At 47.7% G+C, this 144,179-nt stretch overlaps 1 protein-coding gene, 1 long non-coding RNA gene and 1 pseudogene across 2 annotated transcripts in view; 1 reads left to right on the top strand and 2 right to left on the bottom strand.

The window, feature by feature from the left end:
- The window catches only part of LOC141176478 (uncharacterized), a 37,677-nt pseudogene extending 3,261 nt beyond the window's left edge, over positions 1-34,416 (bottom strand).
- Positions 34,417-54,033: 19,617 nt separating this feature from the next.
- Positions 54,034-112,108, top strand: LOC141176477 (mitochondrial fission regulator 2-like). Its single transcript, XM_073660430.1, has 9 exons — positions 54,034-54,078; positions 54,127-54,225; positions 74,624-74,728; positions 85,195-85,319; positions 91,294-91,508; positions 91,612-91,939; positions 108,040-108,221; positions 110,234-110,241; positions 111,761-112,108. The coding sequence occupies exons 1-9, from the start codon at positions 54,034-54,036 to the stop codon at positions 111,833-111,835; spliced, it is 1,182 nt and encodes a 393-aa protein (XP_073516531.1). The 3' UTR covers positions 111,836-112,108.
- Positions 112,109-137,062: 24,954 nt separating this feature from the next.
- The window catches only part of LOC141176479 (uncharacterized), a 10,129-nt gene continuing 3,012 nt past the window's right edge, over positions 137,063-144,179 (bottom strand). The window contains exons 2-3 of the long non-coding RNA XR_012253165.1: positions 141,306-141,480; positions 137,063-138,054 (exon numbers count right to left, since the gene is read on the bottom strand). This is a non-coding gene — a long non-coding RNA (uncharacterized lncRNA). The remainder of the gene's footprint in view (positions 138,055-141,305; positions 141,481-144,179) is intronic.

The following is a 144,179-nucleotide window of genomic DNA, read 5'->3' as shown; positions in this document are numbered from 1 at the left end:
TCCAGAGGTTGATGGAGTGTTGCTTAGGACACCGGAATTTCGAGACAGTGCTGCTATACCTGGATGACGTTATCGTGTACTCAAAGACGTATGAAGACCATCTGAAGCACCTGAGGTATTTGAAGCATTGTCCCGGTATGGGATGAAACTAAAGCCTTCCAAGTGCCACTTGCTCAAACGGAAGGTTCAGTACCTGGGGCACATAGTCAGCTCAGAGGGAGTAGCACCAGACCCGGAGAAGGTCACTGCCATCCAGAAGTGGCCTGAACCGAGAAACATCAAGGAAGTACGTCAGTTTCTGGAACTGGTCGGGTACTACAGGAGGTTCATAAAGGACTACACCAAAAAGGCAGCACCTTTACAAGATCTCCTAGTAGGACAGTCCAAGAGAGGTAAAAGTCCCCCATTCCAGTGGGGCAAGGAACAGGCTGAATCCTTTGCAGTGATGAAGGAGATCCTAACTGGTGAAGAAATCCTGGCTTTCCCTGACTACAGCCAACCTTTCCTGTTGTACACCGACGCCAGCAACGAGGGACTGGGAGCTATGCTATTCCAGAAGCAAAACGGCAGATAAAAGGTAATTGCCTATGCCACCAGGAAGGTTCGCCCTACTGAGAGGAACCCGGAGAATTACAGTTCCTTCAAGCTGGAGTTCCTGGCCTTGGTCTGGGCTATCACTGAAAGATTCAAGCATTACCTAGCCTCAACTAAATTTACAGCCTTTACTGACAACAACCCCTTGACACACCTGGAAACAGCCAGGTTGGGAGCCATGGAACAGCGTTGGGTGGCCAGATTGTCGAATTACCAGTTCACAATCAAGTACCGGGCAGGTCACAAGAACACCAATGCTGATGCCTTGTCAAGAATACCCCACCAGTCAGACACCGAGGATGAAGTGGAGGATCTCGAAGAAATTGAACTACCTGCTTTCCACAGAAATGGAATGGTCCACGAGCAGCGCGCCTCCCGAAGATGTCGTGGTAAGACACTAAACCCTTTACCTCATCACAACTGGAAGGAAACCCAGGACAGTGACCCGGTTGTCAGCCTCATCAAAGGACTGATAACCCAAGAAGGTACTCACCTGGAGAAGGATGCTCCTCCACAAGCCAAACAACTGTGGAATGAGAGAAGCCGGCTGTTCATCTACAGAGAGAAGCTGTGCAGAAGGTATGTCAACCCCAGAACCCATGAAATGGCGTGGCAGATTGTAGTACCCAGGACAGACATCCAGATGGTGTTAGAGGCCTACCAGGATCAAGCAGGTCACTTTGGCTGGAAGAAGCTGGAAACCCTGCTGAAGGACCGGTTCTATTGGGTTGGAATGCGGAGCTCCATAGAAAGGTGGTGCCGGAATTGTGGACCCTGTAGCCTCAGAAGGAAAGACTACGGCGGCCAGAAAGCACCCTTGCAGTCCATCAAAACAACCCAACCACTGGAGATTGTCGCTCTGGATCACGTCAAACTGACACCCAGCAGATAAGGCTATTCCTATGCACTGACTATGGTGGATCACTATTCCGGGTTCCTGGTGGTAGCCCCTGTCAAGGATCTGACAGCAGAAACTGCAGCAAGAACGTTCCAAGCCTACTTCTGCAGACCCCATGGATATCTGGAAAGGTGCTCACAGATCAAGGCCCTGCCTTTTTGAAGTCGAGCTATTTAAAGAATTCTGTCACCTGTATGGATGTAAGAAGATCAGGGCTACGCCGTATCACCCTCAAACCAACGGTATGTGCGAGAAAATGAACAACATTGACCTGTTGAAAATCTTACCTTTGGAAGAGAGGAACCAGTGGCCAGATAAACTACCTGACCTGGTAGACCTGTATAACCACATACCTGTGAGTTCTACTCATGAGAGCAAGACCTGGAAAATTGCCCATGAACCTGGAACTCGGAGTGGTAGAACCTACTGCAGATATGTCCACTGAAGACTGGGACACAAGTCGGCAAGAGCAGTACAGGAAAGTACAGGCCTGTGTCGAAGACAGTCTAAACAGAGTAAGGGAAAGGCAAGAAGAACAGTACAATAAGCATGCACCAGCAGAACCCTTGGCACCTGGAGAAATAGTGCTAAAGCGGAAGAGAAGAGGTCACAAGCTCGATGACCAGTGGGAAAGAGAGCCCTACACTGTGTTAAATTGCAGATTTGACAACAGCAAAACCTGCCTGATCAGCAAAAATGGAGGTTAGACAACCGCAACAGTTTCAAGATACCACTTGAAATTGTGCCCAGGTCTACTGAAGACACAGGGGGAAGAAGTACCTCTTATAGTGACGTGCCCCCAGGGCCGTGGGTCACTCGGTGCCGGGCCTATAGATGCTGGGGAAGGGAAATGTCACAGTGGCGGCGGCCCGGTCCGTGGCCCAGGGCGGTCAACAAAAAGGGGAAGGAAAATATTTTTATATGGGATTTGTAGTTCTTAGGAAGTGTTCGTCATGCCACCTGTGGTTTCTGGTAATAGGTACCAGCGCTGCTTCAGACCTCTGGGGCGGTTGTTAGAGCAGCTGGGTTGGAACGGCTCCCCACAGGTGGAGCGGGCCCCAGGGCAGTGTAGTATTGATGGTGGTGATGCTGGGGCTAGAGGTGCAGGAGAGATGGCGCAGCAAAAATAACTGACTGAGGCAGTGGAGTGCAGTCATCCGAGTTTACTCACAGTTCTGTTTAAGTTCCTCAGGTACACTGTACGGGTGTCAGCCTCTTGCATCGCACTGCGTCTACCAGACAAGGGGTTCAGCACTTTCTCAAGTATATCAGGAACGCTTGACGGAACCCCGCTTTCTTTATGTTCCTTACTAGACCGACTTCCCGCGCTGGGTCTTCTCCCTCCTGCCCTGCGCTTCCCCACACACAGCCCCGATCGGGTGCTCTGAAGTCCTTCTGGGCAACCTGGAGTTCCCGTACCTACTTGATGCCCTTCACAGTGACTAGGTTGAGACTGTGGCAACTGCACCATGGAAGTGCAGAAGCCTCCGGTTTTCCAGCCGAGACCTAGAGTAACACTGCTGGTCCAGGGACTGGTTCTCTTCTTGTGGCCTGATCCCTCTAACACTTGGCAGATTCGGGCGTACGGGTGCCGTCCTGCACTCACCGTACCCCCTGGGATCCCTTCTGTTACCGGAGCCTTCCTCCTCTGCTCCCCTCCTGGGCCTCTTCTTACTAGGCCCCACTCATGGAGCAGAGCTCCTGAAGAGACTCTGCTCCCCTCTTCTCCTTTCACTGAGTCCACACTCACTAACTAACTAACTAACTAACTAACTCTTTCTAAGATGGCCCCCCTTTATATACACCTCCTCTATAAGTGCTCCACTGTTCTGCATCCTCCACCTACACCCACTACTGGTACCCTCTCTCTTTGGGTCACCCCACTCCATCCAAGGACAGGGCTCAGCAGAACACAGTGCATCTTGCCCTTCCAGCCGGCCTGGAGCAGTGTAGTGTTGAATGCGGGTGTTGGGGTTCCGGGCAGCACTCCCTCCTTACCTGAGAGAAGGAGACACCACATCTCTGGGTGAGGTGCAGTACCTCTGTGGCGACTGAACCCTCAGGGGCGCCACACTAGCATTGGAAGAGCCCAAGGAAGATGTAATTCATACAGTTCTAGGAGACTTCCCTGTGGACTCTCCTCAACTTGATGGAGCAGTTATCATACCAGTGATACACTTCTATCAGCAACCAGAAGAACCTCCACCACAAGTAGAACCTGTAAGCGCCCTAGAAGAACCTGCTCAGGAACAGGAAGAGTCCCCAGTAAGAGGAGGGTCACCAGTTGAAGCAGAGCCTGAAGGCCCAGTAAACAGTGCACTTGCCAGTCCTATAGAGAGATTGAGGCATTTCTATAACTTACCTACATGTAGATCTGATAGGTTAGCAGATAGTGCATACACAGACACCAGTATCACTCCAGTGCTACGAAGATCCACATGCAGCACATAAGGCCAAATCCATGCCAGGTTTAGGGATTAAAATACAAAATGCCTAAAGTGTAAATAGTTACCCAGTTGGGTATTGCCTACTATTATTTATTGTGTGAACTGAAAAAGTTATATATGTGTGTTGCCCAGTTACCCATAAGGGTATAAAGACTTGTAGGCTGAGGACTGTGAGCAGCCAAAAACTGTCATGTAAATAGTTGCACTTATTAAAGTGCCCTTATTGATTGTATGCAACAGATGACCACTGAACAAATACCCGTTTGGCGTGGCGGAAGACGTGGTCCAACGTCGGATCACCTATGCCCTGCAGCCACGCCCAGGGCCTATGTTGAGGGTTTTCGGACAGGTCCCTCATGCTGCTCGATTTGCATCTTTATCAGTGAGATGGACACCTGTTTTATGGAACTCACTGTAACTTTAAGAAAATATATTATTGTTATTATAATTGTTATTGTTGTAACCTGTTACAAAATGCTTCAGTCCAGGAGTACTGAATTTTACTATGGGGGAACGTGGCACCCTGCTGTTCACAGGTACCACAGGACCAAAAAGGGTGCATGGACGGACTTCTCCACAAGAGGCCCTCACTATATACAGACACCTCCACCCTTCCACCTCATACCACCAGAGGGAGCCCTGTTAGGGATATATATACTGGAGGGTGGAGTTAGGTAGTGAGAGTGTGCTGACGCTAGGAGATCAGTGAAGAAGCAGCACTCTGGCTGCTGTGCTGAGGCAAGCCAAGGCCTACAGCACGTGCTGAAGGCTGAGGGGGCCCCGAGTGTGGCCAGAGGCAAAGCAGAGAGAAGTGACTAGGGGGCAGAGGAGCATCATAGGCTCACCCCAGAATACAAACTGGACACCGGGTCCGCACCTACAAGGTCCTCTACACCCAGTAGGGATTACCGGAATACCAGGAGGACTACAAGTCCCTGGTCGACCTGAAGCTAAATCCATTGACAGGACTAGGAACCATGAAGGCCCCAGCGTCCAGGGATCGTGGTAGCCAGAAGAAAGTCCTACTACCAAGCCGACAGGTGAGAGAGTGAAACAGCATAGAAGCTAGGCCCAGTTGCAGGCTGGCCAGGAGCTTAGAGAGAGGAAGAAACAGACCAGGAGGCCTTATACCTGCTCACTGGGGAGAGTCCAGAAGTGCACCCTTCCTACCGAGTACCCTGGACCGTACCTGTTATTTACAGCAGGGAAGGTACCAAAGTGAATCTCCTGTGTGCGTGTCCGTCATTCCCCCTGATCCGACCTGGCCCCCTCTCACCTGCATCCCTTCCTCCACACTGCCCTGGGGCCCGCTCCACCAGTGGGGAGCCGTTCCAACCCAGCTGCCTTGTCAACCGCCCCAGAGGTCTGCAGCAGCGCTGGTTACCTATTACCAGAAACCACAGGTGGCGTCACAAGACAAAACTGCTAACCATTCTATCAAGTGACAAAGCCCCTTTTCAAGAGAGACCCCAGAGTATGGGCCCGGTAGCCGACTGTCATGACATCCTACAACGAAGGTAAATGCCCGGGTACCGAGTTCTCCCATATCCCCCTGGGCGAGTCACATTCATGGGGAGAGGGTGCAAAAAGAAAATGACAAATGTTGTAAGAAGATTACTGTAACCATGACGACTTCCTAACACACTTCAGATCTGTAGAAGCTGAAATATTACGTAAGAAGACATACCCCACTAGAATATACACTCCCCAACACTGAAATTGCAACACTAAGAAGGAATAGTCGTAGAATTATGGAAATCACAGGATTGACAGATATGTTAATGATATGCAAATTAAACAATGGACAGGACATCACCAGGACCCATGCTGCTCATGCCATTTTGAGAAACCTATGAGGCCTAAACATGCTGCAATGGCCTGCAGGGTCTCTGGAAATGTCTTCCATCGATCACATCTGGGATGTCATTGTCTATTACAAAGGGAGCTGCCAGCAGCGGATCTTGATGATTTGAGTGCCTAAGTGTATTCAGCGTAACAGAACATTTCTTAGACAACCATTAATAACTACCCTGATAGCAGCTGAGGTGTGTAATTGTATTTCTGCATGTGGCACTCATACTCCATGCTGAATAAATCGAGCGGTTTTGAAAAATTTGCTTCCATTTTGTCAACATGTGCTAGTAACATATCTATCCATCCTGTGATTGTCATAATTCCATGACTTTTCCATCTTTGTTTTGCAATTTCAATGCTGAATGCATAGAACTAGCTAGCAGATCGACTGTGCCTCTTGTCAGAGCTTCCTTTTCTTGCTTGCTAAAATGTGCACAAATAACACAATGTTAATTTCTGTAATTAAACTGATCAATTGGTAGAGTAAGGCTATGTGCACATGGAGTATCTGTAACGTGTTGAAACACTCGCCAAACAACGCGTAGATTATTTTCTTGTAGCAGCTTTGAATCATTTCGGCAGAGGTATTTTCCTAAGTTTTGCAGTCTTTTGATTGGATAGCGCTTAGTTTGGAGTGATTTCCATCAGGAAACGCTTACAAAGAAGTGAGATGCACTTTGTTTCCCACCAGGTGTTTTTTAAAACCTGAAGAGGAAAAACGTGTTCAAAAGACTGAACATATGAACAACAAGTTGTTTTACTATACAAATGAAACTCTGTGTGCACATACCTTAAAGTAAACCTGTCACCTGAAAAAGCAGTATAATCTGCAGGCATCATGTTATAAAGCAGGAGGAGCTCAGCAGATTGATGTATAGTGCTGTGAGAAAAGATAAGGTATAACCTGTGTTTTCATCATTTAATACTCTGCTCTTTCTGGCATGTTTGGTCCAGTGGGCGGGGCTATCAATAACTGACAGCTATCTGTGTATAAGTGTGCATAGAGAAATAACTGTCAGTCACTGATAGGACCGCCCACTGGACCGGAAGTCCCAGAGAGAGCAGAGCTATAAATAAATGAATAAATCACAGGTTATACTGAATCTTTTCTCACAAAATCACATATCATTCTGCTCACCTCCTCCTTCTCTATAACCTGGTACGCTCAGATCGCATTGCATTTTCTTTTTATTACAGGTTTGCTTTAAGTGTTTTGTATTCATAACGCACCTGCTTTTTGAAGGTTACCATTATTTCCACATGGCAGAACAATGAGAATCTGAATTCGACAAGACAGTATCATGTCGTTTACAGCTAGCTGTCCGCTCTTCTGACATATCTCCATGCTGCATAAAACAAGTCCCATAACTCTGCATTGTGCTATATTTCTATTAATCCGACTACTGTACATGGTGTATGACTCTTGGTAAGTGGGCAGAGTCAAGTGTGCGCAAGCCAGTTATTCATACATTTGCTAAAGGACTACTGCGCTAGTGTACTGAGTTCAGGAAAGATACAAGAGGATTGGTTGATAAAAGCGGTTTATTAAATTTAAAAGTAAAAATTCATAGAAAGCAATAATTAAAATTCATAGATAGGGATGATAAATTGCATGGGCAGAGGGGAGGGAAGGGGAATCTTGGCTGGGGATTTTTTTGCTGTTGAGAATATGAGGTACCACTGTATTGAGGGTTGAGGTTCACTTTAGTGGGTCTTTCTGAGTGATCCAAGGCGTGTGGATACTTGTGAAGGGTATATACAATTGCTATAATATGCTGCTTCAGATAAGTTATCAGGTTACCTTTTTAGGAAGTGGACCGTATATACCTGGAGCACAATTAGGTGGTGTGTATGTTCTATTTGAGAGTAGGTAGGCGTCTCTGGTCAGCTGTATACAGGGCGACCAGCTGAAAGGGAAAAAACAACTGGATTAAGGGACGTTGTTTGGCCCCTCTTTTATCTTAGTACAATTGACGCGCCCCCTGGGCCGTGGGGTACTCGGCAGCCGGGCCTCTGGTTGCTGGGGGAATATCACGGTAGCTTGCCCGGTCCGTGACCCAGGGCGGTCAGTAAAAGGGGGAATAGTTTATAGGGCATTTGGGAAAGTGTTCGTGATGCCACCTGTGGAATGCAGCTAAGGGGTGCTGCCACTGCGGAGCAGTCCTCTGGAGCTGGTGTGATGGCAGCAGGGATGGTGTGGCTCTCCACAAGTAGAGATAGCTCCAGGGCAGCGTTGGGTGTAATGGATGGTGGTGCAGGGGACAGACGGCAGGACGGTCCCGGAGGAAAGACGGACACTCACACGGGGGTAAGCTTCAGTACCTTTACTGGTGATGGTGCAGGCACGGTCCAGGGTACTCCGGGCGAAGGGCGCACTTTTGGACTTTCCCCAGTGAGCGGGTATAGGGCCTCCTGATCCGTGGCTTTACTCGCTAAGCTTCTGACCTGCCTGGAGCTAGGCCTAGCTTGGTTACTGTCTCTCTTTGCACCTGCTGACCTGGTGGTAGGGCCTTCTCTTGGAGATCACTCTCCTTGGATGCTGGGGCCTCCGTGACTCCTAGCCCTGGTACTGTAATCAGCGTTTGGTGAACCTGGGAACTGTAGTCCTCCAGGGGTTCCGGTGGTTCCTACTGGGTGTAAAGGGTCCCTGTAGGCGCGGAGACGGTGTCCGGTATATATATCGGGGTGAGCCTGGTATGCTCCTCTGCCCCCTCACTACTTCTTCCTTCTCCTCTCGCCTTCGGCCACTCAGGGCCCTCACTAGGCCTTCACACGTGCTGTAGGCCTTGGCTTGCCTAAGCACAGCAGCCAGCGTGCTGCCTCTTCGCTGCTCTCTGAGCGTCAGCACGCTCTCAGCTCAACTCTGAGCTCTGTCCCTCTCTGTGTCTGAGTAGGACCTGTCTGAACTCACTTCAGAATAAAACACAAACTGAGCTGCCTGGCTCCACCCTCCCTATATATATATCCCTAACGGGCTCCCTCTGCTGGTGTGAGGTGGTAGGGTGGAGATGTGTGAATGTGTGAAGGCCTCTTGTGGAGAAGTCCATCCATGCACCCTTCTGGGTTCTGTGGCACCAATGCGCAGCAGGGTGCCACACAGTAAATCTAGATAATTACCTGTTTTAGTTGGCTGAAGAGTGGGTTTTGATTATTGATCCTGGTGTTCCGGGGAGCCACTTGTGTTTGTATGGCTAGAGAGGTAGTTTACTGTGGGGACTAAATGGTAACATTAGGTATGATCTGGACAAATAGACATGTACCTGACAAAACATATAATACACAAATTGCGATAGGGTAAAATACGTTACCAGTAAGGAAATGATGATTGATTAGGTGAACTCTATTTGGTTCAGTTCTACCCAACGGCTTGTTCTATGGTAAGTATGACTACTTCGGTCACAGTTTAGTCCACAATTTCACTGTGTTAACCTGTAGGGACTTGAAGTGAGTTAATTAGTAAGGGTATATTTATCCCTCGTACTGATGTTATATAGTTTAGAAAATATAGAATAAAATTACCACTGGCTGGTTTAGGTGGTAAATTTAATTATACTAGGGGGGCTGGTTGGCCGGTATATTTTGGCTGCAGGATTCCTGTTCCTGTTAGTCTGAGGTACAAACGTTGGTTGGCTATTCAGTTTTAGAATTAGGCATAAGAATTCCCTGTAGTGTCCAGAGAGCCTTTTGGCTCTATAGTGTGTACCATAGGCGGAAGTTCCTATATAGGCAGCTGTCTTGAAAACATTGGTGAGGCAGTGTGGTACCTTAAGTAGTTATTGATCCGTGGTGTTGCGGCTTTCCTCCTGATGCAGTGCAGAGGTGTACTGCTGGCAGAGCAAGGCAGGAGCTGGTGGATGTCGGAGTCCAGGCCGGAGACTCCGGCATCAGCGTGCAGCGTCCGGAAGTAGAGCGGCGTCTGTGTATAAGGACCTGTGTAGCGTCAGGTCTTAGTTGGTCACGTGACCGAAGTTGAAGACGGAGAGCAGGGAGGACCAATGATCCATTACCTATGGGGTATAAGGTGCCCCTCACTTCTTGCTGCAAGTAATACTGACTATATCCACCAGCACCCCTAAACCCCACTTTCTTTCTCTACATAGTTATTAATACATATTTCTAGAAGTGTTAATTTAATAAAAAATAGATCTAGATAGAAAAAAAAAAACCTATTGGAAGATCAGGTTTTCTTTGTCTGTCAGGTCGAATAATGCTATTAACCTGCAGGTTAGCAGGTGCCCAGCGGCGGCGAGTCTCCCAGGAGAATATGAACTTTATTTCTCCCCGATACTGGCGACTTTCAGTCATGCAGGTGTGGCACCCCAGGGGTCTGGTTGCCGCAGTGGTAGAAATACCTTGTCTGAGAGCGAGCATGGGTTTTCCTGGTCAGGAACATTATTGCATGCCACACCTCCTGCCCCAGTCCAGGGAGGGGAGGAACCTGCCCTTTATAAACTGGAGCTGGGGCGGGGTTAGTCTAGTCTAGTCCAGAGAGAGGGACAGAGCAGCAGCAAGGAGCTCTGTAGGAGCCAGGAGCTGAAGACCAGGGACTGGAGACGCGGAGCTCGTCCTGGCAGAAGACGCAGAGAACCGGACACCGGAGTAAGAGGCTGTGGGGATTCTACACCCAGCAGCAGAAACCACCTGGCAGGGGATTTCAGGTCCTCTGGCCATAGAAAGGCCAGACGCTAAGTCACACGCAAGGGACAGGCACCGCCATCGAGGAGCGGAAGTCAACAAAGGCCCCAAGTCACCAGCCATATGGGTGAGCACCACACGGTACACTCAGGGACGTGGGCTGCTACACGACTACAGCAGGGTAGCCAGGAAGAGTGCAGTCAGATGGGAAGGCCTACACCTCCACCTGGCCAGGGGGACTCTTGTTCGCTCACAGAGTGACCAGGCCTCTAATGTTAGCCAGTACTCCCGGCAGGGCCTTCTTCCTTACCAACAGTAAAGACCCTGAACTGCACTGCACGGACTCTGAGTCATTTCTGCTGCGCCCATGTACCACAACCCTCACCATTTACACACGCTGCCCTGAGGCTATACTCCTCCCGTGGGGAGTTATACTACCCTTTGCTGCGCACACAACATCAGCCTCAGCTGTCTGCCCCGCAGCGTCGGTTTTCAGTGACCGCAATCCATGGGTGGCGTAGTCGGACATTTAAACATTACAAAACCAAGTTAACAGATCCGCCACTGGTTTGACCACCCTGAGCCACGGGACCGGGTCGCCGCCACGGAGACTACAACCCCTAGCATCACACAGAGACCCGGCTCCGGGTATTCCCCCACACACGGCCCAGGGGGCGCGTCAACTTTGGCGTAGTCAGCAGGATTTTGTGCCCGCAACCACCGGGTACTGCGTGCCTGAAGAAAGACTGTGATACTTACCGTGGTGAAGTTTCCCGCCATCCGCAACCATTTTCCCACCATCCGCAGCCATTTTCCCGCCATTGGGCGCCATTTCCGGGACGCCGCGCTGGAAGAAGTGGGGTGTGGACACCAAAAGCGCGCGAGAGCTGAAGCCCCACCTTACGCACTGACGCTGTGCAAGGTCCTGGAAGGAGCCCCGCGGACGCCGACGTCACCAGCGCGCGACGCAAGGTCCTCGACCCCCGACGATCGACTGCGGAGCCGCGGCCTACAGAGAAAAAGCAACGAAAGGTAGGCCACGGTTAACTAGGGGGGAGGAAGACACCAGGAATGGAGGGAGCTCCCACCGCCAGCGCGGCTGCTGCCGCAGTGATGCCTTTCACGATGCCGTATATCCCAGGAGCGGCATGGTTACCCCAGTACTCAGGGGAGTCGCATACCCTGAGTGACTTTAAAGAAAGACTGTATAGCCTATTCAAAGTATACCCCCTGTCCGAGGAACAAAAAGTGAGCATCCTGACAGGTCAGTTAATCGGGGCAGCCCAAAGAGAAGTAAAGTCCTGGTCAGCCAGGGGAAAGGGGACTGTAAAGGAAATACTGGCCCGTCTAAAGGACACTTTTGATACCCGCACCTCAGCAGAGATCAAGTTAAAATTTTATGGATGCAAGCAGCGGGCACAAGACAGTATGCGGGACTATGCTTTCAATTTGCAGGAGGCCCTGAGAGCCATTAAGCAGGCAGACCCTGACAGTGTGCAGAATGAGGATAAGCTGTTGACTGAACAGTTCATTGAGGGTCTACTGTCCAGCGCCCACCGAACCCAGTTGCGTCTTATTTCCCTCCAGAACCCTGATTTAGACTTTGCGCAGTTTAAAGACAGGGCCATCTGGGTGCTCCGAGAACCGGCACCAGGTGGCTCTGTAACCCACAGGCGCCCTGCTATCACCTACCACCAGGAGGCGGCGCCCTTGTCTGCAGAGCCTGTGGGAGCTGATGCACAGGCTTTGGACAAAACCCCGGCTGCAGACCTGCACCATCAGGTCCAAGAACTGACCAAAAGCGTTGCCGCGCTAACCAGAACTGTGCAGTCTTTACAGGTGTCTTCCCCAGGAAAGATCCAGCCGGCTTCCAGTCCGGAGGACGTCCCTTGGAGTCGATGGAGGAGGATCCCATCATCCAGAGGAAGGCCAAGCAACCGCTACGACCAGGACGGACAACCCATCTGCCGCCGCTGCAACCAACCAGGACATATGGCAAGGTACTGTCATTTAAACGGGCCAACATGGGGCAGAGGGCCGACCCCCAGGCATAAGATCTTCAGGCCCATCGAGCTGGCGTGATAAGTACGTAGGGGGACGACCGATTTTACCCGTGGTGCTGGATGGCATCCCTATGAGTGCACTACTGGACACCGGGTCACAAGTAACCACCATCCCCTATGTGCTCTTTAAGCGGTACTGGAATGACTCGGATATTACCCGCTACCCAGATGACGATTTGAGCATCATCGCCAGCAATGGTCAGCCCGTATCGTAGGTGGGATTCAAGGAGGTGACCATAAAAATTGGTAAAGTTGGACTGCCAGCGCAAGGACTGATTATTGTGGACATTGACCGTCGTGAAAGCCACCCTAAGATAACCTTGGGTACTAATGTTATTGAAAATTGTCTTGTAGAGATAACTGTCATATTACAGCAGGTTGCGATGAACGCCAGCTCCAGCCAGCAGCGTGTCTTACAAAAAGAGATCAGAGCCCTGATGAAAAGGCAACAGGTAGAACTGTCTGGTGGTGAGATTGGTAGTGTTAGGATGAGCGACCCGTTCCCTATCGCCATGCCCCCAAAGAGTGAGATGGTGATCTGGTGCCGGACTGCAATCGGGTTAAGAGAACGGGACTACCAAGCCATGGTAGAACCTGTCTACTCAGACAGTAGGCCCACCATTTTGACAGCACGGGGGGTGGTCGATGTACCCCATGGGGGGGTACCCGTCCGCATCCTAAACATTGGGGAAAGAGAAGTATACTTGCCCCGGTATGCCACACTAGCCAAATTGTTCACTGTTAACCAAAACGGCCGTGGAACCCTTGCCTCCATCTCAACCAGAGGAGGGTAACGGCTCCAAGAAACAAATGGAGGACTGGTGTCAGAAGCTGCATGTGGGCACCAACTCCACTCCCTCACACCAAAAACAGGGAGTCTACCGGGTGGTGCAGGAGTACGAAAGGGTCTTTAGCAAACACTCGCTAGACTTTGGGCAAGTAAAGGGGGTAGAACATCACATCCCCACGGGAGACCATCCACCCATAAAGGAAAGGTACCGATCTGTACCCCCTGCACACTATCAGAATGCCAAGGGAATGTTGCGAGAAATGAAGGAGGCTGGGTTAATCAGGGACAGCTGTAGCCCCTGGGCAGCTCCACTAGTTCTTGTGAAAAAGAAAGATGGCACTATGAGAATGTTTGTCGATTACAGAAAGGTCAACCGTATCACACACAAAGATGCGTACCCGTTACCTAGGATAGAGGAATCTTTAGCTGCATTAAAGTCTGCTAACTTCTTCTCCACTTTGGATCTTACTAGCGTGTACTGGCAGGTTCCTGTAGCAGAGGCTGACAAGGAGAAGACCGCGTTCACCACCCCGATGGGTCTCAGCGAATTCAACTGTATGCCGTTCGGGCTCTGCAGCGCACCAGGAGCCTTCCAGCGGCTGATGGAGTGCTGCCTAGGGCACAGGAATTTTGAGACGGTCCTGCTCTACCTAGACGATGTCATCGTGTATTCCAAAACATATGAGGACCATCTGAAACACCTGGCAGAGGTGTTTGACGCCCTGGCAGGCTACGGCCTAAAGGTGAAACCCTCCAAGTGTCATCTACTGAAACCAAAGGTACAGTACCTGGGACATGTGGTGAGTGCTGACGTAGTAGCTCCAGACCCTGATAAGATCACAGTGATTAAGGACTGGCCAAAACCCTCCAGCATAAAGGAAGTGCGGCAGTTCCTCGGGTTGGTAGGCTACTACCAAAGATTCATCTCCGGGTTCACCAAGATGGCAGCCCCTATGCAAGATCTCCTGTTGAGTCAGTCAAAGACCAAGAATCAGAAGCCGCCCTTCAGGTGGGACAAGCGGGAAGAGGAGTCTTTCCGCCAGCTGAAGATGGCCCTCACGGAGGATAAGGTCCTGGCTTACCCTGATTACGGCCAGTCTTTCATCCTCCACACAGACGCCAGTAACGTGGGGCTGGGAGCCGTACTATCCCAGATGCAACAGGGCAGAGAACGGCTAATGGCTTATGCCAGCAGAAAGGAATCCTGAAAATTACAGCTCCTTCAAGCTAGAGTTCCTCGCGGTGGTATGGGCAGTGACAGAGCGCTTTAAACATTACCTTGCCTCTTCCAAGTTCACCGTGTACATGGACAACAACCCGTTGACACACCTGGACACTGCAAAACTTGGTGCCCTGGAGCAGAGATGGGTGGCCCGCCTACCCAACTATGAGTTCACCATCAAATACCGGGCGGGACGCACAAATGCGAACGCAGACGCCCTGTCCAGGATGCTGAAATTGCCGGACGGGTGGAAGATCCAGAAGAACTGGAAGAGATTGAACTCCCTGCGTTCCACCGTCGTGGGATTACCCAGTATTCCCACCGTGTAAGGGACAGGCACTCTGCCACGTTCAATCCCTTACCCCACTACAGCTGGGAGGAGACGCAAGACAGTGACCCAGCCGTCCACCTGGTAAAAGAGATGCTGACACAGGCTGGTGCCCGCCTTGACCCAGACGCTCCGGAAGAAACCAAACAGCTGTGGAAGGAGAAGAGTAAACTGTTTCTCTACAAGGGGAAGCTGTGCCGGAGGATTGTCAACTCCCGGACACATGAGCTGACCTGGCAGGTAGTGGTCCGGAGACGAGACGCGGCTATGGTCCTGGAGGCATACCACGACGGAGCAGGGCACTTTGGATGGAAGAAGTTGGAGTTCCTGTTGCGTGAACGGTTCTTCTGGGTAGGCATGAGAGGGGCAAGATAGATTGTGCAGAGACTGCGGCCCGTGCAACCTGAGAAGAAAGGACCATGCCAGCCAGAAGACTCCCCTGCAGTCCATCATTACCAAGCAGCCACTAGAACTGTTAGCCCTGGTCCATGTGAAGCTGGCTCCAAGTAGGTCCGGGTACGTCTACACCCTCACCATCGTAGACCACTACTCCCGGTTCCTGGTGGTGGTCCCTGTCAAGGACTTAACAGCTCAAACAGCAGCCAGAGCCTTCCAGCAGCACTTCTGCCGTCCACACGGGTATCCGGAGCAAGTGTTGACTGACCAAGGTCCAGCCTTCGAAGCGGAGGTCTTCCAGGAGTTCTGCAACCTCTATGGCTGCAAGAAGATAAGGACAATGCCCTATTACCCCCAAACCAATGGATTGTGTGAGAAGATGAACCAGGTGGTGATAGACTTGCTGAAAACGTTGCCCCTGGAAGAACGCAGTCTGTGGCCTGAAAAACTGCCTGATCTGGTGGACTTGTATAACCACATCCCAGTAAATTCCACCAACTGCACCCCGGCTTACCTAATGAGAGCAAGACCTGGTAAGCTGTCTATTGACCTGGATATGGGAGTCCTGACACCTGAGGACACCTCGCCAGAGGCAGACTGGGATACAGAACGGCAGCAGCAGTACCGGAAAGTGCAGGAGAGTGTTGAGAGAAGTCTGTCTCAAGCAAGAGAAAGGCAAGACAGGACTTACAACCAGCATCCTCCCGCTGCTCCCCTGGTGCCTGGAGAGCAGGTCTTGAAGAGGAAAAAGCGGCTCCATAAGTTGGATGACCAGTGGGAGAAAGACCTGTACACAGTACTGCCCTCAAGTCATGAAAATCCGAAAGTGTGCATTACCAGTAAGGATGGAGGAGAGACCACAGCCACTGTCTCCAGAGACCACCTGAAGAAGTGTCCCGAGCAGCTGCAAAGCACTTATGAAGACCAAGATAGCCCTCAACCCGCAGAGGAAAGGGAAGAAATGGTCAGTACAGTACTCGGAGAATTTCCCCGGTCCTGGACACAGATTAACAACGCTATTGTGGTACCCGTCCTTACCTTTCTCCAGCCAGCCCCTCAAGGGCCTACAGAAGAGCAAGTAGTGTTGGGAGAGCAACCGGCCCCGGAGGCAGAAGATTCCATACCAGCAGCCCAGGAGAATCAACCCTCTGCTAGTAGTGAGCCTGCCGTGCCTGTGGTATGCCAAAGAGTATGCAGAAAGCTGCCCAGCCTACCCGTAACATCCCCAAACACCTGTAGTGCAGACACTAGCGAGCCCACTACACAAGGGGTGGAAATAGGGGACCCAGAAAGAACACCACCAGATAGTGTGTTACGTAGGTCAACCAGGAGCACTAGAGGTCAGAGGCCCGCTTGCTGGAGAATCTAGAAAAAGAAATGATAAATACCTGTATTTTGCAAATGTTAAAATGTTTTATGTTTGTTACCCGAATACTAATTATGTTTCTCTAGTTACCTGACAGGGTTTATGGACTGACAGGTTATAGACAATGAATAACCGAATCTGTACCTTGTAAATAGTTGCACCTGTTAAGTGCCCCCTTTGTGCCAGACCACAGAACAAAAACCCGTGGAGGTGGCTGAAGACGTGGTCCAACGCCGGATCATCTATGCCCTGTAGCCACCCCAGGGCCTACGTGGAGGGTTTGGGACGGGTCCCTCAAAATGCATCTTTGGTGACATGGACACCTGGTTACGGAAGCGCCGTGACCTATAAAAACTGAACTCCTTGTACATATGTTGTTGTGTTATTGCTTATATATGTTGTTATAAATGTGTTTAGTCTCGGAGTACTAAAATTTACTAGGGGGGAATGTGGTACCCCAGGGGTCTGGTTGCCACAGTGGTAGAAATACCATGTCTGAGAGCGAGCATGGGTTTTCCTGGTCAGGAGCATTATTGCATGCCACACCTCCTGCCCCAGTCCAGGGAGGGAAGGAACCTGCCCTTTATAAACTGGAGCTAGGGCGGGGTTAGTCTAGTCTAGTCCAGAGAGAGGGACAGAGCAGCAGCAAAGACCTCAGTAGGAGCCAGTAGCTGAAGACCAGGGACTGGAGACGCGGAGCTCGTCCTGGCAGAAGACGCAGAGAACCGGACACCGGAGTCCGAGGCTGTGGGGATTCTACACCCAGCAGCAGAAACCACCTGGCAGGGGATTTCAGGTCCTCTGGCCATAGAAAGCCCGGAGGCTAAGTCACGCGCAAGGGACCGGCACCGCCATCGAGGAGCGGAAGGCACCAAAGACCCAAGTCACCAGCCCTACGGGTGAGCACCACACGGTACACTCAGGGACGTGGGCTACTACACGACTACAGCAGGGTAGCCAGGAAGAGTGCAGTCAGACGGGAAGGCCTACACCTCCACCTGGCCAGGGGGACTCTTGTTTGCTCACAGACTGACCAGGCCTCTAATGTTAGCCAGTACTCCCGGCAGGGCCTCCTTCCTTACCAACAGTAAAGACCCTGAACTGTACTGCACGGAGTCATTTCTGCTGCGCCCATGTACCACAACCCTCACCATCTACACACGCTGCCCTGAGGCTATACTCCTCCCGTGGGGAGTTATACTACCCTCTGCTGCGCACACAACATCAGCCTCAGCGGTCTGCCCCGCAGCGGCGGTTTTCAGTGACCGCAATCCACGGGTGGCGTAGTCGGACATTTAAACATTACAAAACCAAGTAAACAGATCCGCCACTGGTTTGACTACCCTGAGCCACGGGACCGGGTCTCCGCCACGGAGACTACAACCCCTAGCATCACACAGAGACCCGGCTCCGGGTATTCCTCCACACACGGCCCAGGGGGCGCGTCACAGGCGTTACTGGAACAATTACAGTCACTACTCACAGCATTAAGAGAGATGGCATATCCCCGTATTCAGCAATGCATCAGTGCAAAGCTAGTTGTCAGTCAGTGCCGGGGCCTGGACACAGCCGCTCCGCTCAGTGCTGTGAGCAGTGACTCATTTCTACTAATACACCTGCATGACTGAAAGTCCCAGGCTCCTGGGAGAAATAAAGTTACATTTTCTCCTAGGCAAGCACTTTCAGCACTATGGCAGGGAACCTTCATAACAATATTAACCTGAAGATTAACCCTATAGCTGCAGGTTAATAGCAACACTGGACAAGACAGCTTCCGTAACTAACACTATTCTATCTGTGAACCCTTTCTAGGAAAATCCAGTTCATTTCTTGCACCCTTTTAAAAAGTACTTTTTGTCAGATTTACTTTTAAAACCAGATGAAACAGGACACATGATAAAGGCTACAAGAGCAAGCTCCAGATGGATCATTTACTTTTCACAATAAAAGGTACAGCGAAAGGATAGGCATCCTGTTTTGACAGGTTATTCTTTTTTCCAATTTTGGCGAGGAGAAAAAAAAAAAAAAAGTTGAGTGAAGTTTCATAGACTAGGTTGTTAAAGGGGTGCTCCAGGAATGTAATGAAATCGCAATAACAATTCAAACACAGCATGTCCTAGTCACATGTCAGGAAGAGCGAAGAAATCGAGAGAAGAGAATAGAAAGAAAAAAGAAATCTTCTTGGCTGACTGAATACAAAGGATATTCGTATGCAGTCTCAGTCATCTGTGCCCAGTCAGCTGAAGAGAAGATTTTCTTCTTCAGTCACAGGCTTCCCCTCAGATCATGTAAGTATGTGTGCGTACGATACAGCTTCTGACAGTTGACACACAGGTCTCAGAAGCAGTGTTTTTTTCAGAGTGCAGCCAGTCCTGACGAGTAGAAAGGGTTGCATTTAAATTATGTGACGGGGCCATTTTATTACGTTCTTGGAGGAGAACCCCTTTAAACAGAAGCTTGCTTACTGGATTAACAAGCATCAAGCTTACTCAGATGTACCGTATTTTTCAGACCATAAGACGCACTTTTCCCCCCCAAATTTGGGAGGAAAATGGGGGGTGCGACTTATGTTCCAAACGCTGCTTACCTGCGGTGGTGGTGGAGCGAGATAGCGGGGCCTCCCTCCTTCAAGAACCCGGTGGTGGTGGTGGCAGCAAAGGAGGTGAGATGCTGCGGGTGTCTGGCTGGGGGCAGACGCGGTTTGGACTGGATACGGGAAGTGTCTGGCTTTGGGCCAGTGAGCGGCACAGGTTTCCAGTGTGCACGGTCATCTTCCTGAAGCTGTGATCCGCAGGAAAATGGCCGCCCTAGCCGGCGCATGCGCTGACTTGAAGCTCGGGCAGCCATTTTCATGTAGATAGCAGCTTCAGGAAGATGGCCGCACACACCGGAAACCTGCGCCGCTCACCTGCCCAAGCCCGCAGCTAGACACTGCCTGCATCCAGTTCATCCCGCACCTTCTCCCAGACAGAAACTCGCAGCATCTCACCTCCTCCTCCTTTGCTGCCGCTGCCACCACCACCGGTCCCCAGGCAGGCCTCAGTGGCGCGCAGCCACGCCCGATCGCCAAGCCCCGGGCCTCAGCCAGGCCCCCAGCCATGGACCGGGTCTCAGCCAGGCCCCCAGCCATGGACCGGGCCTCAGCCAGGCCCCCAGCTATGGACCGGGCCCCAGACATGGATCGGGCCCCAGCCATGGACCGGGCCCCAGCCAGCCACCGGGCCCCAGCCAACTCTTCTGCTGCAGGGCAGTGCAGGGTTGATGGTAATGCTGGGGGTTGTAGTGCAGGAGAGATGGCGCAGCGAAAATAACTGACAAAGGCAGTGGAGTGCAGTCATCCGAGTTTACTCACAGTTCTTTTTAGGTTCCTCAGGTACACTGTACGGGTGTCAGCCTCCCGCGTCGCACTGCGTTTGCCAGACAGGGGTTCAGCACTCTCTCTAGTATATGAGAAGCGCTTAACGGGACCCCATTTTTGTATGTTCCTTTCTTGACCGACTTCCCGCGCTTTGTCTTCTCCCTCCTGCCCTGCGCCTCGCAAACAAAGTCCCGAACGGGTACTCTGAGATCCCGGACCTACTTGGTGCCCTTTTCGGTGGCTTAGATGAGAGTATGGCAACTGCACCTTGGAAGTGCAGAAGCCTCCGGTTTTCTGGCTGAGACGTGGAGTACTCGGCCAGTCCAGGGACCGGTTCCCTTCTTGCGGCCTGATTCCTCTGACACCTGGCAGATTCGGGTGTACGGGTGGCCTCCTGCTCCTTCCATACCCCTGGAATCCCTTTCCTTACTGGAGCCTTACTCCTCTGCTCCCCTCCTGGGCCTTCCTTACTAGACCCCACTATGGAGCAGAGCTCCTGAAGAGACTCTGCTCCCCTCCTCTTTCTTGCTTCCTCTCCGACTGAACTGAATGCTGTTTCTAAGATGGCTTCCCTTTTTATATCTTCCTAAAGTGCTCCCCTGAACTACGTCCTCCACCCACATCCACTACATGGTTCCCCCTCTCTTTGGTTCTCCCTTCTCCAGCCAGGGACGGGGAAGCAAAACAAGTGCATAAGGCCCTTCCAGCCGGCCTGGAGTAGTGTGGTGTTGAGTGCAGGTGTTGGGGTCCCGGGCAGTACTCCATCCTTACCTGAGAGAAGGAGATACCACACCTCTGGGTGAGGCGCAGTAACTCTGTGGCGACTGAACCCTCAGGGGCGCCACAGAGGGCCCTGCAATCCAGCTCAACCGCAACTCCCCGCTGCTGGAGCACCGGATTCCTGAAGGACCCTGCCTCCTGTGACCTTCGCTCCACTGCCCCCCAGATAAGATACTGTACCTATTCAGACTATAAAACGGACCCCCATCTTATAAAAATATATTTTTTTCTATATTCCACCCCAAAATTTGGGGTGCGTCTTATAGTCCGAAAAATATTGTATATGCCTCATAATAAATTTGGCACATCTTGTGCTGCAGATGCGCCAACACAAACTTCAACATTTATGAACTGACTCAAATTTCCGCTACAATTTACATCAATCCCTCCCACTAAAACCCACCACACTCTGTTTTATGAAAATTGGTGCGACAGCAGTGTAATTTTTTTTCTCCACAAAACAGCAATCCCAAGTTAAAATATTTTTTCATTTTCTCCTACCTCTGTGACCAGGTCTGGCTTCACTCGCACAGTGCACCTTCTGATTGCTGTCTGAAATGTAAAGCTGATGACACCTTTCACCTTTAATAATGTTTCTTAACATAGGTATTTCCTATCCTGAAAGTCCATAGTGGTCACTTCTTCCTACAAAAAAAAAAAAAAAAAAAAAATTAAACAAAATAAATTAGGCAGAATTTTGCAGCTTAATATTTACCTGAATAGAGAGATATTTTAAGCCATTCTTTAAAAAAAAAAAATCTTGGACGCCCTTTTAAAAAGTGGATCGAAGCTATAATAAGTTCTGTGTGCAGTATGGCAATATCAAACAGATGACCCTTACCAGATCATCAAGTCCATGGATGTGGAGTGTTATGGTTTCGGCTCTTTTGTTTGCACTTGAAATGAAGAACTGTAGCTTGTTTTGCTTGTTCTTGGTTTCTGGTGTAAGCAAGTGACCTGGCACACCTAATGACACGTGAATCTGATGGGCGAGTACTTTGCTACGATTATTCATGTCACTGAAAAAAAATAGAATTTATCCATATATCACAGGAGAGCTCTGTTGTCATCTTGTTCTGGAAAAGGTCTCTATAAAAAGTACTGATTAAAGGGGTTGTATCATCCTCTTTCTTCAGGAGTGCGCCACCTCTCGGCCTCCTAGCTTCCTAGGGAGCAGTGCTCTTCTGAAGACTGACGGTTCTTTCCAGCGGCATGACTGAGCAGCTCACCCAAAAAACACACTTTCCGCATTGGAAAAGCCGCCATCAGTGCAGCCTAGGAAATCGGCCACTGCAGAAGTGGACAATAACCTAGGCGATAAGCCTAAAATCCATCTGTTCTTAGCAAAGAGGAAAGTATAAGTAAATTGCAAAGTTGCCCTGATTTTACAAGCACTTTGCAATATTAACTTGCAAATTTGAGACAACCCCTTTAATAAACATTAAAGAGTTTATTATTATTTGTCTGGCTGTTTTTTTTCAGGAAAGTTGTGTCCCAAGGTGCAATTTGTTGTGAAACAAAGAAACTGTGCTTTACTTACTGCTGAGTCTTCACCATGGCTCTTATTTTATTATTTGGAGCACTGACATCACGACGACAATGCTGCAGGAAATCAGTGAGGTCAGCGGCTCATGCTGTCTACAAGGACAAAGCCGCTGAGGTCACTGATTGGCTTCAGCGCTGCCGACGTGATGACGGCACTGCAGACAATGACAGACACCCGGAGAAGCAGCACTCAGCACTGGATCCTTCGAGGATGCATAATACAGTTCGTTTTTATTACAATAAATTGCGTGTAAGGACAACTTTCCTGAAAATGGAAGACCCCTTTAAATATTACAAAATGGAAAATTGTTCTAGATACACAACACCCGCTTGTCTAGTGCACACACTAGAGCTAATGGTGGACTACATTTAATTCATGATAATTTGTATGAAAAATATGAAGATCATCAAAAGACTGGCTGCAGAGAGAGTTGTCCAAACAAGGATACATATGCCAAGGCATACAATGCAGTGAGGACTACCCAAAAACACAGGCCCATGTGCCCAGACATCCAGGGCATTACAGTGACAGCATTTCTGCTGGATGTACACTCACTTTGTACGGACACCACTACTACCAGCTAATACTTCACGACAGCTGTACACAAGCTCAGCCCCAGCATTACACGCAATGAGTTTACCTGTTCTTAATGTTCTCCAGGCTCACCATCATACCTAGCTCACTCCTCGGTCTTTTACAGTGATTAGGATTTTCAGACAATTAGTGAATTGCCTGTAAAAGATGTAATACCGTTATATAGAAAATTGGCTTCAAGGGTGAAAGTTATAGTGTTCCCCCAATTATGTTCTATTTTATGTAACTAATGAATGGCCAATTCTTTGTTACCACAAATGAATCCTGAGCAGGCTTTTCAATAGTAAAGGGGGCCTGTCATTCGATTCATGCTGCTCGAACCACGGGCAGGATGAATCAGAGCCTGGCTGTGCGATTGCAGACAGGTAGGTTTGAAAAACCAGGCGGAGACTATTGGGAGAGACCCAGCTAATTTGATGATGTACTCAGCTGGCTTCTTTCCGCCCCACTCCAGATGACTGAGGGAGTCCCTTATCACATCAGACTAATCACATCTCTCTCCTTATGGTTCCTGGACGTCATTTAAAATTATATTTTCTCGGAAACAAGGGAGGGTCAAGAGGAAAACATACTTTGCAGCAATCATGCACAGGGCTGTGGAGTCGGTAAGCCAAACCTCCAACTCCACGACTCCGACTCACTCCCTTATACATGGCTCATGTTTAAGTGATAAATTTACTGTAGCACAGATTCATCTCAGCTAAAAGTCTAGACCCTTAGATCAGGAATAGGACAGACATTTATAGGACATTTCATAACTTTCCCAAATTCTTATGAAAAATATTCCCCACAAACTACATTGAACTACTGTACCCAATTTATTATATATTTTAGGTGACTCTTGGTCTTCCTTTCCTGGGGCGGTCCTCATGTGAGCCAGTTTCTTTGTAGCGCTTGATGGTTTTTGCAACTGCACTTGGGGACACTTTCAAAGTTTGCCCAATTTTTCACGCTGACTGACCTTCATTTCTTAAAGTAATGATGGCCACTTGTTTTTCTTTACTTAGCTGCTTTTTTCTTGCCATAATACAAATTCTGACAGTCTATTCAGTAGGACTATCAGCTGTGTATCCACCTAACTTCTGCACAACACAACTGATGGTCCCAACCCCATTTATAAGGCAAGAAATCCCACTTATTAAACCTGACAGGGCACGCCTGTGAAGTGAAAACCATTTCCGGTGACTACCTCTTGAAGCTCATCAAGAGAATGCCAAGAGTGTGCAAAGCAGTCATCAAAGCAAAAGGTGGCTGCTTTGAAGAACCTAGAATATAAGACATATTTTCAGTTGTTTCACACTTTTTTGTTAAGTATATAATTCCACATGTGTTAACTCATAGTTTTGATGCCTTCAGTGTGAATGTACAATTTTCATAGTCATGAAAATACAGAAAAATCTTTAAATGAGAAGGTGTGTCCAAACTTTTGGTCTGTACTGTATATGGAGATGCTATCTGCTGTTATTACTCCATGGTGATGGTTCCTCTGTTTCTATATATATTTAAAATCAATGATTTTATTATGTGTAATGTAGGATCTATTTTGGGGGTCGCTATGTGGGGAGGGTCATTTTTTAGCTTCACATATTATCTGCACTTACCCCTGTTGTGTGCCTAATTGATTATCTGTAATAAATTTGTTATAACTTTGTCTTTTTTCCCTGTGCTCTCTATGTCTATTTGACGATGGAGCCTATATAGTCCATAATATGGTAGTATTGAGTATAACATTATATGTAATGGTGATTTAAAATATACATTAGAATTGTGGTGTACATACTACTTTTTCCATGAATTGTGTTATTTTACATTGTTAATGTGGTAAATGACTATTCTAGCTGCAAAAGTCTTGTTTTTATTGCAATATCTACATAGGTGAATAGAGGCCCATTTCTAACAACCACCACTCCAGTGTTTTAATGGTACATTGTGTTTGCTAACTGTGTAAGAAGGCTAATGGATGTTTAGAAAACCCTTGCACAAGTATGTTAGCCCAGCTGAAAATGGTTTGGCTGATTTGAGAAGCTATAAAGTTGACCTTCCATTGAGCTAGTTGAGAATCTGGAGCATTACATTTGTTTGTTCTATGAAACTCTCAAAATGGCCAGAAAAAGAGAACTTTCATGTGAAACTCGACAGTCTATTCTTGTTCTTAGAAATGAAGGCTATTCCATGTGAGAAGTTGCCAAGAAACTGAAGATTTCCTACAATGGTGTGTACTACTCCCTTCAGAGGAGAGAACAAACAGGCTCTAACCAGAGTAGAAAGAGAAGTGGGAGGCCCCGCTGCACAACTGAGCAACAAGACAAGTACATTAGAGTCTCTAGTTTGAGAAATTGACGCCTCAAAGCTCCTCAAATGGCAGCTTCATTAAATAGTACACGCAAAACGCCAGTGTCAACGTCTACAGCGAAGAGGAGACTCCGGGATGCTGGCCTTCAGGGCAAAGTGGCAAAGAAAAATCCATATTTGAGACTGGCTAATAAAAGGAAAAGATTAATATGGGCAAAAGAACACAGACATTGGACAGAAGAAGATTGTAAAAAAGTTTTATGGACAGACGAATCAAAGTTTGAGGTGTTTGGATCACACAGAAGAACATTTGTGAGATGCAGAACAACTGAAAAGATGCTGGAAGAGTGCCTGACGCCATCTGTCAAGCATGGTGGAGGTAATCTGATGGTCTGGAGTTGCTTTGGTGCTGGTAAAGTGGGAGATTTGGACAAGGTAAATGGGATTTTGAGTAAGGAAGGTTATCACTCCATTTTGCAACGCCATGCCATACCCTGTGGACAGCGCTTGATTGGAGCCAATTTCATCCTACAACAGGACAATGACCCAAAGCACACCTGCAAATTATGCATGAACTATTTAGGGAAGAAGCAGGCAGCTGGTATTCTATCTGTAATGGAGTGGCCAGCGCAGTCACCAGATCTCAAACCCATTTAGCTGTTGTGGGAGCAGCTTGACCGTATGGTACGTAAAAAGTGCCCATCAAGCCAATCCAACTTGTGGGAGGGGCTTCAGGAAGCATGAGGTGAAATTTCTCAAGATTACCTCAGCAAATTAACAGCTAGAATGCCAAAGGTCTGCAATTCTGTAATTGCGGCAAAAGGGAGCATTCTTTGACAAAAGCAAAGTTTGAAGGAGAAAATTATTCTTTCAAATAAAAATCATTATTTCTAACCTTGTCAATGTCTGGACTATATTTTCTATTCATTTGGCAACTCATTTGATAAATAAAAGTATGATTTTTCATGGAAAACACAAAATTGTCTGGGTGACCGCAAACTTTTGAACGGTAGTGTACACACACACACACACAGACACACACACAGACACAGACACAGCCCCTCTGCAGAATATAAACCAGAATGTAAACCTATATTTCTCTGCGGTATCTGTGCATCATGAATCATTGTATGTATTAAAGGGGCCCACTGAGACTCAAAAACCTGGAGCCGGCCCTGTGTGTGTATGTATTTTACACAGGAGCAGTGTGTGTGTATATATTTTGCAGAGGGGCTGTGTGTGTGTGTGTGTGTGTGTGTGTATTTTGCAAGTCTCCTGTAATGTCCACACCTGCCCCAGGTTAAATCTCTGACTGACGCAGCGCTCTGACTGGCGCAGCGCTCTGACTGACGCAGCCCCCTGACTGATGCAGCGCTCTGACTTACACAGCGCTCTGACTGACGCAGCCCCCTGACTGACGCAGCCCCCTGACTGACGCAGCCCCCTGACTGACGCAGCCCCCTGACTGACACAGCCCCCTGACTGATGCAGCGCTCTGACTGATGCAGCGCTCTGACTGACGCAGCGCTCTGACTGATGCAGCGCTCTGACTGACACATCGCTGTGACTGACGCAGCCCCCTGACTGATGCAGCGCTCTGACTTACACAGCGCTCTGACTGACGCAGCCCCCTGACTGACGCAGCCCCCTGACTGACGCAGCCCCCTGACTGACGCAGCCCCCTGACTGACACAGCCCCCTGACTGATGCAGCGCTCTGACTGATGCAGCGCTCTGACTGACGCAGCGCTCTGACTGACGCATCGCTGTGACTGACGCAGCCCCCTGACTGACGCAGCCCCCTGACTGACACAGCCCCCTGACTGATGCAGCGCTCTGACTGATGCAGCGCTCTGACTGACGCAGCGCTCTGACTGGCGTAGCGCTCTGACTGACGCAGTGCTCTGACTGGGGCAACGCTCTGACTGACGTATCGCTGTGACTGACGCAGCCCCCTGACTGACGCAGCACTCTGACTGACACAGCGCTCTGACTGGCGCAGCCCCCTGACTGATGCAGCACTCTGACTGACGCAGCCCCCTGACTGACACAGCGCTCTGACTGACACAGCCCCCTGACTGATGCAGCGCTCTGACTGACGCAGCGCTCTGACTGATGCAGCGCTCTGAATGACGCAGCGCTCTGACTGACGCAGCGCTCTGAATGACGCAGCGCTCTGACTGACGCAGCGCTCTGACTGGTGCAGCGCTCTGACTGACGCAGTGCTCTGACTGGGGCAACGCTCTGACTCACGTATCGCTGTGACTGGCGCAGCGCTCTGACTGACGCAGCGCTCTGACTGACGCAGCCCCCTGACTGACGCAGCGCTCTGACTGGCGCAGCGCTCTGACTGACGCAGCGCTCTGACTGACGCAGCCCCGTGACTGATGCAGCGCTCTGACTGACGCAGCCCCCTGACTGACGCAGCGCTCTGACTGATGCAGCGCTCTGACTGACGCATCGCTGTGACTGGCGCAGCGCTCTGACTTTTATATGTATGTGCACAGCGCTGACCCACTACCCGCGTCACATGACTATGGGAGACATACATGAGGGGCCAGGTGGTAGACTTTTGACTGGTGTAGAAATTAAAGTTTTGCCCTTTTTCCATCACAGGTGAGAAAGGCTGCAGAGTCCGGCTCCACAGTCAGGAGCCATCATAGGAGCACACAGGATGCAAAGTATGCTGGCCCTGATAGTGACGCAGGAACACTTCCATGGAGCCAGAGGCTGGAGCTTGTAGAGACCGCGGCGGTGAGCCCTCCAACACCTGGCCACCCTCCATGTATACACAGCTACTTACACCTCACCGGCCACTCAGCTCTCCTGGACGCAGCACGTACACCGGGGTCACACAACAACCTCTCCAGCCTCAAGCACACGGCGACCGTTACCTAACCCCGCCCACAGCGACACCTGCAGCTGATTGGCTCTGGAATCTGTCACAGGTCTTCACACAGCTGGACGTAATCTCACAGTGCTGGGTTTGAATGAGTCTCGTCCGTTCTCCTCGTCCTGTCCCGGAGCTGCGCGGAGACACCAAGAGCTGACACTACCCCCGGGCGGACACGGTGAGGGACGTCCTGTGCTCCGTACATACCGGGGCCTGTTTCCGGCCTAAAGTGGCTGATCACAGAGAACAATAGCTTGAACGTAAAGTGACTGATACCAGAGAGCACCAGCAGGCATAGATTGCTGCAGCCAGGTCAGTGAGCTTTCATTGTTGTTTTCCAGGAGGAAGGAATCCTGTGTCCGCCATCACCTCTGCAGCTGGAGCTGATCCACCAGCTGTCAGAATACCTGGGAGTGCCCACTGAGCAGGTGAGTGGTGATCGGGCCTGGGACTGGCGCACATGTATAGGGGCTCCAGCCTTATGTTGTACTTTATATATGGTACCAGTGATTGCTCACTGACACCCCCATGTACCTTCATATCGCTACCCGTAGCGACCACACACCAATAGCAGAAAAGGAGAAGTGACCTCTCCAGCAGGACAGAGGGGCATGGGGGATTCATAGCTGAGTATACTCAGGACATACAGTACAGACCAAAAGTTTGGACACACCTTCTCATTTAAAGATTTTTCTGTATTTTCTTGACTATGAAAATTGTACATTTACACTGAAGGCATCAAAACTATGAATTAACACATGTTGAATTATATACTTAACAAAAAAGTGTGAAACAACTGAAAATATGTCTTATATTCTAGGTTCTTCAAAGTAGCCATCTTTTGCTTTGATGACTGCTTTGTACACTCTTGGCATTCTCTTGATGAGCTTCAAGAGGTAGTCACCGGAAATGATCTTCCAACAATCTTGAAAGAGTTCCCAGAGATGCTTAGCACTTGTTAGCCCTTTTGCCTTCATTCTGTGGTCCAGCTCACCCCAAACCATCTCGATTGGGTTCAGGTCTGGTGACTGTGGAGGCCAGGTCATCTGGCGTAGCACCCCATCACTCTCCCTCTTGGTCAAATAGCCCTTACACAGCCTGGAGGTGTGTTTGGGGTCATTGTCCTGTTGAAAAATAAATGATGGTCCAACTAAACGCAAACCGGATTGAATAGCATGCCGCTGCAAGATGCTGTGGTAGCCATGCTGGTTCAGTATGCCTTCAATTTTGAATAAATTCCCAACAGTGTCAAAAGCAAAACATCCCCACACCATCACACCTCCTCCTCCATGCTTCACGGTGGGAACCAGGCATGTAGAGTCCATCCGTTCACCTTTTCTGCGTCGCACAAAGACACAGTGGTTGGTACCAAAGATCTCAAATTTGGACTCATCAGACCAAAGCACAGATTTCCACTGGTCTAATGTCCATTGCTTGTGTTCTTTAGCCCAAACAAGTCTCTTCTGCTTGTTGCCTGTCCTTAGCAGTGGTTTCCTAGCAGCTATATTCCGATGAAGGCCTGATGCACAAAGTCTACTCTTAACAGTTGTTGAAGAGATGTGTCTGCTGCTAGAACTATGTGTGGCATTGACCTGGTCTCTAATCTGAGCTGCTGTTAACCTGCGATTTCTGAGGCTGGTGACTCGGATAAACTTATCCTCAGAAGCAGAGGTGACTCTTGGTCTTCCTTTCCTGGGGCGGTCATCGTGTGAGCCAGTTTCTTTGTAGCGCTTGATAGTTTTTGTAACTGCACTTGGGGACACTTTCAATGTTTTCCCAATTTTTCAGACTGACTGACCTTCATTTCTTAAACTAATGATGGCCACTGGTTTTTCTTTACTTAGAATTTGTATTATGGCAAGAAAAAAGCAGCTAACAGTCTATTCAGTAGGACTATCAGCTGTGTATCCACCAGATTTCTGCACAACACAACTGATGGTCCCAACCCCATTTATAAGGCAAGAAATCCCAGTTATTAAACCTGACAGGGCACACCTGTGAAGTGAAAATCATTTCTGGTGACTACCTCTTGAAGCTCATCAAGAGAATGCCAAGAGTGTGTGACGCGCTCCCTGGGCCGTGGGGCACCCAGTGCCGGGCCGGTAGATGCTGGGGGATGTCACAGTGGCGGTGACCCGGTCCGTGACCCGGGGCTGTCAATAAAAGGGGTTATTGATAGGGGATTTATAGTGACTCTATAAAGTTTGTGACGCCACCTGTGGTACGCGGCTAAAGGGAGCCACCGCTGCGCAGCAGGTCCTCTAGAGCTGATGTTACTGAAGCAGGGATGGTGTGGCTCTCCAAAGGTAGAGCTTAGCTCCAGGGCAGTGTAGATGTTGTTGTAGGTGATGCTGGGCGTTGTAGTGCAGGGGTTGATGGTGCAGTAATAAACACAGAGGCAGTGTAGTGCAGTCCTCAGGGTCTTTACTCTCGGTTGTTGCAGTTCAGGTTACAGGTACCAGTGTAACTTCCCTCGACGTGCTGCGTTTACTCAGGGAGGGGTTCAGACCACCCCCAGGTAACTTCAGAGTACTTAACAGGACCCCCTTCTGTGTGTTCTCTCTCTCTCTGGCCTTCTCCCTGCACCTTACACCTAGTGCCCCCAATCCGGAACCAGCGGGCCTTGGCGGGTGACATCTGTTCCATTCCCTGGGTCCTATATGGCTACCTTCTCGGTGAGACTGGTGTGGACTTGTGGCTACAGGACATAAAATACTGTAGCCTCCAGTTTCTAGTTAGGCATAGAGTCCTCTGCTAGTTGAGGGATCGGTTCCCTTTGTACGGCCTGACCCCTCCACCGCCTGATAGATTCGGGCGTAAGGGTGGCCTCCAGCACTGCCCGTACCCCTGGCGTCCTTTCCTTATTCCTGGAGCCTTTCTCCTGCTCCTCTCTCCTTTCCTTTCAGTCCTGGGCCTCTCACCAGGCCCTCCTCCTGAGCAGAGCTCCTACAGAGCCTCTGCTCCTTCAACTTCTCCTCCTCTGACTGAACCTCACTTCACAAGATGGCTCCTGTTCTTATATCATCTCTCCAGTGCTCCCCTGAACTGCTTCCTCCACCCACACCCACTACATGGTTCCCCCTTACTGTGGTCCCCCCCCCCACTCCAGCCTGGGACCAGGGACTGTGCTCTCCAGTAGGAGCAATCTCGCCCTGCCCTCTGTACTGGAGTAGTGTAGTGTTGGATGCAGGTGTTAGGGTCCCGAGCCGTACTCCTTCCTTACCTGAGAGTGAGACACCACACCTCTGGGTGAGATGCAGCACCTCTGTGGCGACCGAACCCTCAGGGGCGCCACATACCCCCCTGGTAAAACACAGCACGTCCGCGGGCTGGAACAGAGTAAAAAACAGGGTATTTTTAAAGACATGCAAAATTTTGGAATGCATTTGTGGCGCCCCTGAGGGTTCGGTCGCCACAGAGGTACTGCACCTCACCCAGAGGTGTGGTGTCTCCCTTTCTATCAGGTAAGGAGGGAGTATTGCACGGAACCCCAACACCTACATCCAACACTACACTACCCCAGGCCAGCAGGAGGGGCAAGACGCAATGTAGTTTTCTGCTGAGCCCTGACCCTGGCTGGGGTGGGGGGAACCCAAAGTTAGGGCGAACCAGTAGTGGGTGTGGGTTGAGGAGGTAGTTCATGGGAGCACTTATACAGTAGATATATAAAAGGTAGACATTTTAGCATTGGGGAGTTGAAGAACAGTGTGTGGTTGAGTAGGAACAGTCCGGGAGCAGAGTCTCTTTAGGAGCTCTGCTCCACCACAAAGGGCCTAGGACTGAGGCCCAGGAGGGGAGCAGGGAGTAAGCTCCGTTCTATAGAAGGGATCCTAGGGGGTACGGCGAATGCAGGCGGCACCCGTACACCCCGAACCTGCCAAGCATCAGGAGGATCTAGGCCGCAAGAAGGGGACCGCCCCCTGGCCCAGTCGTGCAGCTTCAAGCCTCGGCTGGAAAAACCGGAGGCTTCTGGCTTCTATAGCCACAAGCCAAACCCTCACTTCAATCCAAAGTAAGGTCAAGCAGGTCTGTGCAACTCCGACGGACAGGGGGGACCTCGCAGCACCCGAACAGGATTCACAGTGGCAAGCGCATGGCAGGAGGGAGAAAGACCCAGCGCGAAGTCGGTCTAGAAAGGTACATAAGAAAGTGGGGTTCTGCCAGGTACACCCAAGCTGCCTGAGGAAGGACTGAACCCCTGCCCGGTGAACGCAGAGCGACGCGGGAGGCTTGCACCAGTACAGTGCACCTGTGGACTGTCTAAGAACTGTGAGTAAATCTTGGATGACTGCACCGAATTGCCTCCGTCCCTTCCTTTCACCAGCGCCGTTTCCCTCCCTGCACTACAACGCCCAGCGCACCTGCATTTATTCTACACTGCCCTGAGGCCTGCTCCACCTGTGGGAAGCCGTTCCATCTCAAGCTGCCCTAACACCTGCCTCAGAGGACTGTCGCAGCGCTGGTGATCCTCACCAGACACCACAGGTGGCGGCACGACATATCCCCTATAAATATCCCCCTTTTGAGTGACCGCCCTGGGCCACGGACCGGGCCAGCCACCGTGATATCCCCCAAGAGCAGCCATAAGGCCCGGCTGCCGAGTACCCCACGGCCCTGGGGGCGAGTCACATTCACATAGAAGATTATGAATATAACATTTCTTCCCTTTATGGGAGGCACATTTCTTGAACGTTACTGGTTGTCAAAACATTATAAAACACTTTTAATAACATTCTTCAACAAGTTACAGCACGATCTGTAACCGGGTGTCCATTTTCTTTAGTAAGGTGCTATTCAGTGAACATGAGGGACCCGCCCGAAAACCCTCAACGTAGGCCCTGGGCATGGCTGCAGGGCATAGATGATCCAGGTGTTGGACCACGTCTTCGGCCACGCCAAACGGGTTTTTGTTCGATGGTCTTTTTACATAAAACCAATAGGGGGCACTTTAATAAGTGCAACTATTTACACTGGAAAGTTCTTCGGTTATTCACCGTCCATAACCTGACAGTTTTTGTACCCTTTCCAGGTAACTGGATAAACACACTCACATCTCAAACTTGCAGTGTCTCTGCCATACCCCTACGGGTAACTATATACTGTTCAAGTTCCAGCTACTGTGCTCAGTAGTGGTGCTCCCTCCTGGGAAGCTCTTGACCACTATAGGCTGGCCCAGCCAGGTCATCAGCGCTGTAGGATGAGGAACTGCTCACTTTCCCCACCCTGTAGACATTCAGGGCATACCAGTTCCTCTCACATCTATGCCTGGTGTAGGTGACGTAATCATCCGGGTACAAGTTCCGATCCGGATGTCCTTCTTTAAGGTGGGACTCCACGTCCCTCTGATTCACGAAAAGGTCCGTCTCGGCCTGTGGATCCCGGATGAAACCCCATCCTCCATGCTGGTTGAACTTCACTACGGTCCCTTCGGCACGGGGACCTTATGCTGACTTCCTGTCCTTGCGGGCCCTGGCCTTCTCCTCCATGTTCCGGGCCTCCAGTCTCTCCTAACGCACCCGCCGGATGTGGCACTCCTTCTCGAGCTGCTCCACTTCCCTCTTGCAGTCCTCTCTTCTGCGGGCAGCCTCTGCTTTTGTTTCTCGGGGAAACCCCATGAGGTCTTCCCCAGGGTTATCCCACTCAAATTGATCCTCCTCACTTCGGGAGACGGCGGGGGGTGGGGGAGCTGGTAATAGTGGGAGCCACTGGTCTTCCACCTCTGCGGTCCAATCCCAGGGTCGGCGTCCGTACACCCACTCGGGTGTCGGGGTAAGCGGTTCCCGTAAGGGGCCCAGGAGCGGGCCGGTGTTGCTGGTGCCCGGAGGTGACGGTTCCGAGCCCCAGAGGACATCTAGGGCGTGCGCGCCCGGGGACAGATGACCTGGAAGGAGGGCCCGGAACGGGTCCGCGTCTTCCGCGCCCGGGGGCGGAGGGCCTTGCTGGGGTGTCAGGAGCGGGTCTGCGTCAGTAGCGCCCGGGGTCGACGGTTCCACCAGAGGGCCAGGAACAGGTCAGCGCCTCTAGCGCCTGGGACAGGGAGGCTCCTCTTACCTGCTCCCGCGGCCGCTCTTGCGCTGCACTCTGCCTCCTGGTGCTGGTCCGGATCCGCCAAGGCTGGGGCGCTGCCTGTGCTTTGCAGCGCTGGCTGCTGCCGGTTCGCCATCCTCTCTACTATCTCCTTTTTCCAGCTGGCGATGGCATCTTGCTGGGCCCTCTCCATTCTCCCGGTCAGGTCCTCCATCCCGGCATAGAGGAACTCCGAATCCTCCCGGGACAGCTTGGAAACTACCTCCTCCAGGGTGAGGGGTGCCTCAGGTCGTAGCAGGCCGCTGGCAGGGACTCCTGGTGCACTTCCCTTCATGTTGCCTGCCAGGTGCGGTCTGTCTAGACTGGTCAAGACCACACCCTGTCTCCCAGTTTTCTTCTCTCCTCTCCCCTTTCTGGGGCGGTCCCATGGCTGCTTGCTGTCGGCCACACCCGGAGGTAGCCTCTCCATATATGGCTACCTTCTCGGTGAGACTGGTATGGAATTGTGGCTACAGGACATAAAATACTGTAGCCTCCGGGTTCTAGTTAGGCATAGAGTCCTCCGCTAGTTGAGGGATCGGTTCCCTTTGTATGGCCTGACCCCTCCACCGCCTGATAGATTCGGGCGTACGGGTGGTCTCCAGCACTGCCGTACCCCTGGGGTCTTTTCCTTATTCCTGGAGCCTCTCTCCTGCTCCTCTCTCCTCTCCTTTCCTTTCAGTCCTGGGCCTCTCACCAGGCCCTCCTTCTGAGCAGAGCTCCTACAGAGCCTCTGCTCCTTCCACTTCTCCTCCTCTGACTGAACCTCGCTTCACAAGATGGCTCCTGTTCTTATATCATCTCTCCAGTGCTCCCCTGAACTGCTTCCTCCACCCACACCCACTACATGGTTCCCCCTTACTGTGCCCCCCCCCCACTCCAGCCAGGAACCAGGGACTGTGCTCTTGTGTCACCCTGGCCTGGATGCCACAAAATCTAATAAAGCTGTGTCTTTAGAGCAAGGGGGAGGTTCTCTAGTCATGGGAACATTAGCATGCAATACCTCCTGTCTCAGGCCAGTAGGGGGAGCCGGCTGCCCCTATAAAAGCTGGAACTGGGGTCAGGGTTAGGGAGAACTGGACGACCTGTCTCAGGACTGAGAAGCGTCCCAGAGCTGAGAGGGACAGTTGTATTGCACCCTAAGAGGAAGTGTGGCGGTAGGAGAGCCACAAGCCAGAGACAAGAGGCGAAGTGAGCCTGTCTTGGCAGATAAAGAACTCAATTTACCAGACTTTGGTGTCTGAGGCTGTGAGGATTCCACATTCTCCAGCAGATAACCAGTCCGCAGGGGACTGTAGGTTCCTTGGCCTAAGAAGCCTGAATGCCCTGCCACAACAGAAGGAACCAGAAAAGCCGTACCAGGCCGGGAGCAGAAAGGAACCCACGTCGCAGGCGATACAGGCGAGAATACACGGAAAGCTCGGAAACGTGGGCTGTTACCCTATAAGGAGGAGATAGCCAGAAGGAGCACAGAAAGCACGGTAGGCCTACACCCTCACCCTGACCAGGGCCAATTTCCCAATTGCTCTCAGACATCCAGGTCCCCTCCTAGCCGGGACTGTTTATGGGTCAGTTTACCTGTTCTAGTAAAGACCCTGGACTGCAACCTGTTGTCTGTGTGCTCCTTCGCGCCTCCAGCACTACCGGTACTGGGACTCTCACCACCATCACTCCCACCATCCATTATACTGCCTAGGGCCGCACTCTTCCCGTGGGGAGTCACACTACCCCAGCTGCACACCTCATCAGCCCCAGCGGTCTGCATGCAGCGGCGGTTCCTAACAATGGCAATCCACGGGTGGCGTAGTCGGACATTATCAATAGTGCATAGCAGACTATCACTGGCCTGACCACCCTGAGCCACGGAACCGGGTAGCCACTACTACCCCCATCGTTCCCCTGTTGCCCGGATCCGAGTGCCCCACGGCCCAGGGGGCGAGTCAGCTTTGGCGTAGTCGGCAGGATTGCAACCAACCCACCACAAACGGGTATTGCGTGCCTAGAAAAGACTTTGCACTTACCTGAGTGAAGTTTCCCGCCATCCGGAACCGTTTCCCGCCATTTCCACACCGTCTCCCGGCATCTTCCATCGGTTCCCGCCATCTTCAGCCGTTTTCCCGCCATTGGACGCCATCTTCAGGACGCCGCGCGGGAAGAAGAGGGGCGTGGACGTCCAAACCGCGCGAGACCCGAAGCTCCGCCCCACGCACCGACGCTGCGCAAGGTCCTGGAAGGGAGAGAGAGCGACGCTGATGTCACCAGGACGCGACGCAAAGTCCTCGTCCGGAGCAGCACCAGCGGAGCCGCGGCCTACAGAAGAGGATCGTCGGAAGGTAGGCCACGCTTGACTAGGGGGGAGGAAGATGTCGGACACGGAGGCGCCCACTACCACCAGCGCAGCTGCAGCAGCGGTGATGCCATTTTCCCTGCCCTACATTCCTGGAGCGGCCTGGCTGCCTAAGTATTCAGGGGAGCCCCATGCCCTAACTGACTTTAAGGAAAGGCTGTACAGTTTGTTCCAAGTTTACCCCCTGACAGAGGAACAGAAGGTCAGCATACTAACAGGGCAGTTAACTGGCGCAGCCCAAAGGGAGGTAAAATCATGACCCACTGAGGAGAAAAGGACCGTGAAGGGTATTCTGGCCCGGCTGCGGGGTACCTTTGACACACGTACCTCTGCTGAAATTAAAATGAGGTTCTATGGATGTAAGCAGCGGGCACAGGACAGCATCAGAGACTATGCCCTAAATCTGCAGGAAGCCTTGAGGGCTATCCAACAAACTGACCCTGGCAGTGTGCAGGAAACGGATAAGCTACTAACAGAACAATTCATAGAAGGTCTGCTGTCCAGCGCCCACAGGGCCCAGCTGCGCCTCATGTTCTTCCAGAACCCCGACCTGACCTTTGTCCAATTTAAGGACAGGGCCATAAGGGTGCTCCGTGAACCTGCAACCAGTGGCGCTATAAACCCCCGGCGCCCTGCTCTCACCTACCACCAGGAGGCGGCGCCGTCCTCTGTGGACTCCGTGGGGGCTGAAGCACAGGCCCTGAGCCAAGCCCCGTCGAAGGATCTACACCACCAAGTCCAGGAGCTGACCAGGAGCGTTGCTGCATTGACCAGGACCGTCCAGGCATTACAAGTGGACCCGTCAAGACCCATTGAGTTGGCTTCAAGTCCAGAGGATGTCCCGTGGTGTCGACAGAGGAGGATCCCGTCGTTCCGAGGGAGGCCCACAGACCGCTACGCGGAGGATGGACAGCCCATTTGCCGTCGATGCAACCAGCCCGAACACATTTCCAGGCAATGTAATTTAAACGGGTCCAACCTGGGGCAGAGGGCCGACCCCCAGGCATAAGATCACCAGGCCCTTATAATTGGCGTGATAAGTACTTTGGGGGGCGCCCGATTTTACCCGTGGTGCTGGACGGTATCCCTATGAGCGCCTTGCTGGATACTGGGTCGCAAGTAACCACTATCCCTTATGTACTTTTTAAGCAGTATTGGACTGATGCTGATATCACACGGTATCCAGACAGTAACTTGAGCATCATCGCCAGTAATGGCTTACCCGTGCCGCAGATGGGGTTCAAGGAGATGACCATTAAAATTGGTAAAGTTGAACTACCAGCACAGGGAGTGATTATTGTGGACATTGACCGTCGTGAAAGTCACCCTAAAATAACTGTGGGTACTAACGTGATTGAAAATTGTCTTTCAGAGATAATTGTAATTCTACAACAGGTGGCGGTGAATGCTAGTTCCAGCCAACAGAGAGTCCTCAACAAGGAGATAAAAGCCCTGATGAGACGGCAGCAGGTAGAACTATCTGGTGGTGAGATCGGTAGCGTAAGAATGAGTGACCCATTCCCCATTTCCATGCCTCCCAAAAGTGAAATGATGATCTGGTGTCGGACTGCAATCGGGTTGAGAGGTAGAGACTACCAAGCCATGGTAGAACCCGTGTACTCGGACAGCAGGCCCACCATTTTGACAGCCCGGGGGGTGGTTGATGTCCGTCATGGGAGGGTGCCCGTCCGCATCCTCAACATTGGGGAGAGGGAAGTACACTTACCCAGGTACGCTACACTCGCCAAACTGTTTGTTGTCGAACACAAAGCTATCAGGGCCGTGGAACCCTTGCCTCCATCTCCACAGGCGGAGGGTAATGGCTCCCAGAAACAAAAGGAGGACTGGTGACAGAAACTCCATGTGGGTGCTGACTCCACTCCCCTGCACCAAAAACAAGGAGTCTACCGGGTGATACAGGAGTACGAGAGAGTCTTTAGTAAGCACCTGCTAGATTTCGGCAGAGTAAAAGGGATAGAACACCACATCCCCACAGGGAGCCACCCACCAATAAAAGAGAGACACAGGCCTGTACCCTCTGCACATTATCAGAATGCCAAGAGTATGCTAAGAGAAATGAAAGAAACTGGGGTCATTAGAGATAGCTGTAGCCCCTGGGCAGCCCCCTTGGTTCTGGTGAAAAAGAAAGACGGCACCATGAGAATGTGCGTAGACTATAGACAAATCAACCGTATCACCCATAAAGACACATACCCGCTGCCTAGAATAGAGGAGTCTTTAGCCGCACTAAAATCAGCTAACTTCTTTTCTACTTTGGACCTTACTAGCGGGTACTGGCAGGTTCCTGTGGCAGAGGCTGACAAGGAGAAGACCGCCTTCACCACCCCGATGGGACTGAGTGAATTCAACTGTATGCCTTTCGGGCTCTGCAACGCACCAGGGACCTTCCAGCGGCTGATGGAATGCTGTCTAGGGCACCGAAACTTCGAGACGGTCCTCCTTTACCTGGACGACGTGATCGTCTATTCGAAGACCTACGAGGGCCATCTAAAGCACCTGGCCGAGGTGTTCGAAGCCCTGGCAGGCTATGGCCTGAAGGTGAAACCATCGAAGTGTCACCTGTTGAAACCGAAGGTCCAGTACCTAGGGCACGTGGTAAGTGCGGAAGGAGTAGCCCCCGACCCTGACAAGGTCACGGCAATCAAGAGCTGGCCAAGCCCCTCGAATATCAAAGAGGTGAGACAGTTTCTCGGGTTGGTAGGCTACTACCGAAGGTTCATCCCCGGGTTCACTAAGATGGCAGCTCCTATGCAGGACCTCCTGATTGGACAGTCTAAGTCCAGAAGTCAAAAGCCACCCTTCAAGTGGGATAAACCGGAAGAGGAGTCCTTCCGCCAGCTAAAGATTGCCCTCACAGGGGATGAGATCCTGGCTTACCCTGATTATGGCCAGCCTTTCATTCTCCACACAGACGCCAGTAATGTGGGACTGGGAGCCGTACTGTCCCAAAACCAACAGGGCAGAGAAAGGGTGATCGCGTACGCCAGCCGGAAGCTGAGGCCCACCGAGAGGAACCCGGAGAATTACAGCTCCTTCAAGCTAGAATTCTTGGCGGTGGTGTGGGCCGTGACGGAACGCTTCAAGCATTACCTGGCCTCTGCAAAGTTCACCGTGTACACGGACAACAACCCGTTAACACACCTGGACAATGCAAGACTGGGTGCCCTAGAACAGCGGTGGATGGCCCGTCTCTCCAATTACGACTTCGTGATCAAGTATCGGGCAGGCAAAACCAATGCCAACGCTGATGCCCTATCGAGAATGCCTCACTTACCTGAAGGTGACGAAGACCCAGAAGAGCTGGAGGAGGTAGAACTCCCCGCGTTTCACCGGTATGGAGCCGCTCAATACTCCCACCGCGTGAAGGAGGAGGATCTAACAACCGTGATGATCAATCCCCTACCTCACCACATCTGGGCCGAGACCCAAGATAGTGACCCTGCCATCCGCCTGGTGAAAGATCTGCTGACCCAGGAAGATGCCCGCATAGATCCGGATGCTCCAGAGGAAGCCAAGCAGCTATGGAAAGAGAAGAGCAAGCTGTTCCTCTATGAAAGCAAGCTGTGCAGAAGGATTGTCAACCACCGGACGCACTAGCTGACCTGGCAAGTCGTGGTCCCAAGGCGGGTTGCAGCTATGGTCCTGGGGGCTTACCATGACAGAGCGGGGCACTTCGGTTGGAAGAAACTGGAGTTCCTGCTAAGAGGATGGTTCTTTTGGGTCGGCATGAGAGGGGCTGTAGAGAAGTGGTGCAGAGACTGTGGCCCTTGTCACCTAAGGAGGAAGGACCGTGCCAGCCAGAAGACACCCTTGAGGCCCATCATCACCACGCAGCCTCTTGAACTGGTAGCTCTGGACCACGTCAAATTGGCTCCAAGCCGGTCAGGATACATCTATGCCCTGACAATCGTGGACCACTATTCCCGTTTTCTAGTGGTAGTCCCGGTGAAAGACTTGACAGCCCAAATGGCGGCCAGAGCCTTCCAGCAATACTTCTGCCGTCCACACGGGTATCTGGAACAGGTCCTGACAGACCAGGGTCCAGCGTTCGAAGCTGAAATCTTCCAGGAGTTCTGCAACCTCTATGGCTGTAAGAAGATTCGTACAACGCCTTACCACCCACAAACCAACGGGATGTGTGAGAAAATGAACAATATAGTCATTGATCTCCTGAAGACGTTGCCCCTGGAGGAACGCAGCCTGTGGCCAGAAAAACTGCCGGACCTGATAGACTTATACAATCATATCCCGGTGAATGCTACCAACTGCACCCCGGCTTACCTGATGCGAGCAAGACCAGGTAAGCTGCCCGTAGACCTGGAGATGGGAGTCCTGACGCCTGAGGACACCTCCCCGGATGCGGACTGGGATACGGAAAGGCAACTGCAGTACAAGAAGGTACAGGAGAGTGTGGAGAGGAGCCTGGCCCAGGTGAGAGAACGGCAAGAAAGACTCTTCAACCAACACGCCCCTGCTGGTCCCCTAGAACCTGGTGAGCAGGTCCTGAAGCGGAAGAGAAGGCTACATAAGTTGGACGACCAGTGGGAAAGGGAACCCTACACCGTACTGCAGTCTGATCACGACAACCCGAAGGTGTGCGTGATCACCAAGGACGGAGGTGAAACCACTAGCACCGTCTCCAGAGACCACCTCAAAAGATGCCCCGAGCAACTCCGTAGTGCAGAAGAGGATCAGAGTGACTTTGAACCCGCAGAGGACAAGGAAGAAATGATCAGCACCGTTCTCGGAGAGTTCCCTCAGTCCTGGACTCGCATAAATGATGCCATAGTGGTACCCGTCCTGCATTTCCTGCAACCGGCACAGCAACAACCAACACCAGAGCCGGAAGGTGAAGAGGAGCAAGCGGTTCCAGAGGCAGAAGAGCCTGTACTAGCAGCCCAGGAGAGTCAACCCTCTGCTGACATTGAGCCTGCCATGCCTGCGGTAAGCCAAAGGACCCGCAGACAGCTGCCTGCCCTACCTGTACACCCAGCTGGTAGCTGTACCCCTAACGCTAGTGGGGAAAGTCAGGTCAGTCCACCACCAGACAGTGGGTTAAGGAGGTCAACCAGGAGCACAAAGGGGCAGATACCCGCTCGCTGGAGAAAACTGTAAATAACCTTGTTGCCAAATGTTGAAATGTTTGCCAAGTTACTTGCATGATTGTTAATAGTGTATTTCAGTTTCTTGCAGTTACCGTACGGACTCAAAGGTTATGGACTTTTTTATAACCGGGACCATGTATGGACTGCGTTCGGAGCCTAACCAAGGAATGAACTAAGACTGTAAAGGATTTGGGGTAGGACAGACCCCCCCACCTGGTTAAGGCTCCCCGTTGTGCTGGTGATATGGACACCCGGTCACAGACCACACTGTGACCTTAAGAACTCAATCTGTGCGTCGTTTGTCTATTAATGTTTTATAGTCATGTATATTATCTTTGTTTATTGTTTAGTTCCGGAGTACTAAATTTTACTAGGGGGGAATGTGTCACCCTGGCCTGGATGCCACAAAATCTAATAAAGCTGTGTCTGAGAGCAAGGGGGAGGTTCTCTAGTCAGGGGAACATTAGCATGCAATACCTCCTGTCTCAGGCCAGTAGGGGGAGCCGGCTGCCCCTATAAAAGCTGGAGCTGGGGGCAGGGTTAGGGAGAACTGGACGACCTGTCTCAGGATGGTGAAGCATCCCAGAGCAGAGAGGGACAGTTGTATTGCACCCTAAGAGGAAGTGTGGCGGTAGGAGAGCCACAAGCCAGAGACAAGAGGCGAAGTGAGCCTGTCTTGGCAGATAAAGAACTCAATTTACCAGACTTTGGTGTCTGAGGCTGTGAGGATTCCACATTCTCCAGCAGATAACCAGTCCGCAGGGGACTGTATGTTCCTTGGCCTAAGAAGCCTGAAGGCCCTGCCACAACAGAAGTGACCAGAAAAGCCGTACCAGGCCGGGAGCAGAAAGGAACCCACGTCGCAGGTCATACAGGCGAGAATACACGGAAAGCTCGGAAACGTGGGCTGTTACCCTATAAGGAGGAGATAGCCAGAAGGAGCGCAGAAAGCATGGTAGGCCTACACCCTCACCCTGACCAGGGCCAATTTCCCAATTGCTCTCAGACATCCAGGTCCCCTCCTAGCCGGGACTGTTTATGGGTCAGTTTACCTGTTCTAGTAAAGACCCTGGACTGCAACCTGTTGTCTGTGTGCTCCTTCGCGCCTCCAGCACTACCAGTACTGGGACTCTCACCACCATCACTCCCACCATCCATTATACTGCCCTGGGGAAGCACTCTTCCCGTGGGGAGTCACACTACCCCAGCTGCACACCTCATCAGCCCCAGCGGTCTGCATGCAGCGGCGGTTCCTAATAACGGCAATCCACGGGTGGCGTAGTCGGACATTATCAATAGTGCATAGCAGACTATCACTGGCCTGACCACCCTGAGCCACGGAACCGGGTAGCCACTACTACCCCCATCGTTCCCCTGTTGCCCGGATCCGAGTGCCCCACGGCCCAGGGGGCGAGTCACTCTCCCTTAGGAGCAATCTCGCCCTGCCCTCTGTACTGGAGTAGTGTAGTGTTGGATGCAGGTGTTAGGGTCCCGAGCCGTACTCCTTCCTTACCTGAGAGTGAGACACCACACCTCTGGGTGAGATGCAGCACCTCTGTGGCGACCAAACCCTCAGGGGCGCCATATGTGCAAAGCAATCATTAAAGGAAAAAGGTGGCTACTTTGAAGAAACTAGAATATAAGATATTTTCTGTTGTTTCACACTTTTTTGTTAAGTATATAATTCCACTTGTGTTAATTCATAGTTTTGATGCCTTCAGTGTGAATGTACAATTTTCATAGTCAAGAAAATACAGAAAAATATTTTAATGAGAAGGTGTGTCCACTAGTATTGAGCATTCCGATACTGAAATATCGGGTATTGGCCGATATTCGCGGTATCGGAATTCCGATACTTAATTCCGATACTTTTACAATATCGAATACCGGAATCGGAAGTTCCCATAATGCCTGAGCTCTGCATTGTCTCTGAAGGATGACAAGTTGGATGGCAGCGCGATCCAGCCTGTCATCAGAATGCCATCCCAGCGGGGGAGAATTCTCCTGATTGTTTAAAAGCCGGCGCGCGGTAAAAAGCCGCCGGCTTTTAAACAATCACACAGCCCCATACTGCTTCCCCGCAGCCTCCCACCCCGATCCTCCGCTCCCCTCGCCACCTCCAATCCCAATCGTAAATTAGGACCGGGCGGGGAGCACAGCACCAAGGAGCGAAGGACCCGGGCGGGGAAGCCGGCAGTGAAAAGACTTCACCGCCGGCTTTCCCGTTCTGTGCTGCGCTTTCCCGCCGGTTATTTCAAATGAACAGCTGAGGTATCAGGTGATGCCGATCAGCTGTTCATTTGAAGTCGCCGCGGTGTCCTCAGAGGGTTCATGTGAGTTCATGCTTGACTGCATTGCATGAACTCACATGAACTTTCCCACGGCCGCACAGGTCAGCCTCACCTCCCAGACCCGTCATGATTGGTGTGTGCGGGTGTCTGTGCGTGTGTCTGCGAGTGTGTGCGGTGTCTGTGAGATGTCTGCGAGTGTGTGCGGGTGTGCGCGGTGTCTGTGCGATGTGTCTGTGCGATGTGTCTGTGCGATGTCTGCGTGTGTGTACGGGGTGTCTGTGCGATGTTTGTGCGGGTGTGCGCGGTGTCTGTGCGTGCAGGCAGACATAGGCCGATGTGACACTACTACTCCCATCGGCCTATGTCTGTCCCCCGTCCACTCGTGCCAGCAGGATCAGCTCGATGGGAGCAGTAATTCCCATCAGCCTGATCCTGCTATATAAATGGCCCTACTGTGTCCCCAATAAATGTTAAATACATGTCATTGGTGGCCAGTGGTTACCTACAATAAATTAGTTCATACATTACCTGTCCCCGCCGATCGCCACCTAAAATAAAGTAAAAAATAAAAAACTACACCTATACTCACCTAGACACCTAATTCCCCGAAGCCATCGATCTCCTGTAATAAAATATAAAATAATAAACCACAACCTTATCCTTACCCCTCCGTAGTAGTCCACGAGTGTCCCACGAAGATCTCCAGTTTAGAGCAGCCACATAGAATGTGACCGCTCTGAACCGCTGCCGCCGCTAGAATGACGGGGCCGTAAGGGTTCACCGGAGTTAAGGCAGCGCTGCTCCGGTTAGCTGCTTTACGGCCCCGCTGTATCGTGAGAAATTCCCACGGTACAGCACTGCCGTAAAGGAGGTCTCCGGAGCTGCGCTGCCTGAATGCACTCCGGTGACCTCAGTCAGGGGCTCCCGCTGCCGGGAGCGGACGTGTTCCCGGCAGCGTGAGCTTACAGCAGCCATGCACAGCTGTCACCATCTCCAGATGTGACAGCTGTGCATGGGAGATCAGCGCAGGAACATGGACAGGTAACTATTATTTTTAGTAAACTAAGAATTAAATAAAATTGTGTGTTTTATTTCAAATAAATTATTTTTTTCTGGGTGTAGTGTGTGTTTTTTCTTTTTAACACTTTGTAGGTTAGTAATGGGGGTGTCTTATAGACGCACATCATTACTAACCTGGGCTTCATGGCAGCTGGCGCTGACATGAACCCCACCACTATTACCCCCTGCCACCGCACCAGGGCAGCGTGGAAGAGCGAGGCTAAGTGCCAGAATTGGCGCATCATATGGATGCGTCATTTCTGGGGCGGCTGACGACTGGTGTTTCTAGCCTGGGAGGGGGCCAATATTCATGGCACCCTTCCTGGGCTATTAATATCAGCCCCCAGCTGTCTGCCTAGCCTTTGCTAGCTATTAAAATAGGGGGGACCCCACGTCATTTTTTTTGGGGGGGTCCCCCATTTTAATAGCTAGTAAAGGCTAGGTATTCAGCTGGGGGCTGATATTAGTAGCCTGGGAAGCTCCGTGGGTTTTACCCCCTTCCCAGGCTTCAAACATCTGCCCCAGCCGTCTGCATAACCTCCGCTAGAGCCTAAAATTATGGGGGATCCCACGACATTTTTTTTTTAAATAAATCCTTTATTTTAACACTAAATGACATTTGAGGAGTTAATAAAGATGCAGTCCCTAAATTATTATTTATTTTTTAATTAATTTTTCCCAAAACTTTTGACGTGGGCTTTGCTATATTTTTGTATGCCAGCCAGGTACAGCATCCAGCTTCTATGAACGCGCCATTTTCCGGGGCGGCTGCAGACTGCAATTTGCAGCTGGGGGGGGGGGGCAGAAAGCTTGGGCCTCCCTGCGCTGCAGATTCCAGTCCCCAGCTGCCTAGTTGTACCTGGCTGGACACAAAAATAGGGCAAAGCTCCACGTATTTTTTTTTTAAATTATTTCATGAAATTCATGGAATAATTAAGAAAAAAAGGGCTTCCCTATATTGTTGTGTCCAACCAGGTACAAATAGGCATCTGGTGGTTGGGGGCAGCCCGTTCCTGCCTGCTGTACCTGGCTGGACACAAATATAGTGCAAAGCCCCACGTCAATTTTTTTTTAATTATTTCAGGACGTTCATGAAATAATTAAAAAAAATTTATGTGGGGCTTCGCCCTATATTTGTGTCCAGTCAGGTACAGCAGGCAGGAACGGGCTGCCCCCAACCACCAGCTGCCTATTCGTACCTAGCCGGACACAACAATATAGGGAAGCCCTTTTTTTCTTAATTATTCCATGAATTTCATGAAATAATTAAAAAAAAAAATACGTGGGGCTTCGCCCTATTTTTGTGTCCAGCCAGGTACAACTAGGCAGCTGGGGGCTGGAATCTGCAGCGCAGGGAGGCCCAAGCTTTCTGGGCCCCACCCGCTGCAAATTGCAGTCCGCAGCCGCCCCGGAAAATGGCGCGTTCATAGAAGCGCCATCTTCTGGCGCTGTACCCAACTCATCCAGGGCCCTGGTGCGGTGGCTCACTGGGTAATAAAGGGGTTAAGGCCAGCTTGGCATTATCAGCTGGCCCTAAGCCCGAAATTCATGGGGTCACGCCAATATTAGACATGACCACCATGAATTTCTAGTAAAGTATTTAAAAAAAACACAAACACCCAGAAAAAAGTCCTTTAATTGAAATAAAGACACAATTCTTTATTGCTCTAAATTAAACCATACTTACAGTCACGCCCATTCCAGCTGAAGCCAACGATCTCCTGCAATAAAAGAAAAATAATAAACCAACCTCATCCTTACCTTTCCATGGTTCCCACGACAGCTTCAGCTCTGCTACATCGAGATGACAGGCTGGACCGCAGCAGAACGCTGCCATCCAGCCTGTCATCTCGCAGACACTGAGAAGAGCAGGCATGCTTGCGCTCCTCAGTGTCAGGCTGTGACGGCATAAAGATGAGCCGAGGTCATGTCCAATGAACTCAGCTCACCTCATGCACGTCACTGACACCGTGGGAAAATTCTCCTGCACTCAGCGCTTCAGCGTGAGAATTCTCCCACGCTGTCAGTAACATACATGAGGTGAGGTCATGTCCAATGAACTCAGCTCACCTCATGCACGTCACTGACAGCGTGGGAAAATTCTCCTGCACTCAGCGCTTCAGCGTGAGAATTCTCCCACGCTGTCAGTGACGTACATGAAGTGAGCTGAGTTCATTGGACATGACCTCGGCTCATCTTTATGCCGTCACAGCCAGACACTGAGGAGTGGAAGCATGCCTGCGCTTCTCAGTGTCTGCGGGATGACAGGCTGGATGGCAGCGTTCTGCTGCGGTCCAGCCTGTCATCTCGATGTAGCAGAGCTGAAGCTGTCGTGGGAACCATGGAAAGGTAAGGATGATGTTGCTTTATTATTTTACTTTTATTGCAGGAGATCGTTGGCTTCAGCTGGAATGGGCGTGACTGTAAGTATGGTTTAATTTAGAACAATAAAGAATTGTGTGTTTATTTCAATTAAAGGACTTTTTTCTGGGTGTTTGTGTTTTTTTTAAATACTTTACTAGAAATTCATGGTGGTCATGTCTAATATTGGCGTGACCCCATGAATTTCGGGCTTAGGGCCAGCTGATAATGCCAAGCTGGCCTTAACCCCTTTATTACCCAGTGAGCCACCGCACCAGGGCCCTGGATGAGTTGGGTACAGCGCCAGAAGATGGCGCTTCTATGAACGCGCCATTTTCCGGGGCGGCTGCGGACTGCAATTTGCAGCGGGTGGGGCCCAGAAAGCTTGAGCCTCCCTGCGCTGCAGATTCCAGCCCCCAGCTGCCTAGTTGTACCTGGCTGGACACAAAAATAGGGCGAAGCTCCACGTATTTTTTTTTTAAATTCATGAAATTCATGGAATAATTAAGAAAAAAAGGGTTTCCCTATATTGTTGTGTCCGGCTAGGTACAAATAGGCTGCTGGTGGTTGGGGGCAGCCCGTTCCTGCCTGCTGTACCTGACTGGACACAAATATAGGGCGAAGCCCCACATAATGTTTTTTTAATTATTTCATGAATTTCCTGAAATAATTAAAAAAAAATTGACGTGGGGCTTCGCACTATATTTGTGTCCAGCCAGGTACAGCAGGCAGGAACGGGCTGCCCCCAACCACCAGCTGCCTATTTGTACCTGGTTGGACACAACAATATAGGGAAGCCCTTTTTTTCTTAATTATTCCATGAATTTCATGAAATAATTAAAAAAAAAAATGCGTGGGGCTTCGCCCTATTTTTGTGCCCAGCCAGGTACAACTAGGCAGCTGGGCGCTGGAATCTGCAGCGCAGGGAGGCCCAAGCTTTCTGGGCCACCCCCGCTGCAAATTGCAGTCCGCAGCCGCCCCAGAAAGTGGCGCGTCCATAGAAGCGCCATCTTCTGGCGCTGTACCCAACTCATCCAGGGCCCTGGTGCGGTGGCTCACTGGGTAATAAAGGGGTTAAGGCCAGCTTGGCATTATCAGCTGGCCCTAAGCCCGAAATTCATGGGGTCACGCCAATATTAGACATGACCACCATGAATTTCTAGTAAAGTATTTAAAAAAAACACAACACCCAGAATAAAGTCCTTTAATTGAAATAAACACACAATTCTTTATTGTTCTAAATTAAACCATACTTACCATCACGCCCATTCCAGCTGAAGCCAACGATCTCCTGCAATAAAAGAAAAATAATAAACCAACCTCATCCTTACCTTTCCATGGTTCCCACGACAGCTTCAGCTCTGCTACATCGAGATGACAGGCTGGACCGCAGCAGAACGCTGCCATCCAGCCTGTCATCCCGCAGACACTGAGAAGCGCAGGCATACTTGCGCTCCTCAGTGTCTGGCTGTGACGGCATAAAGATGAGCCGAGGTCATGTCCAATGAACTCAGCTCACCTCATGCACGTCACTGACAGCGTGGGAAAATTCTCCTGCACTCAGCGCTTCAGCGTGAGAATTTTCCCACGCTGTCAGTGACGTGCATGAGGTGAGCTGAGTTCATTGGACATGACCTCACCTCATGTATGTCACTGACAGCGTGGGAGAATTCTCACGCTGAAGCGCTGAGTGCAGGAGAATTTTCCCACGCTGTCAGTGACGTGCATGAGGTGAGCCGAGTTCATTGGACATGACCTCGGCTCATCTTTATGCCGTCACAGCCTGACACTGAGGAGCGCAAGCATGCCTGCTCTTCTCAGTGTCCGCGGGATGACAGGCTGGATGGCAGCGTTCTGCTGCGGTCCAGCCTGTCATCTCGATGTAGTAGAGCTGAAGCTGTCGTGGGAACCATGGAAAGGTAAGGATGAGGTTGGTTTATTATTTTTCTTTTATTGCAGGAGATCGTTGGCTTCAGCTGGAATGGGCGTGACTGTAAGTATGGTTTAATTTAGAACAATAAAGAATTGTGTGTTTATTTCAATTAAAGGACTTTATTCTGGGTGTTGTGTTTTTCTTTAACTTTGACCATGGGGTTAGTAATGGGGGTGTCTTATAGACGCCTCTCCATTACTAACCTGGGCTTGATGTCAGCTGGCATTATAAGCTGACATCAACCCCAACCCTATTACCCCACTGCCACCGCTACAGGGCAGTGGGAAGAGCGAGGCTAAGTGCCAGAATTGGCGCATCCTATGGATGCGCCATTTCTGGGGCGGCTGACGGCTGGTGTTTCTAGCCTGGGAGGGGGCCAATATTCATGGCACCCTTCCTGGGCTATTAAAATCAGCCCCCAGCTGTCTGCCTAGCCTTTGCTAGCTATTAAATTAGGGGGGACCCCACGTTATTTTTTTTGGGGGGTTCCCCCATTTTAATAGCTAGTAAAGGCTAGGTATTCAGCTGGGGGCTGATATTAGTAGCCTGGGAAGCTCCGTGGGTATTACCCCCTTCACAGGCTTCAAACATTTGCCCCAGCTGTCTGCTTAACCTCCGCTAGAGCCTAAAATTAAGGGGAACCCCACGCCAATTTTTTTTTAAATAAATCCTTTATTTTAACACTAAATGACAAGTACAGTAACCAACACTATCACTGTACTTCATATATATGTGACTGACATGTTTCTATGTATCTAATCTATGTGTGAAGCTCTATTCTGTCTGTTATAAATTGTCGGGTACAGCTGCTGAATTGCCGGCTGGCTTTTTTAAAGAGACGGTGCATGAAAACACTATTATTTTTTTAAATAAATCCTTTACACTAAATGACAAGTACAGTAAGCAACACTGTCACTGTGCTTCATATATATGTGACTGACATGTTTCTATCTACCTAATCTATGTGTGAAGCTCTATTCTGTCTGTTATAAATTGTCGGGTACAGATGCTGAATTGCCGGCCGGCTTTCTTAAAGAGACGGTGCACGAAAACACTAATATTTTTTTAAATAAATCCTTTACACTAAATGACAAGTTCTGTAAGCAACACTGTCACTGTACTTCATATATATGTGGCTGACATGTTTCTATCTATCTAATCTATGTGTGAAGCTCTATTCTTTCTGTTGTAAATTGTCGGGTACCGGTGAATGCCGCTGATGAATTGCCGGCTTTTCATGTCATTCTACATTATTCTTAGTTGTTTTACTTCATGTAGAATTAACCTACAAGGAAAGAAAGGGTTTATTTTCATTCCGATATTTCTGTCCCATTGACTTGCATTGGTTTCCGGTATCGGAATCGGCGATATCCGATACTTTTTGGGTATCGGCCCGATCCAATCCGATACGATATTTCCTGATATCGGAAGGTATCGCTCAACACTAGTGTCCACACTTTTGGTCTGTACTGTATGTAAAATACAGCAAAAACCCTTTACCAGGTCCACTGCCCTGGCAATAAGCTGTGTAAGAAACTTTGTAATGTATTTGAGAGAAAAGTGCTTCTTTCTCCACTTATGAGCCACTTCATCTCCTCCCCCTTCCTCCTAAAGTTATCATACTGTTAAAGGCATTATCCAGGACTATATTATTTTTTTTACAGCAAGCAGGCAGGTAGTTACTAAGGGGTCACAGACCAATTCTGCGGCAGCTGCTTCTCTTCCGCTCTGCTCTGTTGACTACTGACACTGTGCTGACAGCCGGCTCCTCACTGCCTAACTGCGGGAATCCAGCTGTCAATCAGCATGACGTCAAAAGTCAACATAGCAGCCCGGAAAAAGAGGTGCTGTGTTGACCTGGAGCAGCTGAATCGCCGACAGGAGCGGTCAGTGACTGCTTTGAGCCGGCGCCGGATACAACAAGCAGATAGTTAGCAACTACCTGCTGATAGCAACAAAATAATTTAGTCCTGGATAAACCCTTTAAATCTGTCTCAGTGAAAACAAGACAGACTGATAGCTCACTGAGGGATCTGATTACAGCTGTCTTTTAAAGTCTATGGAAAGGGAAGATCTGAGAAAGAACCAGAGACACGCATAGACCCGTGCTGCTGCTTGCTTTCTAGGAAGTGTATAACTAAACTTAGGTAAAGGCCTGTCAGCCATCACTAAGTGTACATCATGGGGTGGCGAGGGTCTCATGAAGACAACCCCCAACCATGTGGCTTTTCTGGCATATAGATGTTATAGGCGACAGGGAGCACCCTGTATGTGCCAAAGTGAAGAGCCAATCCGTAAGAAGGACTCTGCGCTGGTGACTTGTGTGATGTTCACCTGATTGTCCTCTGCTGCCCAGGAAATATCTGACTGTCTGTAGCTTCCTCTGCTCTTCTCCCACACTCCACAACCATTCTGATACAGTGTCATCCTATGGAATTCACCCTAGTGTGTGTATAAGACAGGGAAATTGGATTGTGAGCCTCATTCAGACAGGGACTAATGAGTGATGGCATATGCATTCAGACTGTCCAGCATATTAGAGCCACTTCCTTCAGTGTTTGAGACTGAGTACAGGGCAATATCTCCATAGTCACCACTCTATTCAACCTCCTCACCATGGAAGGAGAAGGGGTCACTGGACCCCTGTTCTGAAGATCAGTAGGTCCCAAATAATCAGACATTCTTAAAGTTAATTTCCAGCTTTCTATTTTTCATATATTTCACCCTTGTTAGTTATAAGTAAAGTGTGCGCATTAATTTACCTACCGGTTGTCATCTTCTACCGTTTCCAGCACCGCTCAGATACTCTCCTGTCTCATGTGAACGGAGATATCACTAGCCGGATCACCACAGCGTTTCTTTGTCTCTCACTTTCTCAATATAAGTTTGAGGTTCGGCGTGAAGCTCTCATAGACTTACATTAAGAAAGGAACTAAAGGTCTGCGGTGTGAGCCAGTAAGGGAGAACTGTAGTCACATGATACAGGGGAGAACTGGAGCAGCGCTGGAAACGGCAGAAGACAGCAATCAATAAGTATTTAAGATGCACATTACTGATAACTAAAAAAAGGGTGAAATAATAAAAAAAAAAAAACTACAATTTCTGGAGTGGGAATTCTTGTACAGTGGTGGCCAAAAGTATTGGCACCAGTGCAATTCTGTCAGATAATACTCAGTTTCTTCCTGAAATGATTGCAATCACAAATTCTTTGGTATTATTATCTTCATTTAATTTGCTTGCAAGGAAAAACACAAAAGAGAATGAAGCAAAAATGAAATCATTGATCATTTCACACAAAACTCCAAAAATGGGCCAGACAAAAGTATTGGCACCCTCAGCCTAATACTTGGTTGCACAACCTTTAGCCAAAATAACTGCCGCTTCCGGTAACCATCAATGAGTTTCTTACAATGCTCTGCTGGAATTGTAGACCATTCTTCTTTGGCAAACTGCTCCAGGTCCCTGATATTTGAAGGGTGCCTTCTCCAAACTGCCATTTTGAGATCTCTAGACAGGTGTTCTATGGGATTCAGGTCTGGACTCATTGCTGGCCACCTTAGAAGTCTCCAATGCTTTCCCTCAAACCATTTTATAGTGCTTTTTGAAGTGTGTTTTGGGTCATTGTCCTGCTGGAAGACCCATGACCTCTGAGGGAGACCCAGCTTTCTCACACTGGGCCCTACATTATGCTGCAAAATTTGTTGGTAGTCTTCAGACTTAATATTGCCATGCAGACGGTCAAGCAGTCCAGTGCCAGAGGCAGCAAAGCAACCCAAAACATCAGGGAACCTCCGCCATGTTTGACTGTAGGGACCGTGTTCTTTTCTTTGAATGTCTCTTTTTTTTCCCTGTACACTCTATGTTGATGCTTTTTCCCAAAAACCTCTAATTTTGTCTCATCTGACCAGAAAACATTCTTCCAAAACGTTTTAGGCTTTCTCAGGTAAGTTTTGGCAAACTCCAGCCTGGCTTTTTATGTCTCGGGTTAAGAAGTGGGGTCTTCCTGAGTACAGTCCGTTTTCATTCAGACGCCGACGGATAGTACGGGTTGACACTGTTGTACCCTCAGACTGCAGGGCAGCTTGAACTTGTTTGGATGTTAGTCGAGGTTCTTTATCCACCATCCGCACAATCTTGCGTTGAAATCTCTCGTCAATCTTTCTATTCCGTCCACACCTAGGGAGGTTAGCCACAGTGCCATGGGCTTTAAACTTCTTGATGACACTGCGCACGGAAGACACAGGAACATTCAGGTCTTTGGAGATGGACTTGTAGCCTTGAGATTGCTCATGCTTCCTCACAATTTGGTTTCTCAAGTCCTCAGACAGTTCTTTGGTCTTCTTTCTTTTCTCCATGCTCAATGTGGTACACACAAGGACACAGGACAGAGGTTGAGTCAACTTTAATACATGTTAACTGGCTGCAAGTGTGATTTAGTTATTGCCAACACCTGTTAGGTGCCACAGGTAAGTTACAGGTGATGTTAATTACACGAATTAGAGAAGCATCACATGATTTTTCAAACAGTGCCAATACTTTTGTCCACCCCCTTTTTTAGATTTGGTGTGGAATTATATCCAATTTGGCTTTAGGACAATTCTTTTTGTGTTTTTTCATTGAAGACAAATTAAATGAAGAGAATAATACCAAAGAATTTGTGATTGCAATCATTTTCAGGAAGAAACTGAGTATTATCTGACAGAATTGCAGGGGTGCCAATACTTTTGGCCACCACTGTATAGGCGTGAAATTTCCTTTTATAGGACAATCCCTGCACTGATAATTGTCAGCCGCCATGGCTGTATTTCTGATCTTAGTGACTACTGATGATCTCAATATTGTTTGTTTTTGCCCTTTAAAAAGAAAAATTCTATTCTCTTTTTCCCAGCTAGTGCCAGTATGGGAACGGTTTACCCGCAGACGGAGTTTTGTACGTGCTATTGCAAGTCGTCTTCCTCATGTGCTATTTGAAGGAATTGATATGCAGGTATAGTAATGAATGCTTTATCTTTTAATGCCAACATCTAGAAAATTATGGGGGCAATTCATCATTCCTTCAATGCCGTTTCTCTGGTGCCAAAAATTAAAAATAAATTTGAAGCAGGGTGTATTTGTGCAAAAAATGTGGTGACATCTTGCCCGCTCTGGCACTTTGTTAAATAGTGGGGCATGGATAACTTACTGTAATGTACCCCAGATACGTAATGTCACTATATAAGCTGAATTAATTGCAATAGCTAGCAGAATAGGGACCCCCTTTGTGTCTGAGCAAAAGAACCACGTTGCCCGAGCTGGCACATGCATTACACGGGGAAGGGGGTTTAAATGGCCATAGTATAATGCTACACTTACCCATTGGTGGCTACATGCAGCTTCGCACAGTGAAGAAATGTTTCAACAACCAACATAAAAATGTGGCCCTATGTTTTAGCGTCACATCCATGATGGCACAGCAGGTAGGTCCTGGCCAGTGTGGTATTGTTATGTCACATGAAGGTTTGCATGCAGGTACCAGCTTTCAAGAGCTGGGACTGCAGACAGATTTTACAATGCAATGCACGGAAAAATGTAAAGTATTAAAGTTTTTTTAACTTTTTTTTTTTAATATTTAATTTGTGTTTTAATAGTATAAAATAACTAAAATAAAGTTCTGATATTCCCAACCATTAAGTAGTAGGGATAGAGTTGCTGATATTTGCCAAAAAAAACGAATGTAGTGTTAACTGGCATTATGACTGCAGTAAATATGGGGGATCGGCTCCATGTGTCTGACACCCCCCCCCCTTCCTTCTGAGTGTTTGCAAAAGGATAAAGGAGGATGAAGTTTAGGATCACAGTCCAGAGACCTTTAGTTTTTGACCACAATGTTATATCACAGATGATACGATTAGATACATGGCTCTGCAGACTGCATCTCACAAGATAGGATTAGATACATGAACTTTATCACACATAACATTAGGTATATGCAGGGCCGGCTCCAGGTTTTTCTGGGCCCCGGGCGAAAGAGTCTCAGTGGGCCCTTTTAGTGAATATGAATAGCGGTACCAGAGCGCCAATAACAGGGCAAAAATATTAAAAGGACTGATTTATTAATACACACACAACGCGTTTCGGTGGACACAGCCACCTTCATCAGGTGTGACAAGCAGCAAACAATTGATCCTTATATACATTTGACTAGGTATACAATTACTTAAAAGGGGCGGGGCCAGATACAGAGTAATACCTCTATATTAACCCCTTGAGTTCATATATGCTCAATAGAGTAAAAAGGATTGTTATAAAATAATGCCTAATGAAGCATATAGGGTTCTTATAAAAAGGATTCGCTGTACAAAAAAAAACAACATGTGAATCCTATAATCTTAATACTTCATAGGATATATTGTCATCTACCACCCTATATTTTAGATTATATAAAAAAATAATAATAATAATTTTTACATACAACATAAAACAATGCATAAATATAAAGTATAAAATTACAATCAGTTTCTATCATTATAATTAGGAAAAGTAGACGAAGAAAGGAAAGAGAAAAAATAAAAAATAAAAAAAATAAAAAATAAAAAAAAAAAGGAAAGACCCCAGTCGTTAGAGTTTAATTCATCAATAAATTTGGCAGCCTCCACAGTATTTCCCCTCCATATGATAAACAGATCATCTATAAAGCGGCGGTACATAACGATGGGTTTATCGGCGCCGAGGGATTGCGCGATGTGGATAGACTCGAATGCCCCCATATATAGATTTGCATAACTGGGGGCAAACCTCGTCCCCATCGCGCAGCCCCTCAGCTGCCGATACATCACCCCCTCAAAAGAAAATACATTGTTTTCAAGAATGAAAGTTATACCCCTCAATAAAAAATTTTTTTGAGGATCTTGTAAGTTAGGGTCCTCATCTAGGAATATTTTAATTGCCTGTAAACCCAATACATGTGTGATATTGGAATAAAGTGAGCTTATATCGAGTGTAATAAGAAGACAGCCTGGAAGAGGGGGTAATTCTCTCAATAGTCTAATTAAATGTGTAGAATCCTTTAAATGAGAATCTAGGGATAAAACGTACTTCTGTAGAAAAAGATCAATATAGTGGGATAAGTTGGATGTGATAGAATTAATACCAGAAATAATAGGACGTCCAGGGGGATTAAATTTATCTTTATGAATTTTGGGTAAAAAATAAAAATAAGGGACTTTGAATTTTTTAATGTCTAAAAAGGATTTTTCTTTTTTATTGAGGAAGCCAGCTGTAGAGGCCCCTGCTACAAGTCCTTTGTACTCCAAAAAAATGGTTACAGATGGGTCTGCTTCTAATTTCACGTAGTAGTTTGAGTCATCTAAGATTCTGAGGCCCTCCTTGATGTACCAGCCCCTGATCATTATCACAGTCCCCCCTCCCTTATCTGCTCTCTTTATAATTATTTCTTTATTATCCTGAAGGGTTTTTAATGCACATTTCTCCTGGTAGCTCAAGTTGTTCACTTTTTTTGAAATTGGGGGGAATGTCCTAAGGTCCCTCAAAATTAATTGTTGGAAAGTTTCAAGGTGTGAACCTTTGTGATGTAATGGATAGAAATTATTTTTCCCCTTCACATTTACATGAGTGAAAGGGTCCAGTAATGGGGGGCCTGGTATATTAGATTCTTGAATGGAGGGGGATACTGTTGAGCATGAACTAATGGGATGTGATTTTCTCTTATCTTCCAATAGAAAATGTCTTTTTAGTGTCAATTTCCTTATAAATTCATTTAAATCACAGAACAAAGTGAAATTATTAAATGGGACAGCTGGACAGAAAGATAATCCTCGAACTAACAAGGATCGTTCAGCTTCAGATAGCACATAGCTAGAAATATTAAAAATGCCCCCACAACCGATAGGGGTTTCTATCTGCAGGGAATTTGTATTCTGGTTCATTGGCAAGATTTCATTTTCTTTATATTTGGATTGTGTCTCAATTTCGGCATTTGGACTATTTTTGTTGTTGAGGCCTCGGGTTTTTCCACTCCCTCTACATCCCCTAAATTTCTTTTTCGTTTTGGACAACGTCCGGGGACCACGTGAAAAAAATGTGTAATTTTCGTTTTATTAGTTTGGGATGCAACTGCATTCTGTGTTTGAGGATTTATCAAGATACTATTCTCATTCAAAATCGGAGATAATTCCAAGGATGTCGTTCTGTTTATAGGGGGTTTTATGTGGTTCATACCACTTGTTTTATCAGAGGGTCTCCCTTGATTAAAAATATTCAGTGTATCCGCTACCGGGATCTGTCCAGATGACTCCCCAGCAATAGGAGTCTGTATTGCACTAGAAAGCTCTGAGATATTAGATCCACTATGGGATATCTCCTGTGTGTTAATATGTAATGTGAAGTTCAGTTCATCAATATCTGCTACTTGTGTGGAAATAGTAGACGGATTAGCAATAAATTCTACATCTGCTGCTGTTGTGGATAAAATAGGTGGATCAGTAATCAGTATGGAGGGAGGAGTAATTTCCATACACATTCCCTCTATTATAAGGTCATTATTTTTTTCCAAATTAGAATTAAATGCAGTATTTTTCTTGTAATTATTGTTAATGGATAACTTCTTTTTATGAGTCTCATATATTGCTTGTTGTTTTTTATTCATAAAAAACTGTTTTTGAAAACTATTCACTTGTTTTGTATGGTTATCAGTATCATTGCTTAGAATAGGGGATGATGGATTATCCCTAGTTGTTCTCTGCATAGAGATGATGGGAACAGGTGAAATTTGAAGTGGTGATTGGATTTTTTCTTTTTTAGAGTCTTTTATATCTCTTTCATATTTTTTTGCTTTTTTATTTATTAAATCATTTTCAAACTTAGCCAGTCTTAGTTTTACCTCATTATCTGTGGCAAAATATTCCGTAGATGAAGAAAAGAACTCCAAATCCCCTTTAATTTTAGCTATTGTTTCTAAAGCATACATAGCCAGAGTATTCCTTTTATCAATCAACAATCTGATCAGTGTTGTTGAGCAATCAGAAATACACCTGTCCCATCTTTCAGTAAAAACAGTATCCTGAGGAAAGGAGGAGTTGAGATTCATTCTCAATCCCTTAGGTATTATGTTATCCTTAATGTAATGTTCTAAAAACATCGTGTCTACGTGATTAGTTATTTCTATTTTGCTATTATTTTCTAAGTTCAAAAACAGTCCACGTAACCTTTTTTGATCTATATCATTCAGCATAGTTGGATTATTATATATGCATCTGTCGCCATCTTTAAAGTCTTTACTAAGGGCTGTATTGATCAGAGATAATCTAAATTTCTCTCTATTGGTCACATAAAAGTCCATAATGATCCAGCAATTTAGATTTTAAAGTCTTAAACACAGTTCTTATCTGTTGATGATTCTGCAAGGTTTTTCCGTCTCTCGATGTGTAGAACAATCTGGGTCGCCCAATTTGCAGCTCCTGGTCTTGAGGCTAAGCCCCCAGCAATAGCAGACTCAATATGTAAAGAGAGGAGAGAACAAGGCGCAATGGGTGACTCAGTATTGCAATTTGTAGACGGGTGTGGGGATGGCTACTAACCTTATGAAGTTGTGCACCTCTGCACAACCCCAGTGTAAAGCTCCACAAGCTCCGCTCTGTTGGTGGCTGACATCTATTTCCAGCGGCGTTCACAGATCCTGATCTCTCGGTGGTGGATCACGTGGTCAGGTTAGTAGCATGTAAAGCTGAGATGGACGCCCAGCTTCACCAACACCCCAGGCAGCGCTCCGGGGGGGTTAGGGCAGCGCAGCTTGGAAAACCAGGGTAGTAATTTTAATTAAATTGCTCCCACAGGTGAAAAAACAATAGATTAAAGGCAGCTCTACCGCACCCCAACAGGGGGAAAAGGACAATCAGTGAATCTGAATAGCGGTACCAGAGCGCCAATAACAGGGCAAAAATATTAAAAGGACTGGTTTATTAATACACACACAACGCGTTTCGGCGCCGATAAACCCATCGTTATGTACCGCCACTTTATAGATGATCTGTTTATCATATGGAGGGGAAATACTGTGGAGGCTGCCAAATTTATTGATGAATTAAACTCTAACGACTGGGGTCTTTCCTTTACCTCTACCATATCTGAGAGTAATATTCAATATCTTGACCTTCAGATAAATATAGACAATTCAGGTAAAATATCCACATCTACCCACTTTAAGGAAGTGGATGTAAATAGCTATCTTGAATTTGACAGTGGCCATCTACGCAGCTGGATTAGAAATATTCCATACGGTCAATATTGGCGTGTCAGAAAAAATTGTACACATGATTCGGATTTTTTTCTGGAATCTAAGGTTTTACAAAAACGTTTTAGAGCTAAGGGATACCCCCAGAAATTATTAGAGGATGCTTTCTCCAAAACTAGATCCCTATCACAGAACCTGTGTATCAACAAATCCAAGAATACCAGCCAAGAGCCAAACAACGATTTCAGTTTAAATCTGATTACTACTTATGGTAAACCTACGCAAGTGTTATCTAGTTTATTTAAAAAAATACTGGTTCATTTTAAGTAATGATCCAATATTAACTGGTCATTTACCGGAATTTCCTCATGTCATAAATCGGAGGAGTAAAAATCTAGGAAACTATATAGCCCCTAGCAATACAACAATTGGTAGAAGACCGAACCATTCAGTTCCTATTAGCAATAATGGATGTTATAAATGTAATGTCCCTAAATGCTTATGCTGTCAATCCATTGATAACGGAGCCAAAACATTCGTCTCTGCGGTCACTGGAGAGATATATCCCATTCGCTTTAGACATGTCAGTCCTCATATGTGATCTATCTGCTCCAGTGCACCTGCGGCCTGCAATACATTGGCCGCACTATCCAGGAAATGCACTCAAGATTAAATAAACATCGCCAAAATATTAGAAACGGCTTTCCCCTACATAGTGTTTCTAATCATTTCTTAAAAGAACATCAAAAAAATCCTAACAACCTAAAACTAACTATCATTGATCATATAGTTGATACACACCCTGATAGACTAAATCGTCTCATTACACGTGAAAATTATTGGATTTTCAAAATGGGAACCTTATCTCCTGAAGGTTTGAACCTTAATATAGAGAAGACAACTTTTTAAATAATTGTTTTCATATTTTAGCAAATTTATTATATATATCTTTTATATGGAGGAGGAGGGGGGAGGAGAGAGAGAAGGAGGGAAGAGGGGAAAGGAGAGAGGGAGGGGAGGAGGGAGGAGAGAGAGAGGAAGGAGGAAAAATTTAAAGAAAAATTTTTTTTTTTTTTTTTGGGAATTTTTTTTTGGGAATTTTTTTTTTTACTTTTTTATTTATTTTTTTTTATTTTTTTATTTTTTATTTTTTCTCTTTCCTTTCTTCGTCTACTTTTCCTAATTATAATGATAGAAACTGATTGTAATTTTATACTTTATATTTATGCATTGTTTTATGTTGTATGTAAAAATTATTATTATTATTTTTTTATATAATCTAAAATATAGGGTGGTAGATGACAATATATCCTATGAAGTATTAAGATTATAGGATTCACATGTTGTTTTTTTTTGTACAGCGAATCCTTTTTATAAGAACCCCATATGCTTCATTAGGCATTATTTTATAACAATCCTTTTTACTCTATTGAGCATATATGAACTCAAGGGGTTAATATAGAGGTATTACTCTGTATCTGGCCCCGCCCCTTTTAAGTAATTGTATACCTAGTCAAATGTATATAAGGATCAATTGTTTGCTGCTTGTGACACCTGATGAAGGTGGCTGTGTCCACCGAAACGCGTTGTGTGTGTATTAATAAACCAGTCCTTTTAATATTTTTGCCCTGTTATTGGCGCTCTGGTACCGCTATTCATATTCACTGATTGTCCTTTTCCCCCTGTTGGGGTGCGGTAGAGCTGCCTTTAATCTATTGTTTTTTCACCTGTGGGAGCAATTTAATTAAAATTACTACCCTGGTTTTCCAAGCTGCGCTGCCCTAACCCCCCCGGAGCGCTGCCTGGGGTGTTGGTGAAGCTGGGCGTCCATCTCAGCTTTACATGCTACTAACCTGACCACGTGATCCACCACCGAGAGATCAGGATCTGTGAATGCCGCTGGAAATAGATGTCAGCCACCAACAGAGAGGAGCTTGTGGAGCTTTACACTGGGGTTGTGCAGAGGTGCACAACTTCATAAGGTTAGTAGCCATCCCCACACCCGTCTACAAATTGCAATACTGAGTCACCCATTGCGCCTTGTTCTCTCCTCTCTTTACATATTCAGTGGGCCCTTTTAACACATACACGATTCATGATGCACAGATACCGCAGAGAAATATATATATAGTACACAGGGCCCAGCCTGCCACCTCATCCTTCACATATGCAGACATGTGCACACACACGATACGCAGACATATGCACGCACACACACGGTACGCAGACATATGCACGCACACACGGTACGCAGACATATGCACGCACACACGGTACGCAGACATATGCACGCACACACGGTACGGAGACATATGCACGCACACACGGTACGCAGACATATGCACGCACACACGGTACGCAGACATATGCACGCACACACGGTACGGAGACATATGCACGCACACACACGGTACGCAGACATATGCGCGCACACACACGGTACGCAGACATATGCGCGCACACACAGTACGCAGACATATGCGCGCACACACACGGTACGCAGACATATGCACGCACACACGGTATGCAGACATATGCACGCACACACGGTACACAGACATATGCACGCACACACGGTACGCAGACATATGCACGCACACACGGTACAGAGACATATGCACGCACACACGGTACGCAGACATGCACGCACACACGGTACGCAGACATATGCACGCACACACGGTACGCAGACATATGCACGCACACACGGTACGGAGACATATGCACGCACACACGGTACGCAGACATATGCACGCACACACGGTACGGAGACATATGCACGCACACACGGTACGCAGACATATGCACGCACACACACGGTACGCAGACATATGCGCGCACACACACGGTACGCAGACATATGCACGCACACACAGTACGCAGACATATGCACGCACACACACGGTACGCAGACATATGCACGCACACACGGTATGCAGACATATGCACGCACACACGGTACACAGACATATGCACACACACGGTACGCAGACACATGCACGCACACACGGTACACAGATATGTACACATACAGACATACACACATTTTTACACAAATTCTTAAAAACATATATAAAACAGACAAATATATATACACCGTTATACACACTGACATTCACATACATGCACTCACACAGACCCATTACAAATATTTTTAATATGGGGATTGGGGAAGCTTCACTCACCTGTCCCCGGTCCAGTGTCCTGTCCAGCAGATCCTCAGGTATGGGGCAGTGCAGGGCCCCCGGCGTGTCACAGACATCATGGCCCTGGACCATCAGAGGGGCCCACTTGCGGTCGGGTCCGGGTCGCTCCCCCCCATCTGTGCAGGACCTCCGACGGTGCTTGATTGCCGGCACTCCCCCAGACATGGCCGCGCGCTGTGCGGCAGTGTCTGCTAATAATGACAGGAACGACACACAAGCACAATTGAAGGTGCAGTGCCGTCGACCCTTCCGTGTCATTACTAGCAGACACAGCCGCACAGCACGCGGCCATGTCTGGGACTGGGGGAGTGCCGGCAATCAAGCAGCGCCTGCATCACTGAACAGGTGCCGAGGAAGCGGCCAGGGCCCTGACAGTGAGTGGGCGGTGGGCCCCGACAGTGAGTGGGCGGTGGGCCCTTCTGATTTTCCAGGGCCCCGGCACTTGCCCGGGTACGCCGGGTGCTGACGCCGGCCCTGGGTACATGCCTTTGTGGAATGTATGACATGATATGATTACGTACACAGCCCAGCAGACTGTACTACACATGATAGGATTAGGTACACAACTCAGTGGACAATTACTGTGGTCAGTGTAGATGACCACCAGGTGCAGAGCCCCCTCAAGCAAATAGCGCCACTCCTCCAGCGCTAATTTGATGGCCAGCAGTTCTCGATCTCCTATGGAGTAGTTGCGTTCGGACGAGGAGAAGAGCTTGGAGAAGAAGCCGCAGGTCACCATTCGCCCGGACGAGGATTTCTGGGTGAGCACTGCTTCGGCCCCGGAGGAGGAGGCATCAATCTCCAGGAAGAACTGCTTGTTGCAATCCAGACGGTATAGCACAGGAGCGGAGGAGAAAGCTTGTTTAAGGGAGACGAAGGTCTTCTCCTCCTCGGAAGTCCATTTCCTGGGATTTGCTCCTTTACGAGTGCGCGCAGAGATGCGAGCAGTTCGGGAGGAGAAATGAGGAATGAAGAGGTGGTAATAGTTTGCGAAACCCAGGAACCGTTGAATCGCCTTCAACCCCTCCGGTCGGGGCCACTTTAAGACGGCAGACACTGTCTCTGGATCCATCCGCAGTCCGGTCTCGGAGATGATATAACCCAGAAACGGCAGGAAGGTCTGCTCAAAGAGGCATTTCTTGTATTTAGCATACAGGCGATTCTTCCGGAGCCTCAGCAGAACCTGACGAACATCCCTCCGGTGTGAGGGCAGATCCGTGGAGAACACCAAGATATCGTCCAGGTACACCACCACGCAGGAATACAGGAGATCTCGGAAGATGTCGTTAACTACCTCCTGGAAGACGGCTGGAGCATTACAGAGACCGAAGGGCATCACGCGGTATTCGTAGTGACCGTCCCGGGAGTTGAATGCCGTCTTCCACTCGTCTCCCTGGCGAATCCGGACCAGATCGAGCTTGGTGAAAATCTTTGCGCCTTTTAGGCGATCAGACAGCTCCGAGATGAGAGGCAGGGAGTACTTATTTTGATGGTAATCTGGTTTAGACCCCTGTAGTCGATACAAGGACGCAGAGAGCCGTCTTTCTTCTCGACAAAGAAGAATCCTGCTCCAGCTGGAGAGGTGGATTTCTGGATAAATCCCCTAGCAAGATTCTCCTCTATGTACTCAGACATAGCACGGGTCTCGGCCAGCGACAAGGGGTAGATTCGCTCGCGGGGAGGTGAAGCACCAGGTACTAGGTCGATGGGGCAATCATACGGCCTATGAGGTGGTAGTGTCTCCGCTTCCTTTTTGTCAAAGACGCCCGCATAGGACCAGTAGGGAGCCGGCAGGCCAGCTAGGTTAGCTGGATTAGACGGGGGTCAAGCAGGATGAACCATGAGTCCTGTCTGGTTCCGGCATTCCTGACCCAAAAGGATCACTTCACCAGATCTCCAATTCAGGACGGGCTCATGTCTCTGTAACCAGGGCAGACCAAGCAAGAGGAGATGAGAGAGACCGGACAGCACATGAAAGGAGATCTTCTCCGAGTGCAGCATTCCCACCTGAAGAGTTACAGGCTCAGTGTCAAGCCAGATGGTTTCCAGGATAAGCTTCCCATCCACAGAGGAAACCGCCAAAGGTTCAGCCAGATGTATGGTAGGAATCTGATAATGCTCCACAACGGCCTGTTGAATGAGATTCCCAGCGGCTCTGGAATCCAAATAGACAGTATAGAAGAAGCAGGTCTCACCACTGGTGACAGAAACGGACAGAGTCAAGGACGGAGAGGAAGAACTCTTGCCTAGGACGAGCGGTCCTAGACACTGGAGTTTCCCTGTCTCACCGGGCAGGAACGGATCAGATGCTCTATACTGCCACAGTAGAAGCAACGCCCCTCGGCGCGGCGTGTCTCCGGGCGAGACTTGACCATCTTGATTTGGTCACTTTGCATTGGCTCTGGAGAAGACACCCAGGGATGGCTGGTTGAGAGACTGGGTTTTGGGAGGTTGAAGCGAGACGCGGAGGTCTTCTCTCCCAGGTCGTCTCCTTAGCACTCTCCAGAAAACGGATGTCAATCTGGGTAGCTAATGACACCAGGTCGTCCAGGGTGGGAGGTATGTCATGGCCCGCTAGCTCATCCTTGATCCGTCCGGAAAGGCCTTCCCAAAAGGCGAACACCAGTGCCTCATTATTTCAGGCCAGTTCAGATGCGAGGGTATGGAAACGCACGGCATACCGTCCCACAGAGAGACTCCCTTGACGGAGTCAGAGAAGTGAGGAAGCAGTAAAAGATCTTCGTCCAGGTTCATCGAACACCTTCCGGAAAGCCGCGAGGAAGGCCTGGAGATTGGACACCAGAGGATCCCCTCTCTCCCACAGAGGGTTAAGCCATGCCAACGCTTCTCTGGTGAGGTGAGACATGACGAATGCCACCTTGGCCCGGTCGGAGACGAACTGGTGTGCCAGAAGTTCAAAGTGCAGCGTGCATTGATTTATGAAGCCCCTACATAGGACAGGGTCACCATCGAAACATGGAGGCGCAGAAAGCCAGGATCCGAAGCCAGGTGCCATAGCGCCACTGGGTTGAGGTGCTGCCGGAGTGGGTGCCCCTCGGTTAGAGACGGACACAGTCGGGGTGGACAGCATGTCCAGGCGGGAGTTGACTGTCCGCAGATAGAACAGGATAGTTTCCTGTTGGGATCTCTGACGAGAGACCTCCAGGTACAGGTCTGAGAGCGAAGGAGCCTGGGGGCCACCGGATTCCATGGCCTGTGCAAACTGTTACGGATTCGGGTGGTGGAACCTCTGTGCTTTGATGCAAGGAGGGACCAGAGGGGCGTAACTAAGTGCCTACTCGGACCGACCCAGGTCATACGGAGGCTTAGTTGACTCCATGAACCAAGGAGGGACCGGGCAGGTGAACCAGGTTCCACTCTGTGACCAACCTTGTGTGAGAGCAGGTGACTCCCATGGGTCAGGTGACAGAAGCTGACAGGTACAGCGGATAAGCACGGCAGGTAGGCCGGTGGGTGATCCGGGTAGACAAGCAGGTGGGTATGGCAAATAGTCAGACAGGTGCTCCGGGTAAGCAAGCAGGCGGACACGGCAGGTAACCTGGCAGGTGCTCCGGGTAGGCAGGCTTGCGGTGACTGGAACCTGAGGGCTGAGGAGAGTGTTGGTGTGTGACTCAGCGTGGTCTCCAATAAGGCCTTACCCTGGGAGATGGGGGACTCGGAGTCGGGTCCTGTGATGTAGAGATGGGGTGCAGCCGTGGCCCGGACCCGACCCGTACCCAGGGCCGTCACACTAAAACAAAGAGATGGGCTTATCCGGGTTGAGTGGCTGATCTCGACTACGCCACCTGTGGCACCTGGTGAAGGCCACCAGCGCTGCTGCAGTCCGCTGAGGCATGGTGTTATTGCAGCCATGGTTGTTACTACTCCCCACGGGCGGAGCCGGGCCTCAGGGCAGAGGGACAGGATGACAGGGGTAGTAGTCCAGGGGAGTCTAGTGCTGCGTAGTGTGGTGAAGTGCAGAACAAAGAGTCTGGAGGCCATAGGGGTGAACTTCCAAGGCTTTACTCACTAAAGAGATGGCTGTAGGAAGGCGACTCCCTGCTCCTCGCGGAGTCCTGCGGTCACCAGAGACAAAGAGGGTCCGACAACCTCCGAGTAAGTCCAGTGTCAAATCAGGACCCTACACCAGAGTGTTCCTAGACTTCAGACCGGGTCCTTTCCTGTCTGTGTGTAGATAGGCCTTGTCTCCCTCTGAACTCCTCTCAGAAAAAGGGTACGGGTGGCAGCGCCATTCCTTCCGTTACCCGGTGGGATCCTCAGGGCCTACCGGGCTTTCCCGACCAGGACGTGGAGTAGCAAGGTCAGGTGTCGGGGACCGGTTCCCCTCTTGCAGCCGGAATCCCACTGAATAGAACAGGTAGGCGAGGACAGGTGGCGTACTCTGCTCCGTCTGCATCCTCCCTGGGATCCATTTGCTGTGGAGCTACACTCTTAAGCTCCGGGCCTTCTTGGTCATGGTCCTTGACCGGGTTGAGACATCCATTATCTGCAACCTGCCCCTCGACCCAAGGCTAAGGTACGAGGGCTGTGTCTCCGTCCTCTGCAGGCCCACACAGGATCCACGCTCAGGGAGGGAGATCACAATACAAAGACCCAGAACCAAAATGGCTTTTTTTTTATTAAATATGAAATTTACAGTGTCACCAAAATGTGAGTCCTCCATCCTCACCCATTAAATGGTTCCCCTATCTCTTGGTTCCCCAGTCTCCCTGTAACCAGGAGGGCAGCACCTGGTGCAATCTAGTCCCCTCTGGTGGGAGAAGTATGGTGTTGGATGTGAAGGAAGGTTCCTGACCATCGCACTGTTCTTACCCCAGAGGAGAAACATTACACTCCATTAAAGAAATGCAGCATCCTTGTGGTGGTCAAACCCTCAGGGGCGCCACATTGGCACACAAACAACAACCTTGCACAGGCACCTCCATTTTGGAGGAGGTGCTTTAAATAGGGGAAGTCGTCCAGCCATTGGCCGGGGACTCTTTAGGACGGCGCGTGCGCGACCCCTTAAAAAGGGAAGGAGGGCGCGCGCCCTAAGCACAGTGCCTGGGAAGCTGCGCACGGTGCGCACCACAGCAGCAGGGGTGCAGGAAGACACCGGACAGGGACCACGGCGCTGATGGGAACGAAGTCTCTGCCCGGCAGGAGGCAGAGATGCCGATGCTACACTTTGTCCTACCTGCTCGTATTCAGTCATAGGGGTGTGATTCTCACATTCAGTCATGGGCAGCACCGCATTCAGTCACTGCTGAAGCCACCCATGTATTTGAATATTGCAAGGTTGTGTATAGATCGGAGGTGATTTTTTGTGCTCCTCACTTTAGCCACGCCGCTCTAGACGCTTCACTGCTGAGGAGACTAGATCGGAGTTGCTGGAGTGAGGTCCTCAAAAAATCCCCTCTGATGTAGACAGTTCAGCACTGTCACCACTAGACCGATGTAGACAGTTCAGCACTGACACCACTAGATCGGAGTTGATTCAAGGATCCTTATACTCACTGCTGTCTAGTCGCCTCTACTGGCTTTTTAATGTTTTTCTTATGCTTTTTTATGCATTTGCTCATGTGATGTTTGCTCCATTAAAAACAAATCAAAAATGATTTTTTACACTGTTATATAATTTATGTATTTTTACACTGTTATATATTTTATGGATTTGGGCAAAATTCTTTTTTTTCCTGATTAATGAAACTTATATTTTTATTGTTGCTTTATGTAATATAAAAATTCCCCTTATCGCTGATTGTTCAGTTTTGCCAGAATGTGACTTCTCCCATTTGTCCACAGTCCTGTCCGCAGCACCGACATTGTGAAGAGTGGAGGGAGCTCCACGGGGAGAGGCGTAAAAGAGCGCCCCCGACAGTCACCATAATGTACAACATGGAAGTGACAAATTATTACAGGAATGTCTAAGGTCACTGGAGAACTGTTATAATTTATGCCACTTTTGTGCTGTGCATTCTGATGATTCTGTCGGCTGCTCCGTCGCTGGCTGAGACTTGTGGACATACAGGAAAATTTGAATTCTAACAAAACTGAACAATCAGAGCTGTGTGTAATTTTTTATATTACAGAAAGCGATAATAAAAAAACCTCACTTTATTAAAAAAAAAAAATTCACAAAGTGGCTGAGCTTTCTCCCTCTCACAAAAAAAATCACCTCCAATCTAGACACAACCTTGCCGGGAGCAGTATTCAAATACATGGGCAGCGCCAGCAGTGAGTGAATGAGGTGCTGCCCATGACTGAATAGCAGGATCACACCCCTATGACTGAATACGAGCTGGTAAGACAAAGTGTATATAAAGTTCATCATTATGCTACCATCGATTTTAATGCAAAAAGCTTGTTAGTGATGCACATTGCATCACTAACAAAGCAATGGGGGCAGTATACATAGCAACTAGGACGTGACAGGTTCCCTTTAAAATACGACATTTTATTTTGTTTTTAAAAGTAAATTATTATTATGAATTATATAATCATTAATACAAAAATAAAAATTGTGTCACATTCCTTTTAAATAGGACCTTTCACAAATTGAAAACAAACCTGTCCGCAGGATTTTGTAAAGTAAACTTCAGGCAGTGTCATGTTGGGGCTGCTGCACTGATTAAAATGATACCTGAGGTGAAGAAATCCGTCTTGTGGTTCTTGTGTAATCATTGTTTGCAGTTTTGAGTTAATGAGATTCTTGTGCTCTGGGGCGGGACTGTAGGCCGGGTCTTATCCTGATACTCTGGGCCAGATTAGCAAGAACAGATCTGCCCACAGGCCGCCCCAAAGGACAAGTATGTTCTGTATCATAGAGACAGCCAGAAAGAGAGACAGATAGTGGCGGCCTGTAGACAGGGTTTTATCTTGCTGATCTGGCCTAGAGCACCAGGATAAGACCCTGCCTACAGTCCTGCACCAGAGCACGGGCATATCATTAACTAAAAACTGCAAACACTAATTACACAAGAACCACAAGACGGATTTCTTCACCTCAGGTATCATATTAATTAGTGTAACGGCACCAGCATGACAACGCCTGTAGTTTACCGTATATACTCGAGTATAATACGAATTTTTCAGCATTTTCATTCTCTTTAGTAGTGGGCACGATACTAAAGAGAATGAATATTCACTCTTCTTCTCCACACTGCGAGGCAGTGAGAGGGATCATATGCGAGGGACGATATGTGTCTCCTAGGATGTGCATAGAAGCATTTTGAACCCGCTGGAGTGCATGGCAATCACAGACATAGCTGTGGTTGCAGTGCAGGATAAAAGTAAAGTTTGAACTTGGTCAAGCTTTTGGCTAAGTTAGATTTAAGAAAACCCAGCATGGGCTTTTATTCTTGGAGTAGACTACAGGATGACAGTGGGGCGGTCCACTCCCTCCAGCCCGGGTCTTGCATGTGGCTCATGTCCACAGTTCTTATTTAAAAACCTGCAGCAAAGGTTTGGATGTGTCAGTGTTTTGTCTACAAGTTGCAGTGCAGCTGGCTTTGCAATACAGGCCTGTGTGAAGCTGAGCACAGAGCCAAGAGAAGCAAAACTCCTGGCACTCCTCAGCGTGACACGTCGGTGCCGTCGCCCACGGTAACGGGTTTGGAGAAAGACTGTGTTACGACCCAGCTGTGATCAGGAGGATACCGTTTACCTTTACTTTGTGAGTTTGTCAAGAATAAAGACATTTAAGTTAAACTTTACTGGGTCAGTGCCTCATTACCGCACAGTGTGAATACCACCGCAGTACAACGCACATAGTCCCGGTGTGGAGAGGAGTGAACATGCCGGCAGCAGCAGCTCACATCAGCGTCTAAGGGCGCATGGCTGTGACACCATGCGCTGCTCAGATGCTGACATGAGCTGCTGCAGGAGAACAGGACGCAGTGCTGGAGCAGAGGTGAGGAAGGAAGGTGAGTATAAGTGTTTATTTTTTTATGTGTACGGTGATGGGGCCATGCATATTAGGATTGGCGGATGAGGAAACCATACATACTAGGATTGGGGGATGAGGGGGCCATGCATGCTAGGATTGGGGGATGAGGGGACCATGCATACTAGGATTGGGGGATGAGGGGGCCATGCACACTAGGATTGGGGGATGAGAGGGCCATGCATACTAGGATTGGGGGGTGAGGAGGCCATACATACCAGGATTGGGGGATGAGGGGGCCATGCATACTAGGATTGGGGGATGAGGGGGCCATGCATACTAGGATTGGGGGATGAGGGGGCCATGCATACTAGGACTGGGGTATGAGGGGGCCATACATCCCAAGATTGGGGGATGAGGAGGCCATGCATACCAGGATTGGGGGATGAGGAGGCCATGCATACCAGGATTGTGGGATGAGGAGGCCATGCATACCAGGATTGGGGGATGAGGAGGTCATGCATACCAGGATTGGGGGATGAAGGGGCCATGCATACCAGGATTGGGGGATGAAAGGGCCATGCATACCAGGATTGGGGGATGAGGAGGCCATGCATACCAGGATTGGGGGATGAGGAGACCATGCATACCAGGATTGGGGGATGAGAAGGCCATGCATACCAGGATTGGGGGTGAGGGGGCCATGCATACCAGGATTGGGGTTGAGGGGGCCATGCATACCAGGACTGGGGATGAGGGGGCCATGCATACCAGGATGGGGAAATTTACCAGTAGCTGCTACATTTCCCACCCAAGGCTTATACTCGAGTCAATACGTTTTCCCAGGTTTTTTTTTGTAAAATTAGGTGCCACGGCTTATACTTGGGTCGGCTTATACTCGAGTATATACGGTACTTAGCAAAATTCTGCTGACAGGTTCGCTTTAAGCATGATAAACTCTAGATTCCTGCATGTAATGGCAGAAATTTAGATGAAAAAGTTACATTTTATAATTTTTCTTCTTCTGCACTCTGTTGTGGAGATATAGGGTGCCACAATTTCTGGTGCCAATTTTCTTCTCATTCAACTTGACGTTTCATTTTGTTCAACTCTGTGGACATGTACTTTCAACCCACTATGATGCTGTTCAATCATAAAAGGAATAAAATATAGCTTTTATTAAATATAGTTTAAAAAACACACATATGTACATATCCAGCACAGTAGACATGTAAACACATTGTTAGCAAATGTGTCCACAGTCACAGCACAAATACACAAAAACAGAAATGAATGTACCAGCCTATATTGTCTGCATGGATGGAGTAACAGGTTCAGTACAAATGGAAACACGATTATACAGAAATAAATGTACACCAAGACCATATATATCAGAAAACATAATCAAATATTATTAATTACAACAATACAAAAAAAATATAAAACATGTTAAAAATGGGAAACCACAAGATAAGATCCCTATAAACCGCATCGTCACATAGAAAACTATGATACCAGCAGGAGATGGATAAGTTAGACATATGTGGAATTGAGCGATAATCTAGATCATTTTCATGGAAAAGGCTGTTGTTTCATACTTCTGCTGGGATTGTGGCGCCATCTTGTGGTTTCCCATGTTCAACATGTTTTAATAAGTCAAAATGTTTTTGCATTGTTGTAATGAATACAATTTGATATGTATTTTGATATATAATATATGGCTCTGGTATATATTTATTTCTGTATGATTGAATGAAAACATATTGGTGGGTGAACCAACTGGGACCCTAGTTGTCATGGATGACAGAGTGGGCCAAAAAGAGAAGCTGTCAGCACAAAATTGGAATTTAAATTAAAGACATACTTTAGATGGTGCTGTAATATTGATTAAATTGATACCTTTGGTGAAGAAAGCCGCTTTGCTGTTCTTCTTTAAATCACCACGTCAGTGTTTTTTTTTATTACAGCGCTGGAGTGGTGCTTCTAATCTAAGGTCCCTGCCCCCAATCTTATTGTTACCAGCCGCCATCTTCACCTTCTATCAGCGCCGCTCCAGTCGTCTTCTGCGGTTTGTGACCTGCCGGATCGCTCCAGTGTTTGCTGGACAATCCGGAGGTCAATTTTCAATGCAAGATCTTATGACTATTACCTTTTGACTTCCGATCAGTCAGAAGTTGCGGTCACAAGGTGGCGCCGCGGGACTAGAGCAGCGTCGATGAAAGGTGAGGACGACGGCGGGTAAGTATTATACTAGGGTCAGGGACCTTAGATTAGCACTGCAATAATAAAAACCTGCTGGAGTGGTGCTTTAATCCCCATTTGAAGTTTTCTTCTAATCAGATCTCGTTCACAGGGGCTGGACTGTACACTCTGTCTTCTCCTCCCTGTCTGTGATTCCCGGCCCCTCTGGTCTGTGAATAATAGGACCCTGCTTTTTCAGTGACCTTCCTGCTCTTTTTGAAATCTCGCACCATCATTACCATGGGCAGCGAATGCGCAGATTGAGTTTTCAGCTCAATGACATCTTTTAGAGATGACTACATGCGCTGCCCATGGCAATGATAGAGCCATGTTATTGTAGGTCAGCCGGGAACTTAATCTGCGCCTGGGGTAGGGCCTTCCATTGCAAAGACAGTGTGAAATCTCAGCAGAGCAGGAAGGTGACTGAAGAATCACTACTCTGACAACCCCTTCTCCATCACTATGTTTCCCCCAAATATATTAACCCCTTCATGACTGGAGCATTTTCCGTTTTTGCGTTTTCGTTGTTTGCTCCCCTTGTTCCCAGAGCCATAACTTTATTATTTCTCGGTCAATATGGCCGTGTGAGGGCTTATTTTTTGTGGGACAAGTTTTACTTTTGAACGACATCATTGGTTTTATCATATCATGTACTGGAAAACGGGAAAAAAAAATCCAAGTGCTGTGAAATTGCAAAAACAGTGCAATTCCACAGTTTTTTTTTTTTTTTACCACGTTTACTGAATGCTAAAACTGACCTGCCATTATTATTCTCCAGGTCATTACGAGTTCGTAGACACCAAACATGTATAGGGTCTTCTTTATTTAAGTGATGAAAAAAATTTCAAAGTTTGCTAAAAAAAAAAAAAAAAAAAAAGGCACCATTTTCCAAGACCCCTAGTGTCTCCATTTTTTGGGATCTTTGATCGGGTGAGGGCTTATTTTTTGCGCGCCGAGCTGATGCCATTTTGGGGTAGATCCAATGTTTTGATCGCCTGTTATTGCATTTTATTGCAATGTTGCGGCGACCAAAAAAAACCGTAATTCTGGCGTTTAGAATTTTTTTCTTCTTACGCCGTTTACCGATCGGATTAATTTTTTTTCATATTGATCGGGAGATTCTGAACGCGGCAATACCAAATATGTGTACGTGTTTTTTTGTTATTTTTTAATTGTTTTATTTTAAATGGGGCGAAAGGGGGATGATTTAAACTTTTTTATATTTTTTTAACATTATTAAAACTTTTTTTTTTTTTACTTTTTGCTTGCTTCAATAGTCTTCATGGGAAACTAGAAACAGCACTTGCCTGATCGGCTCTGCTACATACAGGCAATGAGCAGATCGCCTCTGTGTAGCACAAATGCTCACTTGCTATGGGCTCATAGCAATCTGGCCATGACCATCACTGGGGTCATGCCAACCAATCGGTGATCCATGATCATGTAAAAGACGCGCTTCTGGCGTGGTTAAATGGCGCTGTCAGAGATTGACAGCAGCATTTAGCTAGTTAACAGACGCGGGTGGATCGCGATTCCACCCGCTGCTGTTGCGGGCACATGTCAGCTGTATGGATGAGGTTGATGATCCGGGGGTTATGACGTGGTGTGTACTATTACGTACCACGTCATAAAGAGGTTAATAACCTCTATACTCACCTCTTGGTGTCGGCATTAGCTCTACCGGGGCTCCTGTAACATAACTTCATTCCCACAGTCCTGACCGAAATGTCATGCCCACTGAGAAGGTCAGAACTGTGCCAGCGTGGTCACTTGACTGTGCCGACTTCTCCCTAACTGTATGTTTTTCTGGCTTATTCCTCTGTAGGGTATCCAAATTTTGGAGCGTAAGACATATGGCTGGACCCGTAGTGTGGTTCAAATTATTGGAACATTACTGCCATTGGAATCGTGCCCTCGACCTCATTTCCAGGTTGGTGCACTTCTAAGTCATGTGAATCCACAGTGTATTAAAATGAACCGGTTGTGTGAAAAACCGCTATTAACCTGCCGATATGGGTTTAATCTGCAGGGAAATAGCATTCTGACCATGTGTTGCCACTGCACTAGGAGCCTGTCTGCCGGGAGGAAATTAACTTTATCCCCCGGAAGCCTCCCGCTTTCAGTCATAGGGGTGTAAACTGTAACAATGCGTGCCCAGGATGGGTTGCATTTTGAAATATGTAAAGGCGGCCATCTTGGATAACTTTTTTGGAAAATCCTTTTAAATGGAACTTATCTGGCCAAATCACTGACTGTGGCCTCCAATGTGAAATCAAGCAGTGATGTCAACACTTGTGAATTATTAGGTAGCATCATTATTCACAGTAGAGGCTTAAAGCGGATCTATTCCTCCTGCTGCTGAGATCTCACACTTCTCAGTACAAGCTGCAGCTGCAAGTCAGGTTGGGTGGAGATTAAACACACTACAGCTTCTGAGCTCTCTAACTCTGTAGGTGGACTCATAAAAATGACCATCCTATTATATCAGTATCATACAGCCATTCTGACCTGTTTCGCTAGGTTTAAGTCATCTATCTAACAATGTATATGATTTGAATTGTGGAATCCGTTGACAGATCCACTGTAAAGAGGACACACCACTCTTTTTTTGCATATACCACTCTTGTTCTCAGTATCTGTCATCACGAATGTCCAAGAGGTTCCAGAAATGAATCTAAAGGTTTGCCATCCCTTATGATTTCATGCCTATACTTGTGGCATCACCACTGTTTGTGGAGCCTTAAAGGGAGTCTGTCGGAAGGATCAACCAACCTAAGCCGTCTATGTGGCGTGTAGGTCATAGAAAGTTGAATACAATGATACCTTCATGTCTGCGATCTGATGTCTTATTCCAGAGAAATTCACATTTTCTTAATATGTAAATGAGCTGTGGGTCGGACGTGGATCTCCCTGAGAATCTGCCTCCAGAGTTTATTGAGCTTATTTTAAATGAAAGGACACATTACCAGTGTGAGAGATGTAGATCAGGAGAGCAGACTGTCAGTCATTACATGTCTCACACTGGTAACAGAACCTTTCATTCAAATTGAGCTCTGGAGTCAGATTCTCCAGGAGATCTATGTTGGGGCCATGATTAAGAGCTCGTGTAGACCGTTGTGCTAACATGTTTTAAATTTTACTTTTTCATGTTTTAATCTACAAATAAATGTGATGTTTTAATGAATTTTGTGGTTGCTGGATTTTCCACTTTTTTTCACAGCTCATTTACATATTAAGAAAAATGTAGATTTCTTTGGAATAAGCCATCAGATCGCAGATATCAAGGTATCAATTTAGTTAGCTTCCTATGACGTACATGCCCATATAGACGGCTTAGGAGGGTTGATCCTACTGACAGATTCCCTTTAAATGGTACAGTGATAAAGTGTAGTTAGATTATATATATATATACACTGTGCAGACCAAAAGTTTGGACACACCTTTTCACTTAAAGATTTTTCTGTATTTTCATGACTTTGAAAATTGTACATTCACACTGAAGGCATCAAAACTATGAATTAACACATTTGGAATTATATACTTAACAAAAAAAGTGTGAAACAACTGAAAATATGTCTTATATTCTAGGTTCTTCAACGTAGCCACCTTTTGCTTTGATGACTGCTTTGCACACTCTTGGCATTCTCTTGATGAGCTTCAAGAGGTAGTCACCGGAAATGATTTTCACTTCACAGGTGTGCCCTGTCAGGTATAATAAGTGGGATTTCTTGCCTTATAAATGGGGTTGGGACCATCAGTTGTATTGTGCAGAAGTCTGATGGATACACAGCTGATAGTCCTACTGAATAAACGGTTAGAATTTGTATTATGGCAAGAAAAAAGCAGCTAAGTAAATAAAAACGAGTGGCCATCATTACTTTAAGAAATGAAGGTTAGTCAGTGCGAAAAATTGGGAAAACTTTGAAAGTGTCCCCAAGTGCAGTTGCAAAAACCATCAAGCGCTACAAAGAAACTGGCTCACATGAGGACCGCCCCAGGAAAGGAAGACCAAGAGTCACCTCTGCTTCTGAGGATAAGTTTATCCAAGTCACCAGCCTCAGAAATCGCAGGTTAACAGCAGCTCAGATTAGAGACCAGGTCAATGCCACACAGGGTTCTAGCAGCAGACACATCTCTACAACAACTGTTAAGAGGAGACTTTGTGCAGCCGGACTTCATGGTAAAATAGCTGCTAGGAAACCACTGCTAAGGACAGGCAACAAGCAGAAGAGACTTGTTTGGGCAAAAGAACAAAAAGAATGGACATTAGACTAGTGGAAATCTGTGCTTTGGTCTGATGAGTCCAAATTTGAGATCTTTGGTTCCAACCACCGTGTATTTGTGCGACACAGAAAAGGTGAACGGATGGACTCTACATGCCTGGTTCCCACCATGAAGCATGGAGGAGGAGGTGTGATGGTGCCGGGGTGCTTTGCTGGTGACACTATTGGGGATTTATTCAAAATTGAAGGCATACTGAACCAGCATGGCTACCACAGCATCTTGCAGCGGCATGCTATTCCATCCGATTTGCATTTAGTTGGACCATCATTTAGTTTTCAACAGGACAATGACCCCAAACACACCTCACTGGCCTCCACAGTTACCAGACCTGAACCCAATCGAGATGGTTTGGGGTGAGCTGGACGGCAGAGTGAAGGCAAAAGGGCCAACAAGTGCTAAGCATCTCTGGGAACTCCTTCAAGATTGTTGGAAGACTACCTCTTGAAGTTCATCAAGAGAATGCCAAGAGTGTGTAAAGCAGTCATCAAAGCAAAAGGTGGCTACTTTGAAGAACCGATTATAAGACATATTTTCAGCTGTTTCACACTTTTTTGTTAAGTATATAATTCCACATGTGTTAATTCATAGTTTCGATGCCTTCAGTGTGAATGTACAATGTACAATTTTCATAGTTATGAAAATATAGAAAAATCTTTAAAGGAGAAGGTGTGTCCAAACTTTTGGTCTGTACTGTATATATATAATTTAGAAAAAAAAAATAATATAATATAATATAATGCAGGGTGGGCCATTTAGCCATTTATATGGATACACCTAAATTAAATGTGAATGGTTGGTGATATCAACTTCCTGTTTGTGACACATTAGTATATGGGAGGGGGAAAACTTTTCCAGATTGGTGGTGACCATGGCGGCCATTTCGAAGTCGGCCATTTTGGATCCAACTTTATTTTTTTCAATGGGAAGAGGGTCATGTGACACATCAAACTTATTGATAAGTTCATAAGAAAAACAATGATGTGCTTGGTTTTAACGTAACTTTATTCTTTCATGAGTTTTTTACAAGTTTTTTACAAGTTTATGACCACTTATAAAATGTGTTCAAAGTGCTGCCCATTGTGTTGGATTGTCAATGCAACCCTCTTCTTCCACTCTTGACACATTGATAGCAGCACCGCAGAAGAAATGCTAGCACAGGCTTCCAGTATCCGTTGTTTCAGATGCTGCACATCTCGTATCTTCCCAGCATAGACAGTTGCCTTCAGATGACCCCAAAGATAAAAGTCTAAGGGGGTCAGATCAGGAGACCTTGGTGGCCATTCAACTGGCCCACGATGACCAATCCACTTTCCAGGGAACTGTTCATGTAAAAATGCTCGGACCTGACACCCATAATGTGGTGGTGCACCATCTTGTTGGAAAAACTCAGGGAACTTGCCACCTTCAGTGCATAAAGAGGGCAACACATCATCTTGTAGCAATTTCAAATATCCAGTGGCATTCAGGTTTCCATTGATGAAGAATGGCCCCACTATCTTTGTACCCCATATACAACACCATACCATCAAGATACGAGATGTGCAACATCTGAAACAACGGATACTGGAAGCCCGTGCTAGCATTTCTTCAGCGGTGCTGCTATCAATGTGTCAAGAGTGGAAGAAGAGGGTTGCATTGATAATCCAACACAATGGGCAGCACTTTGAACACATTTCATAAGTGGTCATAAACTTGTAAAAAAATCATGAAATAATAAATAAAACCAAGCACACCATTGTTTTTCTTATGAAATTCTCAATAAGTCTGATGTGTCACATGACCCTCTTCCCATTGAAAAAAATAAAGTTGGATCCAAAATGGCTGATTTCAAAATGGCCACCATGGTCATCACCCATCTGGAAAAGTTTTCCCCCTCTCATATACTAATGTGCCACAAACAGGAAGTTGATATCACCAACCATTCCCATTTAATTTAGGTGTATCCATATAAATGGCCCACCCTGTATATACACTGCTCAAAAAAATAAAGGGAACACTCAAATAACACATCCTAGATCTGAATGAATGACATATTCTCATTGAAAACTTTGTTCTGTACAAAGCTGAATGTGCTGACAACAAAATCACACAAAAATCATCAATGGAAATCAAATTTATTAACCAATGGAGGCCTGCATTTGGAGTCACCCTCAAAATGAAAGTGGAAAAACACATTACAGGCTGATCCAACTTTGATGTAATGTCATTAAAACAAGTCAAAATGAGGCTCAGTATTGTGTGTGGCCTCCACGTGAGTGTATGACCTCCCTGCAACGCCTGGGCATGCTCTTGATGAGGTTGCGGATGGTCTCCTGTGGGATCTCCTCCCAGACCTGGACTAAAGCATCTGCCAACTCCTGGACAGTCTGTGGTGCAACGTGACGTTGGTGGATGGAGCGAGACATGATGTCCCAGATGTGCTCAATCAGATTCAGGTCTGGGGAACGGGTGGGCCAGTCCATAGCTTCAATGCCTTCATCTTGCTGGAACTGCTGACACACTCCAGCCACATGAGGTCTGGTATTGTCCTGCATTAGGAGGAATCCAGGGTCAACCGCACCAGCATATGGTCTCACAATGAGTCTGAGGATCTCATCTTGGTACCTAATGGCAGTCAAGCTACCTCTGGCGAGCACATGGAGGGCTGTGCGGCCCTCCAAAGAAATGCCACCCCACACCATTACTGACCCACTGCCAAACCGGCCATGCTGAAGGATATTGCAGACAGCATATCGCTCTCCATGGAGTCTCCATGTCTGTCACATGTGCTCAGTGTGAACCTGCTTTCATCTGTGAAGAGCACAGGGCGGTAGTGGCGACTTTGCCAATCCTGGTGTTCTGTGGCAAATGCCAAGCGTCCTGCACGGTGTTGGGCTGTGAGCACAACCCCCATCTGTGGACGTTGGGCCCTCATACCACCCTCATGGAGTCGGTTTCTAACTGTTTGTGCAGACACATGCACATTTGTGGCCTTCTGGAGGTCATTTTGCAGAGCTCTGGCAGTGCTCCTCCTGTTCCTCCTTGCACAAAGGCGGAGGTAGCAGTCCTGCTGCTGGGTTGTTGCCCTCCTACGGCCCCCTCCATGTCTCCTAGTGTACTGGTCTGTCTCCTGGTAGCGCCTCCAGCCTCTGGACACTACGCTGACAGACACGGCAAACCTTTTTGCCGCAGCTCGCATTGATGTGCCGTCCTGGATGAGCTGCACTACCTGAGCCACTTCTGTGGGTTGTAGAGTCCATCTCATGCTACCACGAGTGTGAAAGCACAACCAACATTCGAAAGTGACCAAAACATCAGCCATAAAGCATTGGTACTGAGATGTGGTCTGTGGTCCCCACCTGCAGAACCACTCCTTTATTGAGGGTGTCTTGATAATTGCCAATAATTTCCATCTATTGTCTATTCCATTTACACAACAGCATGTGAAATTGATTGTCAATCAGTGTTGCTTCCTAAATGGACAGTTTGATTTCATACAAGTTTGATTTACTTGGAGTTATATTCTGTTGTTTAAGTGTTCCCTTTATTTTTTTGAGCAGTATATTTCATGAAGACACAGGCAGCACTCCACTCTTCAGTGAAAAATGGTGATTTATTGACACATAGTCATTGCAGTGGCAACGTTTCGTTCCTAGTGAGGAACTTTTTGTAGGCACTTTCCATGTCTACAGATCGGTGTGGGTCGGGGCCCGCAAAAATGGAAAGTGCCTACAAAAGTATACATACAAAGAATGAATTCAAAGTTGAGTTACTTTTCAAGAATTAATTAACGGGTTTGTCTCGGAGATAATTCCTGCACAATTCCTATCACTCCCAATGTCCTGCATGCCAAAGGGCAATTGAGCTCCTGACATTTGATCCTGCAGCATGGCTGAGTTACTCACACAACCTGTGTGAATTCCCATGCTGCAAGCAGATCCAGCAATCTGACTGGCTTCAGAGCAATGCTTGCAAGCCCACTAACCTTACCTATGAAACCGGACACCTCTGATAGACTACAGACATACCTTCCAACTTTTGAATAAGAAGAGGGACACGCCCTATGGTGCACATAGTGTGCCAAGCTAATTTCTGCTTTCCACCAAGCCAGTACCCTAACCTTGCCCAGTTATTTATATGTGCCCACACCAAAATATTGCTCTTAGTAAAGCCCTTAGTGTATCCACACAGCTTGGTAAGACTTTCCTTGCCCCAACAATGTCTTTCACTCACAGTATGATGCCCCCCAGCTTTTCACACAGTTAGAGGCCCCCATAGTACATTGCCACACATGCAGTCTGATGCTACATCAGCACACACAAATCTGTCAAATCAACACGCAAATACTCAACTCTCCTACAACATCCACACATTTCCTGTGTATTTCTCCTCTTCTCCTACAACAGGCACACATTGCCTGTGTCCTGCTCCTCTTGTCCTACAACAGGCACACTTTGCCTGTGTCACGTTCCTCTTGTCCTACAACTTCCACACATTGCCTGTGTCCTGCTCCTCTTCTCCTACAACAGCCACACCTTGTCTGTGTCCTGCTCCTCTTCTCCTACAACAGCCACACATTGACTGTATCCTGCTCCTCTTCTTCTACAACAGCCACACATTGCCTGTGTCCTGCTCCTCTTCCTTTACAACAGCCACACCTTGTCTGTGTCCTGCTCCTCTTCTCCTACAACACTTACACGTTGCCTGTGTTCTGCTCCTCTTCTCCTACAACACTCACACATTGCCTGTGTCCTGCTCTTCTCCTACAACAGCCACACATTGCCTGTGTCCTGCTCATTTTCTTCTACAACAGCCACACATTGCCTGTGTCCTGCTCCTCTTCCTCTACAACACTCACAACTTGTCTGTTTCCTGCTCCTCTTCTCCTACAACAGCCACACATTGCCTGTGTCCTGCTCTTCTTGTCCTACGACAGGCACACATTGCCTGTGTCCTGCTCCTCTTGTCCTAAACAGGCACACATTGCCTGTGTCCTGCTCCTCTTGTCCTACAACATCTACACATTGCCTGTGTCCTGCTCATTTTCTTCTACAACAGCCACACTTTGCATGTGTCCTGCTCCTCTTCTCCTACAACAGCCACACCTTGCCTGTGTCCTGCTCCTCTTCTCCGCTGCCTAGTCACGGGACACGAGACTGTCTTGTGACCAGAAGGTCCAGGCAGGGCTTTCTATGATTACACAAGTGGTCAAAATTGTTGGTACTCCTCGTTTATTGAAAGAAAAACCCACAATGGTCACAGAAATAACTTGAATCTGACAAAAGTAATAATAAATTAAAAATATATGAAAATGAACAAATGAAAGTCAGATCTTCATTTTCAACCCTGCTTCCACATAATTTAGAAAAAAAATTAAACTCATGAAATAGGCCTGAACAGAAATGATGGTACCCCTGAAAATAATGTGACAAAAGGAACATGTTAAATCAAGTTGTGTCCACTAATTAGCATCACGGGTGTTTACAATCTTGTAATCAGTCAGTGGGCCGTATATAGGGCTACAGATTGTGCTGTTTGGTGACATGGTGTGTACCACACTCAACATGGACCAGAGGAAGAATAGGAAAGAGTTGTCTCAGGAGATTAGAAAGAAAATTATTGACAAGCATGTTAAAGGTAAAGGTTATAAGACCATCTCCAAGCAACTTGATGTTCCTGTGACTATAGTTGCACATATTATTCAGAAATTTAAGATCCATGGGACTGTAGCCAACCTCCCTGGACGTGGCCGCAGGAGGAAAATTGATGACAAATCAAAGAGACGGATAATACGAATGGTAACAAAAGAGCCCAGGATAACTTCTAAAGAGATTAAAGGTAAACTTCAAGATCAAGGAACATCAGTGTCAGATCGCACCATCCGTCGTTGTTTGATCCAAAGTGGACTTCATGGGAGACGACCAAGGAGAACACCATTGTTGAAACAAAATCGTTAAAAAGCCAGACTGGAATTTGCCAAACTACATGTTGACAAGCCACAAAGCTTCTGGGAGAATGTCCTATGGACAGATGAGACAAAAATGCAAGTTTTTGGCAAGGCACATCAGCTCTATATTCACAGACAGAAAAATGAAGCATATCAAGAAAAGAACACTGTCCCTACTGTGAAACATGGAGGAGGCTCTGTTTTGTTCTGGGGCTACTTTGCTGCATCTGGCACAGGGTGTCTTGGATCTGTGCAGGGTACAATGAAATCTCAAGACTATCAAGGGACTCTAGAGAGAAATGTGCTGCCCACTGTCAGAAAGCTTGGTCTCAGTCGCAGGTCATGGGTCTTGCAACAGGATAATTACCCAAAACACACAACTAGAAACACCCAAGAATGGCTAAGAGGAAAACATTGGACTATTCTGAAGTGGCCTTCTATGAGCTCTGACCTAAATCCTATTGAGCATCTTTGGAAAGAGCTGAAACATGTCGTCTGGAAAAGGCAACCTTCAAACACGAGACAACTGGAGGAGTTTGCTCATGAGGAGTGGACCAAAATACCTGTCGAGAGGTGCAGAAGTCTCATTGACAGTTACAGGAATGGTTTGATTGCAGTGATTGCCTCAAAAGGTTGTTCAACACAATATTAAGTTAAGAGTACCATCATTTCTGTCCAGGTCTATTTCATGAGTTTAATTTTTTTATTCTGTGGAAGCAGGGTTGAAAAGCAATGTCTGACTTTCATTTGTTCATTTTCATAGATTTTTAATTTATTATTACTTTTATCAGATTCAAGTTATTTCTGTGACCATTGTGGGTTTTTCTTTCATTAAACGAGGGGTACCAACAATTTTGACCACGTGAGTCTATAGACTGATGGGTGGAGGAAGGAGCTGATGCTTCCCTGTGCCATTTTTAAAGCCACCTGTATCTGTGACATTAGGACACAAATACAGTTGAAGTCGGGACATATTCCCGACCTCCCAGAATAGCGGGACAGCTCCCTAAATTTGAGACAGTCCCCTGGGTCTGGGAAGGTTGAGGGGTATGTACAGAGGTGGCTGGTACACTAGGCAATGTGCGTAAACTATAGAATTAAAAATCCTTCCATTCTTGAGAGCAGAAAGTTTTTTTAAAAAAAGAAGCAAATTGATTGCAAGGTTGCATGTTTTTAAAAGCACTTTGCAATTTTATCCATATATCTTTATGAGAAAACCCCCTTTAAAGGTAACCTGACAGCTGATCCATTATTACCCCCCCCCATTTTGACTGCAGAATAGAACTGTCATGAGTACTTACAATTGCTCATTTTGCCCCTTTACCCAGCTAATTCTTCTCTTTTCCATTAGGTCTATGACATTGTGATTAAAAACTGACTAGCTGAATCCTTCTCTGCTCTAGTCATGAGTCACTGCAAAAGTCCATGGCAGGAGGAGGAGGAAGCAGCTGGGTCAGAAGTTGAAGAGGGGGATGACAAATCCAGGAAAAAGAGACTTCCTGGTTCTACATAGAGCCGAGAAAAGAGAAGAATTAGCTGTATAAGGCCAAAATGAGCAATTGTAAGTACACAGTGCTATATAGTATGATGACTGCAATATATTAAGAGGATAAAAACTTTGACGGCAGTGCCTCTTTTAGAACCTTATTATTAGGAGGCTGATAATGTGCTGCTAGTACATTATACGGGTTATTCCTCTTGACACGTTTTTGATATGCAGCACGATGTAGGGGCAAAGACTTATTCTAGCGATGTGTCACTTACTGAGCTGCTTGCTGCAGTTTTCATACAATCACTGTTTTATCTGTTGCTGATCTAACAGTTCTCTGAATGCTGAGCTCTCAATAACCCTGCGCAAACCACTGATTGGCAACTTTCTGCGTGCATAAGCAGAAAGCTGTTAATCAGTGGTGGGAGCGAGGTTACATAGAAAAGAAAGACTACATGGCACAGTTAGTCCTAAAGTGATAATATCTTGCTAATAATGCACTAATTTTATTGAAACAACAATAATCAGCCCAGTAAGTGACACATTGCTGTAATCAGGGTCTACGTCCCTACACCATGATGCTCTCAGATTACATAACAAAAACCTGGTGACAGATTTCCTCTATGGGGATTAATACAAAAACATTAATACAAAAACTTTGCTTTTTGACATAATATCCTTTATTTCTCTCTTGCAGAAATTCATAGGACCTGAAGTATTAGAAACTAAAGAGTATGAAGCTGTCAAGAGACCTGACATTGCTTCTTTGGTAGATGCCCCATGTCTGTTAGATGACAATGACCTGATGTACACCAGATTCCGGTAATTATCTGATCTTATTACTTTCAAAATTAATCTGTCATCAGATTTATCCTCTTCAAAGCAACGGAGACCCTGATTCCAGCGTTCTACTGGTTATCTAAACAATGAGCTCAATCACACACACATATATACGTTTATATATATACATACATACATACACATATATGTGTATATATTTATATACACACATATATGTGTATGTGTGTATATATATATGACTCGCCCCCTGGGCCGTGGGGCACGCCGAACCGGGCAGTAGGGAGACGCTGGGAGTAGTAGTGGTGGCCCGGTCCCGCGGCTCAAGGTGGTCAGACCAATGTTAGTCTGCTACGTGCTTTAGATAATGTCCGACTACGCCACCCGTGGATTGCGGTTATTAGGAACCGCCGCTGCAGGGCAGACCGCTGGGGCTGATGATGTATGCAGCTGGGATGATGTGACTCCCCACGGCAAGAGTGCGGCCCCAGGGCAGTGTAGTGGATGGTGGGAGTGATGGTAGTGAGAGTCCCAGTGCTGATAGTGCTGGAGGCGCGAAGGAACACACGGACAACAAGTTACAGTCCAGGGTCTTTACTCACAGTTCATGTGCTCCGGGTCACTTCGGCACCAGTAGTGACCGCCCGAGCCGTGCTGCGTCCACCAGGTGAGGGGCTCGGTCAACTCCCAGGCAGTTCAGAAGTATGGCTCAGGACCCCCTTTTGTCCTATCTCTGGCCTGCCTCACCAGTGACCCACTTTTGTCCAGCTGCCGCGGACTTGTGCGGGTAAACGTGGGCCCCGTCCTCCGCTGTCCTATATGGTGCCTTCCTAGCAGGTTTGATGAGGTGTCGCACCAATAAATGATCACGACGACCGGTCTTTGGCTGAGGGTAGTTTCTCCTCCACCAACTTGGGATCCGGCACCCTTAATCTGCCTGACCCTTCACCCTGGATTCTCGTGGGTTCTTAGTGTCCCTTCCACCTTCTTGTTCCTGAGCCCTTCTGTTTCTCTCTCTTCTCCTTCTCTCCTGTTCTGTCTTCTCCTCCTTCCCTTGGCCTCTTCTCCAGGCTCACTTCTCCTTCTCCTCTCAGGCTCCGGCCTCTTCTCTAGGCCTGCCTCTGGAGCAGCACTCAGCCTGAGCTGCTGCTCCCTGTCAGCTCTCCTCACAGACTGCACCCAGATCTAAGATGGTGCCCACCTTTTATACCTCCCTTTAGCCATGAGCCCAGGTGACCAGCAACCAATGAGCTCCTTCCTACGCTCAGGAACCAACCCCTATCTGCCCCTACAGCACTGGGTGTTCCACCCCCCTCCCCACTCCAGACAGGGACATAGTCGGTCGTGCCTGCACTTCTGTCTAGTGGGAGCACCGTTGAGCTGTCCCTCGGAAATGGGGTGTGTGTGCTGTATGCAGCTAACTGAGCCCTGGTCCATACTCCATCCTTACCTGGGAGTGGAATATCACACCTCTGGCAGAGGTGCAATACCCCTGTAGCGGCCGAACCCTCGGGGCGCTACATATATATATATATATATATATATATATATATATATATATATACATACACACACACATACACACACACACACACACACACACACACACACACACACACACACATATATATATATATGTAGTACAGACCAAAAGTTTGGACACACCTTCTCATTTAAAGATTTTTCTGTATTTTCATGACTATGAAAATTGTACATTCACACTGAAGGCATCAAAACTATGGATTAACACATGTGGAATAATATACTTAACAAAAAAGTGTGAAACAACTGAAAATATGTCTTATATTCTAGGTTCTTCAAAGTAGCCACCTTTTGCTTTGATGACTGCTTTGCACACTCTTGGCATTCTCTTGATGAGCTTCAAGAGGTAGTCACCGGAAATGGTCTTCCAACAATCTTGAAGGAGTTCCCAGAGATGCTTAGCACTTGTTGGCCCTTTTGCCTTCACTCTGCGGTCCAGCTCACCCCAAACCATCTCGATTGGGTTCAGGTCTGGTGACTATGGAGGCCTGGTCATCTGGCGTAGCACCCAATCACTCTCCTTCTTGGTCAAATAGCCCTTTGTCCTGTTGAAAGAAAAAATGATGGTCCAACTAACCGCAAACCGGATGGAATAGCATGCCGCTGCAAGATGCTGTGGTAGCCATGCTGGTTCAGTATGCCTTCAATTTTGAATAAATCCCCAACAGTGTCACCAGCAAAGCACCCCCACACCATCACACCTCCTCCTCCATGCTTCACGGTGGGAACCAGGCATGTAGAGTCCATCCGTTCACCTTTTCTGCGTCACACAAAAACACAGTGGTTGGAACCAAAGATCTCAAATTTGGACTCATCAGACCAAAGCACAGATTTCCACTGGTCTAATGTCCATTCCTTGTGTTCTTTAGCCCAAACAAGTCTCTTCTGCTTGTTGCCTGTCCTTAGCAGTGGTTTCCTAGCAGCTATTTTACCATGAAGGCCTACTGCACAAAGTCTCCTCTTAACAGTTGTTGAAGAGATGTGTCTGCTGCTAGAACTCTGTGTGGCATTGACCTGGTCTCTAGTCTGAGCTGCTGTTAACCTGCGATTTCTGAGGCTGGTGACTCGGATAAACTTATCCTCAGAAGCAGAGGTGACTCTTGGTCTTCCTTTCCTGGGGCGGTCTTCATGTGAGCCAGTTTCTTTGTAACGCTTGGTGGTTTTTGCAACTGCACTTGGGGACACTTTCAACGTTTTCCCAATTTTTCGCACTGACTGACCTTCATTTCTTAAAGTAATGATGGCCACTCGTTTTTCTTTACTTAGCTGCTTTTTTCTTGCCATAATACAAATTCTAACAGTCTATTCAGTAGGACTATCAGCTGTGTATCCACCAGACTTCTGCACAACACAACTGATGGTCCCAACCCCATTTATAAGGCAAATAATCCCACTTATTAAACCTGACAGGGCACACCTGTGAAGTGAAAACCGTTTCTGGTGACTACCTCTTGAAGCTCATCAAGAGAATGCCAAGAGTGTGCAAAGCTGTCATCAAAGCAAAAGGTGGCTACTTTGAAGAACCTAGAATATAAGACATATTTTCAGTTGTTTCACACTTTTTTGTTAAGTATATAATTCAACATGTGTTAATTCATAGTTTTGATGACTTCAGTGAGAATGTACAATTTTCATGGTCATGAAAATACAGAAAAATCTTTAAATGAAAAGGTGTGTCCAAACTTTTGGTCTGTACTGTGTATATATATATATATATATATATATATATATATATATATATATATATACACACACACACATATGTATGTGTATGTGTCTATATAATATATGTACAGTACAGACCAAAAGTTTGGACACACCTTCTCATTTAAAGATTTTTCTGTATTTTCATGACTATGAAAATTGTACATTCACACTGAAGTCATCAAAACTATGAATTAACACATGTGGAATTATATACTTAAAAAAAAGTGTGAAACAACTGAAAATATGTCTTAAACTCTAGGTTCTTCAAACTAGCCACCTTTTGCTTTGATGACTGCTTTACACACTCTTGGCATTCTCTTGATGAGCTTCAAGAGGTAGTCACCGGAAATGGTTTTCACTTCACAGGCGTGCCCTGTCAGGTCTAATAAGTGGGATTTCTTGCCTTATAAATGGGGTTGGGACCATCAGTTGTGTTGTGCAGAAATCAGGTAGATACACAGCTGATAGTCCTACTGACTAGACTGTTAGAATTTGTATTATGGCAAGAAAAAAGCAGCTAAGTAAAGAAAAACGAGTGGCCATCATTACTTTAAGAAATGAAGGTCAGTCAGTGTGAAAAATTGGGCAAACTTTGAAAATGTCCCCAAGTGCAGTTGTAAAAACCATCAAGCGCTACCAAAAAACTGGCTCACATGAGGACCGCCCCAGGAAAGGAAGACCAATAGTCACCTCTGCTTCTGAGGATAAGTTTATCCGAGTTACCAGCCTCAGAAATCGCAGGTTAACAGCAGCTCAGATTAGAGACCAGGTCATTGCCACACAGAGTTCTAGAAGCAGACACATTTCTGCAACAACTGTTAAGAGGAGACTTTGTGCAGCAGGCCTTCATGGTAAAATAGCTGATAGGAAACCACTGCTAAGGACAGGCAACAAGCAGAAGAGACTTGTTTGGGCTAAAGAACACAAGGAATGGACATTAGACGAGTGGAAATCTGTGCTTTGGTCTGATGAGTCGAAATTTGAGATATTTGGTTCCAACCACCGTGTCTTTGTGTGACGCAGAAAAGGTGAACGGATGGACTCTACATGCCTGGTTCCCACCGTGAAGCATGGAGGAGGAGGTGTGATGGTGTGGGGGTGCTTTGCTGGTGACACTGTTGGGGTTTTGTTCAAAATTGAAGGCATACTGAACCAGCATGGCTACCACAGCATCTTGCAGCGGCATGCTATTCCATCCGTTTTGCATTTAGTTGGACCATCATTTATTTTTCAACAGGGCAATGACCCCAAACACACCTCCAGGCTGTGTAAGGGCTATTTGACCAAGAAGGAGAGTGATGGGGTGCTATGCCAGATGACCTGGCCTCCACAGTCACCAGACCTGAACCCAATCGAGATGGTTTGGGGTGAGCTGGACCACAGAGTGAAGGCAAAAGGGCCAACAAGTGTTAAGCATCTCTGGGAACTCCTTCAAGATTGTTGGAAGACCATTTCCGGTGACTACCTCTTGAAGCTCATCAAGAGAATGCCAAGAGTATGCAAAGCAGTCATCAAAGCAAAAGGTGTCTACTTTGAAGAACCTAGAATATAAGACATATTTTCTGTTGTTTCACACTTTTTTGATAAGTATATAATTCTACATGTGTTAATTCATAGTTTTGATGCCTTCAGTGTGTATGTACAATTTTCATAGTCATGAAAATACAGAAAAATCTTTAAATACGAAGGTGTGTCCAAACTTTTGGTCTGTACTGTATATATACATATATGTGTGTGTAGACACTGGTTAGGCTGCTACTGTAACGGCTTGAATATATATGACATTGATCAATTATCGTTATGGCCTCTGTTAGGTAATTACATAGATGATGCTCAGTGACGATAGTAAATGGCCCAGTAATACAATATGGGAGAAGAAAGGTGACACTCACCATAAGGGTCTTGGTATCTTTATTGGCTAAAAAATAGCAGCTGACCTGTTACAGGAGAGCGCGGGTGCACGCAGGTGCCGACCATTTCCTGTTATTGTGCGCTTCATTTGGTGTGACTAATAAGACAAATAAATATACCAAGATACTTCTTACTTCTGGTGAGCTCTGATTGTCTTCTCCCATATTGTATGAGCTCAGTCTAACCCAACCTGCACCCAGAGCTGTGGAGTCCATTTTCGTGGAGTCGGAATCTGTATAAAATGTACCGACTGCGACTCCTAACCTAAAATATATAATAAATTGGGTACAGTAGTTCAATGCAGTTTGTGGGGAATATTGTTTCATAAGAATTTGGGAAAGTTATGAAATGTCCTATAAATGTCTGTCCTATTCCTGATCTAAGGGTCTAGACTTTTAGCTGAGATGAATCTGTGCTACAGTAAATTTATCACTTAAACATGAGCCGTGTATGAGGGAGTCGGAGTCATGGAAATTGAGGAGTCGTAGGTTTGGCTTACCGACTCCACAGCCCTGCCTGCACCATTGATTTACAGCTTTCTGTCTACACTGTGCATAGACAACGCTGACAGCGGAGAGGGACATGGTTAGCCGGAGCTCATGAATATTAAGGACTGCATAGCAGGAGCTGATCATTGAGAGGACTAGCAGAGCTGAAGAAGATAACACAATTATTTATCAAAACTACAGCAAAGAGCCCAGTAACATCACTGGATTCGGGGTCTCGGCCCTCACATCATGCTGCTCTCAAGATGAGGTAGCATAAACCTGGTGACAGATTCCCTTTAGTAACTACTACTTTTTAATGGTTCTTTAGTGACAGTGACCTTTTTCATCAGACACGATCTTCAATCCAACAAGTCCATGGACCCGAATAATTCAGACTCAGGATTTCTCACTATGATGTCGGCCAAGAGAGTGTGTGAAAAGAGTCTCCTTCCTGCAGACGATCATGCCTTTCAGAAAATCGCAGCTTTGGAAGATGAGCTGCTGCAGCTGAGAGCGCAGATTGCTGCCATTGTTGCCCTACAACAGTCACAAGCCGCACAGTCTCGTAAGCCATTGTTTTTGTAATCCTTATTAATCACTTAATGGGTTAAACAGGTCAAGCTTTTGCTATGTATTTGGTATGATTTGATCTTGTCTTTTTTTCTCAGATACAGAATCACTGTACTCATTTGGCAGCCCAGGTAATGCCCTCCCACCCCCATCTTCAGCTTCTAGACCACTTTCCGCACAGTTCTTACAATGTACAACCCCAGTAGCTCCGCTGCCCCTTCCTCCTCCTCCTCCTCCTCCTCCACCACCCCCAGTCCCATCTACCCAACTAAAATCTGCACTTGATCTTATAAGAGAATGTAAAGGGTTTCACAAATGCAGCCCGACGGAAAGCGAGGCTTCAGAGAAAGGCAGTGTGGATCAGCTCCCCAGTATGATGGATGTGTTAAAAGGCATGAATTCCATCAAGCTTCGGGCGGTCGAAAGGTAAGATCATTTTATAGATTTTCTTTAAATACAGTATATATTTTTTATTACAGACATGCGTGAAATAGAATGAAGGAGAAAACTGTATATAAAAAAAAAATCTGGCTCTGAGCCCGCATCTTTCCCCGCACATGACTGCTGATCTTGATGCGCCCATGGTGTTGGGGGACGACTCGGCGCCCGGGCCTTGCTGTTAGATTTGGGGGATGTCGCGGTGGCCAGCTCCCGAGCCCGTACCCTGGGGTCACTCTTAAAAGCAAAGGAATGGGGGAAAAGGTGTACGGGATAAGGGAAAGTTTGTGACGCCACCCGTTGGGTCTGGTGGGAATCACCAGCGCTGCTACAGTCCTCTGAGGCCGGTGATCAGTCAGCTTAGTTGGGTGCGGCTCCCCACAGGTGGAGCGGGGCCTCAGGGCAGCATAGGAGAAGGGATGCAGGACAGAGGGGACCCAGCCGGGTCAGGAGAAGAATAGGCACACTCACAACAGTTCACTTCAGTACCTTTACTGGTGGTGTTTCAGGCACGATCCAGGGCACTATAGGGTGAAGGGTGCATTTCAGGACTCTCCCCAGTGAGCGGGTGTGGGGCCTCCTGTTTCTTGCCTTTTCCTGATAAGTTTATGACCTGCCTGAAGCTAGGACTAACTTGGTCTCTGTCTCACACCTCCTGACCTGGTGGTAGGGCCTTCTGATAGAGATCACACTCCCTGGTCTCTTGGGCCTCTGTGATTCCTGACCCTGGGATAACGGTCAGCTTCTGGTGTTCCTGGGACATATAGTTCGCCAGGGGTTCCGGTTGTTTCTGCTGGTTTTAGAGATCCTTGCAGACACGGACCCGGTGTCCGGTAAATGGTTTTGGGGTGAGCTGGCTAAGCTCCTCTGCCCCCTATGTAGCTCGCATACTCCACTTGCCTTCGGCCGCGCTCGGGGCCCTCACTAGGCTTCACACTGGCAGTAGGCCTCGCTACTCTTCACCGCTTTTATGGCGTCGGCACGCCGTAGGCTCACTAACCTGAGCTCACTGAGTCTGTGCTGGACTGACTTTCTCACAGGCTTCACTCTCTGTGGACTCCAGAATTAGACTAACTGTCTAGCTCCACCTTCCCTATTTATATCCCTAAAGGGCTCCCTCTGGTGGTCTGAGGTGGAAGGTGGAGGTGTGTGAATGCTATGAGGGCCTCTTGTGGACGAATCCGTCCATGCACACCTCTAGGATCTGTGGCACCAATGCACAGCAGGGCGCCACATTCCCCCCTAGCAAAGCTCAGTACTCCCGGACTGAAGTACTTTTTATAACAACAATAACAATAACTCTTCCCTTTATGGGAGGCACTTTGCTTGAACGTTACATATAAAACATTATAAATAATAAATAGGTACGTACAATTCAATAAGCAACCTCAGAATTCAAGTCTCTTCCTGTGAGGTTCCCCGACAGGATGTCCATCTCACAGGGTAGAGTACTTGGTAGCTTGAGGGACCTGTCCAAAGCAAACCCTCCACGTAGGCCCTGGGGTGGCTGCAGGGCATGGCGATCCTGAGTTCGACCTCCGCTTGTGCCACCCAGACAGGTTTTTCTTCTGAGGTCACCTAAAGGGGCACTCCAGGGAGTGCAATTATTTACTGCAACAGTTTTTGGGCTGCACATAGTCCTCAGCCACAAAGTTCTTTATGTACCCTGGCGGGTAGTTAGAGGCAAACAAGAAAAGTGTCCATTTCACTTAGATTGTCCATTAAAAGGCAAAACACAAGTGAATAGATACATATACATGAAAATACACAATATAATACCCCAAGGGCAACTATCTACACTGTCAGTGTTATGATCTGCTACAAGCACTAAGGAAAGACAGGAGATCTGTCCCTACAATAGAACTAAGCTGGATCCCTACGATGTAACGGGGAACCTGATCCTGCGATTAGACCCGCTAAAGTCCTCGGCTAGTCTGAACGAAGTCCTATAGATGTGAGGGAGGGATCCCTATAAGAACTAGGGACTGGGAGAAAGATGGACACCTCCTAGCAGAAATTGTAGCAGAAATAAGACACACAAACAACATAGAACATAGAGGTCCGAAGACCCAGCAAAACCAACTGAGAAAGGCAAAAGAGCACCAAGCTAGTTCAAGAGTAGAAATTACAATGAAGTCCAGCAAGGCTAGGAGGGCGGAGCAGGACTAAATAGGCAAAAAAGGTCATGTGACCAGCAAGATAGAAAAAACCTAACAGGAGAGTTCTAACAGTACCCCCTCTTCTAAGAGGATCCTCCGGATCCCCTAGGCCCAGGCTTATCAGGAAACCTCCTGTGAAACACTCTGACAAGTCTGGAAGCAGAAACATCATCCGCCCTCACCCATGAGTTATCCTCGGGTCCGAAACCCTTCCAAGCGACGAGATACTGCAAACTCCCCCTATACCGTCTAGAATTTAGGATGCGGGAAATTTCATATTCCCCGTCCTCCACCACCGGAGGAACAGTGGCAGAGGCGTCACCATCCGACACATCAGCTCTTTTCAACACAGAAACATGAAACACCGGATTAATCTTCCAGGAGGTAGGAACCTCCAACTTAACAGCAGATTGGTTAACTATCTGAAGCACCTTAAAGGGCCCTACAAACTTGGGACCCAAACCATGTCACCAATAGCAAACGAAACCTCTTGCCGTTTCCTATCAAAGTACCTCTTAGATTTTTTGTTAGCCTCCTGAAGATTAGCACGCACATCCGTCCAAACTCTCTCCAAATCACCGGAAAAACTCTCCTCCTCAGGCACAGTCGATACCAATTTGGAGAATGACCCAAAAGACGGATGTCTCCCAGAACAACAAAAAAAAGGCGAACACCCAGCAGAAGAGGATGTATGGTTGTTAAGAGCAAACTCAGCAAGTGGCAAAAACTCAGACCACCCCTCTTGATTGTCTGCCACAAAGCAACGCAAGAACTGCTCAACATCCTGGTTCTTTCTTTCTGTCTGGCCATTAGACTCAGGATGATATCCGGATGAAAACGACAAATGAACTCCCAACCTGTCACAAAAGGCACGCCAAAAACGAGTCACAAACTGAGGTCCCCTATCAGAAACAATGTCAGTAGGAACGCCATGTAGTCTGACAATTTCCTTGACAAAAGCCTTAGCGAGTGTCTTAGCGCAAGGCAGTTTGATCAAGGGAACCAAGTGACACATCTTGCTAAAATGGTCCACGACCACCCAGATGACCGTGAAACCCTCAGAGGGGGGAAGGTCAGTAATAAAGTCCATAGCCAGATGTATCCAAGGTGCACTAGGAACCTCTAGAGGGCAAAGCAACCCCGTAGCAGGAGCATGCGAAGACATAGATCTAGCACACACAGTACATTGACGCACCCACTTAATGACTTCCTTCTGCCATCCAGGCCACCAAAAACTGCGACCCACAAGTCTGTTGGTCTCAGAAATTCCTGGATGACCTGCCAACCGAGACTCATGACACTCAACAAACAAATCTCTCCTAAAGGTCCTAGGCACAAACAACCTCCCATGGGGAGTGTTAGATGGGGCATTCTCCTGAGCTTTAAGAATCTCATCCTCCAAAATGGAGTCCAAAGCATCAAAAACAACACCTTCTTGTAAAATGCTCTCCTCCTCCTCCTCAGCACCGACCATGGGAGAAAAGCTGCGAGACAACGCATCAGCTTTAACATTCTTGGTACCCGGGATGTAAGTAACGGAAAAATTAAACCGCGAGAAAAAAAGTGCCCACCTAGCCTGACGGGCATTCAAGCGCTTGGCAGCATCAAGATAGATCAGATTTTTATGATCAGTGAAAACCTGAATGGGAAATTCAACACCTTCCAAGAGATGACGCCAGTGTTCAAATGCGAGTTTAATAGCCAGCAATTCCCGATTACCAATATCGTAATTAAGTTCAGTCTCAGAAAATTTTTTTGAAAAAAAGGCACAGGGATGTACTCCATCCTAGTTTTCCTGAGACAACACCGCACCGACCCCCACAGAAGAAGCATCAACCTCAACCAAAAACGGCTTAGTCACATCAGGCTGCATAAGGATGGGATCAGAGGTGAACCTCTCCTTTAGAAACACAAAAGCTTCAATGGCCTCAGAAGTCCACTGAACTGCATTAGCACCTTTCCTGGTAAGATCGGTCAGTGGTTTGACAATAATAGAATTTTTTTTTATGAATTTTCTGTAATAATTGGCGAAACCCAAAAACCTCTGTATTGATTTCAAACCAATAGGCCTAGGCCATTCCTGCACAGCTTGAACTTTAACCGGATCCATCTCAAAACCTTCACTGGAGATAATGTAACCCTAAAAACTAATTCTCTGTACAGCGAACTCACATTTCTCTAGCTTAGCAAAAAGCGAATTGTCCATTAATAACTGTAAAACCTCACGTACGCTCCGCCAATGAGACTCCAGATCCGGCGAATAAATCAAAATGTCATCCAAATACACAACCACATTTTTGCCGATCAAAGGTCTAAGGATGTCATTAATAAGATTCTGAAAAAATGCTGGAGCATTGGTAAGACCAAAAGGCATAACCAGATTCTCAAAATGACCCACAGGAGTGTTAAAAGCAGTCTTCCATTCATCACCCTCCTTCATGCGCAACAAATTGTATGCCCCCCGGAGATCAATTTTAGAGAACCACTTGGCCCCCACTAACTGGTTAAACAAATCATGAATCAATGGCAGTGGGTAAGGAATGCGTACAGTAATTTTATTAATCTCACGAAAGTCCAGACAAGGACGTAAACCGCCGTCCTTTTTTTTAACAAAAAAAAATCCAACAGCCACAGGAGACTTGGAAGGCCTAATGTGACCGGCGGCCAAGCTTGTCTGTATGTATTCCTCCAAAGCCTTTCTCTCAGGAATAGTAAGATTAAATAAACGACTTTTAGGAAGAGTCGCTCCAGGGACAAATTCAATGGTACAATCATAGTCTCTATGGGGAGGCAAAATTTGCGATTCTTTCTCAGAAAAAACTTTCCAAAAATCCTGAATAGGTACAGGTAATTCCCCTTTATCCACAGCAGCAATGCGCCCGTTACAACACTTGTCATAACACTTAGGGCTCCAAGACTTAATTTCATTGGTAGACCAATCCAGTACAGGATTGTGCAATTTTAACCAGGGTAACCCCAACACTACAGGAGAAGGCAAATTATTTAATACTATCAAATCCAAATTCTCTTGGTGAATACCATTAATAGTGAGGGGAAATTCACAGACCTTGTGAGTAACACTCTTTAAGGGAGAGCCATCGACAGAAACCACGGCAATAGGGGATGACAAAGGTTTGGGTTTTAATTTAAGTTTTTCCAAGAACCCCCCATCAATCACATTCAGAGTACAACCACAATCCACAAATACCCGAAATTCAATTAATTCTTCCTGAGCAGTGGTAGTAGCAGAAAAAAGTACACCCTTAGTATTTAAACAGGCTATACGGGCGTAACTGACCTTTTTTTTTCTTTGTTCACACGAAGCACACAGTTCCTAATGAAATGGTCAGACCCACCTCAATAAAAGCACAAACCTTCAGAAAATCTGCGTTCTTTTTCCTGAGAGCGGGGTGACATCGCCCCAATCTCCATCGGCTCTCCAATGTCAGTACAGACCCTCTCAAGACTCGGAGCTGACATGGCAGAGGTTTTACTCTCATTAACCCTTGCACGCAGTCTCCTGTCCACCCGTATAGCTAATTGCATTGCCTCCTGCAAGTTTCCAGGTGAAGGATAAGCAATCAGCAGATCCTTAACCCTTTCCCCTAGCCCCGCAAGAAACAAACTTTTCAAAGCTGAATCGTTCCACTCCACCTGTGCAGACCACCGACGGAAGTGAGTACAATAATTTTCCACATTACCTGATCCCTGCCTCAAACGTCTTAATTCAGACTCAGCAGATGAGACACGATCAGGATCATCATACAACAACCCCAAAGCAGAAAAAAAACTATCCACTGATCTAAAGCATGGATCACTAGGTTGGAGAGAAAAGGCCCATCCCTGAGGTTCCTTGCGCAAAAGTGACATTATGAACCCTATGCGCTGTGATTCATCACCAGAGGATCTGGGTCTTAAACGAAAATACAATAAACAAGCATTTTTAAAGGAAAAAAAATCTTGTTGTTCACCAAAAAATAAATCAGGCAAACGTACCTTTGGCTCTACAAAATGTGCTCCAGAACAGCTACTCACGTGTTGTTGGAGCTTGGCCACCTCCAGAGAGAGTCCCTGCAAGCGTTGAGACAAATCCTGAACCGAGACCATGATGGAAACTGGAGGTCTTTCCTTAGAGAAATTTTTTGGGCTGGACTTACTGTTATGATCTGCTACAAGCACTAAGGAAAGACAGGAGATCTGTCCCTACAATAGAACTAAGCTGGATCCCTTCGATGTAACGGGGAACCTGATCCTGCGATCAGACCCGCTAAAGTCCTCGGCTAGTCTGAACGAAGACCTATAGATGTGAGGGCGGGATCCCTATAAGAACTAGGGACTGGGAGAAAGATGGACACCTCCTAGCAGAAATTGTAGCAGAAATAAGACACATAAACAACATAGAACATAGAGGTCCGAAGACCCAGCAAAACTGACTGAGAAAGGCAAAAGAGCACCAAGCTAGTTCAAGAGTAGAAATTACAATGAAGTCCAGCAAGGCTAGGAGGGCGGAGCAGGACTAAATAGGCAAAAAAGGTCATGTGACCAGCAAGATAGAAAAAACCTAACAGGAGAGTTCTAACATTCAGAGTTTCCTTCTTTACTCTCTGTATCTGACAGGGGTCTGACCTCGTGTGCTACGTGTCAACCTACGTGGTACTGGGATGCGTGAGGCACTAGTATTTGCACTACCTCCCATTCCGTCAGCTCTAAGTGTTGGGGAACTGCAGGATTGCCTTAACCTGTCTACAGGACTGGCAAGTATACCATTGGCTGGGCCTTCTTGCTCTGCTCCAATCGGGGATCCTTCTTCCGGGGATTCTTCTTGAGCAGGCTCTTCTGAAGCACTTACGGGCTCTACTTGCTGTGGAGGGTCTTCTGGCTGTTGAAAGAAGTGGATCACAGGGATTATTACTGCTCCTCCTAGTTCAGGCCAATCTGCCGGTAAATCTCCTGTCAGTATGGAGTACTGCTTCTTTAGGCTCCTCCGGTACGGTGAGAGGCACTTCTTCTTGCGGCTTTAGCAGGTCTGGACACAACTTCAGATGATCTCTAGATACCGTTGCAGTCGTCATTCCTCCGACTCTACTAATTAGGCAGGTCTTCTTGTTATCAAATCTTGAATTTAACACAGTGTAGGGTTCTCTCTCCCACTGGTCATCAAGTTTGTGGTTTCTCCTTTTCCTCTTTAACACCACTTCTCCTGGTGTGAAGGGTTCTGTGGGCGCACTTTTATTGTAGTGGGCTTCCTGCTTGTCTCTTACCCGAGTGAGACTGTCTTCGACACAGGCCTGTACTCTTCTGTACTGCTCCTGTCTGGTCGTGTCCCAGTCCTCAGTGGACCTATCTGCTTCCGGTTCTACTACACCAAGCTCCAGGTCCATGGGCAACTTCCCGGGTCTTGCTCGCATGAGATATGCTGGAGTACAATTGGTGGAACTCACAGGTATGTGGTTGTACAGATCTACCAGGTCAGGTAGTAGGTCTGGCCACTGATTTCTCTCCTCTAGTGGTAAGGTCTTCAGCAGGTCAATGACGATGTTATTCATCTTTTCACAGAGACCGTTGGTTTGGGGGTGGTACGGTGTTGTCCTGATCTTTTTACACCCGTACAGATGGCAGAACTCTTTAAACAATTCGGCCTCAAAGGCTGAGCCTTGATCTGTCAGCACCTGCTTCAGGTGTCCGTGGGGCCTGCAGAAGTACGCCTGAAACGTCTTCGCCGTGGTTTCGGCCGTCAGATCCTTGACGGGGGCGACCACCAGGAACCAGGAGTAGTGATCCACCATGGTCAGGGCATAGGAATATCCTGACCTGCTGGGTGACAGCTTGACATGATCCAGGGCTACGATCTCTAAGGGACGAGTCATCTTCATGGGTTGCAGGGGTGCCTTCTGGCTGCTGTAGTCTTTTCTTCTGAGGCTACAGGGTCCACAATTCCGGCACCACCTCTCAATGGAACTGCGCATTCCTACTCAATAAAACCGACACTTCAGAAGGGTTTCTAGCTTCTTCCAGCCAAAGTGCCCCGCCTGATCGTGGTAGGCTTCCAACACCATCTGGATGTCTGTCTTGGGCACCACTATCTGCCATACCATCTCATGGGTTTTGGGGTTGACGTACCTCCGGCACAGCTTCACCCTATAGATGAACAGCCGGCTCTTCTCATTCCACAGCTGCTTGGCTTGGAGAGACGCTTCCTTCTCCAGGGAGGAACCTTCCTTGGTTATCAGTTCTTTGATACGGCTGACAACCGGGTCGCTATCCTGGGTCTCCTTCCAGCTGTGGTGATGCAGGGGGTTTAATGTCTTACCACGTTGCCTCCTGGAAGCTTGTTGCTCGTGGACCACTCCATTCTGATGAAAGGCAGGTAGTTCAATCTCCTCCAGGTCATCCACTTCTTCTTCAGTATCCGACTGGTGAGGCATCCTGGACAGGGCATCGGCGTTGGCGTTCTTGCAGCCTGCCCGGTACTTAATAGTGAATTGGTAGTTTGACAGCCTAGCCATCCATCGTTGTTCCATGGCTCCTAGCTTGGCTGTTTCTAGATGAGTCAAGGGGTTATTATCAGTGAAGGCAGTGAACTTATTGGAGGCTAGGTAGTGCTTGAACCGCTCGGTGATCGCCCAGACCAGGGCCAGGAACTCCAACTTGAAGCTGCTATAGTTCTCTGGGTTCCTCACGGTCGGGCGGAGCTTCCTGCTTGCATAGGCGATCACCTTCTCTCGGCCATTCTGCTTCTCACTCAGTACAGCTCCTAATCCTTCATTGCTGGCATCAGTGTACAGCAGGAACGGTTGGCTGTAGTCAGGGTAAGCTAGGATCTCTTCGCCGGTCAGGATCTCCTTCATCACCTCAAAGGATTCAGCTTGCTCCTTTCCCCACTGGAACGGGGGTTTCTGCCTCTCCCGGACTGTCCTACCAGGAGATCTTGCAAAGGCGCCGCTTTCTTGGTATAGTCCTTCACAAACCTCCGGTAATACCCGATTAGTCCCAGGAACTGACGTACCTCCTTGAGGCTCTTCGGCTCCGGCCATTTCTGGATGGCAGTGACCTTCTCTGGGTCTTGTGCTACTCCCTCTGGACTAACGATGTGCCCCAGGTACTGTACCTTCCTCTTGAGCAGGTAGCACTTTGAGGGCTTCAGCTTCATCCCATAGCGGGACAGCGACTCAAATACCTCCGCCAGGTGCTTCAAGTGGTCCTCATACATTTTGGAGTACACTATCACGTCGTCCAGGTATAGTAGTACAGTCTCGAAGTTGCGGTGTCCCAAGCAGCACTCCATCAATCTCTGGAACGTTCCGGGGGCATTGCAGAGTCCAAACGGCATACTATTGAACTTGCAGAGTCCCATCGGGGTTGTGAAGGCCATCTTCTCCTGATCCTCCTCAGCAACAGCTACTTGCCAGTACCCACTAGTGAGGTCAAGGGTGGAGAAGTAATTTGCAGACTTTAAGGCAGCCAGGGATTCCTCTATACGAGGTAAAGGGTATGCATCTTTATGTGTAATGCGATTTACTTGTCTGTAATCTACACACATTCTCATGCTTCCGTCCATTTTCCTGACTAGAACTAGGGGAGCTGCCCAGGGAATACAACTATCCCTTACTACCCCTGCCTTCTTCATGTTGTGCAACATCTCCTTCTGGTAGTGTGCTGGTGGTATAGGCCTGTAACATTCTTTGATGGGTGGGGGGATATGGTGTTGAACCCCCTTAATCCTCCCAAAGTCAAGTGGGTGCTTACTGAATACCTGCTCGTATTCCTGAACCACCCGGTGTACACCCTGCTTCTGATGGGCAGGAGTGGTGTCTGTCCCAACATGGAGCTGTTGACAACAATCCTCCACCTGGGTTCCAGGGTCATTATCCTCCACTTCGTCTGGTGAGGTTAAGGACTCCGCCGTGTGTAAGGAGTTGTTATTTACTGTGTACAGTTTGGCAACAGTGGCGTAGTGTGGTAATCTAATCTCGTCCTCCCCATAGTTTAGGAGACATACGGGCACCCTCCCATTGCGTACATTCACTACCCCTCTGGCAGTCAAGAGTGTAGGTCTATGTTCCGAGCTAAGGGGCTCTACTACCGCCTGGTAGCTCCGTACTTTGAGACCTTTTGCTGCTCTACACCAAATCAGCATTTCACTCATCGGGGGGGATCACAATGAGTACCGGGTCTGTCACCCGTACGTTACCAATTTCACCGCCTGTTAGCTTTACCTGTTGCTGGTACATAAAGGCTCGGATTTCTTTCTGCAGTGCCCTTCTGTGCCCTGGTCTGGCAGTGTCAGCTATCTGTTGGAGCAAGAACAACACTTCCCCCAAACAGTTACTAACAATATTAGTGCCAAGTACCATATACAAGTTTGTATCATCAGGATTAGTCTCTACTACAATTAGTCCCTGGTCCTTCAGTTCCACTCTTCCCACCTTTACTGCCACATCCTTAACCCCGACTATGTTAAGGGGGAGGCTGTTTGAGGCATAGACGGAAAGATTTGGATCTGGTGGGTGAAGTTCGTCTATAGACCAGAACCTTTTGTAGAGGACATCAGGCGTGATGGTTACCTGAGATCCTGTGTCCAGCAGAGCGGGTGTCACGATGCCGTCCAGCACGATGGACAGGAAAGGTCTTCCTCCCACGAACCTGTGGTACCAGTTTGATGGGCCTGCGGGGTCTACTCCTGGGTGTCGGAACCTCGGCCCCAGGGTTTTCTCGTTTAAAGGAAAGCTCTGAATGGCGTGACCTGTCTTGTGACAGCGGTGGCAGACAGGGACCCTCGGCGGGCGGCGTTGGTCGCTGGTCCTCCCAGGGGGTGGCATTGGCCTCCTCATCCTTCTCATCCAGGGGACATCCTCAGGGCTGTCGGCTAGCAGGATCCTTCCTTCTGCCTCGGGCTCCGTCCTCAGCTGCAGGACACTCAGTACAGTGGTCAGGGTTTTGCTCAGCTGGCACACTTCAGAGCGCAGGCTGTCCAGCTCACTAGGGGACGTTGCTGGAACCTTGGCTTCAGCAGCCACCGGGGAAAAGGTGGATGCTGCAGGCACTGGGGTGGCCCCACCCTGGTAACATTGGATAGCAGTTGTTTCCAGGGGCTGCAGTCCTTTTATAGCCATGTCCTTAAGGGTGTCAAAGGTGCCATCTGGATGATCCAGGGACCACCAACACACAGTCCTGCTCTCCTCTTGGGACCTCAGTCCCTGGATAAACTGTTCCTTCAGCATTTTATTTTCATCATTGAAGCTGGTTGGACTAACCTGTTTCAGAGCTCGCAGGGCCCCTTGTAAATGCCAGGCATAGTCCCGAACACTGTCCTCCGGTTGCTGAGAGCAGTTGTAGAACCTCATCCGGAGGTCTGTCTCAGTACAATTCTCAAAGACAGTCTGTAACTTTTTAGAGATTGCGGACACTGACTCCTGGTCTGCGGCCGACCAGCTTTCTACTTCTCGCTCCGCAGCATCGGTCAATTGTCCCAATACAACATCAGCTCTTTGCTTGCCTGTCATAGAGTACATGTCCAGTATACCGCATATTTTCCTTTTGAATCCAGACAGGGTATCTGGTTTGCCGCTGTACTGGGGGAGCCACTTCGCTCCAGGGATGTACGGTAGGGCCATGGGTATGACAGGGGTTACAGGCCCTGCTGGTGGAGCGGCTGCTTCGGCCTGCTCGGCGCCGAGCACGGGTTGGACATCAGGGCCATTAACCGGTACTCCGGCGTTGTGCTGTTCTTTGGACATTCTGGCGCCCCCCTAGCGAACCGTGGCCTACCTTCTTTTCTTTTCTTCCGGTAGGCCGCAGCTCCGCAGGTGATGGTCTTCTTCAGGACCTTGTGTGGCGCCCTGCTATGCATGAGTGCCACAGATCCTAGAAGGGTGCATGAAAGGATTCCTCCACAAGGGGCCCGCACAGCATACACACACCTCCACCTTCCACCTCAGACCACCAGAGGGAGCCCGTCAGGGATATAAATAGGGAAGGTGGAGCTAGGCAGTGCAGTCTGGTCTGGAGTCAAGCCTGTGAGAAGCTGAAGTTCAGTGCTGTCTGAGAAGAGTTACCTCAGGGGACAGAGCCAGTTCCAGCTCTTGCAGTTGTTAGCCTGCAGTGCAGCGCAGTCCAGACTCGCCTAGCTCAGGTTAGTGAGCCCAAGGCGTGCCGACGCCATAAGAGCGGTGAAGCGCGGCAAGCTGCCGTTAGTGTGTGTAGCCTAGTGAGGGCCTCGAGCGAGGTCGAAGGCGAGTGGAGAGTGAGTAACATAGAGGGCAGAGGAGCTTAACCAGCTGACCCCGAAGCATATACCGGACACCGGGTCCGAGCTTACAGGGATCTCTATGACCCAGTAAAGCACAACCGGAATTCCTGGAGAACTACAGGTCCCAGGATCACCAAAGAGCTGATACGTAACAGAGCCAGGAAACGCATAGACCCCGCAAGCTGGGAGCGTGTACTTCAAGAGAAGGCCCTACCACAAAGTCAGCCGGTGCAGGACAGAGACAAAGTTAGGCCTAGCTCCAGGCAGGTCAGAAACTACTACGCAATGGCTAGAAACAGGAGGCCCTATATCCGCTCTCTTGGGAGGATCCTGAAATGCACCCTTCACCCTACAGGGCTCCGAGACGTGCCTGATTTCCCATCAGTAAAAGGTACTGAAGAGAACTGTATGTTTGCCTGTCTTTCCGTAGGCCTGGCTGGGCCTCCCTGTCCTGCATTCCCCCTTCATACGCTGCCCTGAGGCCTAGCTCCACCTGTGGGGAGCTGTTCCATCAAGCTGCCTTATCACCGGCCTCAGTGGGCTGCCGCAGCGCTGGTGCTTCTCACCAGATACCACAGGTGGCGTCACAAACTTTTATTTAATTATAAACCCCTTTTAAAAGAGAGGCCCAGGGTACGGCCCCGGGAGCCGACTACCGCGACATCCCCCCATAAACCAGAACAACTAGGCCCGGGCGCCGAGTCATCCCCACCCTCTGGGCTATTCATCTCTTGCGTCGCTTGCGTCCTACGTCAGAGCGCTCACTGAGGCTCCTTCCAGGACCTGGCGCTTCCTGGTATGACTTCGAGGCGTGGGGCGTGTCCGGGGCTTCGCGCGCTTCAGCAGGTACGCCTCTCAGTTTCCCGCGGTTACGCCCTTCTTCCCGCTCGGCGGCACAACAATGGCGGCAATCTTTCACCACAGTTAAATACACAGTTTTTATTAAAGGCGCACAGTACCCGGTGGCAATGGGCACAACACTCCGTTGTTGCAGTGGGCACGGGATCCTGTTCGTGATGCCAGGAAGAGATGACGCGCCCAGGGTGTTGGGGGACGACTCGGCGCCCGGGCCTTGCTGTTAGATTTGGGGGATGTCGCGGTGGACGGCTCCCGAGCCCGTACCCTGGGGTCACTCTTAAAAGCAAAGGAATGGGGGAAAAGGTATATGGGATAAGGGAAAGTTCGTGACGCCACCCATGGTGTCTGGTGGGAATCACCAGCGCTGCTATAGTCCTCTGAGGCCGGTGATCAGGCAGCTTAGTTGGTGCGGCTCCCCACAGGTGGAGCAGGGCCTCAGGCAGCGTAGGAGAGGGGATGCAGGACAGAGGGGACCCAGCCGGGTCAGGAGAAGAATAGGCACACTTACAACAGTTCACTTCAGTACCTTTACTGGTGGTGTTTCAGGCACGATCCAGGGCTCTATAGGGTGAAGGGTGCATTTCAGGACTCTCCCCAGTGAGCGGGTGTGGGGCCTCCTGTTTCTTGCCTTTTCCTGATAAGTTTATGACCTGCCTGAAGCTAGGACTAACTTGGTCTCTGTCTCGCACCTCCTGACCTGGTGGTAGGGCCTTCTGATAGAGATCACACTCCCTGGTCTCTTGGGCCTCTGTGATTCCTGACCCTGGGATAACGGTCAGCTTCTGGTGTTCCTGGGACATATAGTTCGCCAGGGGTTCTGGTTGTTTCTGCTGGTCCTAGAGATCCTTGCAGACACGGACCCGGTGTCCAGTAAATGGTTTTGGGGTGAGCTGGCTAAGCTCCTCTGCCCCCTATGTAGCTCACTTACTCCACTTGCTTTCGGCCGCGCTTGGGGCCCTCACTAGGCTTCACACTGGCAGTAGGCCTCGCTACTCTTCACCGCTCTTATGGCGTCGGCACGTCGTAGGCTCACTAACCTGAGCTCACTGAGTCTGTGCTGGACTGACTTTCTCACAGGCTTCACTCTCTGTGGACTCCAGCCTTAGACTAACTGCCTAGCTCCACCTTCCCTATTTATATCCCTAACGAGCTCCCTCTGGTAGTCTGAGGTGGAAGGTGGAGGTGTGTGAATGCTATGAGGGCCTCTTGTGGAGGAATCCGTCCATGCACCCTTCTAGGATCTTTGTCACCAATGCATAGCAGGGCGCCACAATCTCATGAGCTGTCATGTGCCCCTAACAGCCGTGGGCGGATCCGAGATAACCAGTTAAATATCACAGTCAATCACTGGCAGTGGCATTTAACACACACCTGCCAGAGGCTCGTCACAAGACACACCCATAGGCGCCCCTGTCATGTGATTGCGGGGTGCCAACGTGTTGTCATGACAGCGGGGGGTCTGCAGAAGACCCCCGTGGCTGTCATTGTAGATCCCCTGTGGCCGGCATTCATAGGAAATTGTGATTTCTGCTATACATAGCAGTGCTGAAGCCCTGCTATGTGTAGCTTAGGTGAAAAGATTATTGCAGCTTCTCCTAAGGGGGCTATTGCAGTCAGTAAAAAGTAAAATAAAAAAAGTAAAAAAAAAAAATAAAGGTTTAAATCACGCCCTTTTGCCCTATTGAAAATAAAATCATTAAAAAATATACACATATTTGGTATTGCTGCGTTCAGAAATGTCCTATCTATCAAAATATAAAGTAAATTAATCAGATCGGTAAACGCCGCAATGAGAAAAAAAATCTAAACTCCAGAATTATGTGCGTTTTTTTCGCCTCTGCAGCTTTGCAATAAAATAAAATAACAGGCGATCAAAACATTGGATCTACCTCAAAATTATATAACTAAAAACGTCAGCTCAGGGCGCAAAAAATAAGTCCTAACCTGGCCCCAGATCCCGAAAAATGGAGACACTTCGGGTCTCGGAAAATGGCGAAATAAGCGATTTTTTTTTCTTTTTTCTTACAAACTTCTGATTTTTTTTCACCATTCAAATATAAAAGAACCTACACATGTTTGGTATCTATGAACTCGTACTGACCTGGAGAATCATAATGGCAGGTCGGTTTTAGCATTTAGTGAGCATGGTAAATAAAAAGAACAAAAACAAAATACAATTGTGGAATTGAACTTTTTTTGCAATTTCACCACACTTGGAATTTTTTTCCCGTTTTCCACTACACGATATGCTAAAATAAATGGTGTTAATCAAAAGAACAACTCGTCCCACAAAAAAGAAAGGTACATTGACAAAAAATAAAAAACGTATGGCTCTGGGAATAAGGGGAGAAAAAACGAAAGGGCTGTACCCTTCTCTGGAAGTCCCACATATAATAATGTAGCAATGGTGTGAATGCTTGAGAAGGCTCAAAAATAATGTGTCTCTTCCAAGCCCCATTCATGGTGGGGGTCTTCCATGCGGACCTCCTGCGACCCGTGGATAGGTGATAACTTGCAAAGTTAAAATTAACTAATGCAAGCATGATTTCAATAATGATGTTAGATTTAACATTTCAGAGTAGTCTGTCCCTAATTATAAATATGCTGTATTAGCCCCACTAATAGGATCTTAGACAAGTCTTTTCCGAAAATGGATAGCAGGTGATTGATGCATTTTTGTAGAAAAAATCTGTAAAAAAAATCTTATTAGACATAGCAGCAATGAATGAAAAGTGGTTTGTATGAAGAGCTAAGTTTTAGCGTGTCAGCCCGTCTGTTACAGAATGGCAGTGATGTTTATGTTCACCGCTTTTTCACTTTAGAACCCCTGGTGGGAAACCCTCAACCAGGAAAGACAAGAAGAAACGTTCACTTAATGATCCCACAGACCCTGCAGCCATTATAGCCAAAGCCTGGAAGCATAAGTTTGCGCACAGAAATGGTGGTGACGTTGTCAATAAAGAAAATAGATCTCATGAGGAGTCTCCGTTCTCCAGCCCCAATGGTACTGTTTGTAAATCTCACATGACTGACCAACCAAAAATCAGGCTTATGAAAGATCATGAATGGGAGGTTTGTTGCTGGATCTTTAAAGGGTTTATCCAGGACTATTTTATCTTTTTACTATAAGCCTAAAAACTAACAGGCAGGTTGTTACTAACAGAGGCAACTACCTGCCTGTTGTATCCGGCGCCTGCTCGGAGAGGTCACCGACCACTGTCACCAGCGATTCAGCTGCTCCAAGTCAACAGAGCAGCTCTTCTTCTTCCAGGCTGCTCTGTCGACGGGGCGTTACTGCCGATGTTAGGCAACTTGTGAGTCGGCTGCCAATCAGCATGACGTCGGTGACGCGTCCCTGGAGCAATGGGGTACTCGGCAGCCGGGCCTATGGATGCTGGTGGGGGATATGTCACAGTGGCTGGCCCGGTCCGTGGCCCAGGGCAGTCAACCAAAAAGGGGATAGTAACTTGGATAGGAAAAATAAAAATAAAGTAAATAGTTCGTGATGCCACCTGTGGTAGCTGGTAATGATTACCAGCGCTGCTGCAGACCTCCGGGGGGGTGATGGGATGGTAGCTGAGGTGTTTCTGCTCCCCACAGGTGGAGCGGACCCCCGGGGCAGTGTGGAGTTTGGTGGGTGGTGATGCTGGGGCTTGTAGAGTGGTATATGGGTATTGTAATATGTCACCACATTTAAAGTATTAAGATAAACGTCCCTGACGCGCGTTTTGCCGGCGTTACCGGCTTTTTCTAAGGGCCCATATACCACTCTCTGTCATGCTGTGTGCCGTCGCTATCTCACTCCAATTTCCACTCTGCCGGCTTAATATATAAAGTGCCATTGACCACGTGCAGATAACCTGCACGCCACCTGAGTGAGAATGCTGTGGGGGAGATAGGGTGCTCTGACCTCCATGTGCTTAAGCTAATGATACAAACTGGCGGTTGACCGCATCCTTAATCTCTGTAATTAACAACAGTGATTGTAAGCAGACCATCCGCACACAGCCAGAACGAACACGCTGCGGGAGAGACAGAGCACTTTTATCTCTAGGGGCATGATTTAGTAGACCAGCGGTATTAACCGCTTACATTACTCATATGAGATTAATGCTTGGCTCTTAGATGTAAGCTCAGCCATAATAGCTGTTGCTTTAATGCCACCTGTAGCAGTGAGATTGAACAAGCATAACATTTATATCTCCCTATGCAATACTCTTACTAATTTACTTACAGCTTAGAGAATGTAAGAAGCCACAAGAGGCTCACTAGTGGAGAATAAATGATCACTCCTCACATTTCAACGGTATCCCGTATATGGAATCAATAATAACAAAATTATCTGACAGAGAGGGTTGGGATATTTGGGATATACAACTTATAATACCCAGCCAACAATTATAGGGACATTGGCTGTGGACAATTTATCTCTGTGTCCTCACATTTAAAATAGGAACTTTTGGGCTATAACTGCATAAAATTATATAGTAGTAGCCCTATATACATCCTTAGATGTATGATAATTCATTTCCAAATAACTTTTTATTAAACAAGAGTTTTTAATTATACTAATAAAAGCTAAATTTTATTCACACATCTTTCCTTTCTTCATACCCTTTCCAATTTATATTAGCTATTTGAATCAGTGGTGACCACTAGTGTGAATTTTGACCATTATTCTAATCAGTATTCTATGTAATCTGGGTATAAAGGCACCCTGTAGGCGCGGACCCGGTGTCCGGTTTGTATCTTCGGGGTGAGTCTTATGATGCTCCTCTGCCCCCTCAACTCCTCTCTCCTTTCTCCTCTTGCCTTCGGCCACACTCGGGGCCCTCAGAACTCTGCAGCAGACACGCTGCGTCTTCGCTGCTCTCAGCGTCAGCACGCTCTCAGACTCTGTCTCAGTCTGACTCCTTACTAACTGAACTGCCTGGCTCCACCCTCCATAGATATATCCCTAACAGGCTTCCTCTGGTGGTGTGAGGTGGAAGGGTGGAGGTGTTTGTATGTAATGAGGGCCTCTTGTGGAGAAGTCCGTCCATGCACCCTGGATCCTGTGGTACCTGTGCGCAGCAGGGTGCCACATCTGCAGTCACGATCCATCAAGAGACCAGAGCGGAAGAGAAGCCGCTGCTCTGTAGACATGATATCAGCAGAAGCCGCTGAATCGCTGTGACCGCTCTGTGTCAGCAGAGATTGGTGCCAGGCACAACAGGCAGGCAGTTAGCAACTATCTACCTGTTAGTTCTTAGGTCAATAGTAAAAAAAAATAAATAGTCCTAGATAACCCCTTTTAACATTATATACTTGCAAGCAATTATCTATTGTGTGACGTGGTCATAAGACTAAGTAAACTGAGTAACCTGGTCTATTACTGTATAACAAGGTCTATTACTGTATAACATGGTCCTTGACTGTATAACATGGTCTATTACTGTATAACATGGTCTATTACTGTATAATATGATCTATTACTGTATAACATGGTCCTTGACTGTATAATATGGTCTATTACTGTATAACATTGTCCTTGACTGTATAACATGGTCTCTTACTGTATAACATGGTCCTTGACTGTATAACATGGTCTATTACTGTATAACATGGTCCTTGACTGTATAACATGGTCCTTGACTGTATACCATGATCTATTACTGACCAGTGATAAATGGGGTTGTCCGTGCTTTTATACTTTTTTATTTGAAATATGGTTTCTAATGTTGGGGGCACTAGCTACAGGTATAGACCCTAATTGCTCTATAGGGGTTGTCCATCAATAAAGACAATTTTTTTTTATTACTTAAATGCATGCATTTTTAGAGAAAATTAATTTTTTGTAATTGGATTTGATTAAAAATTTTGCACCGTTTGCCTTTTGTAGTCTCTATCTTGCACTGTCTAAGAATCCATCAGTGAGCTTATTATAACAGTTCAATAGGAGAGAACTGTTATAACAAGAGAAGGAGGGTAACTTTTTTTATGTCTTTTTCTGACCTCATCTCAGCTGGTTTAAGACCACTGACCACATCAAAATTGAATGTGCAGGGAAACAAATAGTCTCTAAAAGCCAAATGGTGCAATATATTTAATGAAACCAAAATGCACAAAATATATCTTTAAGTCCACATAGGTGTAACATGCACCAATTGGCAGAATGGGGAATTTTTTATCCCCAATGGTGAACTTTTATCCCTATTACAAAATATGTGCCGCAGGTCAGATGCATGACCGCTGGGAGTCTACCGGAAAAAGCCGAGCAGCCACCTAGGGAATGAATGGAGCAGCTGTCAAGCATGTGCCTTTGCTGAAGCATTTGTCATCGAAACCAAGTTTTTACACTGTTGAAACTACATAGTAAAAAAAACATAGTTCTTATAGATGCTATATAACCCTTTTAAGGCAACCCACATACTCTAAAATCTAGACCTTTATTGGGCAGAAGTGTTTTAACTAATTGAATCGTTGACTGATCCTTCACGATTTTCCCAGTGTATATATGAATGTATATCTGTTTCTAACTTTTCCTATGTTCTTCACTTGTAGTTTGGGCGCCACCTGCTAAATCCTATTAGGAAAATAACACAGAAGGAAATTACAAGAAAGCAAGTCCATGTCTGAGTTGATGGACATGTTTCAGAGGTTTTTGGGAAAAGCATGTGAAAATTTGACAATTACTCCGAATAGCCTAATGTAACAAGCTGCTCCTCTTTTTTCATTTATTCCTTAGGATTGCCATTGGAAGGTTTATCTTACTGTACAAGTCTCATGGTTCCACCGTAACACGATTCGTTGGGCAATTTCAACATATATTTTTTTAATTGCTTAAAATAACATTTTGATAAGTACTATTATTAAGTGGCTAAATCATAAATGTTTGGGTCAGCTTCCACCAGCCAGAAGAAGGTCCTTTGTGCTCTTCTACAACCATAATTCGTACTTACTCTTTAGTCCTCACACACAGTCTCATCTTTTGGTGTGATACAACACTCCGGTATGCTCGGTGGTCAAGTTCTAGTGGCTACTGTACCACGGCAGTAGACACTTGGGCATGGGTCCTATTCCATATCAGAAGGTCATACATGAGGGAGCACACAAGTCTAGGTACACTATAAACCTGCAGCAAAAAAATAGAGGAGCAGACCAATGACTCTATTAGACCCAGACTTCATTGAAGTGACATCATAACCTCTGCTTCTTTATTCCCCAGGTTAGAGCAGTAACATGGGATCCCACGTTTTTCCAATTTCTGGATGTCTTGACAGAGGCACAACCAGATATTTATGTCATATGTTATGGATATGTCACTTTTCTCAGTTCCCTTTTACCATGACACAAAGTAATGCTACTAGTTTTGTAACATACTGGGGCCATTCATTATTTAACTCTGGTCTATCAAATACTATTTCCCGGCTGCTTTATGCAATATAGCTACATAACACCAAAGGAGATAACAAAATTTGGTACATACTATACATAGTATTTTTTTTATTAAAATGCAGTGTATTTGAGATTACAAATAATTTTTGGGTTTCATTGTTCACCGTTTGGCTTTTACAGGCTGTTTGTTTCCCTGCACATTCAACTTTGATGTGGTCTGTGGTCATAAATGAGCTGACAGGAGTTCAGAAAAAGACCGATTAATAAAGCTCTATAAACTCTCCCATTAAGACTTTTAGAAAGGGCTTACTGATGATTCTCAGTTAACTCATTCTGCAGCCAGCAGCAGACAGTGCAACACAGAAGCAAATGGTACAATTTTTTTAGTAAACATAATTGCAAAAATGATTTTTAGCCTCAAATACATGCATCTAAGTAAAACAAAAAATACCCTAAATTGCAGACAATCCCTTTAATTAGTTTGGCAAGACTCTAAATGGAGATGGGGAAGGTGTAGTGTGAGTACATAACTAACCAGAGTAAAAGCCACATGCAGTTGATAAATATGTGTGGAAAACTCTTAAAATAGCAAAGGAAAGCCTGCATAGGAAAACCCTTCCATGGCAGGTGAAGCTTCATGGGTACTGTTATATGTAGACCGAGATGATGACATTTGAAGGTCCTGTTAGTTGCTGATTTTAGTAATGAATAAATACTGTGCGTGTAGAATTGCACTTAAAAGGAGTTCTCCAGGCATATAATAAAATTGTCCCCATCACATAATTCAAACGCAGCCCGTCCTAGACACGTGTCAGGACGGGCTTCATTCTGAAGAAACACTACTTCTGAGACCTGTGTCCCAACAGACAGGAGCTATATTGTAAGCACACAATACCTCTGTGATCCAAGGAAAAGGGTGTGACAAGAAGAAATCAATCTTCTGGGCTGACTGAGCACAGTCTCCACCCTCAGTCCCTTGTGCCCAGTCAGCCAAGAAAATTGATTTATTCTCTCATATGCAAATTGCCTCTTCAGAATAAAAGAGGACTTGTACTCTATAGCGCCACCTGTTGGAAGCAGCAATCCTACAAGTCATAATCAACCCTTTAACGAGTCGTGCAATATGACTTAGGATAAAAGCCAAATCAGAATCTCAATTTGCAGACACGGTGTTTCGGGCTGTTGGCCCTCATCAGTGCAAAGTATGAGTTCTGATTTGGCTAGGTGAGAGGCTCTGGACTGAGGTCTAAGGGGTAGCGTTTCTCCTTATGGAGAGTGACACACCAGCTCTGGCACGGCAAGGTAAGGAGGCTTATTCGCCGTGCAATTCTCTCACATACTTCTCCTCGGCTCACAGAGGTATGTGGCACCCCAGGGGTCTGGTTTCCACAGTAATGTAATGTTATGTCTGAGAGCAGGTGGGAGGTCTCTTGGTCAGGGATCCTATGCATGCCACACCTCCTGCCCAGTCCTGGGAGGGGAAGAACTTCCCCTATATAAACCTGGGGCTGAGGCAGGGTAAGGAGTTCAGAGAGGAGAAGACAGGGAGCAGAGCTGCTCTATGGGCTCTGCTCCACAGGCAGGCCCTGTCCTGGGGCCTGAGCCTGGAGTAGAAGAAGAGCAGAAGTAGAGACAGAGAAGCAGCATAGGAAGAAACAACAGGAGCTCTGTGGGAGCAGTGTTACAAAGAGTCAGGGGCTGGCAGCTGCAGAGCTCGCCCTGACTGAGGAGTATCACCGGACCCGGAGTCCGAGGCTGTGGGGACTAATCTCTACCCAGCAGCAGAAACCGACCGGCAGGGGATTGCAGGTCCTCTGGCCCAGAAACCCGAAGACATGGTCACAAGTGTGGGACCAGCACCGCCATCGTGGAGCGGAAGCCATTAGAAGGCCCCGAGTCACCGGCCATACGGGTGAGCACCACACGGTACACTCAGGGACGTGGGCTACTTATACCCGCCTCTAGCAAGGTAGCCAGAAGAGTACAGTTAGTTGGGAAGGCCTACAACTCCGCCTGGCCAGGGGAGATCCCATCTGCTCAAGGACTGACCAGGCCCCGATCGCTAGCAAGTACTCCGGGAGGGTCTATCGTTGTTACCAGTAAAGACCCTGAATTACACCGCACCGTCTCTGAGTGGTTCCTGCTACCCCTATCTTCCACGTCGGCTGCCCTGAGGCCATACCCCTCCCGTTGGGGGTTATACCATCCACGCTGCACCATCCTTCCACCGGCCTCAGCGGTCTGCCCTGCAGCGGCAGCTCCATAGCTGCATTCAACGGGTGGCGTAGTCATCAACCATCTACTGCTAGTACTCTGCCACTTAGTCTGACTCCCTGGGCACGGACCGGGTCACCGCCACGAGACTACAACCCTCAACAGATCCGGCTCCGGGTAAGCTCCCGCGTGCACAACGCAGCGCGACACAGGCCCAGGGGCGCGTCAACTTTGGCGTAGTCGGCAGGATTTCGTGCCCGCAACCACCGGGTACTGCGTGCCTGAAAGAGAGACTTTTAAAACTTACCTGTGGTGAAGATTTCCGCCATCCGGCGCCATCTTCAGCCTTCTTCCCGCCATCCGTGAAGTTTTCCCGCCATCCGGCGCCATCTTCAGCCTTCTTCCCGCCATCTGTGGAGTTTTCCCGCCGTTGGACGCCATCTTGAGGACGCCGCGCGGGAAGAAGAGGGGCGTGGACTCCGAAAGCGCGCGAGAACTGAAGCCCTGCCCCACGTCCGGACGTTGCGTAAGGTCCTGGAAGGAGCCCAGCAGACGCCGACGTCACAGGAGCGCGACGGAAGGTCCTCAACCCTGACGATCCACTGCGGAGCCGCGGCCTACGGAAGAGGATCATCGCAAGGTAGGCCACGGTCCACTAGGGGGGAGGAGGACACCAGGAACGGACAGCAAGATGGCGGACTGGCAGCAGACTAAGCTGCCCAGCATCGGCAGCGCCCCAGCCGTCGCGGGCCCCGACCAGCACCAGGAGAAGACGCGTGACGCAGGAGCGGTCGCGGGAGCAGGTAAGAGGAGTCTCCCTGTCCCGGACGCTGCCAGCGTCAGCCTGCTCCCGGGCCCCCTGGTGGAGCCGCTGACCCCGGGCGCTGTAGACACCGATCTGCTCCAGCCCCCGCAACAAGCCCTGCGGCCGAGACCTCCAGCCCTGGGCACTGCCACCACCAGCCCGCGCCCAGGCCCAAATTCGCACCCTCTGACCCCGGGCGTCATCAACGGCGACCCTCTCCAGGCCCGGTCGCAAGGCCTGAACTCCCCGGGTGCCAAAGGACTGTACGCCCTCCATGTACACCGTCTGACTGAGGAGGAGCTGCGGTATCGTCCAGACACATACTACCCTGAGGATCCGGACGGGTCTGAAGAGTACAAGGAGGAAGCATCAGGAGGACACCGTTACTGAAGTACGGTAAAGTGGAACTGTACATAGTTACCCGTTAGGGTACAAGGACTGCTGCTAAGTAAAATATGGTCCCCGTTGGGACAAGTGTGAACTGTTCCCGTGTGCCCCAATTCCCACAGGCTGAGGACTGTGAGCAGCCATTCCCTATCCCTTACCAGGCTGCGGACTGTGAGCAGCCATCCCCTATCCCTTACCAGGCTGAGGACTGTGAACAGCCATCCCTTTTTCCCCACTGGCCGAGAACTGAGAGCGGCCACCCTGTACATAGTTGGAGCGTAACCCAGGACGAACTAAAGACTGTTAAGGACTCGGGGTAGGACAGACCCCTACCTGGTTACGTCTCCCTGTTTTGGTGAAATGGACACCTTGCTTTTCTTCAAAGACTGCACCCGGTTACGGACACGCCGTGACCATCTTTATGTGCTTTTCTTATTGTATTATTATTGTTATACCTTGTTATGTTTTTCCAAAAATATGTTTAGTCCCGGAGTACTAAATTTTACTAGGGGGGAATGTGGCACCCCAGGGGTCTGGTTTCCACAGTAATGTAATGTTATGTCTGAGAGCAGGTGGGAGGTCTCTTGGTCAGGGATCCTATGCATGCCACACCTCCTGCCCAGTCCTGGGAGGGGAAGAACTTCCCCTATATAAACCTGGGGCTGAGGCAGGGTAAGGAGTTCAGAGAGGAGAAGACAGGGAGCAGAGCTGCTCTATGGGCTCTGCTCCACAGGCAGGCCCTGTCCTGGGGCCTGAGCCTGGAGTAGAAGAAGAGCAGAAGTAGAGACAGAGAAGCAGCATAGGAAGAAACAACAGGAGCTCTGTGGGAGCAGTGTTACAAAGAGTCAGGGGCTGGCAGCTGCAGAGCTCGCCCTGACTGAGGAGTATCACCGGACCCGGAGTCCGAGGCTGTGGGGACTAATCTCTACCCAGCAGCAGAAACCGACCGGCAGGGGATTGCAGGTCCTCTGGCCCAGAAACCCGAAGGCACGGTCACAAGCGTGGGACCAGCACCGCCATCGTGGAGCGGAAGCCATTAGAAGGCCCCGAGTCACCGGCCATACGGGTGAGCACCACACGGTACACGCAGGGACGTGGGCTACTTATACCCGCCTCTAGCAAGGTAGCCAGAAGAGTACAGTTAGTTGGGAAGGCCTACAACTCCGCCTGGCCAGGGGAGATCCCATCTGCTCAAGGACTGACCAGGCCCCGATCGCTAGCAAGTACTCCGGGAGGGTCTATCGTTGTTACCAGTAAAGACCCTGAATTACACCGCACCGTCTCTGAGTGGTTCCTGCTACCCCTATTTTCCACGTCGGCTGCCCTGAGGCCATACCCCTCCCGTTGGGGGTTATACCATCCACGCTGCACCATCCTTCCACCGGCCTCAGCGGTCTGCCCTGCAGCGGCAGCTCCATAGCTGCATTCAACGGGTGGCGTAGTCATCAACCATCTACTGCTAGTACTCTGCCACTTAGTCTGACTCCCTGGGCACGGACCGGGTCACCGCCACGAGACTACAACCCTCAACAGATCCGGCTCCGGGTAAGCTCCCGCGTGCGCAACGCAGCGCGACACAGGCCCAGGGGCGCGTCAGGTACATGTGCTTACGATACAGCTCCTCTGACATTGAGACACAGGTCTTTGGAGCAGTGTTTCTTCTTCAGACTGCAGCCCATTTTGACGCGTGACTAAGACGAACTGCCGTTTGAATTATGTGACAAGGGACATATTAGTGCATTCTTGGACAAACTCTTTAAAGTGCATTACTTGCATTGTTAAATGCTGCCTTCTTATTCTCCCTCAAGCAGTCTGTTTTCTTTTTAGCATGTCCATTCTTGTATAGCTGATAAACCTGTGTTGGAAGGACAGACAGGTGACTGGACCGATGAAACATGAATTCTTACCAGGTTTTGCTAGCTAAAAATCGATGGCTGTGTTCCATGCAAGAACCCATGCTTTTATATGCTTTTCCTTTTAAGTCTACGTTCCCACAATGAGTTTTTGGTGAGTTTTTGATGTTGCAGATGTGATTTTAACTTTTTCTAGGCTTTACATTTGCAATCAGGGAGAACCATGAGATGCTGCTTTGTTTTATCTGCTGCTCGTGTTCACAGGAAATGATGTACATTCTGCTATTTAGTATATAGTTTTTAAAATAAATTTGTTTTCACTTCCAACTTCTTTTGACCTCTTTTTTCTTAATACATTAAGTGCAAAGTTTCCACCAAACCAAAGGAACAGAGAAATAGGCAATTACTGCTATGCTGTAGGTGTGAGCCAATGAGTGGCAAAAGGGTATTGATAGAAGTTGTCAGTCCAGTTTCCATAACACTGGCTAACACCACCTAAAGTAATAGCAATGCTAGATGTTAATGATGGTAGGTGTGTGTCCAGTTTACATAATTCTGGCTCGTACAATGCTATGAAGTCTACTTCTACCGGTAGCAGCTATATACAGTACTGGGTCAAAAGTTTGAACACACAAAAAAATCGCCCAAGTTTTCTGGATTTTTGATACATTCGTCTGTCCCTGGCCTTACTTTAATGGCCACTATACACATCCTTGGCATTCTCTCAAGACCTTCTTTAGGCATTCACATGGAACGGCTTCCAATAGTCTTGAAGGAGTTCTCAGAGGTGCTGAACACTTGTTGGTTGCCTTATCTTCACTTTTCTGTCCAACTCATCCAAAACCATCTCAATTGGACTGAGGTCCTTCTTCTTGGTCACATAGCTTGAAGTTTTTTTTGTTGTTTTTTTTTTTGGGGGGGACTGGTCATTGTCCTTCAGTCTGAATCTACAATGTGCCCATTGTAATAAGAACAATTTTGACCGGTTTTATTTTAATGGTGACATGCATCAGTCCAGTTTATTGAATACTGGCTCACAATGTGCTCTTTAAGCTGCTTGACAGCTGCCACCAAAATGTGAAGATCCTTGGTCTTCCGTGGGCATAACGCTACTCAGACAACACAGGGTGAGGGTAAAACAGTGTGGCAATATTTTATTGAATCACAAAGTTGACATTAAACACATAGAACAGCCCCAGCAAATACCCAAGATGGTACAACATTACACAGTCAGGTTGCAAACTGAATATAATTTTTTTCTGCATCTACCTCTGAAAAAATATTTGGGCTTCTAGCTGTGTGTGGGACTTGTTCTATTAATCCATCTATACTGACCTCCATCAGGTTGCAAACTGAATATATTTTTTTTCTGCATCTACCTCTGAAAAAATATTGGGCTTCTAGCTGTGTGTGGGACTTGTTCTATTAGTCCATCTATACTGACCTCCATCAGGTTGCAAACTGAATATAATTTTTTTCTGCATCTAGCTCTGAAAAAATATTTGGCCTTCTAGCAGTGTGTGGGACTTTCTCTAATAGTCCATCTATACTGACCTCCATCAGGTTGCAAATTAAAAATAATTTTTATCTGCATCTACCTCTGAAAAAATATTTGGGCTTCTAGCTGTGTGTGGGACTTGTTCTATTAGTCCATCTATACTGACCTCCATCAGGTTGCAAACTGAATATAATTTTTTTCTGCATCTAGCTCTGAAAAAATATTTGGCCTTCTAGCAGTGTGTGGGACTTTCTCTATTAGTCCATCTATACTGACCTCCATCAGGTTGCAAATTAAAAATAATTTTTTGTCTGCATCTAGCTCTGAAAAACTATTTGGCCTTCTAGCAGTGTGTGGGACTTTCTCTATTAGTCCATCTATACTGACCTCCATCAGGTTGCAAACTGAATATATTTTTTTTCTGCATCTACCTCTGAAAAAATATTGGGCTTGTAGCTGTGTGTGGGACTTGTTCTATTAATCCATCTATACAGACCTCCATCAGGTTGCAAACTGAATATAATTTTTTTCTGCATCTACCTCTGAAAAAATATTTGGGCTTCTAGCAGTGTGTGGGACTTTCTCTATTAGTCCATCTATACAGACCTCCATCAGGTTGCAAACTGAATATAATTTTTTTCTGCATCTACCTCTGAAAAAATATTTGGCCTTCTAGCAGTGTGTGGGACTTTCTCTATTAGTCCATCTATACTGACCTCCATCAGGTTGCAAATTAAAAATAATTTTTATCTGCATCTACCTCTGAAAAAATATTTGGGCTTCTAGCTGTGTGTGGGACTTGTTCTATTAGTCCATCTATACTGACCCACATCAGGTTGCAAATTGAATATAATTTTTTTCTGCATCTAAACCAGCCAATAGTTTTGGCCTAATACCACAGTTTGGCCACTCAGCTCTGCTCGGTTCCCATCCATTGTTTTTTTGTGCAAACAACTCCAGAGTTGTGAATTAGTTAACCACCAAAATGAGTGGAAAAAGGCCTGCTGCTGGTGGAAAGGGGAATAGGTGTGTTGGGAAGGGGAAAAAAGGTTGTGTCCGTGGGGTAGGTGTTAAAGCAACAGTAACATCTGCAGAAGAAAGACCATCTTCCAGCCAAACTAAAATGTCTACTTCTTTTAGCGGACAATTTGATAAGATCCCTTTCTTACGGCCACGCCAATCGCTACAAATTCCAGATGAGGCACAAAAACAGCAGATGCTTCAACGGATATCAAGTGCTCCTTTAAGTGGGCTCTCCTCCACATCAACTTCAACATCACAAATACTCCAGTCCTCAAAGGTGTCACCCCAATCGCACTTGCTTCCTCACAGCTCCCAAATCTCCAGCTGCCCGTCTGAGTATGAGGTAGAACAGATGGTTGAGTCTGCAGAGCTGTTTACTCATACTATAGCTTGGGAATCAGAGGTCGACTCCAGCGCTTCTGTGAATCCAGACGAGGAAATGATCTGCACTGATGCCCAGAATCTTTATGAGTCGGATCCAGGACCAGACGCAGAAGGTTCTGACCATAATGTAGACCCTCATTCCCAAACTGTAACTCCTGTTGGTGGAGACAATGAGGAAGACGATGATGAGACTCAAATACCTGATTTGAGCGACAACTTTAGTTTTTTGTCAGGGCAGGAACAGGTTGGCTCTGAGGACGACGGGTGTGATAACGCACAGGGTGATGATGATGAGGTTGGAGATCCCACTTACTGTCAACCCACAGTCAGCCAAGAGATGAGGTCAGCAGAGGAGGTGGAGGAAGATGCTAGTGACGACGAGGTCAGGTTGCGCCTTCCTGGACAGAGACGTAGTACTGGAAGCACGCCAACAACTGCATCCTCAAACACAACTCTGCCTCTCACCACAAGTCGTGGTGGCTCTTCAGGTCGCATGGGTGCTAAGCCTTGCATAGCCTGGGCATTTTTTCAGATCGATAAAGATGACCCAACTCGTGTTATCTGTAACATTTGTCAGCAAAAGCTAAGTAGAGGCCAAAAAATACATAGTTTGAGTACTTCATGCATGAACCGGCACATGGACATGAAGCATAAGTTGCAGTGGGAAGCTCAGTGTGCTACAATGCGGCCTAGCCGGCTGGGCCAACCACTGTCTGCCATATCTTGTGCATCCGCGGCCTCTTCATCCTCTGTGACTGGGGGGACAGCAGTCACACCTGTTTTGGGGCACAGACCTGCCACCTCTTTACCCGCAACAGCCAGCGTGATTGGCAGGTCATCATTTTCTTTGGAGGTGGTAACACCAGCTGGTGTTGAGCGCTGTCCGACATCGATAGCACCACCTTTGGATCAAGGCAACCTAACATGTCCGCCTGCATCTTCCTCACACACCGGCAGTTTGCCGGGGACACCCTTATCAACCCCGTCTAAGCACAATAGCCAGCCCTCGGTCCCTCAGATGTGGACAAGTAAAAGACCATTTCCTCCTAGCCATGAGAAAGCTAAGAGGTTGAATTTCACCATCTGCAAGCTCTTGGCTACAGAAATGCTGCCTTTCCGCCTGGTGGACACAGAGGATTTTCGAGACCTTATGTCCGTCGCAGTGCCCCAGTACCAGATGCCCAGTCGGCACTACTTCTCAAAGAAAGGTGTGCCTGCGCTCCACCAGCATGTCGCACACAACATCACCGCTTCTTTGAGAAACTCTGTGTGTGACAGGGTGCATTTCACCACAGACACTTGGACGAGTAGGCATGGACAGGGGCGTTACATGTCGCTGACTGGGCACTGGGTAACTATGGTGACAGCAGGACAAGGGGCTGCTGTCCAAGTCTTGCCGTCCCCACGAGTTGTGCGTCAATCCTCTTTATGTCAAAGTTCCTCCACTGCTTCTGCCTCCTCAACCTCCTCTCGGTCTTCCACCTGCACCCAAAGCCTGTCTGGTCATGCCACAAGCTTTATAACTGCGCAGAAGGGATCCTGCACACCTCCTTACTATGCTGGCAGTAGGGCTCAACGTCATCAGGCGGTTTTTACTTTGAAATGTCTGGGAAATGTGAGTCACACAGCTGAGGAGTTGTGGTCAGCTCTGGAGAACCAATTTCATGAATGGTTGTCTCCACTGGACCTGAAACCAGGGAAGGCCGTGTGCGACAATGCTGCAAACCTGGGTGCGGCCCTTCGCCGGGGCAATGTCACATACGTGCCTTGTATGGCTCACGTGTTGAACCTGGTTGTCCAGCAATTTTTAGCCCACTATCCCAGACTAGATGGCCTTCTGCAGAGGGCACGGTCGCTGTGTGCTCACTTCCGCCGTTCGCATCCCGCAGCTCAGCGACTTACATCTCTACAGAAGTCGTTGGGCCTGCCACTTCACCGGCTAAAATGCGATGTGCCTACCCGGTGGAATTCAACTCTGCACATGTTGCAGCGACTGTGGCAGCACCGACAAGCCCTGGTGCAATACGTTCTAACGTATAGCCTGGGCCAACGAGATCCAGAGGTGGGGCAAATCACGCTGGAGGAGTGGTCTCAGATCAGGGACCTATGCACCCTTCTGCACAGTTTTGAAATGGCGACGAAGATGTTTAGTGCTGACGATGCCATTATCAGCATGACTATTCCGGTGATTTACATGCTGGAGCACATGTTAAACAGAATTTGGAGTCAGGTGGTGGCACAAGAGGAGGTGGAGGAAGTAGAGGAGGAGGAGTTGTATGCGGAAGGGCTAACATCTGCAAGGTCCAGACGGTCGGCAGCACCAAGGCGGCAGGCATGTGAGGGTGGGGGAGATGGTTTTACCAGGGCGCATGGTAGCAGCCAAACTAGTGAGGAAGGTGCAGGAGCCCAGGAAGAAGTGGAGGACGAACTGATGGAAGACTCATCAGATGAGGGAGACCTTGATCACATTTCTGTTGTGCGAGGTTGGGGGGAGAGGACAGAGGAAGGAAGCATGATTGTTACCTCGCCACCAACACAACAGGGACTTGGTGCTCCTGGATGCGCAACACACATGAGTGCCTTCTTGCTGCACTACCTGCAACATGACCCTCGAATTGTGAGAATTAGAAATAATCCTGACTACTGGGTTGCCTCACTGTTAGATCCCCGGTACAAAAGTAAATTTGCCGAAATTATTCCTGCCATAGAAAGGGATGCACGCATGCAGGAGTATCAGCAGAGACTGTTGCAGAATCTTACATGTGCTTTTCCACAAAACACCAGTGGTGCACGTAGTGAATCTCACAGTTCCAACTTGCCAACCGTGGGACCGTCAAGTGTTCAGCACTCAAACCGTAACAGAACCACAGTATCTGCTGGTAACATCAATTTTGCGGAATCATTTCACCACTTTTTTAGCCCATCCTTAGCAAGGCCACAGGAGACAAGAAGTCTGACACATAGTCAACGCCTAGAGACGATGGTACAGGAGTATCTCCAAGTAAACATTGAAGCCATGACTGTGTCACTGGACCCTTGCTCTTTTTGGGCTTCCAATCTGGATAAATGGCCGGAGCTAGCCACTTACGCCTTGGAGATCTTGTCATGCCCCGCAGCCAGCGTTCTGTCTGAACGTGTGTTCAGCGCTGCTGGTGGTGTGCTGACAGATAAGCGCACGCGGCTCTCCACTGATAATGTAGACAGACTCACGTTCATAAAGATGAACAAATCATGGATCCGAAACGACTTTTCTACCCCTGTGTCATCCTGGGGAGAGTAAAAGCTTGATGATTGGTTAAAATCACCCTACCAACCGTTTTAAGCTTTCAAACTGAAATCAAACAATTTTCAACTCAAAACTTTATTCTAGGTGATGTTACATTTTCACATAGGACCCCTTGTTCTAAAGGAGCTTCTGAACTCTCTCGTCCATTGAATTTGTCAGGTTTTGGATGGTTTCTGCTTCAATTGTTTTGCATGAGGACAGAATACCCTCCCAGAGCTGTGGCTTAGATGTGAACTGCCTCCCGCCATCATAGACACTCCTTTTGATGATGCTCCAGAGGTTCTGAATGGGGTACAGGTCAGGGGAGCATGGGGGTCACACCATAAGTTTGTCCCCTTTTATGCCCATATCAGCCAGAGATGCAGATGTTTTATGTGCAGCATGAGATGGTGCATTATCATGCAAAAAAATGATCTTGCTGTGAAATACACTGTTCTTCTTCTTGAACCATGGCAGGAAGTGCTGTTTGAGAAAATCCACATACATTATGGAGTTCATCTTTAGCGCCTTCAGGGATCCTAAAGGGGCCGACAATCTCTCTCCCCATGATTCCAGCCCAAAACATTACTCCACCTCCTCCTTGTTGGCGCTGTAGCCGTGTTTGCGTGGGGTGTCCATCAACCAGCCATCCTCCACTCCATCCATCTGGACCATCGAGCGCTGCACGGCACTCATCCGTGAACAAAACAGTTTTGAAATCAGTCTTCATGTAATGTTTAGCCCACTGGAGCCGTTTCTGCTTGTGTGAAGTGGATAGAGGAGGTCGACAGGATGGCGTATGCACAGCTGCAAACCTCTGAAGGACCCTGCATCTTGTTGTTCGGGGGACATTGGAGGCACCAGCAGCTTCAAAAACTTGTCTGCTGCTATGACAAGGCTTTTTTGCCGCTGCTCTTTTAACCTGACGTAATTGCCTGTAGGAAAGAGTCCTCAATTTGCCCTTATCAGCACGCACACGTGTGTACTGTGAATCAGCTACATACTTCTTGATTGCCAAGACACTTCATCCTGATCATCGCACAATGTTGATTGTAGTCATGCCTTGACCTAAACACTCCACAATTTGTTGCTTCTCAGCAGCCGACACATCCTTTTTCTTTCCCATTTTGGCAGAAAATGTAGGCTGCTTAATAATGTGAGACAGCCTTCTTAAGTAGTCTTGCCTTTCATTGGACACACCTGCCAAACTAATTAGCACAGGTGTCTGCAATTGCTTACAGTGATATAAAGACACACATCACCATCAATGAGTTTAACTGACAAACAAACAAATTCTTCCCTTATCACTCCTAAACACTTTTTGCATAATAATTTGGAACACAGTGTACATGTGCTTTTCCACAAAACACCAGTGGTTCACATAGTGAATCTTACAGTTCTAACTTGCCAACCGTGGTCTGTATGGAATTGTTCAATAAAGGGCCCAAAATTAAGATAACATAGATGGGAGAGGTCTCTATGAATAGGAATTCCTAAGTATTTGATACCCTGTGAGGGCCAGGCAAAGGGAAAGTTGGACTGGATGGAATCCTATATGGATTTGGGGAGGGAGACATCGAGGGCCTCAGACTTCGCTGCATTGATTTTAAAATTTGACCATGTAACAAAGTGATCTATTTCAGCCATAACAGCATGGATGGATATATGTGATTGAGTGATATATACTAGGACATCATCAGCAAATAGAGAGCACTTGTACTCGGTGCCTCCCACCTCAATCCACCTAATATTGGGGTTATGGCGAATTGATGAGAGCAGGTGCTCCGTCACTAGGATGTATAAGAGAGGGGACAGAGGACATCCCTGCCTTGTCCCATTGGTGATTGTGAAAGGTGATGAAAATGTTCTGATGCACCCCCTGGGCCTTGGGACACCCGGAGCCGGACCCTTTTTGGTGGATGCTGGTGGTTGTAGTCTTCGTGGCGGCGACCCGGTTCCGTGGCTCAGGGTGGTCAAACCAGTGGCGGAACTATTTATGTGGTTTTGATGTTTAAATGTCCGACTACGCCACCCGTGGATTGCGGTCAGAGTGAACCGCCGCTGCAGGGCAGACCGCTGAGGCTGGTGTTGTGGGTGCAGCAGAGTGTAGCATAACTCCCCACGGGAGGAGTATAGCCTCAGGGCAGTGTATGCGGAGGATGGGGGTGATGGTGCAGGGCAGCAGCAGTAACGACACGGAGTCAGTGATGCAGTTCAGGGCCTTTACTCACAGTTCTTATTATCCAGACCACGTCTGCAGGTAACGGCTGCCCACGTCGTACTGTGCTCACCAGGTGAGGGGCTCAGACAACTTCCAGATAACTTTGGAGCGCTTCACAGGACCCCCTTTGTGTGTCCTTTGTCTGGCCTTTCTTACCAACCCTTCTGTCCGGCTGCCTCGGGCCTTCTCTTGGTAAACTTGGCGCCAGTTTCCCTGACCCTATGTGGTGCCTTCCTAGCGGGTGTAGCGAGGGGCTGCGCCACATAAAATGTCACAGCCTCCGGTTTCTAGCTGAGGGTCGTTTCCTGCCTCCACTAGTTTCGGGGACCGGTCTCCCCCTTTGGCCTGACCCCTCCACGCAGGTGGATTCGGGCGTGCGGTGGTGACTCGCCCGTCCGCACCCCTGGGATCCCTTCATTCCTCGTTCCTGGAGCCTTCTCCGCTCCTCTTCCTTCCTTCTCCCTCTTCCAGGCCTGGGCCTCTGTTACTAGGCCCGCCTCCGGAGCAGAGCTCATGCAGAGCCCCTGCTCCCTGCCACTTCTGCTCAGACTTCTCTGCACTGAACTAAGATGGTGCCCACCTTTTATACTCCCTTCTCAATGCACCCAGGAACTGCTTCCTCCCTGCTCCTGCACTACAGGGTTCCCCTTCCTCAGTGTTCCCTCCCCCCACTCCAGCCAGGGACAGGGACTGTCGTGCCCATCTCAGAGGCATATTGGTCGCCCTGCCCCACGGCAATGTGGTGTAATGCATGCAGGTGTCGGGTCCTGATCCACACTCCATCCTTACCTGAGAGTGAGATATCACACCTCTGGGTGAGGTGCAATACCTCTGTAGCAACCGAGCCCTCAGGGTGCTACAGTTCCATTTATGTTCAGCCTAGGTGACGTATTGTGATACAGGGCCGTGATTTTGGCTATAAAAGGGTCCCCTAGACCCCTACCCCAAGCTTTTTAAGAGAATCATATATGGCGTGCCAGGAGACTCTATGGAATGCTTTCTCAGCATCCAACGAGAGTATCTAATTACAAATTTTTAACTGCATCTAGCCCAGGAAATACTTTGTGCCTAGTAGCAGTGTCTGCTAGTCAGCGGATTATCCTGGCTGTTAAGCAAGCTACACCACCTGTAGTTTGGACACTTAATTTTTTCAAAGGAAATGCTTCGGGACCACGGGATACTCAGTGAAGAGCATCAGGAGGCACCCCAAGGCATAGGGGCTGGGACTGGCAGTAGGATGCCTTGCGGTGGACAGCCGAGCTCGATCCTTATAAAAGCTTTTTAACTGCAGCAGCTTTAGTGGACTCTACTGGAGCTGGAATTACGTGGCTGCTGGCATGAGACTTGCCCTCCAATAGATCCTTGTAAATGGATTTAAAGTGTATTCATTCAAATTAGAGAGACAATTTAAATTAAAAAGCTTAGAGCTGCCTCCACCACAGGGGGGCTCGCTCGACCCACCAGCGGACAGGCACCAGTATTGGGAGAGGGGGGCTGGCCGTCAGGGTTCACCGTGGCTCTGGCACAAACCCGGCGACACGGAGGTGGCACGGGCAGGAGCGGACTGAACGTGTCGGCTTCTCACTTTTTGGATTTTAGAAGGGCATGACATGCCTATATCTGTGTCTCCCCCTCCTTTTACTCCTCCACCTCTTTTCTTTTCGCATGACTATATGTACTTGTCACTTTTCCATGTGTTAGTTGTGTCTTCTGAGCAGTTTGTCTGCTTTTGGACACCTTTGAAGGTGTTTTCTATGTGTTTCTATGTGTTTTTGTTTGCCTGCCATTGGTTTTAACGGTGTTCGAAGGTGTTCGACGAACAGTTCGACGAACAGTTCGGCGAACACACGGGTGTTCGACGAACCGAACCGAACTCGAACACTACGGGGGTGGCTCAACACTAATTGTATATAGTACTGAGACTTATTAGTATAAATATTAGTTACTTTTATTCTGTAGAAAAGGACAATTTTGTGTTATATACCTCATTATTCTTTACATTTATTCTCCAGTGGATGTCATTTTTGTATGTTATATCATATTGCTCCATTAGGGGACATCATTGGCCTTTAAACAGAATTTCAAATATTTTATCTAAGGGGTAGCGTTTCTCCTTATGGAGAGTGACACACCAGCTCTGGCACGTCAATGTAAGGAGGCTTATTTGCGATGCAATGCTCCTCTGGGAAATTTAATATGCAAATTGCCTCTTCAGAGAAAAAAAGGACTTGTACTCTATAGCGCCACCAATTGGAAGTAGCAATCCTACAAGTCACAAGCAACCCTTTAACAAGTCATGCAATATGACTCAGGATAAAACCAAATCAGAATCTCAATTTGCAGATATGGTGTTTCGGGCCGTTGGCCCTCGTCAGTGCAAAGTATGAGAACTGATTTGGCAGCTATGAGCACCTGAGCTTGTGGCATGCCGCCCCATGCAAAACGTACCTTTCCATCTGGAATGTTTCCAGATCAAACCTATTTTGCACAAGCACTTTACATTTCTATAAATAATACATGTATTATTACATGTATTTATTGATTGTGTTGAATATGAGACCTGTTAAACCTGTGTCTTGATGTGCTACTTGTGCTTGTGGCCAGTATTGTCCTGTGAGCGGTTGGTCATACCTTTTAGTATCACTTTTGGTGACTATTTGAAGATATATAGACCTCCTATGCCCGTCATGTAACGTCACGTCATAAACACTTTTTGTTTTCTTTGTTTACATCTTTGATTATTATGTGATTTATGTATTTTATAATCTAATACATTTTTATCTATTCTTTACTATTTTGGACTGTTGACTCCATGTCTCTTTTTGGATCTATTGCATGATATCATGAATGATATCATTCAAAAGTACAAGCCATTCCCTAGAAAACAAGCCCTCATAAGGCTACGTGGACGGAAGAATAAAAAAAACATCAAATCTTCAATAAAAACGTATTGAAAAAAACCAAAACGCCGTGTCAAGTACACACCAAAACCATATCAAAAATGGAAAAAGCATAAAAAATGCAACAATATTTATACATGCACCTTTGTATGTGTTCAATGCCAATGTCTAGGTGGTTCTTCCAGTTGGGAATGTCCCATGACCACTGCAACCAATCAATGGCCACTGATTGGCTTCAGCTGGCACATTTCATAAAAAAAAATTTCTCCAGCATAGGGAGCCAGGATACCAACGGGAATAAACAGAAGTAAAATTTTTCCCATATACTTTGCCGATCATTATGATGTCTTTCTGCATGGCTTCAAAATGGCATGCGTTATGACACAGATCCAATTTTCTCACGACAAATCGGGTTATATCGATCTGATGGAGGTATTGTGTGATCAGGGAACTAAACAGGAAATTTAGGCAATGTTCCCTCTTGTAAAAAAACGCTGCGTTTTTCTTTGCACCCAAATATGCAATAGCAGTCTAATCTGAATAATGTGGTTTTGCTTCATTTTTTTAATGAGTTTTCCAAATTTGTATGTGTTTTTTTGTGTGCAGATTTGACGTTTTCTTTTTTGTATGTGCTTTCTGGTGCTGAAACAATAGAATTCTGCACTTAAAAAATGTGTTATATATAAATTGTTAACCCAGAATTGTGCCCCCTAGTAACTATAATTAGCACTCCTCCCCACCCTCAATTTATTATAATGTCATGTCTTCTCTCCCACTCCTCACCTCCAATTCGTTATGTCATGTCCTCTGTCACTGCCACCCCAAATTCATTATAAAGTCATGTAATTTCCCCCTTGACCCTATTCATTATATTGTCATATACTATCTCCCACTCCGACCCCCAATCACCCAATTCATTATAATGTCAAGTCCTCTCCCCCATTTCATTATGTCATGTCCACTCTACCGCCCCCAATTCATTATAAAGTCATGTAATTTCCCCCTTACCCACATTCATTATACTGTCGTATACTCTCTCCCACCCGACCCCCAATTCATTATGTCATGTCCTCTCCCCCACTTCATTATAATGTCATGTCCTCTCTACCACCCCCCACTCCCAATTCATTAAAATGTCATATCCTCTCCCACACCTCAACCCTAAATCATTATAATGTCATGTCCTCTCTCCCACCCCCAATTCGTTATAAAGTCGTGTCCTCTCCCTCACTTCATTATGTCTTGTCCTCTCCCCCACTTCATTATAATGTCATGTCCTCTCTACCACACCCCAACCCTAAAACATTTTAACGTCATGTCATCTCTCCAACCCCCAATTCATTATAATGTCATGTCCTCTCTCTCACCCCCAATTAATTATAATATCATGGCCTCTTGCCCCCAAGCCAAAATTCATTCAACAAAAACAATCTCTCACCTCTCCAGACAGTGTTGTGCTTTCTTCCTCTTGTGGTCAGTGGGTATGTGCTAAATGACGCAGCTGGTGTGATGAATATGCGCTGGCTGAGTCATAGAGAAAGCGCCAGGCAGAAAGCAAAGAATAGCTTCCTGTAGCGATTCTCTATTGGTGGCAAAGGAGTTACAGGAAAGCTTTCTGTCCAATAATGGATGCTGTAGATGGTGGCACAAACAATTTTATAAAGAGGGCAGCCTGGCCATGGGCCTCCCCTACAGCCGCAGGCCCCTGGGGGTTGCCCAAACTGCCCTCATTATAATCCACCCCTGATAGTGTAAGCCGAGTACCGAGGGGGTTCTCAGGATACGACAAAGTCACACATAAGGAAGACGACCCAGACAGTTTATTCCCAGAAAATAAGGTTTTTACTGAATCAAGAGGGAGCTACAGTGCTGGCCAAAAGTATTGGCACCCCTGCAATTCTGTCAGATAATACTCAGTTTCTTCCTGAAAATGATTGCAATCACGAATTCTTTGGTATTATTATCTTCATTTAATTTGCTTGCAAGGAAAAAACACAAAAGAGAATGAAGCAAAAATCAAATCATTGATCATTTCACACAAAACTCCAAAAATGGGCCAGACAAAAGTATTGGCACCCTCAGCCTAATACTTGGTTGCGCAACCTTTAGCCAAAATAACTGCGAACAACTGCTTCCGGTAACCATCAATGAGTTTCTGACAATGCTCTGCTGGAATTGTAGACCATTCTTCTTTGGCAAACTGCTCCAGGTCCCTGATATTTGAAGGGTGCCTTCTCCAAACTGCCATTTTGAGATCTCTCCACTGGTGTTCTATGGGATTCAGGTCTGGACTCATTGCTGGCCACCTTAGAAGTCTCCAGTGCTTTCTCGCAAACCATTTTATAGTGCTTTTGGAAGTGTGTTTTGGGACATTGTCCTGCTGTAAGACCCATGACCTCTGAGGGAGACCCAGCTTTCTCACACTGGGCCCTACATTATGCTGCAAAATTTGTTGGTAGTCTTCAGACTTCATAATGCCATGCACACGGTCAAGCAGTCCAGTGCCAGAGGCAGCATAGCAACCCCAAAACATCATGGAACCTCCGCCATGTTTGACTGTAGGGACCGTGTTCTTTTCTTTGAATGCCTCTTTTTTTTTTCTGTACACTCTATGTTGATGCTTTTTCCCAAAAAGCTCTACTTTTGTCTCATCTGACCAGAGAACATTCTTCCAAAACATTTTAGGCTTTCTCAGGTAAGTTTTGGCAAACTCCAGCCTGGCGTTTTATGTCTCGGGGTAAGAAGTGGGGTTTTCCTGGGTATCCTACTATACAGTCCCTTTTCATTCAGACGCCGACGGATAGTACGGGTTGACACTGTTGTACCCTCAGACTGCAGGGCAGCTAGAACTTGTTTGGATGTTAGTCGAGGTTCTTTATCCACCATTCGCACAATCTTGCGTTGAAATCTCTCGTCAATTTTTCTTTTCCGTCCACATCTAGGGAGGTTAGCCAGAGTGCCATGGGCTTTAAACTTCTTGATAACACTGCGCACGGAAGACACAGGAACATTCAGGTCTTTGGAGATGGACTTGTAGCCTTGAGATTGCTCATGCTTCCTCACAATTTGGTTTCTCAAGTTCTCAGACAGTTCTTTGGTCTTCTGTCTTTTCTCCATGCTCAATGTGGTACACACAAGGACAAAGGACAGAGGTTGAGTCAACTTTAATCCATGTTAACTGGCTGCAAGGGTGATTTCGTTATTGCCAACACCTGTTAGGTGCCACAGGTAAGTTACAGGTGCTGTTAATTACACGAATTAGAGAAGCATCACATGATCTTTCAAAGTGTGCCAATACTTTTGTCCACCCCCTTTTTTAGGTTTGGTGTGGAATTATATCCAATTTGGCTTTAGGACAATTCTTTTTGTGTTTTTTTCATTGAAGACAAATTAAATGAAGAGAATAATACCAAAGAATTTGTGATTGCAATCATTTTCAGGAAGAAACTGAGTATTATCTAACAGAATTGCAGGGGTGCCAATACTTTTGGCCACACTGTATATTGAACTACACCCACAACATATACAAATCCAAACACTCAACCTACAGTTGAGACTATTATGCTGTATGGCAGGGCAGCCCACGATATGTACTGCAGAATATAAAAACTATTAATACTCGAACCAGGAACAATTTCAGAAAATACGAGGCCTGGGCTGCCTGCGGTGCAACACAGAAGTTGCAGAGCGGGCAAATTTTAAATATCCTGGCTCCCCAAAGCGCTTAGTGTACACATTTACGTTTTTACAGCAGCTGCTTCAACAGGACTTTGGATCAGGGACTTTTACGATAGCAATGTTCATAGGTGCCTTTCAAGTGTGGCATCCCAGGGGTCTGGTTGCCACGGTGATAGAAATATCACGTCTGGGAGCAAATGGGAGGTTCCCTGGTCAGGAGCCCTTGAACATGCAACACCTCCTGTCCCAGACCAGATAGGGGAGGAACCTGCCCTATATAAACTGGATCTGGGGCGGGGTTAGGAAGCGAAGCTCCAGAGAGACCAGAGACTGGAGGCTGAGACAGAGCTGAGACTAGTTCAGAGTGAAGTTCCAGACACAGGGAAAGCAACAGCTAGGAGCTCTGTAGGAGCAGGAGCTGAGTGCCAGGGACTGGAAGCAGATATAGCTCGTCCTGGCTGAAGACACTACGACCGGAAAACGGAGTCCGAGGCTGTGAGGATCTCAACGTCCAGCAGCAGAAACCAGCCGGCAGGGGATTCCAGGTCCTCTGGCCATAGAAGCCCAGAGGCTCAGTCACGAGCAAGGGACCAGCACCGCCATCGAGGACCGGAGGCTATCAGAAGGCCCCAAGTCACCAGCCATACGGGTGAGCACTACACGGTACGCTCAGGGACGTGGGCTACTTCCACTCGCTTACAGCAAGGTAGCCAGGAAGAGTGCAGACAGACGGGGAGGCCTACAACTCCACCTGGCCAGGGGAACTCCTGTTTGTTCACAGACTGAACAGGCCTCTTATGCTAGCCAGTACTCCCGGGAGGGTCTGCCTTATCATCATCAGTAAAGACCCTGAACTACACTGCAAAGACTCTGAGTTGTTCCTGCTACACCCGTGCACCATCACTCCCATCATCCACACTCACTGCCCTGAGGCAATACTCCTCTCGTGGGGAGTTGTCCCATTCTCTGCTGCGCACACAACACCAGCCTCAGCGGTCTGCCTCGCAGCGGCGGTACACCCTGACCGCAATCCACGGGTGGCGTAGTCGGACATTAACCTAAAACATATAAAAGACTGCCACTGGTTTGACCACCCTGAGCAACGGGACCGGGTCGCCGCAACGGAGACTACAACCCCAAGAGACCCGGCTCCGGGTAACCCACACGCGTGCACACACGGCCCAGGGGGTGCGTCACAAGCACCTTACTATGTAAAACAAGTCTGTCCGTAAGGTTCAGAGCTACTCAATTATATAGCACGTGAGGTACGGCAACACCGTACTAGATACTCAGGAGTCCAGCATAAAATAAAAAAATAAAAGTCTAAATAATAATAAGATCCTGGGCTCCGTTAGTGGGGAAATAATAATAATAATAATAATATTTTTTTATTTTTATAGCGCCAACATATTCCGCAGCACTTTACAATTTTAGGGGGAACTTATACAAACAATACAGAATAAACACATCTCATATCGAAAGGAGTGAGGGCCCTGCTCACAAGCTTACAGTCTGAGGAAATGGGGGAGACACAAAAGGTAAAATGTACATATATTGTATAATGACAACACACCTACATCCTTATAGGCAACATTAAGGAGTATACTGGAGTTTGGACACAAATGAAAGTTTAAAATTCTTATATATTTTATTGAATCATAATTAAAACAATCACCACAACAATTAAAATTTAAGCAGGAAAGCAATCTATCAGCACACAGGATTATACATGTAGGTCTCAGGTAACGGCTGCATTTAATAATTTAGCATAATCAAAGATAATAAAATTAATGAAAATGGTCAATAAATTTGTAGTTTCCTCATCGGTCTAAGGCAGATCTGGGCAACGTGCGGCCCGCGGGCCACATCTGGCCCTCTGGCTGTTCCAGTCCGGCCCGCGGACCGAGACAGCCGAAGGGCTGATAACAGTGGCCCACGAGCCGCACTGCACCGCACGCCGTCACCGCTCGCCGTCACTGCCCGCCTGCACACCGTCACCGCTGTCTCAATCCGTGGTCTCAATCCGTGGTTAATGCATTGGTGGAGGAGGGGCCGCCACTTCCCTCTTCCACCAATCAGCGTTAGAAACAGCTGACACAATGGCATCAGCCTGCACACTGCGGAGAGTCAGTGCATCAGAGACAGGAGCGTAGGGAAACGGGGAGTGAAGTAAGTATATGCTGGACACAGGGGGGGCTTTAATGCTGGACACAGGGACGGCTTTGCTTTGATGCTGGACACAGGGGGGCTTTAATGCTGGACACAAGAGATGCTTTAATGCTGGACACAGGGGGGGCTCTCATGCTGGACACAGGGGGGCTCTCATGCTGTACATAGTGGGGCTCTCATGCTGGACATAGTGGGGGGCTCTCATGCTGGACACAGGGAGGGCTGTCATGCTGGACACAGGGGGGTCTCATGCTGGACACAGGGGGGCCTCTCATGCTGGACACAGGGGGCTCTCATGCTGGACACAGGGGGGGCTCTCATGCTGGACACAGGGGGGTCTCATGCTGGACACAGGGGGGACTCTCATGCTGGACACAGGGAGGGCTGTCATGCTGGACACAGGGGGGGTCTCATGCTGGACACAGGGGGGCTCTCATGCTGGACGCAGGGGGGCTCTCATGCTGGACACAGGGGGGGCTCTCATGCTGGACACTAGGGAGGGCTGTCATGCTGGACACAGGGGGGCTCTCATGCTGGACATAGGGGGCTCTCATGCTGGACACTAGGGAGGGCTCTCATGCTGGACACAGAGGGGCTCTCATGCTGGACACAGGGGGGGCTCTCATGCTGGACACTAGGGAGGGCTGTCAGGCTGGACACAGGGGGGGGCTCTCATGCTGGACATGGGGGGCTTTAATGCTAGACACTGGGGGGCTTTAATGCTGGACACTGGGGGGCTGTCATGCTGGACACTTGGAAGGGCTGTCATGCTGGACATGAGGAGGCTCTCGAGCTCTCATACTGGACATGGGGGGGTGGGTGGTGCACATGCTGGACATGGGAGGGCTGTGTGGGGCTCATGCTGGACATGGGGGGCTGTGTATGGCTCATGCTGGACACGGGAGGGCTGTGTGGGGCTCATGCTGGACATAGGGGGCTGTGTGGGGCTCATGGTGGACACAGGAGAGCTGTGTGGTGCTCATGCTGGACACGGGAGGACTCTGTGGGGCACATACTGGACATGGGAGGGCTGTGTGGGGCTCATGCTGGACATGGGAGGCTGTTTGGGGCTGATGCTAGACATGGGGGGCTGTGTATGGCTCATGCTGGACACCGGAGGGCTGTGTGGGGCTCATGCTGGACATGGGGGGGGCTGTGTGGGGCTCATGCTGGACATGGGGGGGCTGTGTGGGGCTCATGCTGGACTTGGGGGCTGTGAGGGGCTCATGCTGGACATGGGGGGCTGTGTGGGGCTCATGCTGGACATGGGGGGGCTGTGTGGGGCTCATGCTGGACATGGGGGGCTTTGTGGGGCTCATGCTGGACATGGGGAGGCTGTGTGGGGCTCATGCTCATGTTAATATTAATATTGAGCAGAATTCATTTCAGCCTATTGGTTCGGCCCTCCCCAACAGTCACGGTCTCTCATGTGGCCCCTCGGGAAAATTAATTGCCCACCCCTGGTCTAAGGTGTCCATTGCCATAAAGAGACAGTGTCAGCGGTATAGGCAAAAGCACAAATTATGTGCTCTAAGGTGACCGTGCTAGCAGCAACAATTTGTAGTCAGGTTGATGCCTAAATAGTCAGAGGTAGTAGGATTAGAAAGTGACAGTGCTAGCAGCAACAAAATAAAGGTAGATTAATGCCAGCCTATAAAATATGAACCAAATTATGGACTTTTAAGGTGACAGTGCTAGCGGCAACAAAATATGGTTAAATTGATGCCCAAATAATGTCCAATAGTGGGCTATTGCGTAACGCACAGTAGGTAATGACTAAACGCTGGTTCACACAAGTGTCAATTATGTAGTTAGGTTAATGCCTAGGTAGTCAGAGAGGGTTGGATTAAAAAGTGACAGTGCTAGCAGCAACAAAACTAAAGGTAGATTAATGCCAGCCTAGAAAATAGAAACCAGACTATGGACTTTTAAAGTGACAGTGCTAGCGGCAACAAAATATGGTTAAATCGATGCCCAAATAATGCCCAATAGTAGGCTATTGCGTAACACATAGTAGGTAATAACTAGACGCTGGTACACACAAGTGTCAATCCAAAACAGACCTCAGGTTTAACATAGACAGTGGGGTAAACTACTTACAGCCAGATAGCATGAGAAAGGGTAACCCACGATTCCTGGTCCTGCACCCCGACGACGCCGTTTCGCCACACTTCTTCCAAGGGGCGTTAACTATCCTAAGTAAACCTGCACCTTAAATAGTACCTGTGTCCAATCAAATCACATTGTCGCTGCGTTGCTCGGTATTATGGGCGCGTGATCGCCGTCCGGCAGCCAGCATCACAAACCAGAGACTTCAGCTTCCGGCGCTTGGAACGCAAGCGTGGAACCCTTAGCCCTCCCAGGTGCGCCAAAGCGAAAGTCAGCAGGTCCCGTCGGCTGCGCACGCGCACCTACCAAGCAAGGCATAATGTACGCAATATCTGGCAGCGGAGAGCTCACAGAGCGGGGACAATGTAGTAGTGGTGGGAGAGTCATACTAGCGAGACAGAAGACACAAAAGAAAAGAGAAAGAACAAATTAATTAATTATGACTGCTGGAGAGAAAGAGAAGAAAACCAGAAATAGGTAAATATGAAATGAAGAATGAGTCAAATTAGAAAAACAAAATAAAAGGAAAGAAAAAGAAAGAAATTTACTGAGGGTCCCTATTGCATCGATCACCCAATCACCACCCCTTATACACTTAGACCCTGTCATGTAACACCAATAAAAGTCATCTCAGCAAAGCCAAAAAGGGTTGTATAATAGGGGTGAGAGGGGGATCAATCCAAAATGTACTTTTTTGTCCCAAGATCCAACAGCCCATATTAATTCAAATAGTGCACATATATCACAGATTTCTTCCCTGTCGGGCAGTTGCCTCTGGTCACCCAATTGTACACTAGGTGAAGCCAAATATCAGGGATCTATTAGGTCCAACATCTTTTGTGTAGGCCCTGATGATGTTCCTCTTTTTCCCTCCAATCAGTCCAGAAGATGAAATGTTCTTCCAGTCAAATTCAACGGCTCTGCCCAGCAAGGACTCTCAGATGTACTGTACCACTAAAGTGCAAGATATAAAATACATACAATAAATATACATAATTGAAAGAAAAAAGGTTAAAAACATACACTTCAAACAGGAGATTACCGTTACAAATTTATCAAGTTTATATATTGTATAATGCAGCCTTGATATACTAAATAGGATAAATAATATTACATGGACTGGTCGCCAGCCAGTATGTGTACAGTCCTGACCGAGGCTATTAAGTGCATGGCTGGTATGAACCTGAAACTGAAGAAGATTTTAATATGGGGGAAAACTGGGACGGACAGATGGTGTGTGGAGGCGATACACCAGCCTAAAGAAATGGGTTTTTAGGGTCCGCTTGAAACTGTGGGTATTGGGAATTAATTGAACTGTCCTGGGTAGTGCATTCCAAAGAATTGGCGCAGCACGCGAGAAATCTTCGAGACGGGAGTGGGAAGTTCGGATTATGGAGGATTTTAGCTTTAAGTCAGTGGCCGAACTGAGGGCACGTGTAGGGTGGTAGACTGAGACAAGGGAGGAGATGTAGGGGGGTACTGAAGCATGAAGCGCTTTTTTGGGTAAGTGTGATAAGTTTAAATTGAACGCTATATTGGATGGGCAACCAATGCAATGACTGGCACAGGGAAGAGGTATCGGTGTAGCGGTTAGCTAGGAATATGATCCTGGCTGCTGCGTTAAGGACGGATTGGAGAGGGGAAAGTTTAGTAAGAGGGAAACCGATTAGTAGAGAGTTGCAATAGTCGAGACGAGAATGAATAAGAGCTACAGTAAGAGTTTTTGCCGAGTCAAAGGTGAGAAAAGTCCTGATTCTTGAGATGCTTTTGAGATGTAGATGACATGAACGAGCGAGTGATTTGATGTGAGGAGTGAAGGAAAGATCTGAGTCAAAAAAGACCCGAAGACAGCGGGCTTGTTGCTGGGGAGTAATGGTTGAGCCACAAACAGAAATGGCAATATCGAGCACAGGTAGGTTAGTGGAGGGAGGAAAGACGAGTAGTTCAGTTTTTTACAGATTCAGTTTTAGACAGAGGGAGGACATAATGTAAGACACAGCAGAAAGACAATCACTGGTCTTTTGTAGTAATGCAGGGGTGATGTCCGGAGCATAGGTGTATAATTGGGTGTCATCAGTATAGAGATGGTACTGAAAACCGAATCTGCTGAGTGTTTGTCCAATGGGAGCGGTGTATAAGGAGAAAAGAAGGGGGCCTTGGACTGATCCTTAAGGAACCCCGACAGTAAGGGGAAGGAGAGAAGAGGAGGAGCCGGCGAAAGACACAGAGAAGGAGCAGTCAGAGAGATAGGAGGAGAACCAGGAGAGAACAGTGTCCTTGAGACCAATAGTGCGGAGCATAGTGAGGAGGAGCTGGTGATCCACAGTGTCGAATGCTGCAGAGAGATCCAGGAGAATCAGCAGGGAATAGTGACCATTAGATTTAGCTGTTAGTAGAGCATTAGAGACTTTAGTGAGGGCAGTTTCAGTAGAATGTAAAGAGCGGAAACCAGATTGTAAAGAGTCAAGAAGAGAGTTGTCGGAGAGATAGGGGATTAGACGGGAATGGACCAGGCGTTTTAAGAGTTTAGAGATAAAGGGAAGATTGGAAACAGGTTTGTAGTTGGCCGTGCAGTTCTGGTCAAGGGATGTTTTTTTAAGTAATGGGTGTATGCTGGCATGTTTAAAAGAAGAGGGAAAGATACCAGATGAGAGGGAGAGGTTGAAAATTTTAGTTAGTTGAGTGGTGACAGCTGGAGAAAGGGACTGAAGGAGATGTGAGGGAATAGGGTCACTGGTACAGGTGGTAGGGTGAGTAGATGCAAGGAGCCTGATCACTTCATCTTCCGTGAATGGTTCGAAGTCAGAGAGTGAGCAAGATACAATGGGGCGGGGGACAGCATGCATAATGTTTGGGGATTGGGAGAAAATTTCCTGTCGGATATGGTCAATTTTTTCTTTGAAATAATTGTCCAGATAGTCAACGCTGAGGTTGGTGGTCGGGCCCTGTGGTGTTTGATTGAGGAGAGAATGAAACGTGTCAAAGAGTCGTTTAGGATTATTGGAAAGTGAGATGATGAGGTTGTTAAAGTAGGTTTGCTTGGAGAGGTGAAGGGCAGAGTCGTATGTTTTCAGCATAAATTTATAATGGAGGAAATCTTCGGGCAGATTAGATTTTCTCCACAGCCGTTCAGCTCACCTGGAGCACCGCTGGAGAAGACATGTTTGAGGCTTGTGCCAGAGTTGTCGCCGTCTATGCCGAATTTTTCTTTGTGTAGGAGGTGCAGCTTCATCCAGGGCGCATAGCATTATTTCGTTATAATGCTTCAATGCAGAGTCGGGACATGAGAGGGAGGAGATTGGGGCCAATGATGATTGCAACTTTTTTATAAATTTCTGGGTGTTAATGGTGCGTATATTTCTATAAGTGTGGAGAGTGGGGGTGTCTTGAGTAGAGTCACAGTTCTTGACAGAGAATGAAAGAAGATTATGGTCAGAGAGTGGAAGGGGAGAGTTAGTAAAGTCATGTACTGAGCAAAGCCGGGAGAAGATCAGGTCCAATGTGTTCCTGCCTTCATGTGTAGGAGAATTAGCAAGCTGTGAAAGGCCGAAGGAGGAGGTTAATGATAAAAGATGAGCGGCAGATGGGGAAAGAGAATTGCCAATTGGGATGTTAAAATCTCCCATGATTATTGTGGGGATGTTGGAGGATAGAAAATTTGGAAGCCAGGCAGCAAAGTGATCCAAGAACTGACGGGAGGGACCTGGAGGGCGATAGACAACCGCCACTCGCAGGGAGAAGGGCTGGTAGAGTCTGACTGTGTGGGCCTCAAAAGAAGGGAAGATATGGGAGGGTACTGGGGGGATAACCTGAAAAGTACATTTTGTTGAAAGAAGTAGACCAACACCTCCCCCTGATCTGTTGTTAGGTCGCGGGGTATGAGAGAAGTGTAGGCCACCAGAGGAGAGAGCTGCAGTGGCGGTGGTGTCCGACTGCAGGATCCAGGTTTCCGTGAGAGCCAGAAGGTCGAGGGAATTAGAGAGGAAAAAGTCATGGATGTAAGAGAGTTTATTACATGCTGAGCGTGCATTCCAAAGGGCACAGTTGAATGAGACAAGTACTGGCCTGCGCAAAAGCACCGTCTAACTAACTAACTAGTTATATACAGGCCTCTGATCAGACTTTGGTTTAGGCGCCCCCAAAAAAAATGTAGTTGCATGCACGGTTACCCTCTACAATGATGCCGAGGGCCTTAAATTTCTTACAGATCTGGGTCTGACTCGTCAGGTGCTAGCAGGCAGCTGATGGGGCTTCCTTCCCATACGGCGGTATCTCCATCCAGACCATCGTGGCTCGTCTCCTTCTCCGACAACCGTCACTCCTCACGCTAGCCTCCAGCTGTACTCGCCCACCTTTGTCATCTTCCCTAGATACCAATTTCTGTTGAAAAACAAACTTAGCAGGTAGTAGTAAGGAAACAGTAACCTCCTGTGGTCACATGATCCCATTGCAGCTTATACATATCATACATTAGTATATATAAATGGACTAGATGGTGGCCCGATTCTAACGCATCGGGTATTCTAGAATATGTTTGCGGCCGACTGGGCGCAATTAGCAGAGCGGTGTTTAAATTTGGCGCCAAAATTGCTGAATGGTTGCGGCCGATCAGCAAAGCGGTGTTTACATTTGGCGGCAATGTCAGTGATTGGTCGCGGGCGGCGGCCGCGACCAATCAGCGAACCGTGTTAGTGAGGACTGGAGAGCGTGTTTAAATTTGGTGCCAAAATCGCTGATTAGTCGCGACCTCGACCAATCAGCAAAGCGGTGTTTAAATTTGGCGCCAATAATGCTAATTGGTCGTGGCCTGTAAACGCGACCAATCAGCAGAGCAGCGTTTACATTTGCCGCCCATATCGCTGATTGGTCGCGGCCGGCCACGGCGACCAATCAGCAGAGCGGGGTTTAAATTTGGCGCCAATAATGCTGATTGGTTGTGGCCGGCGACCGCGATCAATCAGCAGAGCGGCGTTTAAATTTGCCGCCCATATCGCTGATTGGTCGCGGCCGGCCACCGCGACCAATCAGCAGAGCGGCGTTTAAATTTTCCTTCCATATCGCTGATTGGTCGCGTGCGTCGACCGCGACCAATCAGCGTCGTATTAGTGAGGACCGGGGAGCGGCGCTGCTTGTGCAGCTACTTCCGCTGCGAGCAGCTGGGAGATGAGCGGCTGCTCGCAGCAGAAGCATCCCGACTCGCGGCGCCGCTCCCCGTTCCTCCGTTCACACTTGCCGTCCGGAGATCAGCGTTTATGCTGCGGAAAAATCCGCATCATGGGCACAGCACATGCAGATTTCAATTGGGGAACATTGCTGCCCTTCTACCATGCATTTTTAATGCGTTTCCGCAGCTGCAAAAACGCCGCGGAAACGCATTAAAAACGCATCGTGTGAACTCAGCCTAAGGCTCGTTTTGAGTTTGCCAAAAGACATGTGGGAGACTCCCCAAATGTATGGAAGAAGGTGCTGTGGTTAGATTAGACCAAAATTGAACTTTTTGGCCACCAAGGTTCATCACCCCAAGAACACCATCCCCACAATGAAACATGACGATGGCAGCATCATACTGTGGGGATGTTTTTCAGCAGCAGGGACAATGAACAAGGTCCGAGTCGAGGGGAAGATGGATGGAATGAAATACAGGGATATTCTTGAGCAAAACCTGTTTCAGTCTGTCAGTGATTTGCGAGTGGGATGGAGGTTCACCTTCCAACAAGGCAATGACCCAAAGCATACTGCTAAAGCAACACTCAAGGTGGGACGTGTAAATGTTTTGGAGTGGCATAATCAAAGCTAAGACCTTAATGCAACTGAGAAACTGTGATCAGACTGGAAGATTGGTTTTCACCAGAGGAAACCATCTAACTTGAAGGAGCTGGAGCAGTTTTGCCTTGAGGAATGAGCAAAAATCCCAGTGGCGAGATGTGGAAAGCTCATAGAGACTTATTCAAAATGACCTGCAGCTGAAATTGCTGCAAAAGGAGGCTCTACAATGTCCTGACTTAATGGGTGGTGAATAGTTTTGCACACTGAAGTTTTCAGTTATTTTATCCATTTTGTTGTTTGCTTCACAAAATAAAGAAACCCAAATGTTCACAGTTGTAGGCATGATCTTTATAAGAACTGATGCAAACCCTAAAAAAACAGTGAAATTCCAGATTGTGAGGTACCAAAACACAAAAAATGGCAAGGAATACTTTCGCAAGCCACTGTATATATACAGTTGTGCTTAAAAGTTTACATACCCCGGCAGAATTTTTGCTTTCTTGGCCTTGTTTCAGAGAATATGAATGATAACAAAAAAAACTTTTTCTCCACTCATGGTTATTGGTTGGGTCAAGCCATTTTTTGTCAAACTACTGTGTTCTCTCTATTTAAATCTTAATGACAACCAAAAACATCCAAATGACCTCGATCAAAAGTTCACATACCCTGCTGATTTTGGCCTGATAACATGCAAAGAATTTGACACGAATAGGTTTGTATGGCTACTAAAGGTGACATCCTCACCTGTGACCTGTTTGCTTGTAGTAAGTGTGTGTGCATAAAAGCTGAGTGAGTTTCTGGGATCCAGACAGACTCTTGCATCTTTTATCCAGCCACTGACGTTTCTGGATTATGAGTCATGGGGAAAGCAAAAGAATTCTCAACGGATCTATGGGAAAAGGTAGTTGAACTGTATAACACAGGAAAGAAATGCAAAAAAAAATCCAAGGAATTGATAATGCCAGTCAGTAGCATTCAAACTGTGATTAACAAATGGAAAATCACGGGGTCTGTAAAGACCAAACCATGGTCAGGTAGACCAACAAAAATTTCGGCCAAAACTGCCAGGAAAATTGTTCGGGATGCAAAGAAAAACCCACAAATAACAACAGCTGAAATTCAGGACTCTCGGAAAACTAGCGGTGTGGCTGTTTCAAGATGCACAATAAGGAGGCACTTGAAGAATAATGGACTGCATGGTCGAGTCGCCAGAAGAAAGCCATTACTGCGCAAATGCCACAAAGTATCTCGCCTACAATATGCCAAACAGCACAGAGACAAGCCTCAAAACTTCTGGAACAAGGTAATTTGGA

This window comes from Phyllobates terribilis, unplaced genomic scaffold, assembly GCF_046119375.1.
Source record: "Phyllobates terribilis strain yellow unplaced genomic scaffold, ASM4611937v1 Scaffold_26__1_contigs__length_17865784, whole genome shotgun sequence".
In the NCBI taxonomy this organism is placed as follows: domain Eukaryota; kingdom Metazoa; phylum Chordata; class Amphibia; order Anura; family Dendrobatidae; genus Phyllobates; species Phyllobates terribilis.
Note: the sequence above shows the minus strand (reverse complement) of the source record. Positions and strands in the feature narration are given on the sequence as shown.

Bases quoted from the DNA above. Each gene is read 5' to 3' on its own strand.
- LOC141176477 (XM_073660430.1), top strand. From the start codon at position 54,034: ATGGCTGTATTTCTGATCTTAGTGACTACTGATGATCTCAATATT. The intron at 54,079-54,126 runs GTTTGTTTTTGC...TCTTTTTCCCAG, and splicing joins CTACTGATGATCTCAATATT to CTAGTGCCAGTATGGGAACG. The intron at 91,940-108,039 runs GTAAGATCATTT...TTTTCACTTTAG, and splicing joins AAGCTTCGGGCGGTCGAAAG to AACCCCTGGTGGGAAACCCT.